The 111,757-nt window shown below is 44.0% G+C and overlaps 1 protein-coding gene across 8 annotated transcripts; it reads left to right on the top strand.

Moving 5' to 3' along the window:
* Window positions 1-233: 233 nt before the first annotated feature.
* Window positions 234-110,295, top strand: TMEM241 (transmembrane protein 241). 8 transcript variants are annotated; one of them, XR_009534539.1, is made up of 16 exons: window positions 234-360; window positions 3,211-3,257; window positions 9,807-9,884; window positions 23,996-24,077; window positions 37,254-37,331; window positions 44,143-44,168; window positions 47,680-47,731; window positions 49,939-49,987; window positions 51,134-51,179; window positions 52,523-52,558; window positions 55,803-55,837; window positions 62,972-63,041; window positions 66,795-66,888; window positions 96,824-96,888; window positions 107,195-107,593; window positions 108,460-110,295. XR_009534539.1 is itself a non-coding variant. In XM_060119197.1 (16 exons), exons 1-16 carry the CDS (start codon window positions 289-291, stop codon window positions 107,353-107,355), a joined length of 1,068 nt encoding a protein of 355 aa, XP_059975180.1. In that variant the 5' UTR covers window positions 234-288; the 3' UTR covers window positions 107,356-110,295. The 8 variants fall into 8 exon arrangements, 7 of the variants coding, with proteins under 7 accessions (XP_059975180.1, XP_059975175.1, XP_059975178.1 ...); XM_060119197.1 differs by adding an exon at window positions 97,082-97,158 and having other exon boundaries at window positions 107,195-110,295; XM_060119192.1 differs by having other exon boundaries at window positions 107,195-110,295.
* The last annotated feature ends 1,462 nt before the right edge of the window (window positions 110,296-111,757 follow it).

The raw sequence follows: 111,757 nt of genomic DNA, 5'->3' as shown, positions 1-111,757 counted from the left end.
CACTTCTACCATTTTCTACTTCTTTACAACGACTACTGTCCGCTCTTGCTCTACAAGCGGTCGCAGCCCTGGGGGACCTATTCCTCCCTCCGCTGTCCTGTGCAGCTGGGTGCCGCCCCGCCCACCGCGAGGCTACGAGGCCGGCGAAGGCGCGGCCTCTTTAAGAGGCAGGCACTGGGGGCGGTCCCTGCGCGGATTGGCTGAGCTCGCAGCTACGTGGCGGTGACCCGGCTCGCCCAGCGGCCGTGGGGCTCCTGCGGGTCCCCGGGAAGCGGCGCAAATTAACAGATGTGCATGAGGAGGTGCCTGGTCGGCCTCACGTTTTGTACCTGCTACCTGGCTTCTTACCTCACGAACAAGGTGAGGAGGGCGGGCGCGGGGTGCTGATGATTGCCCGTGGGGGATCTGAGCCCCTAAATCGTGTGTAGAACAAATGCTGCCTCCAGCTTTTTACCTGATTTGTTCCTGATGACGATGGAGAAGAAAACGACTCTGTGTACGATGCTCTTTTAGAAATAAGATTTGTTGGACGGTACTGTCCCCATTTCTCGTCCTGTAATGCATTCTTTACATCTCCTGGGAAACTGGATTTTTTGACTGGTGAATTCCCAGGAACTTAATTTTTGGATATGTGGACCACTTTTTAGGGAAAGAAAAAGCAATTGGCTCCTGTTCCCTCGAGGAGGAAGTGTAGGCGAAGAAATCATACACATCCTGCTTTCTCTTCTAAACATGCCCCTGCCCCAGTACCCCACAAGGTTCCAGAAACCTTTAAATAGAAGATATCAATCCATCTCCATCTCTGCCTCACACCACTGATTCTCTCAAACCTATTTTTTCTATGTCTCCATCCCAGGCACTTCCAGCATATTCAAGATTTTTTCATGGAATTATTTTAAAAAATAAGATGTAAACTTAATTTTGTTTAATGTCATAGAACCCTTTTGATGAAGAGGCAGAAAAGCAGTGGTACCATGTTTTTGTTTTGTTAGGAGGGAGAAGCTGGCCTTGGATTTGGTACCATGCAGGGAAATGTTGGATCCCTGTGGGCTAGGGTGGGGCATCACCCCCTGTCCTGGACTCCAGGGTGGACACCAAGCCAAAGTGGCAATAGGGAGCTCAGGACCACCTTCCCCCACTGTAAGGTCTTGACTGCTCTCTCCCCACTCCCTCTTGAAAATAAAACCCTCTTGCTGTCTGGAAAAGAACTATTAGCAAATAGCGATAAATGAGCATTTGTTATAGTCATGAACATTGTTGAGGATGATGTAGGTCATGGCCCACATGCTCAATCCTTTCTCTGTCTCAGTTTTACAAAGAAAATATCATGGAAAAGTGGAGGGGAACAAACTGAATTGTATGAGTAAATAGACGTCAGAGAAGAATGAAGGTCCATTTCTAGGAAACACAGACCAGAGCACAGGTAGTTAACCATAATTGTGGCATTTAGGAGCTCATACAAGGGGAATTACGTGTTGATTAATCCATGGGGGGAAAAATATAAATGTAAACTTGCCCAACACCAGTCTATTGTGCTTTTCAGAACATGTGAAGTATCAGTAGAACCCTTGCTTAAAGCCATTTAATGGTTTTTAGGCTTTTAAAAAATTCTTAAAGTGTTCAGTCATAGAAAAAAATAGAGAAAGATACCCAGAAGGATAAAATACAGTTCTCCCATTCATAATGTGCTGTAAGTTTGGTTAAAAGACATAATAGAAATACAAATTGACCTTAGCTGAGTTGGCTTTAAACAAATCCTTAAAAAACACACCTAAAAATGTAATATACCTAAGAAGAATTAGTTAGAAAAAAAAAATCCTAAGGGGCTTCCCTGGTGGTGCAGTGGTTGAGAGTCCGCCTGCCAATGCAGGCGACGCGGTTCCGGGAAGATCCCTCATGCCGCGGAGCTGCTGGGCCCGTGAGCCATGGCCGCTGCGTCTGCGCTTCCGGAGCCTGTGCTCCGCAACGGGAGAGGCCATAACAGTGAGAGGCCCGCGTACCACAAAAAAAAAAAAAAACCCAAAACCGTAACTTCCATTTGGGCTTCCCTGATGGCGCAGTGGTTGAGAGTCCGCCTGCCGATGAGGGGGACGCGGGTTCGTGCCCCGGTCCGGGAGGATCCCACATGCCGCGGAGCAGCTGGGCCCGTGAGCCATGGCCGCTGGGCCTGCGCGTCCGGAGCCTGTGCTCTGCAGCGGGAGAGGCCACAGCAGTGCGAGGCCCGCGTACGGCAAAAAAAAAAAAAAAAAAAAAAAAAAAAATCCTAAGAATGCAAAAACCAAACAAAACCCTAAAAATGGAAGGAAAACAAAGGAAAGAATGAACAGGATGCAGTTCTTACTTGAAGAGAAACACAGAAGGCGGTGGATTTTTAGGTAAACTGGGCAGTAGATAAATTGGATACCTCTGAGAAAACAGACAGTGTCCAGGGGTTTGTCCGGTTTTCTCTGGAGTTGCCGCAGTTATAACATGGCACTTCCGGGGTCTGGGACGATGCTGAGGGGTCAGATGTCCACAGTATCTGGCCCAGCTGCTGTGTGTTCCACTTTGTTGCATCCCCAACTGAGAGATGGTCAGGCTTCTGCTGACCCTGGGGAAAGCAAGTTCCCCCTCTCTCTCTTTTTTTTTTTTTAAATTTTATTGGAGTATAGTTAATTTACAATGTTGTGTTAGTTCAAGTGTACAGCAAAGTGACTCAGTTATACATATATTCATTCTTTTTCAGATTTTTTTCTTGTATAGGTTATCACAGAATATTGAGTAGAGTTCCCTGTGCTATACAGTAGGTCCTTGCTGGTTATCTATCTTATGTATAGTAGGGTATGTATGTTAATACCAAGCCCCTGATTTATCTCTCCCCCCAACATTCCCTTTTGGTAACCATAAGTTTGTTTTCGATATCTGTAAGTCTGTTTCTGTTTTGTAAGTAAGTTCATTTGTATCACTTAAAAAAAAAATTAGATTCCACATGTGAGTGAGTGCTATGATATTTGTCTTTCTCTCTCTGACTTACTTCACTTAGTCCCTCTCTTTAGTATGAATTGGAAGGTCATTTTTTTTCCCAGTGTGTGATTTTTGGGGGAGGAATAAAAAAAGCATTTTTGAAACTTGAGTATACTTATGTTTCTTTAGTAGGGATTTCTTTGATTATATGGTCTATCAATTCTCTATAATTTGAAAATGTCCATTAATTTGGTATTTGTTTTTCAGTATGTCCTGTCTGTCTTGAAATTTACCTACCCTACATTATTCCAAGGGTGAGTATCTTTTATGTACTTTATATACATTTGTAGGAAATGTCCAACCAGCATCATTAATGTTCTTCAAAATATATTTAATGACTGCATAGATTTTTTCATTAGATAGACATACTGTAATTTATTTAGTCATTCTATTAATGGCATTTGAATGGTGTCCCATTTTGGGGGTATAAACACAGCAATGTTCTCAGACATTTTTTGCATTCAAATCTGCCAAATTTCTAACTATTTCTTTGGAATAGATTCCTATATAAGAAATTTAGATTAAAGAACATGAACTTCTTTAGTAGTGCTTGAATATTAAAAAATTCTTTTCCAGAATCTTTTTACCAATTTACATTGTAACCCAGCCTGTGTATGAAAGTTTCTATGATATTGTACTCAAACCATGACTGTTACTTTTCCCCTCTCTCTGCTGATTTCATGAGCAAAAAATGGTATCATATTATTTTGTCTTATCATTTCTTAGATTATTCATGAAATTGGACAGTTTTCTTATGTTATCCACTTGTATCTCTTTTTTTAGTGTCTATTTGTGCCTTTTACCCTTTTATTTTATTTTTTCTTTTTTTAACCCTTTTATTTTTACTAGGGTTTTAGTATTTTTTTATTATTTAATGAATTCTTCATATTTAAAGGATGTCAACCACTTTTCTATCAAATTTATTGGAATTTCTTTTTTTTTCAATTTTTTCTTTGCCATTTCATTTTGTTTATAATTACCTTGATTATTTAGTTTTTTTAAGTGACATCATAGAGAATTCATCATTTGAACATACGAATGAAGTAGCAAGAGAAACACAGATGAATCCAGTGTGTGATCTTGTGACTGAGAGATGCTATTATTAGGAAGAAGATAGAAAATGATGTAGAGTCAGGTCAACAGTCTAGAGAAATGGTAGAGGCAGCATGGAGTGCTCTGGCGTTCACATTTCCCCTTCTCACCTCAAACCTCCACCCCCGCCCCCATCTTTTAAAAAAATATATTTTAGCTTTAAATTGATCGTTTCTTTTGTGATAGCTACCATTGCTTTTATGTTTATTCTTCTCTATCACAAGATCATATAGATATTCACCTATAAGTCATTAAAGCTTTTTTCAATTCTTAATTATGATCCATTTAGTTTAGTGTATGGTGCAATGTGAAGAAATCATTCCTCCCTTAATGGTATTTTATTTATACTAGCCCCATTTATTATATTTTATTGTATAATCCTTCCTTTTGCCTTTGGGTCATTAGTATCATATGTAAAGTCATTTTTCTAGGGTCTATTTTTGAGCACTTATTTGTCAGTTTTTATGGAAAGGGGCTAGTGGTAAATTGTTTTCATTATTATAGCATTTAAATATGTGGCAGAGCCCGCCATCCCTCTTCTCTTTTTCCTTTTTTTTTTTACGTATCACACAATTGCACACGGAAAAGCAGGGATAGAGATCTTAATATCAATCAAGGTTGAATTCAGGACAAAAACATTAAGCAAATGAAGAAAGCTGCGTTAACCATGCTAAAGCAATGCAGTTCAAAATGAAAAGGCACATTATAATGCCGGAGCATGCAGTTCAAAGTGAAAATAAAACAGTGATGAATATCTATCAACCAAACAACAGGGCATCGTCATTTGTCAAATAAAAACAGCAGGAATACCAGGGATAAATAGGAACATACTAGTGATAGGAGACAAATTTACTACTATTTTTCCATGACAGATCAATTGGACCAACAAAACACTAGAACATATATATTTATTTGATAAATAATACAATTAATAGATAAATATCAAACTCTGTATCTTGAAAATAGAGATTATGCTCCCCTTTCGAATGCCCATGGAATATTCACCATGAATAAAACATCAAATTTTTTTTTTTTTTTTTTTTGCGGTACGCGGGCCTCCCACTGTTGTGGCCTCTCCCGTTGTGGAGCACAGGCTCCGGACGCGCAGGCTCAGCGGCCATGGCTCACGGGCCTAGCCGCTCCGCGGCATGTGGGATCTTCCCGGACTGGGGCACGAACCCGTGTCCCCTGCATTGGCAGGCGGACTCTCAACCACTGCGCCACCAGGGAAGCCCCATCAATTATTTTTAAAAAATATAAAGCAGTTATACAATCCCAGTGCACTAAAACCAGATCTTTATATCAAAAACAAAAATCCCTACCTACAAAGGGCTCTTGAACATATAAAAGATATTCTTCATTCATAAGAAAATATAACTTTAAACTGTATTGAGTTATATTTTTACCAACAAGATTTGCAAAATAAAACTTCAAAATTTGATAATGTAGCATTGATGAGGATGTAGAAAGCAGGTGCTCTCATATATTGATCATGGGTGGCAAACTGGTACAATATCTATGATTGGCACTTTGGCAGAATATAGCAATAGTTTGAATCCTTCAATCCAGCAATTCCACTTCCAGAAATTTACCTGAGAGGTTTACTTGCATTTATGTAAATGAAATATGTACAAAGATATACATGTGAAACATTGCAGCTGTTTGTGACAGAGAGCATTTTTATTTTCTGAATTTTATTTTATTTATTTTTTATACAGCAGGTTCTTATTAGTTATCCATTTTATACATATCAGTGTATACATGTCAATCCCAATCTCCCAATTCATCCCCCCCTCCCCTGCCACTTTCCCCGCTTGGTGGCCACACGTTTGTTCTCTACATCTGTGTCTCTATTTCTGCCTTACAAACTGGTTCATCTGTACCATTTTTCTAGATTCCACATATATGCGTTAATATATGATATTTGTTTATCTCTTTCTGACTTACTTCACTCTGTATGACAGTCTCTAGGTCCATCCACGAGAGAGCATTTTTTTAATAATGACTTTTTTTTTCAATATTTATTTATTTGGCTGTGTCAGGTCTTAGTCGCGGGTCTTAGTTCCCCCTCAGCATGTGGGATCTTCGTTCCCCAACCAGGGATTGAGCCTTTGTCCCCTGCATTGGAAGGCGGATTCTTAACCACTGACTACCAGGGATGTCCCAGAGAGCATTTTTAAACAACCTAATTTTCATCTATACAGAACCAATTAAATAAATTATATTGTATTCCTAATGGAATACTATTCAAATGTTAAAAAATAAGGAAGCTCTTGTGTATTGACAAGGAAAGGTCTTCAAGATTCATTTAATGGAGAACAAAAGCAAGTCCATAACAGTATAGTACATTACCATCAAGTAGAAATGTGTGTATGTTTTCCTTATTTAAAAAAAGATGAAGACACTAGTAAGAGTGGTTACGTTAGGAATCCACTAAGGTGGTGGATAGGGAAGTGCAGATAGTGGACAGAGAAGGGGAGAAGACTTTTCACCACTTTTTTATGCTTTTGAATTTTTGTTCTTTATATTATCACCGATATGTTATTTCAGATGAACTTTAGAATTACTTCGTCGTTTCTCCATAATATTTCACAGCAAAACTTAAAAAAAATATATCATCCATGATCGTGTATATTTCAGTCAATAAAGCTGGGATATTGTTTCCTCATTTTATTTTCTTTTCATTTAATTTTATTTATTTATTATTTTTGGCTGCACTGGGTCTTCGTTGCTGCACGCGGGCTTTCTCTAGTTGCCGTGAGCGGGGGCTCCTCTTCATTGTGGTGTGCGGGCTTCTCATGGCAGTGACTTCTCTTGTTGCGGTGCTTGGGCTCTAGGCACGTGGGCTTCAGTAGTTGTGGTATGCGGGCTTCAGTAGTTGTGGCTTGCAGGCTCTAGAGCACAGGCTCAGTAGCTGTAGCACACGGGCTTAGTTGCTCCACGGCATGTGGGATCTTCCCGGACCAGGGCTCGAACCTGTGTCCCCTGCATTAGCAGGTGGATTCTTAACCACTGCGCCACCAGGGAAGTCCCTGTTTTCTCATTTTCTGATTCTGATTGTCCTTTCACTTCTCTCCGGGTAGAGGGACTTAAGGAAGTTAGTGGGAAAAGGTGATGTTTTCACCTCAATTGCCTTTTCCCCTTCTTCTCTGTAGATATCAGACTGAATGCACCTCCCCTGATAGAATGTAAGGTCTACAAATGCAAGAATTAAACAAAAAAAATCCATTTTGTCACTGGCGTATCCCTGATGCCTAGAAGCACGCCAGGTACACAGGAGGCACATAGTAGGACAGAATAACTCATTCTAAGAAAATTGATCACATGCATATGCCAGTCACTGTTTTAGACACTTGGACTACTTCAGTGAAGGAAAGAAAAATCCCTGCCCTCCTAGAGCCTGCTCATTTCTTCTTCAGTTTACCTGCGGTGAATGGTACCTTCTCTCCAGTCGCCCTACTCAGAAACCTGTGTTATTCTTGATTTCTTTGTCTCCTTCACCGCAACGTCTAATCAACAACTAGGACCTCTAAACATCTATAGAACCTGTCCACCTTCTTCATCACCTCTTCCTGGGCCACTGTCATCTCTCAAATCACCCTAACAACTCCTAACTTGCTTCCTGGCCCCTGGTCTTGCTTCTCTCAGCAAACATTCTCTCCCTTGTAAAGGGACAGAGATTTCCCCAAGGTAAATGTGGCAGTGTCGCCCCTGTGCTGCAGACCCTTCAGGGGGTCCCCAGTTTGAAGCCCCAGCTCGTTGACGATTGACATGGCCCTTCATGACCAGCCCCCGCCTTGAGTACTCACATGCTAAGGTCAGGCCAATTGAACCTCTCTAAGAAGCTTTGCTGGAGCCATTGTCTCTCTTACCTGTGGGCCCTGGTCCATTCTGGGCCTCCCGCTTTGAACAGGCTTCAGGCTTTTGCTTGAATTTACTTCCTCTAGGAAGAGTCACCCAACCCCCTAGACTGGATTAACTGCCTCTGCTAGGGTGTTTTGTGCTACTTGGTACTCTTCCCATTAGGACTGTATCACAGTTTATTGTAATTATTGGTTAATTAGCTTCCTTCCCTCGAGACCAGAGTTTCTCGGCCTCAGCACCATTGGTATTTTGCACTGGATAACTCTGTTGTGGAGGGCTGTCCAGCACGTTGTAAGGTGTGGGGCAGCGTCCTGGCTTCTATTCATCAGGTGCCAGTAGCAACCCTTCCCCCATCCCCCGTTGTGACAACCAAAAATGTCTCCAAATGTCCCCTGGAGGGGAAGATCCACATGATTGAGATCCACTGCTCTAGACCAAGCTGTTGGAGGACACCACACATATCTGTCCACTCCGCCTGGCGGTGTCATTGAAGTCTTCACAAGGGAGACGTAACACCTGGGTCTTACAGGATGAGCAGGCGTCCACCAACACGGAGGAGAAGGGAAGACGTTATGGGTCACGAGGGCCGCATGTGCAAACTCTAAAAAGTATGAAATGGCCTGGCACATTACCTAGGCTATGGCCTGTTCGGTGTGGCTGGAATGTGGCTGCCACTGGCAGATGGACAGGAGCTGACCCTGGAGAGGGGCAGCTGCAAGTTCTGGAAGGCTTCTATGTCACATGCAAGCGACTTTGTTCTGTAGACCAGGGGTTCTCCAGTGTCGTGTCCCAACACCCGGGTGTGCTGTAATAACCTCCGAGGTAGGTGTCTCAAGTCATAACTAAAAATAAGGTTTTGAAATTTATGAATGACTCACCAAAGATAGAGTAAAAGCAATTAGTGTGGAATAGGATACAGTTATGCCTGTAGTACTGGTCACTCATTTGGCATCTTGCTGTGCTTTCTGCAGTGGGAGAGGGAGGGGTGTTTATCTTGTCACCTGTGCTCCCCCTAAACTCTGCACGTGAGGAAATGTGTCTCACGTGAGCTTCATGACCCCAAGTGTGTTGCAGCAGAAAAGAGGCTGAGGGCTGCTGCCTACAGCACCAGGAAGAATCAGCCATTTTTAAAACAAGCGAGGGGCACAATTAGGTTTGCATTTTAGAACAAACCCTTTGGCTGCAGGATGGAGAATGGATGGTGCAGGGCAACCCTGGAGAGAGGGGGATCGGTTAGGGAACTGATGCTATGGTCCAGGTGTGGGATGATGAGAGTCTGAATTAAGCAGATGGGTGGAGGGGAAGGCTTCGGGTTTCAGAGAGGTTATGGGGATAAAGTCAATAGGATTTTGTAAGTTGTTGAGGGAGGTGACGACAGAGGAGGGCTGGGATGACATCTAGGTTTCTGGTTTGGCTGATTGGGGATAGTAGGAGAATGACCAGGATGGGGAGAGGGAAGTTCAAGGTAATGTTTTAGGCATGTTATCATTGGGAGCTTGTGGGGTATCAGGGTGGCCATATCCTGGTGAGAAGGGGGATATGGGAATCATTAGTGCAGAGGTCATAGAGAAGTGGTGGCTGTGGATGAGATTGTTCGGGAAAAGTCTAGAATAAGAAGAGGAGAACATCAGCGTCAGCACTGAATGGTACAGCTGGACTCAGGGAATAGTAGAGGTTGAGAAGGATGGGTCTGAGAATTGGGATGATAATTTGGAGAAAGTGGGAGAAAGGAGTTGTAAGAAGGATCACATGTGTATATTTGTGTCACTCGACAGATCTGCTGGGGGTGGATGGCATTTGAGACCATGGCACTCTGTTAACTTCACATTGGCCCTTATCCTTTTCAGGTGGCAGACATTAATTGGTGGACTTTTGCTTCATGTGTCATGGAAACTGGGCTGGGCGGAGATCAACAGCAGTTCAAGGTAGGACCACCTCTTCTGTGATTGATTCATGACTCATACCCAGCTTCCTTGTGTATTATTTAACTTCTTCTGGTGTTACATTGGGAAACACGGGTGTTTATTTGAGTTGTATGATCTCTTAATTCCCTTCTAATCTTGAGATTAAATGATTTTGTAATCAAATAGAGCTCAAGTAGTGTTTTCCTGGTTAATAATGCCACTCTTTTAATATTAAAATAAATTGAGATATACAATTTATAATACCATATTAATTTGGCTTTGTTTTAGATCATAGGACTACTCTGAATAAGTTATTAAATCAGCTTTAAATTTGGGGGGTAAATTTTTAATTTTGAAATTATTTCCTGCTTACAGAAAAGTTAGAAATAGTACAAAGAAGTCCCATATCCTTTACTCAGATTCCCCAATTATTATTTCACCTTGCTTCTCTTATCAGTTTCACTTGATATATACATACATATTTGTATATATGTAATTTTTTTCTGAATTATTTGAAGGTAAGTTGCAGATTTTTTTTTTTACTTCTGAATTGTTGAGCATGTATCTCCTAAGAGCAAGGATGTTCTCTTACAGGACTACAGTCGTTATCAAAGTGAGGAAGTTAACATTGATGCAATACTATTATCTCATGTATAGACCGATTCATATTTTGCCAGTTTTCTCAGTAATATTCTTTATAGCCCTCTCCACAAAAATTTGATCCAGGGTCCGATTCAAATCACACATTATTGTTATGATCCTATTAAGACCGCTTTTCAAATAGATTTAAAAGAAATGTCAAAGACAATGACATTTTTCAACCAAAATTGTAATCTGAATTGGCTGTTCAGTCCTGCCTCACCCAAATAAACCCTCAGATTCTTTGAGAACATCATGCCTTGCCTGAAATCATGCACAAAATGAAAAGAAAATGAAGTCAAGGTTTACGTGAATAAGGTAAACAACCCAACTGAATGATCAGGCCAAATCATTTGCCTCGTGGTCCAAGTTATCTGCCCACCTTCTCCATGAATTAGATTAACTGCTTCATTGCTAAGTCATCCCTTGGCTTGGCACTCTGGAGAAGCTTTGAGAATGAGTCCAGTATAAATATTAATAATTTTGGCTTCTTCTGAAAATATTTAACTGGAGAGCAAAACACTGGTATGAAGAAGTTTGACAAGGGAGAGGCCCTGGGAACTTAGGTGTGGATTAATTTCCCTGACCCTATTACATCACAGTCCATATTCTGAAAGACTATCACACACAAGATGCTTAACTAATCCAAAGCAGTAGTTCATTAAGTCATAATTTTACATTTCCATGGTAGAGCGTCCTCCACTTGATAAAACCCCAAAATATAAAATTTTGGGATTTTATATGTGATATTAAGCACAGGTCTTACTTTATACTCCATTGTTATGGTGGATAGTTCAAAGAGAATGGGTCTTCATTTAAACGAATAGGAGCCCTGAATTCACAAGGACTGTGATAGTTCTAAGATTTAGTTCTAAGATTTAGTTAAATGATGAAGCATTTTGGCTCCAAGTAGTTGAATGTATTCCTCCACAGAAGCAAGAGATTGGACTAGAGTCAGGGAATTGGCCGCCAGATTTTGCACTGGGGTCCACCGGTGCTGATCAACATAGATCTTCCTCTTTTACAGTGTTCCTGACTATGATTATCTTATAACTTCTGATGTGAATTATTTACTTGTTCATAATGGTCATTTAAACATTACCTTAGGGAATTCTCTGGTGGTCCAGTGGTTGGGACTCCGTGCTTTCCCTGCCCAGGGCCTGGGTTCGATCCCTAGTCGGGGAACTAGGATCCCACAGGCTGTGTGGTGTGGCCAAAAAAAAAAAAAATTAAAATTAAATAAACATTACCTTAGTCATATTTCCTTAAAAGCGATGCCATTGTTCATACTCAAACATTTTTTTGTATGTAAAATATACATAACATAAATTTTACCATTTTCAAACAATTTTTAAGTGTACAATTCAGTGGCATTAAGTACATTCACAATGTTATGCAACCATTACCACCATCCATTTCCAGACCTTTTCACCATTCTAAACAGAAACTCTGTACCCATTAAACAATAGCTCCCCCTTTTTCCTTCCACCCCCCTGCCCAGGCCCCTGGTAAAGCTCTGTTCTACATTGTCTCTATGAATTTACCTATTCTAGGTACCTCCTTTAAATGGAATCATACAGTATTTGTCCTTTTGTGACTGGCTTATTTCACTTGGCATAATGTCTGCAAGCTTCATCTGTGTTGAAGCATGTGTGAGGATTTCCTTCCCTTTTAAGGCTGCATAATATTCCATTGTGTGTATAGAGCACATTTTGTTTATATACTGCATTTTGTTTATCCATTCATCCATTGATGGAATTCTTCATATTTTTATTGCTTTTTTGGAGGGGGGTAGAGGGGATGACTAGTAGAACTGGGTGAAGTCAAAGATTCTCAAGATGCTTTTCCTGGAAGAAGTGGTCCTTGACAGAGAAGGATTCACTAGACACTGCTGTCCCTTTAACTTGCATGATGCTAGGTGCCACCCATCTCAGAAGAGCCATAATCGTATCCCTTTTTGGTCCCCTTGCTAAATCTCCCAGAGACTTTTTCACCTCTATCCCCTGGACTTCCTTAGGTGGTTTCACAGCCACGCACACATGATGTCAGCTCAGTTACGCTTCTCGTCAGAGATTCTAGTGTCTTAGTTTGTAGTGGGTCTTGTGGTTAATAACTGCTGTTACAGCTCAGGATTTCCAGTTACCATGGGCCCTGGGCAAAGGGGTGTTAGCAGGTAGCAAGCAGCAAGGACCCAGCTCCAGTGCTCCTTTGTGTGTGCCTGGGCTGGGTTTGTGTTTGCTGTGGCTGCTGTTTCCTACTGGGCTTGGTTTTCCAATGATGTCATTAGAGAACCAAAGCCCAGCTTTGCTGTGTGACTGTGTACTTGTGCAGAGATAACAGAGGTTGGGCTCTACTAAAAATGGAAACAACAGGTGGAAGACAGTTTGGAGTCCCTGATGGCATGATGGAATGTCATCATGGAGTTATAGTGATGGGGCTGGAGGGTGGGCCCCAAATTGGTCCTTAATAGCATATGCCATAGAGAGCTCATTTAGACTGTCCTTGTAGCCTGGAGCACAGCAGCAGAATCCCAGATTCCCTTGCAAACAAGTCGCAGACCCTGGCACCATGTTTCTTACATTGCAAAGAGGCCATACCTGCTGTGTTTGTCAGCCTCTGGCCACATCATGTATTGACTCCACCCAGTGATCTGATGGAATCATTCTTCTCCCAGGATGTTTGCCTGGCAGCCAGTTGTTATCACTGGGTGTTGGATGATGCCCTGGAAGCCTCTGTCTTGGGAAAGATAGCACTGGTTTTCAGTCACAAGCTTGTCATTATGTGGTGGCAACTGTTGTAGCCAAGACTTTGCAGAACATTGAAGTGATTTTTCTAGCAGATGTTGGAAGTCCTGTGCTGAAAGCTTTTTGTATTTCTAAAACATGATCCTAAACGAACACTGTGACCTGTTTCAGCTGACTGGAAGTCTGGTAGCACAGTGAGACTGTGTCACTCTGTTAGATTCTAGAACCATCGCTGAGGACCGACTCAGGCATGATTTCATTGGAGTCTTTAGATGCTATCTCCTGGCTCCTATATTACCAGGCTTCAGTTTAAATAAAAACATTTTGAAAGTAATCTTTAACCTACATGCCACTTTTTGTCCACTATGCATATGAGAGTAAAATTTTGATTCTCAAGATTTTCAAGTATGAGAAATTCTAAGTTAAAAAAACCTATGCCATAATACCTTTGTGACCAGAGATTTCTAATAGATAAAGAAGCCCTCACACCATAATTTTACATTAAGAGTCTTTGCTGGGGAAGCATAACGAATATCTTTGATAAAACCTCCAAATTAACTCAGCCTTCTCCCTAAAGAAATGAATAGTGAGACAATCAGGGTCGAGATTGTACTTCTTTTTAATTATTGATTATTTATTGTTTTTTAAGTGAGCTAGCCCACCTTTATGAAAGCTACTGGTGGTTGGAATTTCCCAAATCATGTTGTAATGTATTGATATTTCATTTTGAGTGACTCTTTTAGTTTTCTAAAAAGTCATCTCTGCTCATAGAGGAAAGTTAGCACTCAAATTCAAGTATTTTTGATATTCTTCGCAGTTGTTTTCTCTCCAGAGGAATGCTTTACATATATACATATGTTGAAATTACTTTTTGGGGATAATACAGTGAACTTTCAAAACTTCCTCAGGAAACATGCTTAGAGCCACCAAAAGGATAAAATATTGAATAAAAGCTGATTGGTGTTGGTGTGGTGATTGGGCTGGTACCTGGGGGGAGTCCAGGAGGCCAGCGATGGCAAAAGGACAGGAGTTTCTGGAGTATCAGCTTTATTGAAGTGTCACTCGCAAATAAAATTTTAAGATGTTTAAAGTGTACAATGTGGTGATTTACTGTATGTATACATTGTGAAAGATTCTCACCATCTAGTTAATGAACACATCCAGCACCTCACATATTTATCTTTTTTTTTTTTTTTTTTTTTTTTTTTTGCGGTACGCGGGCCTCTCACTGTTGTGGCCTCTCCCGTTGCGGAGCACAGGCTCCGGACGCGCAGGCTCAGCGGCCATGGCTCACGGGCCCAGCCGTTCCATGGCATGTGGGATCTTCCCGGACCGGGGCACGAACCTGTGTCCCCTGCATCGGCAGGCGGACTCTCAACCACTGCGCCACCAGGGAAGCTCTTTTTTGTTTTTTTTTTAGTGAGAACATTTAAGTTCTAGTCTCTTAGCAAATTTCAGTTATACAGTACAATGTGATCAATTGTAGTCAACATGTTATACATTCGATCCTCATAGGATACGTTATTCATCATTCATGAGTAATCAATATACATTATTCATCTTGCAGCCGAAAGTTTGTGCCCTTTTACCAAACTCTCCCTGTTCCCCTCACCTCCCAGTCCCTGACAACCAGTTTTCTACTCTCTGTTTCTATAAGTTTGACTTAAAAAAAAAAGATTCCATGTATAAGTGATGCCATGCAGTGTTTGTCTTTCTCGGGATGGGATATTTTGACCTTTGACACCTGCAGGTCATGCCCACGCCACTCAGTGCGTAGGAATCTGCTGAACTCATGATTTGTCATAGATACACCACGTGTGGAAGTCACTCTGAGTCCATATAACCCTTTCTGGCCTCTTAAGTCCATGGTGTGAAATGTAAACCTCCCTAGACTGAGATCAAAGGAGTTATGTCTTGCACATTAGCTTGGATTTGCAGTCCCTCGTGGACTGTGCATGGGCAAGGTGCTTGTACTGGGTCTTCTTTCTTTCTTAGATCTATTAGAGATGAGATATGTGCCTCTTCTATCCTGCCTCACTCATTATTCGGGGACCTGGGTCGCCTGTATTTCTTTTTGTTTCTTTTTTGGACCATATTTCTTAGTACTGACCTCTCTGTTCTGTGCCATGCCTGCCATCTGTCTCCCAAGGCTCACTTAACTGCACATCCAGCCTTGGTCCTCCCAGGGGAGGGGTGAGGCGCCCAAGGGTACCACCACTCGAAAGTTCCAGACGTTGGGACCCGAGCTGCCTTACTCTAAATCAGCGGTCAGCAAACAAGAGCCAGAAAGTAAATGTTGTAGGCTCTGTGGGCCATGCAGTCTCTGTCACAACTACTCAAATCTGCTGTTGTAGTGGGAAAGCAGCCGTGACAACGTAAACGGAGGGGTGTGGCTGTGTGCCAATAAAATGCTATTTTCCGCAACAGGCAGCAGGCGGGATCCGCGGGCCCTTGTTTGCTGCCTCCCGGCTCTAAGCTATCCTCTCTGAGAAAGGGTGTCATCACAGGGTTCTTGGGTCCAAGTAATATTAGGGCTGGACAGGGAGTGTGGCCCTCTGTGAGTCAGGGAGAGAGTAAGGAATGAAGGAGAAAGGTCTAAGAATAGGAGGAAACAGTGGGAAAAGGGAGTAAGACACTTTGAGGACCATATTCACCAGGAATGGACCAAAAAGGTGAAATTAGGTGTCTTCTATAAGTAGGAAGTTAATGTATGCAGAAGTCCTTTTGAATTGTAAAGCAAATACTGAATTTACAGTTATAAGGTGTGTTACTGTTTTAGGCAGTGCCAATCAATAATCAACACATCAACTCTGGTATCTTGGTCAGGTGTTATTTTCATGTTTGGAAACTGCTTTGAGGTCACTAGGTGTCAGTGTAATGCAGAGAATTTTTAAGAATTCAGCTCAAGGATCCCACCACGCTCCCATGAACAGATAAACGAAGTGTTTTCAGGGAGCAGATGTTCCCTCAATAATGCATGCTCTATTTGAAAAACAAATGATTTAATTTAATTAGCCTTCATCTCAATAGCAACAGTTTTATGATTCATGCCAACAGACTATTGTTAGCTTCTTGTAAAATGCTTTATTCATCAGGGTTCTTAGGGACAGTAGAGCGTGCAAAAGCAGAAAAGAAAAAGTACACGATGCAAACAAGATGCAGCATTTGTGCTTATAACTCACGTAGGAAAAATTGTGTATCACCACTATTTTCAAAGCAGACCCTGTAGCAAATAGTCCTTCAATAGAGTACACCCTGCAGTCTTTCCCCCAAGGAGTTCCTGTGAGATCCCTCCTACACACACACACACACACACACACACACACACACACACACACACACACACACACACACACACACACACACACACCTGGCTCAGCCCTCACACCATAGAGACTCAAGATTCTGTCAGGACCTCCTTAGGATTTAATCCCATCTTGCGTCAGCACAGAAGGCCCAGATGGTGCCACCTTGTGAATTAAAGGTGGAGAGGAGGTGCCTTAATAGATGTGCCTCGTTTGTTCCTAATGCGCAGGCTGTTGGGTGTCTCAGAATCATGCAGTGTTAGAGCTGCCAAAGAGCGTCTCAGCCAGCTCAGGCTGCTGTCACAAAAGACCACGGACTGGGTAGCTTAAACAGCAGACATTTATTTCTCACAGTTCTGGAGGCTGGGAAGTCCAAGATCAGGGTGCCAGTCTGGTTGGTTTCTGTTGAGGGTTTCTTGTGGGTTTACAGATGTCTGCTTTGTTCCTGCATCTTTACATGGTGGTAGTGTGTGTGTGGGGGAGAGAGAGAGAGAGAGAGATGGAGAGAGGAGGAATGCTCTCTTGTGTCTCTTCTTACAAGGGCACTAATCCCATCATGAGGGCTCCATCCTCATGACCTGATTACCTCCCAAGGGCCCCACCTCCAAATACTGTCATACTAGGGGTTAGGGTTTCAACATACGAATCTTGGGAGGACATAAACATGCAGATCATAGCAGAGAATGAGTCAGTATAACATCTCTGGAAGGCAATTTTGTAACCAGTTACAAACTTTTAACGTGTGTATCTTTGAACAGCAATTCCACTTCAGGAAATGTATTCTGAATATTGTGAAAACATCATAAATATGAACAGAGAATATATTCAAGGATAATCATTACTGTGTTAGAATAGTAAAAACCTAAGATAAGCTTAAATGTCCAGCAGTAGCCTGGTATTCAAGTATTAATAAATTGGGGATGACTTTTTTGACATGGAAAGATGTTAAGCAGGTTATAAAACAACCTGTGCAATTGGATCCCATTTTTGTTGAAATGTTCATATATGTGCATATGGATGCTGTTTAGAAGGAGATGTAACAAGGTATTAACAGTGGTTATCTTTGGGTAGTAGGATTGTGATTATAATGTTTTTCTTGATAATCTGTGTTTTCAAAATTTCCTAACATGGAAGGTACCACTTTTTAATAAGAAAAAGAGATAAATTATTATAGGAAACAAAATAACTGCCTCCATTTCAAGTTTCTAGGTTCACGTCTATTGAAGAAAAACATGTTTGTTTTTTAATGCAGTTGGTTTTTTGTTGTCACAGTTATAGGCTACAACATTATCGCTACAAATGTTTATTGAATTTGAAATCCTTAGGATTCTCACATTGGGGCCATTTCAAACAGGCAGATGGCAGGATATGGAACTTTTTGCTTGCATCCCTGCCTTTGACAACTGAGTAGCTGTAAGCGCCAGCAATTCTGTTCAGGGCAAAGTCTCTGAAGCACTTGAGAAAAGCAGAGGAAGAAATGTGAATTAGAGTCATGACTGCAGTTTCCTGTTGTATCTTGCTGCTTTGTACCAAACTTTGTACCAAACAAAAGAGAAGGGAAAACTTTTTAAGTTACAAAAATAATACATGGTGATTCATTCAGTAAGTATTTGAGTTCTACTATATATGCCAGGTATTGTGTTAGGTGTAAGGGGTGCATAATGAACGAAACAGACAAAAATCCTTGCCCTCATAGAGCTACATTCTAATTGATGCAGACAGACAAGAAACAACTAAAAATGAAAGTGGACGATGCAATAGGTGTAGAGAAAAATAGAGCTGGGTAAGTGGATAATGTGTATGTCTGTTTGCCTGAGTATGGGCCAGTGGATGGGGGGGGTTGTTATTTTATATAGGGTGGGTAAGAAGGACTCATGGATAAGATGACTTTTGAGCAGAGATTTGAATACGTGAAGGAGTGAACCATGCAGGTATCTGGAGGGGGAGGGCTCCAGGCTGAAGAATGTTTGATGATCAACAATGAGGTCAGAAGCAGTTTTATTCCACTTGTAAATGGAAACATCACTGTAGATATCTTTAAATACCTCAACAACAATAATAATAAATAATAAAGTGTAGTCAAGTAGTATATATGTAGCCTCCAGAAAGGTATCAGTTTATATCCCACAGCAGTATATGAAGGCATTAATTTTATGACCCCCTGTATAAGATACCATTTTTTAAAAATTGCTAGTTTCTTGGGCAAAACTTGGTATATCATTGTTTTATTTTAAAGTTCTTTTAGTATTAGGGCAGTTGAATAACTTTTCACATGTTTATTGGCCATTTGTGTTTCTTGTGTGTATGTGTATGTGTATGAGAGAGAGAGAGAGACACACAGGCACACATACACAGACAGACAGGAAAAGGAGAGAGAAAATTACCTATTTCTGTCCTTTGAATGTTTTTCTTTTTTCTTTTGGGGAGTTGGTTTTTTTCTTATTGATTTGTAAACACTCATTATACATCAAGGATATTAAACTCCAACCTGTTTTATATGTTACCAGTGTTTTTCCTGGTTTACTAATCATCTTTTCATTTTCTTTATGGTGTTTTGGCGATCTTATGGCCATCTTAGGTGGATCTGTCAGTCTTTCCTAGTGGCATCTGAACTTGGAGTTATGTGTGGAAAAGCCAGAAGGAGAACATTTATTGAGTGTTGTTGTTTTCAATGTGCCACGTACTACCCCAAGTGCTGCGTATTCATTCTTTTAGCTAATTGTCTCAATAGCCTTCTGAGCATTATTATCACCATTTTATAAATGTAAAACTGAGCTCTCACTGCAAACTAGCTTTAGAGTTGGGATATAAATCAACTAGCTTTAGAGTTGGATATAAATCTTCTAAATAGGAAGGTTTGCCTGACCACATTCTTTCTACTGCACAGAGCCTCCTGCTCTGTACTTGTGCATCCTTCCTACTCCCACCTCTAGATAACCTAGATGACCCCCAGATGATCCCAGCCCTAGATGCCCTGACCTAGAAGAAAGGGCACAGCCCAGGGACATGTGTGAGGTTTGTCCATCCCTCAGAGCTGTTGGTTAAAGTTTTCAGCTAACTGCTGGAACATTCCTTGGGAGTGAAGAGAGCTAATTATAATTTCCAAAGATTTGAGCAACCATGTGAATAAGATTATACTGTCCAGTGCCCAGAACCAGGTACAGTTTCCATCACTTATTGCTATATCTCCTGAGGAAAGAATCCTCAGTTTTAGCAGACGCAACTAGGATGTAAAAATTAGTTTCCTTTCTTTCTGAAGAAAGGATTTTAAAGAAATACTTCAAGAGATGGCAAAAACACAAAGAAGCACCGCCCTTGTAGCTGGTACTCACCTTGTTTCCACACTGCCTGGAAGAGTATGGAAAATTCAGTCATCATGAGTTTTATCTGCCCCAGTAGCTGTTGAAAGATCTGACCCCTCCATGTTGTAAGATCACACTTACAGTCGTGGAAACCCTGGAAGCCAGAGGTCCAAATTCTAATTCCTGTGTATATTTTTTCTGGTTGAAGTTCTTCCTTTTTTTTTTTTTTTTAACAACAAAAAGAAACTTATCCTTTATTGAGAGAAAAATTCTACTCTAGAAGTAAGATATAGAGGAAAATTTAGTCACATCTTGTGCTATGCTCTGTACTTACAGAGATGGAATTTTTTTTTTTTTTTTGGCTTAAAATAACACAGATTTGTTATCTTACAGTTCTGGAATTCAGAAGTCCAAAATGGTTTCACCGGGATAAAAAGTCTTTGGCTGTAAAGAATTTGTTACAATTAGGAAATTTTTCCCGCATTTTTTACGTTACAAAACTTCACAGTACATCTTAAGTTTTCAAAGGTCCCAATTCCTTTTCAGAAATTTTTCCCCAGAAAAAATTATATTTATACGTATCTTCTAATTTTGCCTAAACTTTCTTTTTGAAGTTATTTCTTTGTATTTTAGGGCGGAGGGGTTAAAATACAAGAGGTTCCCTAGCGCTGTTTTCTTTCCCTCACGTCCATGGCCATTCAGATACCCTGACATCGCCTGAAGTAGGTATGCGAGTTGGCAGGAGTTTTCTTTGTTTAGGAGTGGGTGGGGCACGCATGTCTGGGGCCTCACTGACCTTCCATTCTGAAGTGTCGGGGCTTGCCGCAGCTGGGCCAGCCTCTATTTCCCCCCTGCACATGCCTTCCTTCCTTCCTCATCATGCTCCCCACAGTACATGCTCTGGGCTTCCTTCTAGGGCACAGCAGGCCATGGGACTTGGCCCTTAATGTCTAATGGGAAAGCCTTTTCCTAGAAGAGTAGCAATTGGTCGGTATTAGCTTGGCCTTCTAGGATGGAGGCTGGCATTTCCATTCTTTGTTCACCTTTTGGTTGGAAGTACAGATGTCTGTGATGGCAGCAGGACTAGTAATAGCAGAATATTTCTCAGATAACTAGCTGCTTGAGCTGCTACCAGAGCAAAATCATGTTGTGTTTGCAACTTATTTATTTATATATCATTGTCTCACATTAGATTATTATGAGATCCTTGAGGGTAAAGTATGAGAGGTGGTTAAAAGCAAGGTTTTAAGTCAGACAGACCTGAATTCAAATTGTGGCTTTGCCATTACCAGCTTTTCTGACCATAGACAAATTACTTAAACTCTTTGTGCCTCGGTTTCTTCATCTGCACAGTGGGGGTAATAATAATAATAATAATGATACTTTCCTCGTGAGATTGTTGTGCAGATTTTATTTTATTATTATTTTTTATTTATCTATTTTTATTTTATTTTTTATTTTATTTTATTTATTTTTTTTTTTGCAGTATGCGGGCCTCTCACTGTTGTGGCCTCCCCCGTTGCGGAGCACAGGCTCCGGACGCGCAGGCTCCGGACGCGCAGGCTCAGCGGCCATGGCTCACGGGCCCAGCCGCTCCGCGGCATATGGGATCCTCCCAGACCGGGGCACGAACCCGCATCCCCTGCATCGGCAGGCGGACTCTCAACCACTTGCGCCACCAGGGAGGCCCTATTTATCTATTTTTAGATAAATATTTTTTGGCCACGCTGCACGGCTTGCAGGATCTCAGTTCCCCTACCAGAGATTGAACCCAGGCCACAGCAGTCAACGCCTGGAATCCTAACCACTAGGTAACCAGGGAACTCCCACAGATTTTAAAAAGATTACAGTGTAGAAAACATTTAGCACAGTGCCTGGTTTGTAGCAAGGGCTCAAAAAATGTCATTGGTGATGCTGCTTTTTTTTTTTTGTGGTTTGTTTTTTAAAGTAATTTATTTATTTTTGGCTGCATTGGGTCTTTGTTGCTGCGAGTGGGCTTTCTCTAGTTGCGGAGAGCGGGAGCTACTCTTCGTTGTGGGTGCGTGGACTTCTCGTTGTGGTGCGTGGGCTTCTCATTGTGGTGGCTTCTCTTGTTGTGGAGCACCGGCTCTAGGTGTGCGGGCTTCAGTAGTTGTGGCACGTGGGCTTCAGTAGTTGTGGCACGTGGGCTCTAGCGCGCAGGCTCAGTAGTTGTGGTGCACAGGTTTAGTTGCTCCGTGGCATGTGGGATCTTCCCAGACCAGGACTTGAACTGATGTCCCCTGCACTGGCAGGTGGATTCTTAACCACTGTGCAACCAGGGAAGTCCCTGATGCTGCTGTTAATATTAACTCTGGCGCTGTGAGCACCTTGCAAGTTGCTGTGAGTTTGGCTGAATGACTATATACAGGAAGTAGGGTTCGAAGGCCTTATCTGAGACTAGAAACATTTTCATGCCGTGTTCCCTGGGAAGTTGTACAAAAGCAGGTCTGATGATAGAGTGCCTGCCCATGTTAATAAAATTAACAAAGAACACTTCTTGAACAGTCTCCATCCCAGGAGAGCAGTTCATTGAGTTACTTGGGATTATTATGTCATATCCTGCTGGAATGTCTTCATTAATTTATATTTATTTTAGAATAACTCTGGGAACTTGAATTAGCGAACCGAATGCATTTGTAACTGATGGGGGAAGCAAGTTGCACCCTCAGTGATGTGTACTGTATGGAAAGACTGAGATTTTGCTTTTTTTTTTTTTTTTGCTTTTTAAAACTTTATTTCAACATAACTATACTTACAGAAATACACTCATATTGGTTATTAGAATGCAATTTAACTTATCCTACACAATTTGGACCAAAAAACTTGGTACATGGTTTGCTTTAAAAAAGGAAGAAAAAGCATTTGCAATCTGGCTTATTTTTCATCTTTAACAAATGTGTATAAAAGATCCACCATCAAATGCTGCTAAAGCAAACAGCATGAACCTTGAGAAATTAAACTTTGGTTTGTCTCTGAAAAATAACTGTACTGCACTGTAAAAGTTTATAAAATTGGTGCAACAAAACATTGTTGTAATGTTTCAATGCCAGTTCACAAAGTTCAATAACTAATGGATGTTGATGAGGGTGGGGAGAGCCTATGTGTACGTATGAAAGTATAAAAGCTATCCGATCTAGTTAATATTGCATGCAGATCACAAGTTTACTCAAACCAAGATTCAGATAATTTCTTAAATCTTAATTAACACTACTGGTCCAGTCCATCTGCTGTCAACAAGGAAACTGCACAGTAGCTATTTTTCTGATTTGTGCAAAGAAGAAAATGAAGTTTCTTCCCCCAGGTTTTCACTGTAGAACTGAAACTACAGGAAAGGTATTCTGAGGAGAGCAAGATTCTAAACTGTGTTGAAAAAGCAGTTCTTGGGACTGGCTGTCCAGTGGTTAGGGCTCCATGCTTTTACTGCCAGGGGCCCGAGTTTGGTCCCTGGTCAGGGAACTAAGATCCTGCAAGCCACGCAGTGTGGCCAAAAAAAAAGATAAAAAAAAGAAAAAGAAAAAGCAGTTCTTGGTGTGGCCACAAGGGAATCAAAGAAATGTGCCCTTGAGAAGTCTTCGGAGATTCCCTGAACTGGCATCCCAGGTAAACGGTTGAGGCTCAGCACGTGGCCACCCAGCTCAAGTTCAGGCACTCTTTTCAATTCCATCCTTTCACACTGTGGTTCCTTTTGTTGTGGTTCCCTGGAGCTGTTTGGTACCTTGCCTAGGTAAATAGCCTTTAAAATTTTTTAAAAATACTTTGGCATGTGTTCAAAGCCTCCGGCTACTTAAATTCCAAAGAATAACATTCACTGCTTCTTTAAAAAAAAATCAGATCTGTTCTTTCTCCCAATCTGCAGGAAACCTTTTCCATCTCCAGCCCGTCTGTGCCCGATTGTGGGATCAGTAACGCCGCATCGTTGGCTGAGTGATGGACTGTAGGCAGGATGGCTTGGTCAGCTTCTGTCCCTCTCAATGATACAGAGCAAATCATGCTTCACAAGTCACCTGGGGATGTTTAGACAACCATGAGTGCTGTATTTGGTGTATGGGAGCGTTGTACCTTCCAGCGAGGTCTTTTGGACATAAAGTGACAGAAATCTATGGCCTCTTTCCCTTTTACAGATCTGATGTTTTGACATGGCTTCCTGCTTCAGTGCTGTTTGTGGGTATCATCTATGCTGGTTCCAGAGCACTGTCCAGACTGGTAAGTGTTAGAGGTCCCTTTCCCTTCTTCCCCTTTGCCTTTAACTTGTTGCGCCTTGGATCAATAGGGGGCAAAGCAACAGCTTTAACGATGGTACAGCTAGATTGAAGAACAAGTCTTGGGGCTGAGGCCAACGTGGAGTGCTCCCACTCCCTGAATTGAAGATAACCAGATAACAGGGAAGGACTGACTTGTTTTACAAGATGGAGAGCTGCAGATGGAGATGCAGGAAGTAGTGATATTTGTGGAGTCTCTGCGTGGATACACCCCGTCCTTGGGAGCAGGGAGGGTGGGCTCAGTCTGCTCCTTGCTTCCGGGGACCGTGACCTTGCCCATCAATAACACGGCCTGGGTGGGCTGGGCTTAGTCGTGGGTTCGCATGCTTGGCACGGAATTGATGCCCAGTACACGGGGACACTAGTGAAACAAGTGTTCATTCTGTCCTCCCACCCAGACCCCAGGACTGAGCTCCTCAAAGGAGGGTACTGTGAGGAACAGATTTCTTCCAGCTATGTTATATATGATATGGAACTCCAAAAATTTAGTTATTTTGCCACCAGAGGAGAATCCATAAATATCAGCATTGACCAGAGTCTCAGAACGTGGCTTAAAAATCAGGAACTTTTTTTTCATATAGTTAAGGTTTTCTTTGTTTGTTTGTTTTTAATTGAGGTATAGTTGCTTTACAATGTTGTATTAGTTTCTGCTGTACAACGAAGTGAATCAGCTATATGTATACATATATCCCCTCCCTCTTAGACCTCCCTCCCACCCCACCCCCCCATCCCACCCACCTAGGTCACCACAGAGCACCAAGCTGAGCTCCCTGTGCTGTACAGCAGGTTCCCACTAGCTATCTGTTTTACACATGGTAGTGTTTATATGTCAATCCCAATCTCCCTATTCATCCCACTTCCCCCTCCCCCACCGAATCCACATGTCCATTCTCTACATCTGCATCTCTATTCCTGCCCTGCAGATAGGTTCATCTGTACCATTTTTCTAGATTCCACATATATGCGTTAATACACGATATTTGTTTTTCTCTTTCTGATTTACTTCACTCCATATGACAGACTCTAGGTCCAGCCATGTCTCTGCAAATGACCCAATTTCATTCCTTTCTATGGCTGCGTAATATTCCATTGTATATATGTACCACATCTTCTTTATCCATTCGTCTGTCAATGGAACTTTAGGTTGCTTCCATGTCCTGGCTATTGTAAATAGTGCTGCAATGAACATTGGGGTGCATGTATCTTTTTGAATTATGGTTTTCTCAGGGTATATGCCCAGTAGTGGGATTGCTGGGTCATATGGTAGTTCTATTTTTAGTTTTTTAAGGAACCTCCATTACTGTTCTCCATAGTGGTTGTATCAATTTACATTCCCACCAATAGTGCAAGAGGGTTCCCTTTTCTCCACACCCTCTCCAGCATTTATTGTTTGTAGATTTTTTGATGATGGCCATTCTGACTGGTATGAGGTGATACCTCATTGTAGTTTTGATTTGCATTTCTCTAACGATTAGTGATGTTGAGCATCTTTTCATGTGTTTGTTGGCCATCTGTATGTCTTTTTTGGAGAAACATCTATTTAGGTCTTCAGGAATGGTTTTATACTCTAATTGCTGTTTTTAATCTATCAGAAAATGATTGTATTCTAATGTTTGAAAAAATGCGAAATTTTCAAACAATTCAGTCTTTTAATGTAAAGTTTGTTGTTATGTTGGCCCCTTAGGCCTCAGATATGAAAACAGTAAAAACAAAATCTGCCTCTCTGGATAATAATAGTATTGTTAGGACAACTCCAAAGCTGCAAAATAGTGGCTGAGAATTAACTGCGATAATTTCTAAATTAAATCGATAATTTCTAAATTAAATCATCATTTTCCTTTCATGATTCATAAGCTTGAGTAGATGGGATGATGTGTGTGATGGGGGAGAAAATAGCCTGGGTGACCTAAGAAGTGAGACACAGAGCACGTTGGTGCTGAGCCCAGAACAGGGGGCCAGGCTGGCTCTCAGCTGCCGCTCTTGATGCTGTCAGGCTCCTCCAAGTCCGTGGCCTCTCTTTACGGCCTCTGGCCTGCAGGGGGAGCTTCCTCTTGTATAGCAGAGTATAGGATTTGACTGGAAAACAAAAAAAACAAAAAACAATCTATTGTTGTACAAAAGTTTTTGAAATTTTTTGTAGGCTCTGGATACTTATGGATGCCAGAGTTTTGAAGTTTGAATAACTAAGGTGTTGTGCTAATAATTTTTTGTTTGTATAGTGCTTTTTCATGTGTTCTCCGGAGTGATTTCCTTTGTATCTTTTCATGTGTCTCACAGTCACCTGATATGTGAGGCAGATGTTAATAACCTGGCAGAGGAAAACACTTAGGTGTGGGAAGTCCTGGTAACCTGTCTCTAGTTCCAGGTAATGGCAGCTCTTCTGACTTCCCACCTTTTGCCTTTTCAGATTTGTCTCTTTAGGATCAATGTATATGGATTTTAGAATGAGCCCAGGGTACAGTAGTCATGCATAAACTTGAGACTCTTGGTTTCAAGTGTTAGAAAGCTCACCAACTGGTCTAAGTAAAGGGAAATTTCCTGGTTCACATTAATGAAAAGTCATAGTGTAGGAACTGCTTCAGGCATGGCTTGACCCAGAGGTTCCAATGACCTACTCAGAATCCAGCTTCTGTCTCTCTTTCAGTTCTCCTCTCTGTCTTTGCTTCATTTCAGAGCCAGGCTCTAGCCTCATGGGTGTTGTTGACTTCAGGCTGACATCCTCACAATTTTAAGTCTAATGGAAAGACTGTCTTCCTTGTAGCTTCTGCATGAGTCTCACAATTCACCCTGATTGCATCAATCAGGACCACTGCCCATCCCAGGTCTAAAAGCTGGATGGATTTACATTGATTGACCAGTCCTGGATCATGACTTTTCTGAACCATTCACTGTGATTGGAGAGACTCAGGGCGTTTGGCCAGCCCTGGCCATACAGGATCCCCAGCTGGACCCACAGACTGAGAAAGGGTGAGGCAGATGCTTTATATTGGAGTGCTTTACCAAGGAAGGGATAAGGAGGCTAGGTGGCCAAAAACCCCTCAAAAGTCCATTGTAAATGTCAATCTAGTATGTCTCAGGCAGATGGAGATTTCTGTAACCTGGAACAATGCTTCTCAGAGTGTGGTCCACAGAAGGTGATAGCCTGTGAGCTCTTTGTTACCTGTCTGTAAGGAGATTGTGCCAGAATGAACATCACGCTTGGCACTAAACACGCTGATTAGTTTGAGCTGACTTTTTTTTTTCATAGCAGGACTTTTTGAGGAAGGAAGCAGCGCACTGACTTATATTCTGTGCGAGCTCCTTATCTTTTGGAGGGACCGCATTTGAGTGCCCCTGGCCTAGAGCACAGACTTCTCTCATAGGCAGAACGAAGCTGCTGCAATTCAAACTCTGAGCAAAGGGAAACAACCCCAAACCAAATATACCCGATTAGAGTGGGAGGAAGACAGAAAGGAGACACTTATTATTGTTTTTTTTAGTGAAATAACTCAACCCATCATCTGTTCTTTGTTTTCTGAGTTTTTTGTTTTTACATAGTTGCTTAAAAATTTACAGAGTGGATGAAACACGAGGCACTCATACAGCTTGTGTTAGATGGAAAACCCGTGTCGGTATGCTGGTGCCAGGCTGGCAGTTTCATGAATCCACGAGGACCTGGGGGAAACATGCTCAGTTAAAATCCGTGGGTGTGTTGTTATGCAAAACACTTAGGAAGTTGCTTTGCTCCATAAAGGCCTCCTTAATCTGACAAGAATTTGAAGCTATTCTTCTGATGTGCAACTCCTGAGAGCAAGCTGATTTAACTCTGCAAAGGCGAGGTGGGGACAGTTCTTTATTGATTTTTCTACCTGGAACTCACAACCGAATGATAGAATTAAGGGAAGGAGATTATTCTTGTGGCTCTCCATTCAGCAAATATTTATTGAGGAATCTACTTCTGGGGGCTTAATGAGGAATAAGACCTGCTTCCTGACCTTGAAGAACTTCCAGGGGAATCCGTGAGAGACACACAACTCACCATGGGAACAGGCATCGCGAATAGTCAGTGTTATATATGTGTGCCGGACACTTCCTCTTGTCAACCCTCATGACATATGAAGTTGGACTTCATTACTCCCATTTACAGTTGAGGAAACTGAGATGCAAATTATTTGGCCAAGGTCACCAACTAGTAAATGTTACAGCAGAGATGCAGACTCAAGCCTGTCCAACGATAGCGGTTCATCTGCAACGCTTACCCTCTTTCCTCCCTAAATCACAACAAGCAAAGGACACGAGCCCATCAGGATGGAGCTGGGAGGAGGGGAGAGGAGCCGTGTGGCTGTCCTCCCTTCTACAGGGGCTAATTTGGCTCTGCCTGGCCAGCTTTCCTGCCCTGAGTAAGGTCACAGTGATGAGGGCTGATGGCATGAATGTCAGCCTTTGGAGGGACAGGACAACTTGAACCAGTCGTTATTACTCTTATTATAATTTCCCTGCCGCAGCCCTTCTCAGCTGGACAGGATTGCCTCAAAGCCTGTGCTGGTGAGTGTTTAGAACAGACGTGCAGATTCTCACACTCGGGACCTTGCCAGGGAGAAGCCATCCCAGTGCTGGTGATCTGGTTGCTCAAACCATGCTCTTTTCTTGCTCAGGGTCAGCAGTTGGAAGACTCCACAAATCTAAATTGAGGCATCTCGACAGGACTGGCCTTGGTTACCTACCCAGCACTTTGATCTTGAGCCTTTCCTAACTGCTTGTCAGGGTTTCTGTCTTCACTCAACACAATGGAATAGAGATTGGCCGGGGGTGTCGGTGAGGAAACACACATGGATAATCCGACTCGCATGGAGTGAAATTACTCAGTTAAGCAAACTGGAGCCTGTGGGTTCCCTCCCACTTGGTTTGGCTCCAATATCATGTAAGGGATCTTGGATCCATAGGGGAAAGAACGTAAATGTTGATCTATCAATAGAATGGAGACCCTTCCCCTAAGGTTCCCTGTCACTGTGGTTAGAGGCAGTTCTCCTCTTTCACATGGTTTTCTCATCAGAGGTGATCAGAGTCCGACTGCAAGGATTACTTAAGATGTGGGCGCAGTGGCAAAATAATAACCCCGTCCTCTGCATTTTAGTTATGTTCCTGCCCCATCTAAAGATGTTTTCCATACCCCTTATAAAATGACTTATTAAAACTGTGCTCCAAGCGGAAAACTTCATGACACTGGACTTAGCAGTGATTTATTGGCTATAACAGCAAGACACATGCAACAAAAGAAAAAAATAGGCAAATTGGACTTCATCAAAATGAAAAACTTCGGTGTATCAGTGCACGCTGTGAACAGAGTAAAATGGCAATTCATAGAATGGGAGAAAATATTTGAAAATCATCTATCTGATAAGGGATTAATATCCAGAACATATAAAAAACTCCTAAAATTCAACAACAAAAACCAAACAACCTGATTGAAAAATGGGCAAAGGACTTGAATAGACTTTTCTCCAAAGAAGATATGCAAATGGCCACTGAGCCCATGATGAGGTACTCAACATCATTAAGCATTAGGGAAATACAAATCAAAATCATGAGATACCACTTCGTGCCCATTAGGATGACAGTTATCAAAAAAATAGAAAATAACAAGTGTTGGTGAGAGTGTGGAGAAGTTGGAACTCTTGTGCACTGCTTTTGGGAATGCAAAATGGTACAGCTGCAATGAAAAACAGTATGGTGATTCCTCAAAAAATTGAAAATAGAGTTACCATATGACCCAAGAAAAAAATTGAAAGCAGGGACTTGAGCAGATATTTTGTATACCTGTGTTCACAGCAGCATTATTCACAGTAGCCAAAAGTTGGAAACAATCCAAGTGTCTATTGACAGATGAATGGATAAACAAAATAGTATATCAGTACAATGGAATATTATTCAGACTTAAAAAGGAAGAAAATTCTGACGCGTGCTACAACATGGATGAACCTTGAAGACATTATGTTAAATGAAATAAGCCAGTCACAAAAGGTCAAGTCCTGTATGATTCTACTAATATGAGTTACTTAGAATAGTCAAATTTATAGAAACAGAGAGTATTGGTGCTTACCAGGAGCTGTGGGCTGGGGAGAATGGGGAATTATTGTTTAATGGGGACAGAATTTCAGATGAAAAGAGTTCTGTGAAAGGATGGTGGTGATGGTTGCACACCAATGTGAATGTACTTAATGCCACTGAACTATACACGTAAAAACGGTTAAAATGGTAAATTTTATATGTATATTTTACCACAATTAAAAAGATATGTTTATAACTCCCCTCCCCAGGCTACAACAGAGATTTTCTTGAGGATTATATGGGGGAGGGGGATATGTTCTCACTCGCCTCCCTCAGAGCCCTTTCTGGTGCTGTAGGAGGTGCATATTTAATTTAACTGAATTCATTCCTATGCACTCGTTTAAAAAAGGGTGAGAAAAATAGCAGTTCACTGAGAGCAGGCCAACCTGCCCTCTGTAGTAGCACGTGCATTTATGCCCCCAAGTGAGGTTCTTATTCCCATGCATCTTACAAGCTGGTATTCTAAGCTGCCTACTTTTCAAATAAAAAGGCCCCTAAACACAGGTCAGCTACTTTATGTGATGAGCAGATGAAGGAGGGAGGTGGTCTCCAAGCTGGTGCTGGAGATACTCTGGCAAAGAGGGAGTCTGGCCCTCTGCCCTCAAGGAGTTGGCCAGGGGGTTCCCTGGAGGTCCAGTGGTTAGGACTCTATGCTTTCATTGCCAAGGGCCCGGGTTTGATCCCTGGTCGGGGAACTAAGATCCCGAAAGCCGCTTGGTGAGACCAAAAAAAAAAAAAAAAAAAAAAAGGTGTTGGCCAGTTAACGACAGAATGATAAAATTAATGTAAATAAACACTCAAATTTATCTCATGCCGATCAATTTGTGAATACATTCATTTATATGTACACATAAGCATATTCAAACACCTCAACTGTCTTCCCAAAAGGATGTGTTGTGGCTTAAAAGAATAATGATGATGAAAATAAGATAAGCATTTCTTATGAATAGAATTTAAAAGAAATCTAGGTCAAGGGTAATTGAAGAAGAGCTAGATGAGACCACAGAGAGACTTAGCACATAGAAATTTATGCTGTAATATCTTATGAAATAAATACAGTTGGGCCTTGGATTCAGCTCTCAGCTTTCTGCAGCCGAATGAAGAAGTTACGAGACTCTCAGTGCTTGTAAGAGAAAAGCAGGTTGTTGCCGCAGACATGCTTCTTCCTTGCTGTCAGGTCCTGAGTCCTCATAAAGGGTAAACTGGGCTACTTAGGGTCTTCAATTGCGTCCTTATAACAAACACAATGGTAACCGGATTTCTGGGATTCTTAGTGCATTTTGGAGGCCTAATGACAGCGCAGTTCAGTGGGAGTGATTCTCTGCGGCTAAAATCTCTGCTCTCCAATTATCCGGCTCCCTTCCTGTAGGAACAGTTATGTCTGGCATGCGTGATTTTGATGAAAACTAGGCAGCCAACAGTTCAAAGTTACATTCTTTGGCAAGGGCCTGGCGAGCAATTGTATATCGCAGATTAAGGCCACGTCCACATATTTAAAAATCACCCAAACTGAAGGTAGGATTGATGTTTTTCTATAAAAACTTAGAAGTCGACCCAAGACTTGGCTAAGGGAGGCGCACGTCCACATATTTAAAAATCACCCAAACTGAAGGTAGGATTGATGTTTTTCTATAAAAACTTAGAAGTCGACCCAAGACTTGGCTAAGGGAGTCATCCCCACTCCTACAGCGTGACCCGAGGCCATGCCTGTGGGCAGGGCCAGGATTTTCCGTAGAAAACTGTTTTAAGTCAGTTCCAACACCTGAACAAATAACAATCAAGGCTTGAAAATTCCACTCTGGGAAGCATGGGAATAATGAAAAATCTTAAGTAATAACTACCAATTTCTCTTTACATCCAGAGAAAAATTTCCAATGGTACATGGATGCAATGTAAAATTATAAGTGAATGTTAAAATTTTAAGAATAAATTAGTTGCAAACTGTGCCCCTAAGTAATGAAATGAATTGAACTGTAGGGTAGTTGAATTCGGTCAATTACATTTTGTGTCAAAAGTGATAACTTGGGCTTCATGGTAGTTGATCTTGAGCCATTTTTCCTGATGAAAGATGGTGGGGACCTTTTGTTATTGAGGCCGTTCCCAGAGTCTTGATGTGAAAGAACAGACTTGTTTTTCTGTTCTCTATAGCAGCAAGCTAGTGTCTAGATCGTCTAAAAGTGGTTTCAAATTATTAAGAGGCAGGTTAAAAAGGAGAACCAAAATATATCCTTCCTTTTTTCTCATCCGTATAACGGGAATGTTAATAGTATCTCCCTCATAGATTTATTATGATGATTGAATATGTAAAAGCAATTAAAACAGTGTCTGGGGGCTTCCCTAGTGGCACAGTGGTTAAGGATCTGCCTGCCAGTGCAGGAGACATGGGTTTGAGCCCTGCTCTGGGAAGATCCCACATGCCGCGGAGCAACTAAGCCCGTGTGCCATAACTACTGAGCCTATGCTCTAGAGCCTGCGAGCCACAACTACTGAGCCCGTGCACTGCAACTACTGAAGCCCGTGCACCCTAGAGCCCATGCGCCACAACAAGAGAAGCCACCACAATAAGAAACCCGTGCACTGCAATGAAGAGTAGCCCCGGCTCCCCGCAACTAGAGAAAGCCCACGTGCAGCAACAAAGACCCAACACAGCCAAAAATAAATAAATAAATAAATAAATTTATTAAAAAAATAAAACGCACAGTGACAGCAGTAATATTAAAAAAAACAAAACAGAGTCTGGTACATAGTAAGTATTCAATATATATTAGCTATTATTATCATATCTCAGAACTTTTTTTGTTTGTTTTTTTGGCTGCACCATGTGGCTTGTGGGATCTTATTTCCCCAACCAGGGATCGAACCTGTGCCCCCTGCAGTGGAAGCGTGGAGTCTTAACCACTGGATTACCAGGGAATTCCTCATTTCTCAGAACTTCTGTCTGATTTCACAAAAATAAGTCCTGCTGAACCTCACTCCATAAAGATAAAAGGCAGGTTTTCTAAAATAATCAGTCACTGGAGTCTCTTGAACTAATAATGTAGTTCAGACTGGGGTTTCGTGCACAGAGGTAGAGGCCAAGGGAAAATCAGTAATCATAAATTGCAGACTGCCTTAATACTGTTTTTGATAGATCTCTATGGAGGCTGATAAAATCAGTCGTAGAATTACTGTTTCTAAAGCCCGTTAGCTCCTCAGTCGAAAAAATGGCTTGAGAAATTCAGATTAAAAAATTTTTAAGTGGAAATGGAAGATATCCCTTTAAAAAATGGCATAGAGTTTACTCCGAGGTCATCTGTTTTAGATCATACCAGTTATATTGCTGGAGGAAGCAGACTGGCAGGATTTGGAACACAATGGTATTAGACTTTGCACAGTTGTAGGTCCAGGAAGTTTACACTGTGGGCTTGCTGTAATTTGGCTCCTATAACATCGAGGCTGGGAGCGTGGGCATTGCCGTTACTGGGTTGGAGTCATGGAGTCATACCCAGAGCTAGTTGTGAGCTCACCAGCAAGCTGCCCCATCACTCTAAGCTTCAGTTTCCTTGTCTGTAAATCAGGGCAACAAGCATCTGTGGATACAGTTGTTGAGATATGGTTTAAATAAGAGAATGCAATTAAAATAATTAGCACTGTGCTGAACACATTGTTGGTATCTATTATTAGAGAACTTTAATATCGGTTCTGGGGACTTCCCTGGTGGTCCAGTGGTTAAGACTCCGCGCTCCCAATGCAGGGAACCTGGGTTCGATCCATGGTCGGGGAAATAGATCCTGCATGCGTGACTCAACTAAGAGTTCGCATGCCACAACTAAGGAACCCACATGCTGCAACTAAAGATCTTGTATGCTGCAACTAAGATCCGGTGCAGCCAAAAATAAATAATTAATAAATAAATAGTTTAAAAAAATTTTTTAATTAAAAAAATTAAAAGACAACTTTCTTTTAAAAAATTAAAAATAAAATAGAATAAAAAATAAAATCAGTTCTGTATGTGTAGATAGATCCTTTTCCAGAATCTGATCAGAATCTCCTAGGGAGATGGAGAAACCTGTCCACGGTTTATAAAATTGAGAAAATTAAACCTTCTTGAAGTCTAGAGTTAGGTTCTAGAGTCACCCTAAATCTCGTTTCCTTACTGATTTTATAGTCAAGGAGGCAAAAGCATTTTAAATCAGGGCTTAATTTTAAATAAATAAGATCCAGGTTGCCCTTTCATTTTCATGTCACGTACCACAGGATTAACCTCTCTAAGATTTTCTGTGCTACCTTCTTAGGCTCAGACCTAGAAGGCCAGGGCCCACATTTTCCATACATGATCCCAATGGATAAAGCCAATTAAAAAATCTCTTTAATAATCTTAAAATACATAAAGAATATTTGAAAATATAAAAGTTTAAGAGGGATAAAAAGAAGCACAAAAGATGAAAAACATAGAAAATAATTAAAATAAAGGCTGATTTTAAAAGGAAAAAAGTTTCAGCTGAACTTCTAAAGGAGTAGAGAACGTTAAAAAGGCAAGAAAAATGTAAGGTGAGAGCTCAGAATGAAATGAAACAGTGTGAGTTAGAACAAAATACTAAAATAGGGCAGAGCTATACAGTTATAAAAGCCTTAAAGACAAGGTAAAAATATATACTCCCAGGGACTTCCCTGGTGGCACAGTGGTTAAGAATCTGCCTGCCAGTGCAGGGGACACGGGTTCAAGCCCTGGTCCGGGAAGATCCCACATGCCGTGGAGCAACTAAGCCCGTGCGCCACAACTACTGAGCCTGCGCTCTAGAGCCCACATGCCACAACTACTGAGCCCACGTGCCACAACTACTGAAGCCCGCGTCTAGAGCCTGTGCTCCACAACAAGAGAAGCCACCACAATGAGAAGCCCGTGGACCGCAACGAAGAGTAGCCCCCGCTCGTCGCAACTAGAGAAAAGCCTGCATGCAGTAATAAAGACCCAACGCAGCCAAAAGATGAAGAATAAATCCATCTGGAAGTGGTTGGGCAGCAACATCTGCTTAAAGACCCACTTAAGAGTCCTCGAAGCTGGAAAAATTTCCCAGCTCAGGGTCCTCCATCGAGGCCACTGAGCGTGGGCTTGGTACCTCTTAATATTGACAGCCTTCATGCAGTGCTCCTGCATTATTTCCATCATTCCTCCCTATAGCTCCAGGTCGTAGATACTGTTATCCTCATACTACAGAGGAGCAAACTGTTTGGATACGTGCCCTGCTCCACTAGCAGATGGTGGAGCTGGAGCCTGAAGCCCAGCTGATGCCAAAACCCATGCATTATTCTTGATCTTTTTCTGCTTTCCAGGAGACATTATCATCAGCAGCAGCAACAAAGACAATAGCACAATCCCTTGCCCCTTAATCCCTCCCCTTTACCTTGTCAGGATTATCTATCAAATTAGGAAAGACTGCTGTTCTTAGCAAACAGCCCAGCGATAGTCAATGTGCAGTGGGTACTCTGTGTATCTTGATAACCCACTGGAATGTTACCTTTTTTTATATCTTCTCCCTCCCCCCCTTTCTGAGGGTACAAAGTTGATCCCAGTTATCCCATCATTTACTGCAGTTCAATCTCCTAAATATTTCCCTCATGTGGCCCCTTTTCTCCATCTTCGCTGCTACTACCAAGTTCAGGCCACCATCTTGTCATTCCTTGTATTAGTTTCCTGTAGCTGCTGTAACAAATTACCACCTACTGAGGTGGCTTCAAACAACAGAAATTTATTCTCTCCCAGTTCTGGAGGCCAGGGGTCTGAAGTGAGTGCCAAGGTGTGTCAGCAGAGCTGCGCTCCCTCCAGAGGCTATAGGGGAGAATCTGCTCCTTGCCTCTCTCTTCCAGCTTCTGGTGGCTGCTGACACTCCTTGGCTCGTGGCTGCATCATTCCAGTCTCTGCCTCTGGGGTCACATCGCCTCCTCCTCTGTGTGTGTCAGATATCTGCCTATCTCTTAGGAGGAGATCTGTGTTTGCATTTGGGACCCACCCAGATAATCCAGAGTAACCTCCCCACCTCCAGATTCTCACCTTAATCACATTTGCAAAGGCCCTTTTTTCACCCTATGAGGTGACGTTCATGGGTTCCAGGGACTAGGATGCAGCTCTAGTTTGGAGGGCCGTTTTTCCGTCTACCACACCACTGAACTTTCTCAGCCATCTCTGCCTCCTTTGCTCCACCCAGCAGTCCAAGGTCCCCTAAACATGCAGATCAAATCATGCACGGTGGGCTTTAAACTCTTCAGTGTCTCTTATGGGCCTTGGGATGGTCCTGATTCCCTGATAGGGCCCGTGATTACCTCTCCACCTTCCTCTCCCCCACTTTTCCCTTCCACACTATATTCCACCGCACTCAGGTCCCCCTGGTTCCCCGAGGAGGTGGGCTTCCTCACTCTTCTGCGCCCTTGTGTGTGCCTCCAGCCCACTCCCGCCTTGTCTCTTTTTGCTGGGCTCATTCTTTTTTTTTCTTTTTTCCCTTTGGCCGTGCCATGCGTCATGAAGGATCTCAGTTCCCCAACCAGATATCGAAGCCACGTCCCCTGCGTTGGGAGTGTGGAGTCTTAACCAGTGGACCACCAGGGAAGTCCCTGGGCTCATTCTAGTTCATCATTCTGTTCCCGTTTAGACTTTGCACTTCACTTCCTCCGAGAAGGCGTGCTCTGCCCACACTGGGTTGGTCATGCCTTTCTGTGCATTCGGTCAGAGCTCTTACCTCAGTAGGGACAGCCTCTCTAACATGTGTCCACCTGTTCACAGGATGTGTCCCCTGCACCTGGCATGGCACCTGCCACACAGTAGGTGCTTAATAAATGATGAGAATACCCGTAAGAGGGGAGCCTGTACATCCACCCTACTGAGCACAATGCTGCAAGCAAGAACACTGATCCACGCAGAAGAATTTTTGCTGGAGAGCAGTATCAACGTGAATGCCAAAAGTGCCCACAGATCTTTATTTTTAAGCATAAATCAAGAATTATGTAATTATGAGATCCAAGAAAATATTTTCATGCTTATTCCTTTGTTTTCTTTCAGGCCATTCCTGTGTTTCTGACTTTGCATAATGTAGCCGAAGTTATAATCTGTGGGCACCAGAAGTGTTTTCAGAAAGAGGTAAATGATTACGCAAAAGGCTAGTTTCACTTCCCTCGCTTGAAATTTCAAAGACGTGCTTTTTATGTATGGTCCATATTAGTGTCTGCCTTTTCCTGCCATCTGTTTCCAGTCAAGCCTGCCTGACGGTGGTCACTAATTTCAAGGATCACGGTTTTTTTTTTTTTTTTTTTTTTTTTGCTGTACGCGGGCCTCTCACTGCTGTGGCCTCTCCCGTTGCGGAGCACAGGCTCCGGACACACAGGCTCCGCGGCCATGGCTCGCGGGCCCAGCCGCTCCGCGGCATGTGGGATCTTCCGGGATCGGGGCACGAACCCGTGTCCCCTGCATCGGCAGGCGGACTCTCAACCACTGCGCCACCAGGGAAGCCCAGGATCACGGTTTTGACATCCCTTCAGTTCACCAAACATACGTGGGGATGCTTGTGGGTCTGAATGGACCTCAACCCCAGGCCAGCGCTGAGCCAGGGCCTGGGGGGCCAAGGTAGAGATGACTGTGGGCCTGGATGGTGGGGGGGGGCATTCCCCCCCTCCCCCCACCGCATCCCAGAACCATGAGGAAATATTTGGCGAGCTTCCCACAGGGTGATAGGAGCTTTAGCCCACCCTGGGGATATCCTCTTTTCCTCCCGACCCCGGCTCTGCCTTCCACCAGTTGGAACATGTTTCCTCACCTTCCGGGCCTCCATCCATGAAAAGGGGAGAGAAATGTCACCCACTCAAAGAGTCATTGGGAGGACACCATGCAGCACAGGTGCTAGTAGGTGTCCCCAACACTTTCCGGCACATAGTAGGTGTTTTGTACCTACTATGTAGTTTAGCTATGATTTTTTTTTATTATTTTTTTATTATTTTTATTTTTTTATTTATTTTATTTATTTTTTTAAATTTTTTGCTTTATAACAAATTTAATCAGTTATACATATACATATGTTCCCATATCCCCTCCCTTTTGCGTCTCCCTCCCACCCTCCCTATCCCACCCTTCCAGGCGGTCACAAAGCACCAAGCTGATCTCCCTGTGCTATGCGGCTGCTTCCCACTAGCTATCTACCTTATGTTTGGTAGTGTATATATGTCCATGCCGCTCTTTCACTTTGTCACAATTTTAGCTATGATTTTTAATGTTATTGGTGGTTTTAGTTTGGTACCTCTTTTGAGAGTTCCTTTTTTCTAACATCTGCCTGTTTCAAATGACTTCACATCAAAATTTTGGAACTTTTAAGCTCGAGAGAGGCTAGTGGGCCATGCAGGCAGCAGCACACTTCTTACGGGTGTGCCAGGGACAGAGAGACACCTTTCCTGTGGCCAAGGCCACTCCACACACCACCACTCCCGAGGGACCTTTCTGACACACGGATCTGATCATGTCCCCCTACATACAGCCCTTCAGGACCACCCAGAAGCTACCTGGAGGCCTGCAAAGCCCTTCACCACTTGGGCCCATCCACCTCTCTGGCTTCAGAAATTCCAGCCACAACCAAACGTCTCACTTTCCCTAGACCATGTCGTAGTGTTTCTCTCCTCTGATCTGTCAGCAAACCTCTTCGTGCACCCCTGTCCCATTCACTCTGTGAATATTTCTACGTCCTGTGTGCATGGCCACCCTGCCAGGCCCGGGTCTACAGTCGTAAGCAAGAGGCATGATTGCTGCTCTTACAGAGCATCAGCCCAGAAGGGGAGACAGACATTAAACTAAGAATTAGACCCACCTGCTCGATTGTGTGGCCAGAGCAGGCCACTCTGGGGAAGTGACATTAAACCCAGACAAAGGATGAACAGGAGTTAGACATGGTGGGGAGGGGAGGGCTCCCTGGAAGAGGAAGCAGCAGAGGCAAAGGACCAGACAGAGGAAGGGACTTGGTGGAAGTCATTCTGGGCTGTGTGGCTGGAGCTTGATGAGAAAGAGAGGGGGCGCTTAGGACGAGGCTGGAGACGGGCCTTTGGGGCTGAGCTAGGAATTTGGGATTTATGCTGAGTGCACTGGGAGGAACCGGTTGGGTTATAAGGCCCACAGACACTGTGCAGCTTCACAGTGTTAAAAGCTCCCCCATTTTCTGCGGAGGAGAACGGATTACAGGAGGCGAGGGAAGCCTGTAGTGACTCCAGCAAGGCTCCATACTTTAGGCTAATCTGCCTGCCGTGGGAACCTTCCCTGACACCTCAGGCAACTTGGGCACCTTCAGCTGACATTTTACTTATCACACCAGCTTGCAATTTCCATATTTCATCAATTCTAACATGTGCTTCTTTTTCTCACATCTAACATTTTCACTATCAGGACTTCCCTGGCGGTCCAGTGGTTAAGTGCTTCCACTGCAGGGGGCACAGGTTCGATCCCTGGTCAGGGAACTAAGATCCCACATGCTGCATGGTGTGGTCAAAAAAATAAATAAATAAAAATAAAATAATTCTTCAAAAAATAAAAAATAAGTTTTCACTATCTAAAATCAGGGCGCTTTTATAGTCAATGGTATGTCCTGGTCTAATGTTTGTTGTTGTTGTTTTTTTTTCTTAGTAGTATAAAAAATACTAATTTTACAATCAGTGGCATCTTAAATTCAGTGAAATACAGTATGATTTTCCCTGTATCTCTGCCTGCTTCCAGCCCTCTCATTGCAGTGACCCTGTGGTTGGGTGTTTTTTGGAGCCCCAGGTCTCAGCCCAAGGACTGGAGCTGAGCTGAAATATTCACTAACTGGTCACTTAGGTTCCATGAGCTGCTCAGCTTCTGGGAGACTAGTCAGACCCTGACTCAATTCCACTCAAATTCCAAAGAAGACTTCTTATTCACAAAATGGATACCTTTTGTGTGAATTAAAAATGAAGATTTACCTGGTCTAGGGATGAGATCCAGCCATCTTCATGGGATACTGCTTTCTTTTTTGGGGGGGCCACACCACTTGGCATGTGGGTTCTTAATTCCCTGACCAGGGATAGAACCTGCACCCCCTGCATTGGAAGCACGCTGTCTTAACCACTGGACCTCCAGGGAAGTCCCTCAGTGGGGTATTGCTTCTTGATGGACAAGTCAGATCAGGTAGGTGAAGGTGAGGGTGGGACATGGGGCTGGAGGGTCCTCAGTGTATTTCCACCAAGCAGAGCCCAAGGGCCAGACTCCCAGGCCAAGAGGACCTTTCCTCGGAAGCCATTGGGTGAATACCAAAATATTGTGAATCTTCAACTCCATTTCATTACTGACACAAAACAACATCATTTCTTGTCAGGGCAAATTAGGAAACAATTGAGTGGGTTACATATCTATTTAGTTATTTTTTTAAAAAAAAACCTTTCTTTCCTTTACTACTATCATAAGATGTAATAAGTCGTAGAAAATGCAGAGGAAAAAAATGTCAGAAATCAACTGTGATCTTACTTCCTAGAGGAAACGACTTCATTCTTTCAGTTCAAACGTATGTAGAATATTTACAGAAATGATAAAATACGTCCTATTTTTCCATTGATCGATTTGTCGGAATCCCTAAATGCCTCATTTCTCTCCACATGGAATGCAGTGTGTTGGCCAGTCCCTGTTTGTAGACTTGTAGGTGGTTTCTAGTAGTTTGGTGTTAAAATCTGCTCTGTGATGAAGATGACCGTGATATGTTCTTCATATGATTTACATTCCTGATCATTGAGCCTGGAGCCATGACCAAGCGACCGGCTGTCATGAGGAACATGGTTGGACGCCACCTCTCAGACTTGACCTGTGACCCCGGACGTGGGCTCTTTGGTCCGTTATGTGTCAGGTTTCCCTAGAATGGCCCTGGGAGAGTAGAGCTGGCCTCCTCATGACCTCGCTCCCAGATGATGAGAATAAGCTCTATCTGGGCTGTGGTTCATTGTCACCATCCATAATTAGTTCTTTGTGTATGTGCACACACACGCACACAGTTTGACCCTAAACGTGTGGCTTGTGGAATTACTCTCACTAACTTGCAGATATATTTGTCACGGTTTAACCTTAGAATACTGCTATTCATTCATTGGTTCACTCAACATTTATGAAGTATATGCTACATGTCAAACATCTTGCAAGCTCTACAGCTACAGATGTGGAGAGACACATTTATCACCCTCACAGAACTCAGGCTGAATGGGGAGCTGACATGTAAACAGGTGCTGGGATGCCCATAGAATGTCCTATGGGCTGGAACAGGCGTGTGGGTGCACTGGGGGGCGACCGCTGGTAAGTCTGCTTGCAAGGGCCAGATTTGAACCCAGTCACACAAATGGGTAGGAATTTTCTGGACACTCCAGGCAGAGAGGAAGCAGCCAATGAAGGCCAGTGGCCTGAAAGGGCCAGTGGGTATCACTGCAGGACTGGCTGTGACAGAATAGAGTCCAAAAGGGTCAGGCTCTGGAGCTCGATCGCCTGGGCGCACACCCTGTGATCCCGAGCAACTTACCCGATTTCTCTGTGCCTCAGCATCCTCATCTGTAGCACGTAACCCAGGACTGTACATTAACCTGTAGTGACACGAGTCAATATGTGTTGAGCACCTAGGACAGCACCAGCGGTCCTCAGAGCGCGTTAGCTTACCCAGAGCGGTGTCCGCTACTTACTGCGACTTTGGCAAGGTGACTCTTGAAGAGTTATAGGGACCCACGCAGAGCTGAGATGTCGTTCGGACTTATCACTGGGTGATTTGGGGACCGAGGGCCTTGTGGAGGGGAATCCCGGACACAGACTCCTCAGTTGCTCTCGGAGCCTTGGGGGCTGGAGCTCCGTAATGAATTTCTTGCTGGTTTTCACTCTCCATGTCTCAGGTTCTGGGCTCCTGTAGTCAGAGGAGGTCAAAATAAAAAGGACTCTCTCCTCTGTGGGATGGGCAGACTCCTTCGGGCACTAAGGTTCATTTGCTGCCCTGTAACGGAAGCCCCCGAGCACCTGCTGGTGAACATGTCACTCATGGAAGAGTTGAGCATCCTTTTTGTTCCCATCCTCTCCACTCCTTCTCCTCCTCCAGACTCTGGAGATGTCAGCTTTATTTAGCTCAGAATCTTTTAGTGACACGTTTTCCCATGTTGGGGGCAATTATCCAGGTGGGAGCCAGGTCACCTCTGCGTGTGTCATCCTTTCTGTATTGAGGGATAAGTGTCCCCACTGGGGGGCAGTGGAGTCAAGGTTGGCTTTGCCTTTGGTCTCTGCTGAGGCCGGTTCCACAAAGATGAGAGATAACGTATAAGAGATAGCAGAGGATCTAAAGATGGGAGCCACTGCTTTGTACACACACATCATGTGTTTATTAAAACAATGCAATGTGGATTATTTAGTCACACATGAAAGCTTAAGATAGCCTTCATAGCAAACCACATGTTTCTCTTGCCAGTGCTTTACTTTTTAAAAAAAATTGAGATATAATTGACAGATAAAATTATATTTGTTTCAGGTGTTCAATATAATGATTCAATGTATATATTTCGAAACAATCACCACAATAAGTCTAGTTAACATCCATCACCACGCATTTGTTTTTCTTGTGATGAGAAGTTTTAAGCTCTACTCTCTTAGCAACTTCCAAATATATTCAATACAATATGCTGTTGTTAACTATAGTCACCGCATTGTATGTTACGTCCCCAGGTTTTGCTTATTTTATAATAACTGAACTTCTGTACCTTTTGAGTGCTTCTTTTTTTTTTTTTTTTTTTTTTTTTTTTTTTTTGCGGTACACTGGCCCCTCACTGCCATGGCCCCTCCCGTTGCGGAGCACAGGCTCCGGACTGAGTGCTTCATTTTTTTTTTTTTTTTTTTTTTCTTTTTGCGGTACGCGGGCCTCTCACTGTTGTGGCCTCCCCCGTTGCGGAGCACAGGCTCCGGACGCGCAGGCTCAGCGGCCATGGCTCACGGGCCCAGCCGCTCCGCGGCATATGGGATCCTCCCAGACCGGGGCACGAACCCGTATCCCCTGCATCGGCAGGCGGACTCCCAACCACTTGCGCCACCAGGGAGGCCCCTGAGTGCTTCATTTTTAAACAATATGTTCATAGTTCACATTTTATCTGAACTGGAGTAAAAGAAAATTGCAGTTTGTCCTCAACTAGCAAAATAATCCTTCTGAAATGTCCGGAATTAATCTATTATCTTGCCTGACCATTTCCCCTGTCAAATATGAAAAAAATCTATGCTTCCTCCTGCTAGAGCTTTCTTCCCAAGTGCCAAGGACTAATTCCCTTAAACTGACCCATAAAAAGGAGGTAACAAAGGTAGAGTATGCATTAGAATTTCTTCATTTCAGGGAGCTCTAAACGGCAACTTTAGATTTCCCCAATCTGCCCTTTTTTCCTTCTCTCTAGGGATGGAGTCAAATGTCCCTTCTCCTTTTTTCTGTTTCCTAATTTACACATCATACCAGAGAATTTATAGCACTGCTCAGGGTCAGAGCTGGATTAATGAAAGGAAAATTTAAAGAGACAGACCGGAAGAGAAGTTGAACAAGAGCTTAATTTCTTTTCCTACACAGGGTACATTGATTTCTCTCTCCTTTTCACGGTGTGTAAGATATTCGAAGGCTTGGGCGTGGCGTCATTTTGCTTTTTTGTGGGTAAACATAGTTCTACTGGTGAGAGTGGTAAAACTACTCATCCAGAGTGCTTTGCCGAAGTGACTCAACTCTGGACCTCTGAGTCATCATCCTTCATTTGGTCCAAGCAGAAAAAGCCTCAATAAATACTGAAGTGCAGCAAGTTGTTAAGCCCCCAATAAACTTATTCATAATTTATGTGCCTCTTGATCTAAATATTTACTTTTAAGGGGAACAAAAAAGAGTTTTTAAAGACTAATTGTATGTCTCTTTATTTTCATACAGAAAACATCTCCTGCAAAGATCTGTAGGTAAGTTTAAAAAAAACAACAGCTTCACAAACATCTAAAATAGAAGATTTAATCTGATGTTAACTTTCATGAGAAACCGTCTGTTGACAGTTCATACTTGAGAGTTGACAGAGGAATTTATTACAGACACTCACATATCCCTATTTTGTGTCTTATTCTCAAATTTGCTCTTTTTTTTCTGAAATATTTTATCCCTAAGGGGAAAACAACTCATGCTAGATTTCAGCCATTGATGCCCAGAATTTCACTAAGAGTTGTGCAATACGGATGAAGAATGAAAATGGAAAAATGGAAATGACTTAAAGTTTTAAAAATAATGTTTGAACCTCATTGGGTTTTTAAGAATTCCCATGGTGGAAAAGTACTGGCCTGCGAATCCACGGATCTGAGTCGTGGTCTTGGGCCACACAGCACCATGACTGTGGGCAGGTTTCATATCTCTCTGTGCCTCAGTTTTCCCAGCTGAAACATGAACTGGGCTGGACCCTCTGGAAGGTCCCTGTGTTCCTGTTGTGCTAATTCTGACCTGGATGCCTTGTCCTTTGGTGGCTTCCTGCTTCCTCGGCAGTAGCTGCGAAGCTCGGTCCTGAAGATAGAAAACCAGCAGAATGTTTTGATACGTGGATTTAGGACTTTTTGTTTCATATATTTCTGGGCTTTCATCCAATCTCCTTTTTTTGCCTTTATTACAGGCTGCTACTTGAAGAAAAAAAAAATCCCACTGTCAGGACGCATCCTCTTGTTTAAAAGATTAGCAGGTGTTAAAGAGAGGCATTAAAACCCATTTATGGGGCTTCCCTGGTGGCGCAGTGGTTGAGAGTCCACCTGCCGATGCAGGGGACACGGGTTCGTGCCCTGGTCCGGGAAGATCCTACATGCCGCGGAGCGGCTGGGCCCCTGAGCCATGGCCGCTGGGCCTGCGCGTCCGGAGCCTGTGCCCCACAATGGGAGAGGCCACAAAAGTGAGAGGCCCGCGTACCACAACCCCCCCCCCAAAAAAAAACCCCATTTATGCCTGATGTAATCAGGTGTTGCTCAAGGCCAAGTTTGGTGGGAAACCATGGGCTGCCTCACACTTGGCACTTCTCCCCTCAGCCCTGAGGGCTTGTCTGCTTGAGGGGATCTAAGCTCATTGCCTGTGGATGGGGAAGCATCCCGCATCCTCTAAAGCCTCTGTCCACTGCAGGCAGACACCAAAGCCATGAGGGTTCTCCTCTCCCCCAGCCTACAACCTTCCTATTCCTGTACAGTCCCAGAAACCCTCCTGGACAACCTCCCTCCTCTCACCCGACCCTGACCTCCAAATCCCTCAGCAGTCGGGTGCCAGGGAATTGTCTCAAGGCTGTTTGAGTGTGTGCCTTTAAAGTTGGCGAGGCTATAGGAGTGGGTGGACTGGAGTGGTTAGAACCTGTCCCATGTTGTCCTGCCCTTCCTGAGGCCCTTAGGCCCCAGCTCTGAGGATTCCTCTGTACCCATCCTCCTGCCTCAGGCCCAGCAGCCATGCTAGTCTTTTAAGGGTTACACACTATGTGTGATGACAACAGTGAGGACTGTGGGGGGGGGGGGTGGGCGTTGTGGACAGAATTGATTAGCATCACTATTGCCAGCCTACTTAGGTTATGAGTATCAGGTGGTTGTGTATTACATATATATATGTAAGTAATACAGAATTTGATACATATATAGAACATATACTGGTGTGAGATGTCATATGATAAAGTCCCCTAACAGTGAAAATGCTGTATTCACTGCCCCCGTTTATGTCTTTGATCCTTTGCTGTTTGCCGCGTAATGCAATGGTCAGAAGGGACCCAACCCTGAATATGTTGTTGCATCATAAAATGGAAAGAGGGGGAAAGAGCATGTGGTCCTTTGGGTTTGTGTTTTCTGGTGCCTTTCTTTAGGAGGAGAGAATGACTGGCAAAAGCCATAGGCCAAGATATTTTGGTATATGAAGCCCATATACCATCTAAAAACCATTGATTTCTAAGCCAAAAAGTACCTCCAAATCGACTTTCTAATGAATGAGAAAATATGAAAATATCGTGATTGGCAATGTTACTTTTTTGTGCAAGAATTATTTAAAAAACCTTTTATTATGGAAATTTCTAAATAGATATGAAAGTAGACAGAACAGTATAATGAAGCTCTATAGACTCATCCCCCAGATTCAATAGTTTTCAACTTAAGCCTCTACCCAAAGCCTCATTTCAGCAAATCCCAGGCATTGTAGCATTTCAGCCATAAATATTTTGGTATGTATAAGAGATTTTTTTCTAATGAAACTTTTTTTTGTTTGTTTTATTTTATTATTATTTTTTTTGGCCATGCTTCAGGGCTTGCAGGATCTTCGTTCCCCAACCAGGGACTGAACCCCTGCCCTTGGCAGTGGAAGCGCCGAGTCCTAACTACTGGACCGCCAGGGAATTCCCTTATTTGGGAAAAAGTTTAAACCGATAGAAAAGCTGCAAGAATATTACAATGAACTCCCATATACCTTTTATCTAGATTCACCCACTGATAACGTTTTAGTATTTGCTTTCTTTCTCTCTCCATATATACATATGTACATATATATCACATAAAATATGTAAGAATATATACATAATTATTCTTACTCTTATTTTTTTCTGAACCATTTGAGAATAAGTTGCAGGGGTTATGACTCTACCCCTAAATACTGCAAAGTGTATCTCCTAAAAATACGAAGCTCTTGTATAACCACAGTGCAATGATTAAGTTTAGAAAATTAACATCGGATACAATACTGTTATGTAATATTGAGTTGATGTTCAAATTTGGCCAATTATCCCGATATTGTCTTTTATAGTAATCTCTTCCCCCAAAGATGTCATGTCTCTTTCATATCCTTGAATCTGGAACAGTTTCTCGACATTTTATTGCCTTCCATTGCCTTCATAGTTTGAATAGTGTAAGCCCATTGTTTTGTGGACTATCCCTGAATTTGGGTTTGTCTCAGTGTTTCCTTGTGATTCAGTCCAGGTTATGCATATTTGGCAGGAATACCACCTGAGTGACGTTGTGCCCTTCTCCGTACATCATATCAGGAGGCACATGATGCAGCTCCATCCCACTATTGGAGATGTTAAGTTTGATCATTTGGATAAGGCGATAAGTTTGTAATGTGCTTTCCGTGGTGTTTTCTTATTGGTAAGCGGAATAACTGTAGTCTGCTTGCCCAATTTTCCACTAGTGTATTTTTGGGGGTCGGTAGTTTAAAGAAACCTCCTTTTATATATACTGTTTTTCTCGAGTGAGCCAGCTGTGGTTTTGCACATGTCCTGCAAATGCCTGTCTCTGGGAAGATGGCTCGCCGAGCCCCAGAGACACGGGTAGTGAGTTTCTCAGAGGATGAACGGGGGAATTGGATGTGGTCTCGCGAGATCTTTGCCTCATCCGAGCTCTAGTCCGTGTATTTCAATCTCCACACTCTCCGCGACTCACCCCTGATGTTGACGAGTGAAGCTGCGTGTTTACCTCCTCTCCACAGTGCCCTCTTCCTCCTGGCTGCCGCAGGGTGCCTGCCCTTCAACGACTCCCAGGTGAGTTCAGGCAGACTCACTTTGCCTTCCAGGTATCTCTGAAGCCTGCGTGGATGAGCAGAATTTCCGAATCTTTCCTTTGAGAAGCAGGATAACCCTGGCCTATACAAAGGCATGTAAAAGCAAACTTTCGGGGCCCTAGGGCACTTTTTGGCCAGGCCAACACCTCTCCTCAGGTCTCTGCCTCCTCCCAAGGCTGCAGCAGGGGAGCCCGCAGACCTCGGGCCTCTGGGTGCCGCGATGGGGGCGGTCCACCCTCTGTACGTGCTGGGAGGACCTGCACATCCAAATGACTCCAGCCCCACACACTGAGGCGAAGTTGATTTTCTTTTCCCCTCATCCCAAGGGCCTCATCTGCACAGTGATTTTCACTTTGTCAGACTGCGTTTTTCTTTATTAGGCACTGAGAACCCACCCCCGCCTCCAGGAGTCATCTCCTTTCGGGCTCTTTTTTTTCTTTCTTTTCTTCCCCAGCATTTATTCAGTTCCCATCAAGTGTCAGGCACCGAGCCAGGCTCTGGGGGCACAAGGAGGAATTGCCATCATCCAGGCAGAAGTGGGAGTCTAGTCAGAGCAAAGGGGAGGGGGCAGACGATGAACAGATCATTATAACACAGGGAGGCCAGGGCTCTGTCCGGGGAGGTGTGGGATCCTTCGAGGCTCAGAGCAGGAGTAGGGAGCAATTATAGGGAGCTTGCTGTGTGCCAGGCTCTGTGCCAATGCTTTAGTGCCTTATTTTATTTAATCTCACAGCAATTCCACAAGGGTAGCAGCTATTATTATCTCCATTTCATAGCTGAAGAATAGCGAGGCCCGAAAGGTCACCAGCTAACAAATAAGTGGGGATTTTAGAATTTAACCCAGCTCTTTCTTTTTTCTTTCTTTCTTTCTTTCTTTTTTTTTTTTCGGTATGCGGGCCTCTCACTGTTGCGGCCTCTCCTGTTGCGGAGCACAGGCTCCGGACGCGCAGGCTCAGCGGCCATGGCTCATGGGCCCAGCTGCTCCGCGGCATGTGGGATCCTCCTGGACCGGGGCACGAACCCGTGTCCCCTGCATCGGCAGGCGGACTCTCAACCACTGCGCCACCAGGGAAGCCCCTCTTTTTTTTTTTTTTTAAGTCACTGATCCTTTATTTTGTTCCAGTTAACATATCAAGTATTAGTAACATGAAAGCTATCATATATTGAACACTTGTGTGCCAGGCACTGTGCTAAGATCTTTGTATACTCTGTTTCGTTTAATTCTCACAACAAACCTTGAATAGTTAGGATTCCTATTTTACAGAAAAAGAAACAGACTTAGATTAAAATAATTTTTTCAGCTGCTTGGTATAGTCAGTGTATAGATGGTGGCACAACCAGTCTTCAAACCTAGACTTGTCTGCCTCCAAAAGACATGTTTTTAATTACCATGCTAGTTTATAGCAGATGGGCAATAGTCTTTTGGATGTGGGGAAGGGAAGGGGGCAAGAGAATTAACCCGGATCTTTCTGATGCTGGAACCAGGCTCTGCTTACTGTACCTAAATCTTGAAGGGTGAGGAGGAGCAACCCAGGAGAAGAAGGCAGGTACGGACAGAGCCCTAGAGGTGTCCTAAGTGGCCTGTGATTAAAGTTTATTGATCACCTACTATGTGTGCGTCCCTGGGCAAATTCCTGCCGTCTTGGAATTAATCATCTAGTGCGGGGTGGAGACAGAGACAGGTCACAAGTAAAACAGAGTGTGTCAGGTGAGATAAACGGAAAAAGGAAGGGAAGAAGAGGCGGGAGTGCCCCTCAGCTGAGTTGGCCAGGGACGTGCAAGTTCTCTTTGTCTGGAGGGGGATGGGCAGTGGATGGGACTGGTTGGGTTGATAGGAGCTTGTCATAGGGATTCTTGGGTGTCCTGAGTTTGGATTTCATCCTGAAGTCACTGGGGCATGGCTGGATGATTTTAAACAATAGGCGGCACCATCAGGTCTACTTTTTAGAGATGCAGTGCTGGGGAGTGGAGGGGATGGGGAAAGAGATGCTAGAGGCAGGGAGCCCTGTTAGGAAATGTTGTAGGCAACTGGGTGAGAAATAAGGAGGGGCTGGCCCAAGGCCCTAGAGTCCTGTCTGGCACCATGCCTGGCACTGTGCGTTGACATTTAGTGTTTCTGATCATCATGCTGGATCCTGTTTGTCTGTACTTACAGCCATTTTTTTTTTTTTAAATCTTGTGTTACAGTTCGATCCAGATGGTTATTTCTGGGCTGTAATTCACTTATTCTGCGTAGGTAAGGGTTTTAAAATAAATTTATTTATTTATTTATTCATTTTGGGCTGTGTTGGGTCTTTGTTGCTGTGTGGGCTTTCCTCTAGTTCCAGCGAGTGGGGGCTACTCTTCGTGCGGTGCGTGGGCTTCTCACTGCGGTGGCTTCTCTTATTGCGGAGCATGGGCTCTAGGTGCACGGGCTTCAGTAGTTGTGGCTCGCGGGCTCTAGAGCGCAGGCTCAGTAGTTGTGGCACACGGGCTTAGTTGCTCCGCAACATGTGGGATCATCCCGGACCAGGGCTTGAACCCGTGTCCCCTGCATCGACAGGTGGATTCTCAACCACTGTGCCACCAGGGAAACCCTGTCGGTAAGTTTTTACAGAAGTCTTACTGAAACAATTGAGACTTACTATTCCTTATCATGTATCCACTTTTTAGTGATCCTGGACAATAGGAAGATGAAATCCAAGGTGTCAAGGTTAAAATTAAATGGGCATTTTTCTGGTTTGATTTTTCTGTTTTGGAGTTTTCCTGAAATGTTTGCAGTTTCCGTAGAGTCTCGCCTTTCTCATGACAAACATTAATTAACTCGCCAGGGCCCAGGCTTTGCTTGCTCAAATCCACTTGTGCAGTGCTGGTTGGTCTTCTCTAAAAATGGTGAGAAGAGATCCAGATCCAGAGGTTTGTGTCAAAAACACTCTCTTTCAGCAGTATACCCAAAAAAAAAAAAAAAAAAAAAAAAAAATTAACTGGGTGAAATAAAAGGACCATCTACTTTATTTCAAACCAGTGTTTCCTATCTGTAGTCTTAGGGGGAAAAACAGTGCCCTGACTTTGTGACACATGGGTCAGAAGTCCAGCGGTGTTTCTCATGTGCACCATCAAAGGCAATCCAGGCTTAACAATCCTGTTAATTGTGTCCTTTTGGGGACCACGAGCCTTTCCAGCCCAGCACTCTCTCTATGAACTGCATCATCTGGGGGATTATCGATCGAATGTGCATCCTTGAAATTCTCCAAAGTGCTCTTGGTCGCCCCCTATTGGCTGAAGGTGACCCTTGCAGGGAGGAGGGACCCTTCTCCCTGCGGGTTTCATGCTTCCCATGAAGCACCAGCCGCCCCCTCCACAGAATGCCTCGTGCCAGTGACTTGTGTTGCTTCCTTTCCAGGGGCTTATAAGATACTACAGAAATCCCAGAAACCCAACGCGTTAAGGTAAACTTTTAAAGTTTGGTGAGTCGTCCTTTGGTTAAAGGAAAGGGGTGAGACCCACGGGGTCGTGAGCTTCTTCCATCAGCCAGAGACTCCATGAGTCCAGGATGGTGGGAGGGCAGCAGACCGGGCCCATCAGTACCTGAACCATTGCCAGCGATGTGCAAAGAGCCTGGAAGTCTCTCTCCTCTTCCTTCAGGGCGGCCCTTTAGATGACATTTTGACAAAAATGGCGTGACCAGCTGCCTTGGGCCCCAGTTCACTTCCTCCGGCTCAGAGGCACAAGTCTTTTTTCTTGTTTCTCCAACCCCTTCCTAACTTTAGACCCAGAAGCCTCCCCCGTCACCAGCTCTGTTCTGGGATAAAATGAGGCCTTTGTTGAGGGCAGTCAGTGGAACAGAGTTGCTGAATGTAAATGAAAAAGATGAGAATTCAGGCCTTGGTTGGGCTGGAGCCGCCAGGTCAGAGCCCTCCACTGGCCAGCTGGCCCCTGGGTTTCGGGGCCATCTGAGGCCCACAAAGAAAGGTCTGAAGGGACTGACTCCTGGGAGAAGGTTATACATGCTGAGGGTATGTGATGGGTCCCTAGAGCACCATTTTTTCTTTGAATAAAGTGTTTTTTCAGCAAGAAGCCAGTAGAGTTGTTAGATAAAATACAGGATACCCAGGTAAATTTGAATTTCAGAGAAGCAGCGAATAATTTTTTTAGTTTAAGTATATTTCATGCAATATTTGGATATCATACTTATACTAAAACATTATTCTTTTTTTTTTTTTTTTTTTGCGGTATGCGGGCCTCTCGCTGTTGTGGCCTCTCCCATTGTGGAGCACAGGCTCCGGACGTGCAGGCTCAGCGGCCATGGCTCACGGGCCCAGCCGCTCCGCGGCATATGGGATCCTCCCAGACCGGGGCACGAACCCGTATCCCCTGCATCGGCAGGCGGACTCTCAACCACTGCGCCACCAGGGAGGCCCTAAAACATTATTCTTTATGTGAATTTCAGATTTATTTGGGTGTCCTGTATTTTTATTTGTCAAGTATGGTAGCCCTAGAAGCCAGTCCAGTGACCTGAGAGAGCTGACACTCCTTTTAAAATGGCAAATGTACACATAATCGGCCACAAGTGAAAATGCATGTGATAGTACTAAATTGGAAATGTTTTAAAAAATGAGCCAGGAAATGGTTTTGAATATAAAGTACTTTTCTTAGCGTTTATTAATGATTTATAAATGTAGGAACTTGTACATAGATCTAATTTATTAATGGAAGAAAATGACTATTTTGTGTATGTTAAACACTTATATTATTTCACCTTTTATGGTTTTTTTTTTTTCTCATTTCTTAGTGACATTGACCAGCAGTACTTAAACTATCTATTCAGGTAAAATATAATTTAAATTTTCAAAGAATAACTCATATTCTTCTAGAGCTAATGGATTTTTATTTTCCAATAATGTATATATTTTCTATTAATTCATTTTTTAATTGGAGTATAGTTTATTTACGACGTTGTGTTAGTTTCTGCTGTACAGCAAAGTGAGTCAGTTATATCCAGTAATATTTTGATAAGGGAGATCTGAGCCAGTGTGCCTGCCTGCCAGGAAGGCAAGCTAAATAACTGGTGAGATGATCAGAATTCCGGAGACTAAATAGTAGTCCTGCTGTTAGGCCAGGCAAGAAGGGCTTCCATCCAGCCCCGCACTTCAGAGAGCCATGCCTCTCCCCAAGGCATTTGGAGTCTGTACGGCTAAGAGCCCACACCCTTCCTTCTAGACTGGGCCTTGGAATTTCCTACACAAGTGGATTCCAAGGCCTCCCTGGGTCTGTCTTCTTAACTCATTCCGAGACCCAATGGATGTCCAAAGAAAGGCTGTTAGTATGAGGGATGTACATGGAGGGTGGGCTTGCAGACTGAGGTGTCCACACACACATGTTTGAGGTCCTCGGGTGCAGGATGGAGCCTGGTGTCGGGAGAGAAGAGGGTGCACTGGGAGCCGGGAGCCAGAGGCAGGATGTCCCCACACTAACACCTTCTGACAAGAAGCTCCAAGGACTCCAAGAATTCTAAATTTTAGTCTGGACTTTCAGGTTGCTTTGAAGGTGTATTTGTTAAGGTAGGATGAAGTTTGAGGCTTGATTTATAATCTGTAAGTGTAGTATATGGATTTCCATTTCTACCGTTGCCCCAAGCCGAGTAAAGAATAGGAGTTGGCTGCTAAATAGAATAGCTGGGGAGTTTTCTTGCATTCTGAGAGTCCCACATGGTGCACTGAGGGACCTAATTGAGAAAGTGAGGTTTTGCTCTCTAGAACTCAAGTTTGCCTAATGCAACAACATTCAGTCCAGAGGACCAAGGTTGGAGAGGTGCCTCTCAGCCTTTGGCCACATGGATTTCTGCAGGAAGTTAGCTTAAAACGTTCAAGAGCTGTGTTCTCTACCTACAGGTAAAGTTCCTAAATATCTTAGTATTTATGAAAATGCCTTTTTGAAGACAGGATTCAACCCAAACATAGCTGGGGCCTCTTTTGTACTCAGTGGAACAGTCATTAGTTCCACTCTGGTCAGACCCACCAGCTGCCTTTTCAAGAGATGTTTCTGAAAATGCAGAAGACTCTTGGTGTTTGAAATGTTTCCATGACATCGGACTACTTTAGACAGTTCTTTTTCCCCACAGAGCTTATAGCCAAGGCGAGCAGCAGAGGGTTTTGGGGGTGGAAAAAAACAGCCACTGTGACCCCCAGCTAGTTCTCCTGCCCTCCCCCCTCCCCACCCTCCCCCGTGTGAGGGTTTCACTACCTGGGAGCCAGGTGCTCAAGGCTTCCTGCCTCAGCCCACTGCACACCCCGCCAAAGCCACGCTGCTGTTTCCACGTCTTCTTTCAGTACAAGTGATGAAGATGAGCCAGGGCTGAGATTCGATTTCCCACAGGCCCTGGGTATCAGCCTCCAGACATCTGCATTCACTCAGCTCTGTAGGGCAGCTGTGCCTGTAGGTGCCAGCCCAGAGCTCTGCCTGCTGGTTTGATCTCTCTCTGCTGGTTTGAAAACATAGGGAGGACCTGCTATGTATCTGGCCCTGCTAAATATGTGAGCTCCAAAGATGAATAAAATATGGGATTAGGATTAGGAGGGTGTAACTCTATATTTACAAAATTCAGACATGGACTAGAGAGCCAACTCTTTTATTTAATTATCTCTTATTTTTAACTCCCTAGTGTTTTCTTTTAGAGTCACCCTTTGGGATGATTCCAATGATGGCATTTGGGATACCATGTCAGGCCCTGGGAGATGTTTTGGGATGGAAAGGGGCCCCTCACATCCTGCCGTAGGAGCAATAACTTCGGCTGCTGAAGTTGAAGCTGAAAGGGGATCTAGCGAGATAGAATAATGGAGAATGTACAGGGTATGTGTTTTCCGGAGAAAGAAGAGACAGCAAGCAGACGCCCATGAGAAGGACAGGAAATCTCCAGTCTTGTCTGTAGTGTGTGTATTGTTTTACAGCTAGCTGCCTGTAAACCCTTGTCTCACAAACCTACAACTTCCGAATGACCAGAATGTGACTATTCTTATGGCCGTTGTCACAACCCTCCTCTCCTCCTGCCTCTTTCTGTGATGCTGCTCCTCTGAAAACCATCAGAAAAACAGAAATGATGCTGGGAGATAACCCAAGAGCAGGGCAGGGCTGAGGAGCTAACATTGGTTTCCCTGGCTATCATGTCACCAACTGGAGATTTGTGGCAGTGGTTCCTGATCCTGGTACTTTATAGCTTCCGGGAGCCATAACAAATAAAAACAATGGATGCCCGGACCATACCCTTAGAGATTCTAGCCAGGATGTTACACTATTTGAATGTGTATCCAGGGTTAAGAACCAGAGCAGGCCATCCAGCGCTTTAAGAAAACTTTCCTTCTTATATTTGAATTAGAAGTTTCATTCCTAACCTCCAACTAAATCAGCTGCCTGCGTGGCATGAGTTTTGATGGAAGAGGGTATGGAACGTGGGCTTAGGACCGCACAAAGGCACTTGTAGACAGGCGCCAGGAGATGGGACAGGCTTCCAGAGTTGAAGATGGGAGAGAGTCAAGCACAGGTATGGCCTGCATCATCCCATACAGCATCAACTGCAAATTGGTCCAGGTAGTTTTCAGACACAGGGTGGATGGCATGGGTCATTTTGTGGGCTAGCTTCCTGGAAATTTGCCTATTCTTCTGTGTAGTTAATTTTGTGATTTAGCTCACCCAAATAGATTTAGCTCACATTCAACAGCTAACATTTAGGCTGCAGCCTATTTGTAATTTAGACTCTGCTTTGTTTAGCTGACAAATACTCTCTGTAGATTAGGTGAATATGATAATCATTAGTGGCAGGGCTGACCCTCCAAGAGGGGCACGGACCCTCAGAGTCCATCACAGGGGAAATCCAGCCCTCTTGCCAAAACCTGAGGCATTTCAGGAGATTCTCACTCTCTCCCTGACAAGTTGGATTTAGGCAGAAGGAGACCATTCAGTGCAGATAGTTTGCTTTCAGGCAAATCTCACTATTTCCAAGTAGAATGGGTGAAAATGGATGTTGTATTCTCAGTGCTGGGGAAGCTTCTTTCACGAGTCTGCTGTTTCTTTTTCAGTGTGGTGCTCCTGGCATTTGCATCTCACCCCACAGGTAAACATCATTTTGTTTGTTTGTTTGTGTATCTTACATTGCCCATTCGACCCAGTGCTCTGACTCTGGTTATATCTCTCTTTTTTTTTTAAAGTATTTATTTATTTATTTTTGACTGTGTTGGGTCTTCGTTTCTGTGTGAGGGCTTTCTCTAGTTGCAGCGAGCCGGGGCCACTCTTCATCGTGGTGCGCGGGCCTCTCACTATTGCGGCCTCCCTTGTTGCGGAGCACAGGCTCCAGATGCACAGGCTCAGTAATTGTGGCTCACGGGCCTAGCCGCTCTGCGGCATGTGGGATCTTCCCAGACCAGGGCTCGAACCCATGTCCCCTGCGTTGGCAGGCAGATTCTCAACCACTGCACCACCAGGGAAGCCCCTGGTTATATCTCTGGGGGAAATTTTGTAAGAGAATGTAGCTGCCTTCCAGGGTGTCAAATTTAAGGGTGAGGAATGGCCCACATACTTGAAACTGTTATTGGTATCCCGTTATGGATTTATTGCCCATGAATTTAACCTTTTTCCATCTTTTATTGTGGATGTTTTCATCTGGTGCAATCTCAGGTGTACAGGCAGGTTTATTATCTGCCAAATAAACTAGTGCTTGCTTTGTCCTTTTCTAAAATTCTCCCTTCAAGCATCCAGAATTGCTCTTCAATCCTAGGGCTAAAGATTTGGTGGAGAAGTTCAAATGGCGCCTCTTTCTCAGTGACAGCCTTTTATACATTTTTATCATATATTGTTATCCAGTTTTCATAATTCCAGATTAAAGCAGTCATTTTAAAACTTACCTTCACCCATATATACACTGATATGTATAAAATAGATAATAGATAATAAGAACCTGCTGTGTAAAAAATAAATAAATCGAATTAAATTTTAAAAAAACCAGAAAACTTACCTTTACCCCGTTGCTGCCTCTTTTACCCTAGAGTTGTTTTCCAAATTCAGGAATTTTCCATAATACTCTATTTCATTGTGTTTTTTTACTTTGAAAGGTTTTGAAGTTGATGCAAAGATAAAGCAAAAATACCTGTGTGCAGCATGGCTGGAAATACACATTTGATTGGTCACACTCCTTAAACTAATGTTTATTGACCTCTGCCATGCATGAGGCATTACCCAAGCCCTCAGGGTCTCAGTCTCTTATCCGGAAATTAAGAAAGGTGGACTGGATTATTTCTGAAGCCCCTTCTAGCTCCCTACTGTGCCCCGAACAGCAACCCCTTTCTGTGTGTGTTTTTAGCTGCTTCAGACTGTTTGAACTGATATCCTCAGGGACCTGCTGATGGTGACTCGGGTCATGTTTCTAGGTTGGACAGGACATATCCGAACCACTGTCTCATGAGCATAATTTGAATTACGTTTTCTCCATGAGTGCTTCTACACTTGCCCATACTGAAGCACATCCACTGTTTTCTGCCCACTCCCATAGCCTGAAAACCTATCCTTTGTAAAATTACAAGTCATATGAAACCCTCCTGTTGACCCTAAACATTTACCTGTACCACTGAGTGTCCGCCTCCAAATCCTGCCTCTCAGCATTCCTTCGCGCAGCCAGAGGGTTGCCACCCAACAGATATTTCAGAACCTACTAAGTGTCTTCTGCCTTTCAAATAGGTTTTTAATCAAAGACCTTTGGAGAGGGCTTCCCTGGTGGCGCAGTGGTTGAGAGTCCGCCTGCCGATGCAGGGGACACGGGTTCGTGCCCCGGTCCGGGAAGATCCCACGTGCCACGGAGAGGCTGGGCCTGTGAGCCATGGCCGCTGAGCCTGCGCGTCCGGAGCCTGTGCTCCGCAGCAGGAGAGGCCACAGCAGTGAGAGGCCCATGTAAAAAAAAAAAAAAAGACCTTTGGAGAGTTATGCTTGCTGGTTCTTCTTGGTTTACATGTTCATTTTCTCCCTGAGTGATTTCTAGTGGATTTGGGTGAATGATATTCACTTAAAGAAGTCACTGTGCCTTTCACTAAGAGGTTATGCTAGTTCATTTGTTACACTCACGCTTATCAGAGCTGGAAGGAACCTTAGTGATTATCCAAGGTGCCACCACATTTTACAAATGAGGAAATTGAAACCCAGAGGAGTTAAGTGATGTGGCCAAGATGAGGAGGTAAGTAGCAGAGGGAGACTGGAGTTTAGCTGAAGCTTCCCTGCGAGGGGATGCCCCACAGCCGTAGGGGTCAGGAGTCCTGTGGGCCTCAGTAGCCATCGTAGCAGGGCTCAGGCAAAGGCCCCAGGGAAGGTAGGTGTGAGGCTACCTACGAACTGGCGGCAGCCTTCCAGAACATCCCAGGGAAACACTGTGGAGCCACACCTACTTTTACGTGAATTAAGTAACAAATACAATTGTGGTCTTTATAAACAGTGCAGTTGTTTATACTGAAGTTGTGTAATGCACAACCTTGTGCAGCTCTAAGCAGTGGCCCACTGTTTCAAAAAGCACACAGGTTTGCTCGAGTAGCTAATTAAGGCAGATGGATATGAAGGTAAGAATTTGGTGTGGGAGATTATGGAAGCTGAGAATCTAGAAGACCCCCTGGGGATCAGTTTTTCCCAGCTTTATAAAGCCAGGTCAGTTGCCCTAAACCCTTTTTTTTTTTTTTTTTTTTTTTTTGGTGGTACACGGGCCTCTCACTGTTGTGGCCTCTCCCATTGCAGAGCACAGGCTCCGGATGCGCAGGCTCAGCGGCCATGTCTCTCGGGCCCAGCCGCTCCGCAGCATGTGGGATCTTCCCGAACCAGGGCACGGACCCGCGTCCCCTGCATCGGCAGGCGGACTCTCAACCACTGCGCCACCAGGGAAGCCCTGCCCTAAACTCTTTGATGGGTCCTGGTGATGTCTTCTCATAGGAGCATAGGTTGATTACAAAATTTAAGCAAATAAAACAGCTGAGGAAAATCTCTTTCCTCTGGAAGTATTCAATGACTGCTCTGATTGGGAAGCTTCAATTCCTGCCAATTTGTTAGCTTTCTCATTGGACCCGTGGGTGGTCCAGCCCATTTTTAAGATAGAACAGCACTTCGTTATTTCCCACTTGCTTATTATAATTTCCATCTGGAATGTCCACTTCAAGGCCTGGATGTGGGTCAGGGAGAGCAGCTTCCTGATTTGTCCCACATCTGCACCAATTAAGACACAGTAAGAGTCAGGACCCATGGGTGCAGCCTTATTTATTTATTTATTTTTAAAGGCTCTGTTAATTTCACATGTTTTAAAACAGGGCTTTATTCTTTTTGGTTTCTTCTTACCTCTTCTTTTTTTACTTGTATCTTCATTATTTAGTAGCACTTTCAAAACATTTTAAAATTGAGATATGATTTACACGTAGGAAATGCACATATCTTAAATGTGCAGCTTGATCAATTTTGACAAATGTATATGCCCATGTAACTCACACCTCTATCAAGATATAGAAAACTTCTGTCACTCCAGAAAGTCTCCTCACGTCCCTTCTTAGTCACTCCCTCTCACCGACCACCAGAAGCCCCTATTGATCTGATTTCTGTTACCATACATAAGTTCTGTCTATTCTAGAGCCTCATATAAATGGAAACACACAGGAAGTATTCTTTTGTGTCTAGCTCTTTCATTCAGCATAGCATTTAGAGATTCATCCAGGTTGTTGGGTGTCTCACTAGTCTATTCTCTTTTATTGCTGACTAGTGTGCCAGTATATGAACCTTTTGTTTATCCATTCACCTGCTCACCTGGGATGTTTCCAGTTTGGGGCTGTTATGAATAAAGCTGCCACCAAGATTCTCATACAGTGCTTTTGGTGGACTTATGTTTTAATGTCTCTTGGATAAATATCTAGGAGTAGAATTTCTGAGTCTTACAGTAGATATATGTTTAACTTTTAAAGAAAGTGCCAGTTTTGTAAAGCATTTGTACCATTTTACCCTCCCACCCAACAATGCGTTAGAGTTCTGGTTTCTCCATGTCTTCACCAACATTTGGTGTTGTCTGTCTTACGTTAGCTATTCTACTAGGTGGGTGATGGTCTCTCGGTAGCGCTTTTGACTGAGCAGCCCTTCTCACTCACTCCCGAGTGACTAGAAAGATAGGCTTTCTTGCAGTGCGGATGGTGTGGCTTTGGGTCACCACCTTTGGGGTGCATTGGGATGTAGTGGTAGGTAGGGACCAGGTAGATAGTTCTCCATGTCCTAGGTGCAGACCCTGACACTTTTCCTATTTCAGGCACTGGGTTTGCTTCTTGATGGGTGGGACCTAGTTCTCCTTCTAATCTTTCAGAGTCACAGTTCATGCAGAAGCTCCAAGAATCTTAGAAACTTGCACCCCCAGGACTGCTTTAAGTAATAGTAGAGAAAACAAATTCTTCCTCTGTTTGAAAGTCTGCATTTCATCTTTGTATGGGGTCCCTCTGCTGTGGCATTTTCAAGAGAGAACATTTCAAGGAACCAGAAGGGCAGGAAGACTTTCGGGAATCTGACCAGAGATGACCTTGTTATGTGGTGTGTCTACTGCTCGTATTGAGATAAAGCAAGCAGTACTAACTACATCCTGGAACTGACCTTCCACTTTTCCATTGACTCTGAGGACTAAAATGTGGTGAGAGGAAATTTTCTTGATGTTCAAGTATCCATTGTTCTTGATGTGGTAAAATTGTGCCACACTTTGCACCATGGCGATTTCATGCTCCATTATCTTCAGAGAGATGGGACTCCCTCCCTCACTCAGAGAGTCAGCAGAATTTTAACTGTGGAGCACAGGGATGAAGGCTTAACTCAGACTTCTGTGCATAAGCTGCATGTTGATGCCACAAAGCCTGTTTACAGAGCTTGAACCACTTACTTTGTGCTTAAAGTGTGCATTCTGCACTAGGTGGTGCAGAAGTGTTGTCTTTTGAGCATCTTTACACAGTTTTTAGTTCCTGGGTCTAGTTCTCATGTGGTTGGGGCCAGCTAGCCACATACTGCAACATTTTCGGGGCTATTTTTGTAGCACAGTCATTAACCTTTGCTGTTTAGAGGTTGGTGTGCACCCTCTCTGTTGAAGTAAAAGATGAGGCCGGCTGAAGGCATCAGGGGGGAAGCACCAGGGGCCAATTTGAGATTGAGGACCAGCAGAGCCAAGTGGAAAGTGTTTGGAACATTCTCTCCAGGGAAAGCAAGAGGGGTTGAAGTCTTCCAGACACTATTGGCTCAAGAGTGCTTGTTATTTGTCAGAGATGGTCCTAACACAGTGGATACAAGTGCTGAGTATAATAGAATCCTTGCTCGCAAGGACTTGATGGCTCTAGAAGGAGAGACAGTCATGCAGTTAACTACGTGAGAAATGTGTGGAGGTTTTAGAAATGACTCAAAGAGAAGAGCGAGCTGTTCTCTCTCTTGCTCTCAATAATTTACAGGATGAATTTTTAGGATTTGAGTGAGGATTATTATGCAGCTGGTCCATTCCCTAGGATGGTGATTTTTTCCTTTATCTTCCTTCCTCCCAGTCTACCTCCGCCCACTCCACTGCCCTTCAGACCCCTCCATAGCCTGGGCCGCACCGGGAGTCCAGGTCCCCTCCCCTGAATCCTGAGGTCCTGCGTTTAATTTATTCTTCTCTGCTCAGTCCTCCTGATCACACTGACTGCGCTGCAGTTTCTCTCACGCTGAGAGGGCGGTTGGGAAAAAGCCAAGAACCAAGAGCTGCCAAAGAGACGGAGCAAATCCTCCACGAACACGCCTTCACCCACCTTACAGGGGGCTGGGGACGCCTGCTAGGATCCGGGCGCTCAGGGTTTCCTCGGCTGCCACTTGTGGGAAAAGGGGCTACAGAAGCAGTGGAGCTCCTCATGCACTGGATGTCTGGGCCTGATGTCAGTTACAAAGTCCCTCCACCAGTATAGGTCCCTAGGAAATGACAGGGGTGTCCAGTGGAGCCGTAGCAGAAAGAGAACAAAAACTCTTAGTCTTTTGTTGGGCTGCACGAAAACCAGATCCTAGGGGACCTCTCCTTTTAGTTAAATACACATACATAGGTACAAACCAAATCAAACAAAATAACAATAGTTATGGTAGAAAAAAGCAACCGTCCAGAGAAGTGGAATTCAGACCTTTCCTTCCCAGTCGATGGTTGAATCATTTGAGATCATTTAGGTACAAGGAAGTGTAGCGATGCGTTGTGTCTTTTGTTCTGAAACTCTTGATTGGTAAGTGTAGTGATGAAGGATGTTCCACTGCCCCTAACGTGCTGTGAGTACTCAGGAAAATCAACCTTTCTTGCTCCAGTCCATCCAGAACTGAGAGACAGACCGAGGCCCAGGGGTCTGGAAGGTCTGGCGCCTCCAGAATCTCAGAAATTCCAGATTTGGAAGGATTAGGCTATCTGCTGTGGAAATGCTTAATTCCTTTTCTCTGGACATTTTTGGAAGGCTTTCTGCTTTTTTAATCTCCTGACTTCTTGTTTGTGACCAAGTTCAAATTCCAGAGAGGGAAGCGGCCAATATGTGTGATTATTTCCTCTTGCACCAAGTGGAACTAAAAGAATGAACTTACTTCACTAGAAATAAATGTACCCTTTGGACCTTAAACTAAAATGAGTATGCATGGGCGGTTGGCCCCTCCTCTGTTTGTGCGGTAATTAAACACAAAGATGAGAGAAGATGTCAGAGGCATGCGTTCACGATCCTTTTTTAGATATAAGGCAGACAAGAATAGAAGAATCTTTAAAAAAAGATTCTTTTTGTCCTACGCTCTGGGCCGGGGATGGCTGCCTGGTGAAGAGGAAAGATCTTAGGACTTGAAGTCACTGGGGTCCACTTTCTGGCTCAACAGTTAGAGTGCTGTGCAAACGTAAACAAATCACTTCTCTGAGCTGCAGTTAAAATGGGGATAACAAAGCTTCACAGAGTTGTTACAAGGATTGAAAGAGATGATGTTCGGGAAGCTTTTCACACGGGGCCCTGCACAGGGCAGGCTTTCACTAAATGGGTGTTATTATCATCGTACTATTATTATAATAAGACAATGCCAATGACACAGAAACCCTCGAATGCTGGAGTGAATTCACTGCTGGCCAGCTCAACACTCAGAGGGCTGATGTAATTAAGATCCTTGCCTTGTGTTTCCGGGCAGCCGGGGGCAGGGGGCTTTCAGGCTGTGTGTGTCTCACCCTTGCTGTTTCCCTCAGGTGATCTCCTCAGCGTCCTGGACTTTCCGTTCCTGTATTTCTACAGATTCCACGGCAGCTGCTGTGCCAGGTAATCTTAACTCGGAAAACCCCTTGCACTGTGGATTTGTATGTTTCTGTACTACTAGCCGTGTCTTCGTGAAGCCCAGGGTCACTGTCTGTTATCTGAATGAGCGTCAGAAGAAAGTGGTGTCTGGTGCAGGTGAGGAAGTTGACCCGTCGGCCATCAGAGGGTTGTTACGAACATGCTCAGGGCTGGCCTGGGACCTGCGAGGACCCCTGTCCTGAAGAATTTTCTCGGCCAGGGCAGTGGTTTTCAGACTTGCAGAAAAGAGAGAATTCTCCCACTTTTTTTTTTTTGCCCCACAAGCAATTCTTAAACAGAACTTCGGTATATAAAAATGATGACGCTGACTCAGTTCAAGGGAAGATTTGGGTACCGAATCACACCCTCTCAGAATCTACCTTGATTTCTCTCTTGTTTCTAAGGGGCAGCCTCCAAAAATTTTTGACTGAACCCTAAGACTCTGAGAGACAGATTTTGAAACCAATGACTAGGAATTGTCTAGACCACAAGGTGATGGTTAATATTTGGCCTTGGGAAGTGTCAGAGATGTGGACCAATTAGATGGATACATTTAGATACAAAGAGGTTCATCCCCATCCTACCCCACCCCCTTTCCTGCCATGACCCCCACCTCGCTTGACTGTATTGTGCCGAGGAATGGAAAGGCTTCTGTGGACAGTCTCAAAGCATGGATTCTGATATGGTCGAAAGACCACACTTGGGTTGAATTTCAGCCTCGCTGTTTGCTAATTTGTGTCTTTGGGCAAGTTATCCTAGTTCTCCCAAACCTTAGTTTAGTTTTCTCATCTGTAAAATGGAAAGATAATACTAATACAGGGTGATTGTGTGTATTAAATAAGGTACACAAAGCTCGAAGCATTTTGCCTGGCTCAGCGAATGATGGGCATTATTATTATCTGTAGATAAAATGTCAACAGACCAGAAGCAATTGCTACATAAAAGCCAGACCACCTATTTCCACCCAAAAGAGAGTGTATCTTGTGAAGCAGTGATTCTTCACAGAGAGTTAAAGAGCTGATATGCAGCTAGGTGCTGTTTCTGATGGGGGTGTGTTAGGACAGAAAAAATCAGTATTATAGAGTCTGCATCTGCATTTGAGCCTCAGAATGATTTCTTTTTTCTCATCATTCTCAGAAAAGTTGCAGGAAAACACTGACAGAATTTGTCTTCTCAGTTCCTATCCATTGGTCAGGCCTTGTCACTTGCCCACGAGCTAGGATTGTGTGGCAGGACTGTCCGTGCCACTCTGGTGCCTGTGGACTTGCTTCCCTTTGGGCCTGCTTCTTTGGCTGCATGGGTGGCCAGGGTGCCAAGGGGGCCACCAGGTTTGGTTATTTGGAACAGAGCATCACAGTTCATAGCCTGTTGGTGATGGCTTTGTGGGATGACCTTTTTTTTTTTTTTTTTTTTTTTTTTTTTTTTGGCCACGCTGTGCGGCACGCAGGATCTTAGATCCCTGACCAGGGATCGAACTCGTGCCTCCAGCAGTGGAAGTGCAGAGTCTTAACCACTGGACCGGCAGGGAAGTCCCTGTAGGATGACCTTCTGCCTCCATTTCTGCCCCCTTTGAATCTGCAAGTTTTTCTAATCCAACATGAAAACTCAGGTGGTGTTTTTTTTTTAATTTGAAAGATTTGGAAATCTTTATCTGAATTGGTTTAACTCTCTATTCCATTCTACCTCTGGCTTACCCTCTTTTAAGAATGTGGCGCTTTTCCCCACATCATCTCATGACTCCCCCATAGCCGTATCTCAGACTAAGAGCTGTCACCTTCAGAGGTCCTGGGGGAGCTCAGGAGGGGTCATGGAGGCCTCAGGGGTCAGTGGTAGCCGTGGCCTGGAGACCCCGTGAATAGGGAGCCCCAGGCTCCTTCACTCCTGGGATCTGTCCAGTGCTCTTAAGACCTGCCTCCACAGCAAGGGGTAGACAAGCTGGAAGTGGAAGACACAGATGAGGGAGATGAGGGAGGGATCCATGAGTCATTTAGAAATGATTCACCGACATGCAAGTCAGGTGATGGGAAAGAGTCATGGACGCTTTCAGGAGCGTGTGGGTCACAAGCCAGCGGTCACTCAGTCCTAGTAGCAGAGTCTGTGCTGAGGGCAAGGGTCAACGTGGAACTATGCCCTCCTCTGGCCAGGTATGGAGAGGACAGGAGAAGCCCAAAGGGGACCGAGGTATGGGGGATGGGACAGGCACCTGTTGGGGATGCAGGGGGTGGACACCATCAAGAGGAGCCTTGGAGGGCTGGCTGCCTCACTGTCCTCTACCAGCCTCGCGACCTTGGGCACCCGCAGCATCTCACTCCATCTCTTTGGCTGAGAGCACATTTCCACGTTGAGGTCTGCAGGGCCGGGGAGAGCTTCGGAAGAGCCAGGAAACCTGGACTCTCATTACGCCTGTGACCCAGTTTGCTTGTTAATAAAGTGAGACTTGGGGCTGGGGAACCTTTCTGTTCTGAAAATCTCTGATTTCCATAAAATAGAATGAAGAGCACTATGCTTATTCCTGCTTTAAGGCCACAGAACCGAACCTGGGGCAAGAAAAAAAGGGGAAAAAAATGGGGATTTGGTCAAGGTTATGAGGGTCGGTGAGCACAGCCAGGAATAGAATCCTGGATCACTTGATTTCCAGCTTCCTGTTTCCCCACAGGGGCTCCTTGTGAGAGTGACTCAACGCCTTAATCAGCGCGGCCCAGGCTCCCATGACTGCAAGTGCAGACCTGTGCAAACTTTGTGGGTCGTTAGGCCAAACAGGCTGAAATATATAGAGAGGAAACCTAATCCCTGTCCCTGGTCCTGCCCCAAGAATATGGCTGTGACCTAATCGAATCTAATGAAATGAAGGCGCACATTTCTGTGAAATTTGGCCTTAGGTGCGTTTAGTCAATTCAACCTGCTTCCAAGTACACCTGCCAAACATTTACATAATACCTGCTATGATCAGGGCACCTTATTTGGCTCTGTTGGGGAAATATGGAGAAGCCCAAGATGGGGCCCTTCCCTCTCAGGGCTCATGATCTGGGTGGGAGCCATACCCCAGCACCTATAATAGAGGTCAGATGGCAGTGTGGCACCCGACACCCTGGAGCTACAAAGGAGGAGGTATGTAGAGCTCCAAACCTCTGGATAGCCCCCGAGATGCTGTCCAGCCTCAGGCTCCCTTGGGAGGTGAGGGCTTTTTCAGACATCATTCCCAAAGTATAGCGTCTGTGTAGGCCACCCTGCTTTAGGGGACTTCTGTTATGCAACCCTCCCCTTTAGGTTCTTACCTTGAACCAAGGGGCCAGTCCAGACCCTCTGACTTCATATGGTGAGTGTTTCTTTGGAAGTCTTTTCCTAACAGTTTGTTGTGCTTGAAAAAAAAGTTGAAGCTCTACCTTGGCAAGCACCAAGCTCCAGAAGTAATACAGGAGGAAGCAGGAGATACTGTCCTCCAGATTTTTTTTTTCTTTCATGATTTAGCCAGAGATCTCCCAAATTTCTATACCCACTCCCCGCCTCCAGGGAAATGATCTCTTCATAGCTCCTTAGCATAGTAGAGCTTAATGGGTTTTTAAATTTTGGGTGTTTTTATCCAGAGATCACCAGAAAACAGAGATGAGATAGGGGTGGTGTAATAACTAAATATCGACTAATTTTTGTAAAGGTAAACACAAAATGTAACAGGAAATGTTTAGCTACTGGCTATAGGAAGGCAAGTCTCACTAACAAACGTATATTTTCTCCTTCCAGTGGATTTTTAGGATTCTTTCTCATGGTCAACACAGTGAAGCTAAAAAGCCTTATGACCCCAGGGCAGTGTGCAGCCTGGATTTTCTTTGCTAAGGTAAGAGAGAGGGGAGGGGTGGGAAGAATCCATCTCAGGAGCCCTTGTGTCCGGTGTTCTCAGAGTCAGGTTGGTCTTCATGGAGTCATCTCTAGTCCCTGGCCCTGAGCCTGATCCTTCACTTGTTCAGGTAACAATTTCTGAGGGTTTCTGCCTATTTTATCAGCATGACATACTGATCTCTCACATTCCTGGAAGGTGACCTGAGTATGCCCCTTAATTTCCCAGAGCCTTAATTTTCCCATCTGAAAAAGAGAGGTTTTGCCAAAACAAAACAAAACACCTCTAAGCCTTCTCTTGCTTGAAGAGACTGGACCCCCAGATGCATGGGGCAGTTCTTATCTTCCTTCCTGGGAGCTGCGAGGGTGTCCAGAGCTCCAGTGACTTGCCCAGGTCTCAGCCTGTCAGAGGCAATTGAAAAAGGAAAACAGACAGGTGGCCTGATTGGGGGACTCTGATGGACCATTCAAAAAAGGGGCTAATAAAAATGCCCAGTGTGTATTGATCATGGTTGAAGTATAAGATAGAGAGGTGGGAAAATAAGAAGGAGCAGAAAAATCAGCTCTGGGATGCAGGATGTTAATGCTTTGGGGCTAGCTCTTTCTAGTGGAGCATTTCATTTCCCTAAAATCTGTAAAGGAGTCAAGTTACAGTGCCCTAGGTGCTGCTTCCACTGAGTGAGATTTCTTAATTAATTTAATCTAATACAGTAATCATTTAAACTTGTACCTTTAGCCATCTTTATGTTTGTTGGCTGATTTTTCCCCCAGAAAGCAAAAACAAACGCTTTTATTTGAAAGTAAGATTTCACAGCGATGTTTCCACCTGCATTGTCTACTTTCTAATAGCATTAATAATTCACATTCCAGAAGAATGTAAAGGTTGGCTGTGATACTGACTTAGAGCATGACAGAATGACGAGGTTGATAAATCCTCTCCCCCAGAAGCAACTAGAAAGCTGGAAAAAGACTGTCAAAGATATCCATTTCAGCTCTCTAAAAATTGACCAAAAGCACACAACAAACTGAGAGGCATTTGTTCATGAAAACTCCTAAACTTCGGGTAGGAACAGCATGAGTTAGTGGTGTTCTTGCTTTAGGTTGCTCTCATTCCCTTCTCCCCATCTCTATAAGTATTCTATTTCAACCGGAGCAGGGCAGGCTGTGAAAACCAACAGGCTTGCTTCTGCTTCCAGAAGGGGCTCACTCTCTTTGGAGTATTGTCAGGTAAAGGGGCCGTCTAGGTGGTAAATGAACAGGAAGCTCCACTAGCTTGAGTTTACCTCTTTGGGGCAAGCAATGGACCAGTGGTCTAGCTGGGGACTTACCAGGTAGTTCTGGGAGGTGAGACAGCCAGTGGGCTTGCTAGCTCTCCATAAATGCCAGATCTACCTTAGTCTGTGTGCATGAGCAGCAGAGATGGAGCATGCCCAAGACACATACACGTCCCTGGTCAACAGAGCCTGTGTGCACACACAGAGGACACGTGAGAGACCAGCAGAAAGAAAAGCCGGGGCAGACATGAAAACAGCCTAAAGTTTGAATGTGCTCCCCAGCCCACATACAGAGTCAGAAGCAGAGAGAAAGCTTTCTGGCTTAAGGTGTTTGAGCAAAACCTCTTGACTAGTCTTTGCCAGAACACTAAGCTATGCAGACTGGGGATGATCCCTAGGAAGGCCGGCTTAAAAATAAAAGCAAGAAAAAAACATTGAGTGAAGACCGCAGCAATGGTACCTTATATGGGAGACAGGTTTCACAGACTTAGTCCAGGCAAATTACTAAACAAGCAAAACAACAATGCCAACGAAAATGCTCTGGGAAAAAGTCAGAATCCAGAGTTGCTATACTATCTAAAATGTCCAGTACTCAGTGAAAATTAGGGCATTCAGAGAAACAAGAAAGCATAATCCATGCACAGGAAAAAAGCAGTCAATAGGAATTGTGCCTGAATGTCTATCCTCAGAGGTAGAATTTAGCAGAAAAAGACTGCAAAGCAGCTATTTAAATATGTTCAGACAGCTAAAGGAAACCATGTTTAAAGAATTAAAGGAAAGACTCAATGAATACAGAGTCTCAAAGAGGTAGAAATGATTTTTAAAAAAAGAACCAAATGGAAATTCTGGAGTTGAAAAGTAACTGAAATAAAATGAAAAATTCTCTAGAGGTACCCAGCAACATATTTGAGCAGGCAGAAGAAAGAATAAGTGAACTGGAAGGTGGAACAAAAGAAATTATTCAATCTAAAGAACAAAGACTTTTTAAAAATTGAAGAAATATGAACAGAGGCTCAGAGACCTGTGGGACGACATCAAGAATATCAACAAATGTATAAGAATTCCAGAAGAAGAAAGGTTAGAAGAAAAAGCAAAATGACAATCAGCAGATGACTTCTCATCAAATACAACAGAGGCCAGAAGGCAGTAGAAAAGAAAAAAGGTCTCAAATCAATAACCTAAGCTTGCACCTTAAGAAACAAGAAAAATAGGAACAAAATAAACCCAAAATGATCAGCAGGAAGGATATGATAAAGTTCAAGGTGGAAAGTAATGAAATAGAAAACAGAAAGGCAATAGAGAAAATCAATGTTTGTTCTTTGAAAAATCAACAAAATTGGCAAACCTCTAGCTAGACTGGTGAAGAAAATAAGAAGATACAAATAATCAAAATTAGAAATGAAAGAAGGGACATCACCACTTATCCTATAGAAACTAAAAGTATTGTATAGTTTTATGCCAGCAAATAGATGATTTAGATGAAATGGACAAATTCCCCAAAGGCACAAAATAGGAAACTTGACTCAAGAATAAATGGAAAATCTGAATATGCTCATAACAAGTAAATAAATGTAAGTAGTAATTTTAAAATCTTTCTACAAAGAAAAGCCCAGGCCCAGTTGGCATTACTGATGAGTTCTATCATATATTTAGAGAAGAAATATATTTTCTTTACAAATTATTGTAGAAAATAGAGGAAGAGGGAATAACTCCCAATTTATTCTGTAAGGTGAGTTACCCTGATACTAAAGCCAGACAAAAAATTGTAAGAAAACTACAGACCAATATCCCTCATGAACATAGATCTTTTTTTTTTTTTTTTTTTTTTTTTTTGCGGTACGCGGGCCTCTCACTGTCGCGGCCTCTCCCGTTGCGGAGCACAGGCTCCGGACGCGCAGGCCCAGCGGCCATGGCTCACGGGCCCAGCCGCTCCGCGGCATATGGGACCCTCCCAGACCGGGGCACGAACCCATATCCCCTGCATCGGCAGGCGGACTCCCAACCACTGCGCCACCAGGGAGGCCCGAACATAGATCTTTAACAAAACATTAACAAACCAAATTTGGCAACCTACAGGAAGGATTATACACAATGATCAAATGAGATTTATCACAGGAATGCAAAGTTGGTTTAACATGTGAAAATTAATGTTATATTAATAAAATAAAGGACAGAAATACATGATCATGTCAATAGGTGCAGAAAAATCATTTGACAAAATCCAACATCCATCCATGATAAAAACTTTCAACAAACTAGTAACAGAAGAGAACCTCCTCAGTTTAATAAAAGGCATCTATGAAAAACCTATAGCTAACATTATACTTAATGGTGAAACTGAATACTTTCCCCCTAATATTGGGAGCAACACAACAATTTCACTCTCACCACTTCGATTCAACGTTATCCTGGAGGTTTCGGGCAGTGAAATAAAGAAAAAAAAATGTCTATACTCACAAATGACATTATCCTATACATAGAAAATCCTAAGGAATCTATAAAAACCCTAATTGAACCAATAAGTGATTTCTCAGGGTCTCAGGGTGCAAGATCAATTGTAGTTTTATGTATTAATAATGAACAGTCATGTTCAAAAAAAAATGTGAAATTAAGGAAACAATTCCATTCACAATAGCATCAAAAAGAAAAAAATACTTAGGAACTTAACAAAGGTGTAAGATTTATACACTGAAATCTATGAAACCTTTCTGAGAGAAATTAAAGAAGATCTCAATAAATGGAGAGACTCAATATTGTTAAGATGGAAATTCTTCCTAAGTTGTACAAATTCACAAACTGATCCTAAAATTTACTTGGAAATGCAATAGCCAAAACAAAAGAAAAACAAAAACAAAGTTGGAGGACTTGAGCTACATAATTTGGAACTCACTATAAAGCTAGAATAATCAAGACATTTTGGTATTGGCATAAGGGTAGACATTAAGGTCTATTGATCTTCTTTTCTTTTTTTTCTTTTTAAAGGGTGTCAATGTATTTTTTTAAAGATTTTATTTTATTTTATTTTATTTATTTATTTGGTTGCACAGGGTCTTAGTTGCGGCTCACCAGCTCCTTAGTTGTGGCATGCAAACTCTTAGTTGCGGCATGCATGTGGGATCTACTTCCCTGACCAGCGACCAAACCCGGGCCCCTGCATTGGGAGCATGGAGTCTTAACCACTGTGCCACCAAGGAAGTCCCAAGGTCTATTGATTTTTGATAAAGGTGCCTAGGCAGTTCAATGGAGAAGGGGTTTTCTCTTCAGCAAATTAGGCTGTAACAGTCCGTATGCTGGGAAAAAAAAGTACTTAGACCCTTGCCTTGCATTGTTAATTCAAGATGGATCATAGACCTAAATGTTAGAGCTAAAACTGGAATACTCTTAGAAGAAAACACAGGAAAAAATCTTAATGACCTTGGTTTAAGCAAAGAGTTCTTAGATATGATACCAAAAGCATGAGCCATAAAATAATTGATAAATTAGACTGCATTTAAGTTAAAATATTTTGTAATTCAAAAGACACCATTAAGAAAATGAAAAGATAAGCCACAGTCTAGGAGAAAATATTTGCAAATCATAATGGACCACTTATACATCAAAATGTGCTGACATTTGGGGCTTCCCTGGTGGCGCAGTGGTTGAGAGTCTGCCTGCCGATGCAGGGGACGCGGGTTCGTGCCCCAGCCTGGGAGGATCTCACATGTTGCGGAGCGGCTGGGCCCGTGAGCCATGGCCGCTGAGCCTGCGCGTCCGGAGCCTGTGCTCCGCAACGGGAGAGGCCACAACAGTGAGAGGCCCGCGTACCGCAAAAAAAAAAAAAAAAAAAATGTGCTGACATTTGGAATACAACATAATTGTACTTAGCCATACAGCCTTTCCCCCACGTCATTGCGACTCTGCTGGGTGCCAGTATATTCAGAAAGTGACTCAAAAAGATGTTCCGTTGGCCCAGAGGAGAATTTGGATTCTGTGAAAAACTCACAGGCAGAGAGGTTAAGCAGAAGGATGTGCAGGTGGGGAACCAGGAGGAAATAAATTTAGCTAGAGGAGGAGGAGAATGTAGAGGGGAAGGGAAAAACTGGGCATAGAAGAGTGATTATAGGTATCCCTAAAAGCCATGCCACAGAGACCACTGTGAACCTCAGAATGAGACTGACCAAGGGTAATGTTTTAAGCAGGTTAATATAGCGGCAGTGCTTAAGACAGATTGGAAATGACTTCCAACCATTCAGAAGGGAGGTGAATCAAGGTAGTGATGGCAAGAAGAAAGGTGAAAGGTCAAACCTGACTTACAATTAGAAGGAAAATACATTTTAAGTACACAACTTACCATATAATTGTTCTGTGATGTGATAAAAGAATTAGATAACAAAGACAAATCATTTTAGAACAGGTGGGGGGATAGTTTGGACATAGGAATGATGGGTATGGAAGGTCACACATGGCTCCAAGGTTTGTAGCTAGAGACGTGGGAAATCCATGGCATTACAGACAGAAATGGGGGTGATTGTGAAAGGACATCTTTGGGGAGGAAAGCTGGTGATATACATTTTAGACAAATGTGTATGGTGATAAAACATCTACATGGAGCTCTTTTTTGTTGGAAACATGGGGTCAAAGGTAGGCAAGGGCTCGGAGCTCTGCATGTCCATTTGGGCTTCGCCTGTAGAAAGATGGAGCTGAAATCAAGAAAATGTATAAATTGATGAGTTCACTGAGAGAGTGAAAGAATTTGGGGAGAACAGAGAAGAGGCTTACAACTTAGCTTGGGCGATACTTAGATGCCAGGGACCAATAATGAGCAGGAGAGAGAAGTAATAGCCGGAAGGTAGAAGGGGGATCAGGAGAGTTCAGAGCAGGGAAGTCTAAGGGAGAATTTTAAGGAGTTTTTTTTAAAGCAAAATGCCACCAAGAGGTCAAAGAGATCCGACTGAGAAAAGACTAGAGCAAGGACTTTGCTGACCTTTGAGGAAACAGTTTTAGGCAAAGGGCAGGGGTCGGAGTGGGGCAAAAGCCGGCTCATAAATACTCAAGAATACATAAAAAGTGGATAGAAGATTGCGATTGGCGGTGGGTAGATCTAACGAAGACAACTTCTGTTCTAGGAAAAGAAGGACTTGGGCGTGCTTGAGACTGGAAGACACCTGTGTACAGAGACTTCACGATGCCAGAGAGTGAGGGGAAACTGGGAGAATGAGTTTCAAAGGGAAATGGAAAGAGTGGGGGCGGTTAACTTTAGAGAAAATGAAAAGCCTTTATCCTGAGCCTTGGCAGAAGGGCGAAGATCGGAGGGAGGCTGTTCCTTGAGTCACGTGGCAGGGAACTCGGATTTCAGGGGTTTCAGGGAAGGAAGGACTCTTCGGCTTTGATCACTCCGTTCCGAACCCCTCTAGTCCTCAGCTTTTTCATCCATAAAGCAAGGGGTCTGGACTAGATGATCTAAAGATAGTTCAAAAATGTGATTCAGGGCCTCCCTGGTGGCGCAGTGGTTGAGAGTCCACCTGCCGATGCAGGGGATACGGGTTCGTGCCCCGGTCTGGGAGGATCCCATATGCCGCGGAGCGGCTGGGCCCGTGAGCCATGGCCGCTGAGCCTGCGCGTCCGGAGCCTGTGCGTCCGGAGCCTGTGCTCCGCAACGGGGGAGGCCACAACAGTGAGAGGCCCGCGTACCGCAAAAAAAAAAAAAAAAAAATGTGATTCAATTGAGCTCTGACAGTGCTGACTGTATCCGATACTTGGGGCTGAATGCTGACGGCATTTACATTCAGTTGTAGGGTTATATATAATGACGATCTGCTGGGAACCATATCATTAGCTGTCAGTGCCTACTTAATGAAACATGTGCCAGATTTAAAAAGTCTTTAATAGAACCGATCAGAGTAAAGTAGGAAACCGCTCAGCGATACGACCTTCTTCCATCTCTATTACCAAATTCCTTCTCTCAGGGAAGATTATGTATAAACGCCATATGTGGTTAATTGGAATGTTTGTCCCTGTTCTTATTTAGAGTTTGGACCGTCACAATTCATGCTTAGGGAATGGGGTTTCCCTTCCCATTGCTGCTTAGGCTAGAGTGCTGCTCATGCAGTCCAGGTGGAAGATGGGGCAGCCTTCTTTTTCGGGGTTGTATTTGAGAAATCTTTGCCAAATCTAAGGTCAGTAAGATTTTCCTTTATGATTTATTCTATATGTTTTATAGGTTTAGCTCTTTTTAAAATTAATTAATTTCTTTATTTTTGGCTGCGTGGGGTCTTCGTTGCTGTGTGCGGGCTTTTCTCTAGTTGTGGCCAGCGGGGGCTACTCTTCATTGCCGTGTGTGGGCTTCTCATTGCAGTGCACTCTCTTGCTGCAGAGCACAGGCTCTAGGTGCGTGGGCTTCAGTAGTTGTGGCGTGTGGGCTTCAATAGTTGTGGCTCATGGGCTCTAGAGCATGGGCTCAGTAGTTGCGGTGCACTGGCTTAGTTGCTCTGCGGCATGTGGAATCTTCCTGGACCAGGGCTTGAACCTGTGTCCCCTGCACTGGCAGGCGGGTTCTTAACCACTGTGCCACCAGGGAAGCCTGGTGCAGCCTCCTGACATGGGGTCCCACGTGAGTCTTTGAACTTGGAGCGTGTGGTGGGTGCAGAAGTGGTGCAGGGAGGCAAGGAACAAGGGGTGAAATATTGCAAACTGAGAAAATTCTAGAACCTGACTCCTCAACGTTTCAAGAAAAAGGCAGAATGTATAAGAAGATAGACCACAAAGTGCTATGCAAACACAGAGCATTATGTAAAGTTACTTAAATCCTGACCAAGACTTAATTTTGACCTAGCTCTGAGTCCCAGCTCGGCCACACTTTCTAGGTGTGTGCTTTATTTTCTCATCTGTAAACAAGTATAATAATAATGTCTACCTTGCTAGAGGGTTCAATAATATTTAGACAGCCCTGGAATAGTGAGTGCCGGCAGCTGGCAGGCCCTCCTTGGCTCTGTCGACCACTAGTTTAATTCTTCCTCCAGATTAACCAGTGATTCCTGAGTCTGGATTTTCCATTTGTATTCACTAGTTCTAGGTTATGAATTGAGTTGGGAACTGCCTATCTAGGCACTGCTCAGAATTTAGGGTGCAAGAGAACCAGCTCTCTCACCGTGTTTTTAATCAGGCATTGCCTAACAAAGGAAGCAATTGATGTACCATTCACAATGTTTTTAAACCTATATAAAGAGTCATTGATTCAGAACAGTTGCTGTGCCTGTGGAAATGTGTGTTTGTTGGTCTCCATGGAGACCACCTCTGGCTGTTCTGTGATCACTGGCCTTAATTATACACCAGGGTTGCCAGGGAGCCTGCAAAGCTGTCCCCATAACAACACATCCTTGTGTAGTAAAAGGACCGAAGTCCTGAACTGTGTTTCCCACTTAGGAGTTTCTCTTAAAAGAGTTGAGAAGACTATACTGGTAAGTTTTAGCCTCCGTTTGATTCATCCTTATGAAGAACTCTTAAGTGGGTAGGAATTTCTCTTGAGTTTCGACCGCCTCTCTCTCAGGCTGTTTGGCCAGGTCTTGGGAGCATGGCCTGACATCTTTCTTTTTCCAGTGACATGCTGATATTTCTCTTGACCTATTGCCAAGATATTGAATTAAGAAGGAGGCTTGGCTATGTGAGTTTTACTAGGTAAAATTCAACCTGTTTTAAATATAGGATGAACTTGTAAAAGTGTCCTCAACAGATGCTCTCAGGGTTTGATGTTCAGAATTTTCAAATGTCTCCCAAGACCATGGGTGAAATGCTTGCTGTTTCTGGTGGAATTTAAAAAAAAGAAAGAAAAGAAGCTTAGTGTCTTTTATATTGGAATCACACAGATTTTATGACTTCTAAATAACATAATTTTTTTCTCCACTGAATTTTTTTTAGATATATTTGTAGGGAAGTTCCAGAGCTTAACGTGAAATCACACCTTGAATTTCTGAGGAGGTGACAAGTAAACAAATCTTCCAGGTTCTGGAATCTGACTTAGATTCAATTTCTGGTGCATGCAAACACGCGTGCGTGTGTGTACACACACACACACACACACACACAAACAAACACACATACACACTCAAGGACAGACTACAGACAAGTCCTGGAAGTATAGTTAATGATCCCCATCATGTTTCGTTTTCACTGGGTCTAGTCTATGCTAAACAGTGTTAGTTCTCCTCTGCCTTCTACTTGCTGCTCCGTTACTACTCTTCTCCGTTTTTTAAAAAAAACAGTTTTATAGAAATTTAATTGCCGTATAACATTGTGTTAGTTTAAGGTACACAACATAATGATTTGTTATTTGTATATATTACAAAATGATTACCACAATATATTTAGTTAACATCTCTCAGCTCCCATAGTTACAAAAAAATATGGAATGCTTCATGAATTTGCATGTCATCCTTCTCTGTATCATTCTGGTTTTAGTATGTGTGCTGCTGAAACAAGCACAGTTACTTCTTTTTCTTTATCATCATCATCTTCATCATCTTCATCACCATCTGTTGGGTGTGCAGAGCCTGTTGCTGTCTTTCCTCCCTTCCTGGATGGTAAAAGGCAATCACAAAAGAGAAGCCCACTCCTCTCAGTTCGCTATTTGCATTTCTTCCCATTTTCTCAGCTTCTTAAGACTCCACACTCCTTTCTGGGGAGCAGCTTTCCTTTCTGGGGAGCAGCTTCATATTTTTAAAATTTACTTCCTCGAGCTGTTATTCAGCACCTTGATGTGTTCTAGAATGGTCCGATGAAAATAAATGATCAAACCCAATGAAGCTGTGCTGTCATGTAATTTTTATGTTGAAAGAATGCGCTTACAAAATTGAGTTATGACTGTTTTCCTAATTAAATCATTTTTCTTTTTCACAGTCTAAGCGGCTAGGGCAATGAAAATAATTTTCATTGGAAAATGAAAACCTAGAGGCCGCAGCATAACTTTCCTTTACGGTCTCTAGCTGGGCAATAATAACATGTCTATGTCTTTCCATGACATCACCACTGAAGCAACAGGAACGTGAAATAGCAAGTTCAGGAGCTTCTCTGTGTTTGTTGAGCTGTATGGAAACAGTCAGCAAGAAGCTGGTTATCTGGGAATGATTCGTTTATAAGCAAGGTTTTCCCAGAGGACACATGGGAGGGGAAATACAGTTTTGGATTAAAGGGGAAAAAAATTAAATTCCATTTCCTATTGTCAAAATAATTCCTAAGGAAGTGAGTGATGTTAATGGACATTTTGCTATTTTGGAGAAGGTTGTTGTTTTTCTTGTTTCCGATTATGAACTCCTATTTTTTTCTGGGCTATTTTTAGCACCATTGATCATCCCAATGTTCTGTACTACAGAAATATGATAACGATTCTGGATTTCTCAACTTTTGACCTGAATGAATTCGCTTTAAAGGAAATGCCCGGAATTTCTGTAAATATTCTGACTGCAAGGTTTATAAGAGTGCTGTCAGTATCCAAGACAATTTATAACACCTAAATTAAAGTGATTTTTTGCAACACAAAGGCCAGTTCATAGCCTCTGTTGGGGGGATGAATCAATGTGTCCTTGGTTCACTGTAGGATAGCATCGAATAAATGAGTGCCAAGTGAATGCTAAAACACACTGATCTTATTTTACACATCTTGGCAGGTTTGTGCACTAATGTCAGAAACAGAGGTGCAATCCCACATGTATCTATGGAAGTACCTTCCACTGCCCCCAGTGATGCTCTTGCAATGTACATATTCCTTCCCTTAATTGTGCCATTAATCCAGTTTGAGTTCACCTTTCGTTATGAAGATCTTCTATCTCAATCACTAGAACTAAGTCCCCCAAGGTATGGCCGGACATGGGGTAATTAGCAAGGAGCATTTCATGGCCTGTATGTGCCCAAACCAGAGGGCAAGCTTCAGGCAGCACCAACTGCCCGTGTCCTTAGAGAATGAGCAGGCGTAATCAGAGCTAATAAAATGAAGCAGTTTTTGGGAAATCTGAAGAAACATAGTTTCATTATGGGACAGCTAAGTTTTGACACATAATAGAAAGGAATGACATGTGGATGTGAAAGACTTAGTAGATATTTACTTGGTGCCATTTTGTGAAAATAGCTCTTCTCTCCCGCTGTGCCTTAGAGACATCTTGGTGGCCTGGCCCCCCGGGGCCCCCAAGTACCCCATCGGATCCCGCCCCACACTTGTTCTCCTGTTTTATCCCCCAGAGTGGAATTTGCTTATGATAATCATTTGCTCATTTTTTTTCCTGTTTAAAATGTCCTCCCTTACAAAAAGTAGTCCAAACTTGCTTTTCCCCTCCTGACTCTTCGTCACTTTGAACTGACCCAGTGGTTCTTTAGGTTAAGATTTCTGATGTTTTTGTTTTTCTATAAGTAGACTGCATCTAACTGTAAGGCCAGGCAGTTAAGTACAAGCAGGTGTGCTTGTTTATGTGACTCCAAAATAGCCAGTCTGTTAGTCAAATATGTGGCAGGAAAGGTTTTTTTCAGTCAATACTGAATTGCCTGATACCATGTAAACTAGTGTTAGATTGTGTTTGTAATTTTATTTGATTGTTTCTGTGCATATCTGGGTGGTTTTGGGGGGTAGATTATGAGGAGGACAGGCTCTCTCTGTCTACATTTCCACATCTGTCTTCTTGTCATGTGACTTCTGGGGGTGCCCTGGGGGATACAAAGAGACACCTCTCCTTCAGTTATTTGGAGTGAACTCCTTTTCTAATTTCTCGAATGTTCTAGCTATCTGTGAAGGACGAAACATATAAAGTGTACTCCAGCAAAAGGGGAAATCGAGTAATTGCCAAAACGCTCTCTCCCAAAGTGTTGAGCTCCCAAATCCTAACTTTTAAAATTAATTAATTAATTAAAATTTTGGGCTGCGTTGGATCTTCGTTGCTGCGTGCGGGCTTTCTCTAGCTGCGGCGAGCGGGGACTACTCTTTGTTGCGGGGTGCGGGCTTCTCATTGCGGTGGCTTCTCTTGCTGCGGAGCACGGGCTCTAGGCACGTGGGCTGCAGTAGTTGTGGCTCGTGGGCTCTAGAGCACAGGCTTCGTAGTTGTGGCGCACAGGCTTAGTTGCTCCGCGGAATGTGGGATCTTCCCGGACCAGACATCGAACCCGTGCCCCCTGCATTGGCAGGCGGATTCCTAACCACTGAGCCACCAGGGAAGTCCCCCAAATCCTAACGTTTTAAGGGTGCATGGAGAGAAGTAAAAAGCTCTGAATGGTGTGGCCAAATGGCAGCAAACACTTGGCAATTTGGAATAGCAATGCTGACACTGCTTACGGTAGGATTTCTAAGGTGGGAATGCAAGGCCTGAGGTTGTGAGGACATCTCTTACTCTCACTTGAAGGGAAAAACCAGCCCAGGTCTGAGCCCAGTGAACTGGTGCTTTTTCCACTGAAATACCCCTGCTCTGACATCTAGGTTGAGCTACGCTGTGTGAACCACTTGGATCCAATCAAGTCCTGCCGTTATCTTTTGTGAAGCCAGTCAGAGTTACTCTTATTTTCATGTTATCCTTGGGTGGTTGACTGTTCACTCTAAGAATTACACAATGCATGACTCCGTTTCAGTACTCATGCTTCTTTTTTTTTTTTTTGCGGTACGCAGGCCTCTCACTGTTGTGGCCTCTCCCGTTGCGGAGCACAGGCTCCAGACGTGCAGGCTCAGCGGCCATGGCTCACGGGCCCAGCCGCTCCGTGGCATGTGGAATCTTCCTGGACTGGGGCACAAACCCGCGTCCCTTGCATCGGCAGGCAGACTCTCAACCACTGTGCCACCAGGGAAGCCCCTCATGCTTCTTATGAGGGTTTTCTTTTCCCTGAAAAATTTTTTTTCAAGTTACTTTATGAGAAAATGTATATTCAGCAAGTTTATTCAGCAGAGATTTATAGAGTGACCTGTCATATTCCAGGCTAAGAAGCTGAGACTGCAGAGAGTAGTGACGAATAGCCCCGCATTTTGGAGACAGAGAGAGCTGGATAAGAATCCCACTCTCCAGCAGTGTAACTTTAAAAAGATTCCTTCGCCTCTGTATGTATCCGTTTTATCATGTGTAAAATGGGAGTAACTGTATAACTTTACAGAAATATTGCAGGGATTCTATGAAATAATGTATGTTGAGCAGTTAATGTTTGTTCATGTTAATTGAAAGGAATGAGCTTTTCCCTTGCAGATGGAGAAACGTTTGAAGCGCTTTCTGTATTTGGGATTTGGCTACAATTTGAGAACTGCTGACCTGTAGTTAGAGAACCTTTGCTTCTGCTTTGCTCCATTTTGTCATTCTAGTGTCAAGAGGAATTTAAAATTACTGGATTCAAGTGGCACCGTGGGTTTTAAAGTTCTTTTTTCAATTTTTCAAGTAACTCAGGGAACCTAATTTATCATTTGATGGAATATTTTGGAAGTCACAGGTGTTTATTTAAAAAAAGAAAGAAAAAGGAAAAGAAGAAGCATCAATCCTAAAGATTGTTGGATGAGTCTTCAGTAGGGGAATGCAGCTCACAGTCTGTGCCAGGTTGGTTGTAAGAGAATGGAGATTTGAGACAGAAGTGGTTTTAAATCTGATGTGGAACCACACATACACCACCCGCCCCAACCCAGGCCAGCTAAAATTAAAGAGACTGACAATACCAAGTGTGGGTGAGGATGTGGCATAACATTTCTGGTTTAGAAAACACTAAAGCTAAATAAGGTTTGTTATGACTGAGCAACCCCACTCCTGGTGTACACTCAATTGAAAAATGAAGACGTATGCCCACAAGACATGTTCAGTGGTATGGAATTAGAGGTGATGGTTGCATGACTGTGAATATACTAAAAAAGCTATTGAATTGTACACTTTAACAGGGTGAATTTTATAGTATGTGCACTCTATTTCAGTAAGACTGTTATTTTTTTTTAATCCATAATAGGAATATCCACAGTAGTTTTACTCATGACAGCCCCAAACTGAGGAAATAGACCATACATCAATCAAGGAGAAATAAAGTTTGATCTCTCCATACAATAGAATAGTAGACTGCAGTAAAAAAGAGCCTACAGCCACATAGGTGATTCAGATTTATTGATTGGGAAGGAACCTAGGTTCCTTCTCTGTCTGGTGGTGGTTACATGGGTGTTTAAAGGTGTAAACATTCAGGCTTCCCTGGTGGCGCAGTGGTTGAGGGTCTGCCTGCTAGTGCGGGGGACACGGGTTCGAGCCCTGGTCTGGGAGGATCCCACATGCCGCGGACCGGCTGGGCCTGTGGGCCACCACTACTGAGCCTGTGCGTCTGGAGCTTGTGCTCCGCAACAAGAGAGGCCCGCGCACCGCGATGAGGAGTGGCCCCTGCTTGCCGCAACTGGGGAGGGCCCTCGCACAGAAACAGAGACCCAACACAGCAAAAATAAATACATAAATTAATAAACTCCTACCCCCAACATCTTCTTTAAAAAAAAAAAAAAGGTGTAAACATTCAACAAGCCCTACACTTAAAATTCAAGCTCGTCGTGCATTTTACTTTATTTATGTTATGATTCCGTTTTTAAAAATCTGATGTGGGTGCTGCAGTGGTGCCATCCTCAGAAAGCACAGCTGAGCCTCCTCTCCTGCTGGTCCCTGGGAAGCCCAGGTGTTGGGTCCAGCAGACCCTCCCACCTCTGGCTTTGACCCTGTCTTTGCACTGCAGATGGTCTGCGGTTTCACTTACTGGGGAAAGAGAAGAACCCACAGAGTGGTGCCTCACTCTTCTGGGCACCGGCCACCAGTTCTCTTAAATGTCATGGTTGGAGAGGGTTTCTAATCAATATTCAGCTCAGTGCCAATGTAAAGAAAGTGCGCTCAGGCTTCCCGGTAGCATTGCAGAAGTATTTATTGGTCTGCTTCTGCTCCACAGGCTTTACCGTTTCTTCAGAGAAAAGCAGCCTCTGCTGAGCTGTCTCCTTGATGGAGGCGGGCGGGGCTCCTGGCCGCACCGCCAGCTCCCTGTACGCAGACTTTCTGCTTTCTGTAATGGAACCCAGGCGAGGACCGTGGTGCAGATTTCTCTATTCCCAGCTTCCTAAATTGTACACGGGGTGTACCTTGTAAATGGCATGGGGACAAGACAAGACATTTTCTTCCCTCTGGGTCACTACACTGAGCCTCACTGTGGCATTTGACAGGTTTCCTAAATTAACTGCTCTGTGCTTTTTTGAAACATATATTTGAATGTCTGTAACTATGTTTTCAGTTTAAACTTCGGAGACAGACTGACATTAAATGGCTTCTCCCAAGCAGTCCGTTTGCCTGCATCTTAGGGACACCCCTTGTGTGGCTGACCATGGATCTTCACAGCTGTGGCTACAGCCAAACTCCTGAGCTGCTTCCTCCCCTGCTACGTGTAGTCCCCTCCCCACTGCATCAGTAGACATCTCTGGCGTGGACTTGGGGTCATAGCCTCATCTCTGCCTCCCTGTCTTTGTTTTCCCCCTATCTTCATCTCTCTTATCTACTTCCTACAGATGTTGTAAGTCTGTAAAGACTGTCTTTTTAAGCTTCTTGAAAATTCTCACTGGAACAGGTCAAGGAATGAATAAAATTCCCCCATCCCTTTCAAAAGAAAGTTGTAAGCGAGAGAATCAAATTTCAGTCCCTGAGAAATAACTTTATAGATGATTCCTTTGTCTTAGGGAGGGAGAAACTGAAATCTAGAGAGGGGAACGGCCAGCCTGAGATTAGTCAGTGAGTTTGTGACACAGCAAGGGGACACTGGGGACTTCTCAGAGTGCTAGCCCGCTGCTCTCCCACGGACACGGCACAAGAACAGATTGGGATGAGCTCTTTTGAAGTCCAAGTCCAGACATGCTACACACCCAGTTGTCCTGGACCCAGCTGCTCACGGTCTTTAAGGGAATAGGATTCCCATGGGATTTTTTTCAATACCTTGCTAGGAAAAAGCAGTTTCCAGCTACTGGTTTTTTCTTTCTCTTCAGGTTTCCTTCAGCTTTAATGGTGGCCTCCACCCAACTCACACTTTGCATTTTCCGTTAATACCCAGTGGCTTAGCGTCTGTGAGTTTGTTCCTGCTGTTCCTTCCACGTAGAAAGCCCTTTTCACCCTTCCTCACCTGGTAATTCTTATCTGTCCTTCAAGATGAGCTCAGGCATCATCTCGATGTGGGCTTGTTCCTGCAACACTGAGTATACCCATGTCTTAGCACTTATCATATGGTATTGACATTATTTGCTTAGTAACCTCTGGAAGTAGCTAACCTAGAATGGGGTGCTGGGGGCAGGTTCTTGCCTTTCATTTTTGCCTCTCTAGTTCCTAGCCAGGGGCTCAGTGAAGGGAATTTGGCCTTAGTGTCCTTCCAGCAATAACTCAAAGCCCTTTTCCTTTTTCACTTCTAATTCAGTGAAAGCTTCTTCCTAAACAGTTTGTTGTTTTTTTAGCTTTCCTTTTGTAAACTCTCCAAAAGAGCAAGGAATTTTGTCTTAGCTCGGGCTGCCATAACAAAATGTCATAGACTGGGTGGCTTAAACAACAGACGTTTATTTCTCACAGTTCTGGAGGCTGGGAAGTCCAAGATCAAGGTGCCAGCAGGGTTGGTGTCTGGAGGAAGCTCTCTTCTTGGGTAGCAGGTGGTTGTCTTCAGCTGTGTCTTTGCATGGCAGAGAGAGGGCACAAGCTCTCTGACCTCTTCTTGTAAGAGGTCACTAATCCCATCATGAGGACCCGACCCTTATGACCTCATCTAACCCTAATTACCTTCCAAAGGCCCCATCTCCAAATACCATAATATTGGAGGTTAGGGCTTCAGTATATGGATTTAGGGTGGAGGAGGGGCATACAATTCAGTCCATAGCAAAAGAGTGCACAGGTGACCCACTGATGTTTTGCAGTGAGTGCCAAGAGTTGTGTAACAAGAGCTAGAAAGTCTTCATGGTTTGTGTAAATCCCTCAAGTGGAACTGAGCTGGTAGATTGAGTCTTGTGCAAGCTTTGTACATTTCTAAGGAGTTCTCACTCTCTGATCATGTAAAACTGGGTGTGACTAGACCTGGAGCTGGGGTATAGCCCTCGACATCATAGGCTCACTTCTCCCAACTGATATTTCATCAGGAATTGTTGGGATTAAGGAAGAAGGCAGGTTAGAAGTAGCAAAAAGGTTTTTACCAAATGAGCACCACATTTCCTATCTTTAAGCAGGTCTTGTTGTATATCTTTTGGCAAATCTATTCCTTCACCTCCATTATTACTAAGTATAACAATAACGTGAATTGAAGTTGTTGTTAAATGGAGATTAAAAAATCCTCATGACCTTGGAGTAAGTATAATTATGGTGCTTTTATTTAAAGCACCTTTGAGCTTAAATTCATTTCATTTCTAAAAATAGACTACAGAGATTAGATCTATTCTTTGAGAGGATCAAAATAACGTAGAATATAAAAACACCTTAGCTGCATGCTCCTCCTTTCCAGAAGCACAGAGTACTGCTTAGCTGGGAGACTGATAGAACTTTTTAATCAACAAGGCAAAGTTTGAAAAATAACTTTGGCAGAAATCCATCATTCTAAAAGTAAGTCTGTCAATAAGTGAGTACATTTACTGAATAAAATGAGATTGAAAAAGTTGAGAAAAAATACTAGAATGAAGAATCTATTAATACTATACCAGGCTGAATTGAATTTGAAGGAAAATTAGAGTAGTCTCAAATTCTCCATTTGTCTTTGACGATTGGATGTTCTGAGTATGTCTACATTATTTTGCTCTTTATACTTCTTGGCAAAGGAGCAATACTTGGCAAATTATAGCCCCTTTATTCAAAGAAATTGTAGTATATTATAGAAAATAAAACAAACAAGAACAAAACAAAACAAAAAACCCAACCAAATCAGGTATTTTAGGATGAGCTGAAGTGGAATGCCCAGAGAGATAGGTGAAAGGAAGAAGCCCCCCCAAAGGTACCAGGGAGCACTGCTTCAGCAGACGTGATTTAATATGGCCTCTTGAGAAACGTGAGTACTGAAGAGAAAAGTCTGACACCCAACCCTTTCTGAGGGAGAGCCAACACTTTCTGCACTGCTGATCCAGGAAGATTGCAAGTCCAAGATAAAAGGCCCAAAGGTCACAGATTTCTGAAGCTGGAACCAAGGGATCAGTGTCAGATGGCATAAAAGACACACGGGTCTTTTCAGCATACAGCATGTGTTAAAGAGTTCAGAGTTCTGGTACTTGAACTCTTCTACCCACTTCTCCCTTCTTGATATATGGACTAAGAGAACATATGGACAAAGAATAGTAGGCAAGTGGGAAACAAAGTTGAGTTGGAAAACTCAACCTTGGTTTAGAGACTTAAGGCTTTCTGCTCCCTATAGGAGGCATGGCTTCCTCTCCATCCTCCACTCCCACCCCCCAACAGGTGAAGACAGGGTAAAGAAAATTTTATTGCATGGATTCAAGAGAAGAAACAGATCATGTGGAGTCTGGATTCTTGCCTTTAAAACACTGGAATCCCACTAACTAGTGTAATGAGCCTCATTAAGTGTACAATCAGATGAATAATTCTTCCCATTAGAGTGAACTTAGAAGAGATTGAAAGGATGGAAAGCAGAAGAGTTTCCTCCCCCCAGGCAGAGAGAATCATGAGGAAAGGAAACTGTATGTTCCTCTCACCTCCAGTCTGCCTTATTAATCATCACCAGTTGCATCATATCTGAATCTCTGTGTCCAAAGAGAAAGAGACTGTGCCCTTAAGAAAGTCCTGTTGCCCTCGGCTGATATATACAAGATCCTAGGCTATGATGAAAATACAAAGCTAATTTAAATTGTAATGATGAGTTAATAAGATTGTCACTGATCAGGAAGATGTTCAGAACAAATCAAATAAAGCCTCCCCACCTTGCCTCACCATGATGACATCCAAGGTGGCTCTAGGGAAATAGTGGTCAGCCAAACCTGGTTTGAAAACCAGTGTCTTACCATCTCTCTATGTCTTAGTTTTCTCATCTGTATAGTAAACGGAAATCCTCTACTGCAGAGTAGACTGTTGTACATTGTGACAGGCCAACATTCAGCTGAAACAACCAGGGGAAAAACAAGTAAATTGCAAAAATCATATTTTTAAAGAAATCAGAGATCTGTGAAAGCAATGAGAATTAAATTAAAAACATTTCCCAAGAAGGAAGAACCTTCCTAGGTATACTGAGTGACACAGGCTATTTTCTTCATGGGGTTGGAGGAGGTGAAGGATATTTGCTGATTCTGGGTGTGGCCTAAGGATCTGACTTTGTCCAAGAAAAGGAAATATTCTGTGGGAAAGAGAAACTAGCAGAGCGTTTGGCAGTCATGTGGAACTGGCTTGATGGATTGGAAACTAGAGGAGCCCCAAAGGCAAGTCCAGTATTCCCAGGAGATGCTTGCTGAACCCTGGAGCAGTTCTGGAGGTTTCTGGTTGGCCCAGAAAGGCAAAGCAAAAGCTCATAATCTTGGGGGTACTTAGGAGACAAAATCTTGCTAAAAAGAGGAGCCTGAAGCAAATATACAATGACTCTTCCCCTAAAGACTGTTGCCAGATTTTGAATCTACATGGGATGGGAAGCTAAAAAGCTAAGGTCAAAATTTCTGAAAGGGGCTACCCTGGTGGCACAGTGGTTGAGAGTCCGCCTGCCGATGCAGGGGACACGGGTTTGTGTCCCGGTCCGGGAAGATCCCACATGCCGCAGAGTGGCTAGGCCCGTGAGCCATGGCCGCTGAGCCTGTGCGTCCGGAGCCTGTGCTCTGCAATGGGAGAGGCCACAACAGTGAGAGGCCTGCGTAATGCAAAAGAAAAAAAAAATTTCTGAAAGGCAGAAGTTACAGGAATGAGAAGTCAGAGATCTACCTGGCTCTTACACACAAGTCTGGAAGAGCAATACCTGAAGAACTAGATAAAGTAGAGGTGGACTAAGCCTTACTAGAGCTATAGCCCATCTCTGATTTACTCAATCCCTGATTGTAGTTCTTTTACATGCAGTGTTCAACGTACGAAGTTGTAGACATGTTAAGAGGCAGGAAAACATGACTGATAATTAAGTGGAAAAAATAATGAGAGCATAACCACAAATGATCTGGGTGTTGGAGCTAGTGATAACTTAAAAGTGACTATGAATAATATGTTAAAGAAAATAGTGGAAAACATGAATTAAATTATGGGAGAAATTCAATGCAAAATTGGAATCTGTAAAAAAAATCAAAGAGTTATTATTGAATGGAAAAAATATGTGTGAAATTAATAACTTAGTGGATGGGTCTAAGAGCAGACTGGACACAGTGTTACAGGATTAGTGAAGCATAGAGAGGAAAAAAGAATGGAAAGAATAGAACAAAGTATAAGAGACATGGGGGAGATTGTCAAAATGTCTAATATATATGTACTTGGAATTCTGGAAGGTAAGGAGAGAAGCAATATATGAAGGAATAATGGCTGAGAATTTTCTAACACTGCTGAAAGACATCAACCCACAGCTTCAAGAATCTCACCAAACCCCAAACTAAAAATACAAAGAAAAATCAGTATGCTTAGGCATATCCTAGTTAAAATGTTAAAAACCAAAGATAGAGAAAATCTTAAAAGTCAACCAGAGGAAAAAGACATTACCTTAAATTTTAAAAGTAACTGACTTTCAACTGAAACTATGAATACCAACAGACAATGGAATGACATCTTTAAAGTGCTGAAATTTAGGGGATAGATTAGATAATCTCAACACTCCATTCCTCTATTCCTACCTTAAAGAACTAGTCACCAGCCTCTTCAAAATTACTATGAATATGTTTGGAGAATTACTACTTGAGGTTTTCTAGACTTTTTCATTAAATATACATGCTTATTTCATCTCCTAATTCTCAGATTTCTGTTGTCTTGGATTCACATCACATAGCATGATATTGGCTTCTAAAATTCACATTGGAAACTCATTATAAATCAAGTAAAGTAGTACTTAATTTGGATAGATCATGTTCTAAAGTAGAATATAAACGTTTGAAGGTAGAATGAATGAATGGCTTTATAAAAAGGAAACTGTGATATAATGGTATGATTCATGTATAGTGAATCATTAGTTAAGGTGTTGGATGGAATAGTGATTTAGAATTCCTTGCTACTCAAAATGTGGCTTTGACACCAAAAGCACAAGCAACAAAAGAAAAAAATAGATAAATTGGACTTCATCAAAATTGTAAACTTTTGAGCTGCAAAGGACACCATCAAGAAAATGAAAAGACAACTCACAGACAAATCATATATCTGATAAGGGAGTTGTATCTAGAACATATAAAGAACTCTTAAAGCTCAATAGTAAAAAGATAACACAGTTTAAAAATGGGCAAAGAATCTGAAGAGACAATACTACAAAGTAGATAAATAAATGGCCAATAGGCCCATGAAAAGATGTTTAGCATCACTTGCCATTAGGGACATGCAAATCAAAACTACAGTGAGATACCACCTCATTCCCACGAGGATGGCTATAGTAAAAAAGACAAATAAGAACAAGGATGTGAAGACATTGAAACCCTCATACACTGTGGTGGTAATGTAAAATGGTGTAATAAATTATTCCTGTGGTGAAGATGGGATGATGATGGTAATGATGATGTCTTATTTACCAGGTTCTGGCTTATTCATCAATGTTATAAAGTGGTTCTGTGAATTTTGGCAGTTTTGCAGATACTTTTACTGAAATTAAGAACACATCACTAGGGACTTCCCTGGTGGTGCAGTGGTTAAGAATCCGCCTGCCAATGCAGGGGACACGGGTTCGAGCCCTGGTCCGGGAAGATCCCACATGCCACAGAGCAACTAAGCCCGTGCGCCACTACTGAGCCTGCTCTCTAGAGCCCACGAGCCACAACTACTGAAGCCCGCACACCTAGAGCCTGTGCTCCGCAACGAGAGAAGCCACTGCAATGAGAAGCCCGCACACCATCACGAAGAGTAGCCCCTGCTTGCAGCAACTGGAGAAAGCCCGCATGCAGCAATGAAAACCCAACACAGCCAAAAATAAATAAACTAATTAATTAAAAAAAAGAATACGTCACTAATGAGGGATTCAACCCTACCTTCATATGAGAATTCCTAGGGAATTTTTTTTTTAATGCTGATACCTGGACCTTATTATAAGATATTCCAATTTCATTGATATGGGACAGGACTTTAGTTGTTTTTGTTTTTGTTTTTGTTTTCTAACTTCTCAGGAGATTCTGTTGTGCAGCCAGGGTTGAGAGCTACTGAGTCAAGTTGACATCTCCAGGGTTAAGTAGAGCTACCACTGATGGTTAACTTGGAAGTGGAAAAGGAGGATTGGCACAGGAACCAGGAGACCTGGGTTTGAGTCTGCACGCTTCCCTTTTTGTGACTGTGTGCTTTGAGCAAGATATTTGACCTCAAGGAGCTTCAGTTTCTTCGTCTGTAAAATGGGACAAAGCACCCTCCCCTCCTGTGGAGGGTTGTTGCGAGGGGCAGATGAATTCATACATGTGACACTGCTGAGCCTGACACCCGGGACATTTTTTGCCCTCTTTATTTAAAAAAAAATTTTTTGGCTCTGCCGTGAGGCATGCAGGATCTTAGTTTCCCGGTCAGGGATTGAACCCTTGCCCCCTGCTTTGGGAGCATGGAGTCTTAACCACTGGACTGCCAGGGAAGTCCCTGCCCTCTTTAAATTTTGGTTACTTTCTTCTCTTACCTTCCATGAACTAGATATTTATGTTACTTTTTTTTTCTAATTTTGTTCTATTATTGCTTTTTCCGTAAAATGTAGGAGTTTGTTAAAAGTCATCCGAGGTTTCTCTAGGTTTAGAATTTATCCTTTCTTCACATGACCTTGATCTCTTTACGTTCCTCAGCTATATTCTCAGTCCCACTGTGCTTATGGTAAATGTCATTTTTTGATACCTGAAAAAGTAATGGCTCATTGTATATCTTAATGAGGTGATACCAAATGCTGTTAATATCTGTGCCTGGAGTTTAGCATGATTTGTCTGTCATTAACTGATCCTGGAATAAATCATAGGATTGATATTGAATAAATTAATTCAATATTTTAAAAACACCTAACAGGGGCTTCCCTGGTGGTGGTGCAGTGGTTAAGAATCTGCCTGCCAATGCAGGGTACGCAGGTTCGAGCCCTGGTCCGGGAAGATCCCACATCCCGTGGAGCAACTAAGCCCGTGTACCACAACTACTGAGCTTGCGTTCTAGAGCTCGTGAGCCACAACTACTGAGCCTGCATGCCACAACTACTGAAGCCCACGTGCCTAGAGCCCGTGCTCCGCAACAAGACAAGCCACCACAATGAGAAGCCTGCGCACCGCAATGAAGAGTAGCCCCCGCTTGCTGCAACTAGAGAAAGCCTGTGCACGGCAACGAAGATCCAATGCAGCCCCCCAAAATAAATAAAACACCAAACAGAGTTCTCAGCCTTAGATGTGGTTTCTGTCTAGTGGATTTGGCATAGTTTCTTTGGTCCTAGGCGAGAAAGACAGCCTGTTCTGAGATTATACATTTTTTTTTTTTTTTTTTTGGCCATACGCGGGCCTCTCACTGTTGTGGCCTCTCCCGTCGCGGAGCACAGGCTCGGACGCGCAGGCTCAGTGGCCATGGCTCACAGGCCCAGCCGCTCTGCGGCATGTGGGATCTTCCCGGACCGGGGCACGAACCCGTGTCCCCTGCATCGGCAGGCGGACTCTCAACCACCGCGCCACCAGGGAAGCCCGAGATTATACATTTTTATTAGATTTACTCTTTAACCTAAAAGAAAGGCTGGGTTGGTTACATTCATATGTGAATCTGAAACACAGATGGACTCCAGGACAGTCTGACATGTGCCTCTACAGCCTGTGAGAAAGCTAGAGTCCACCCTTCCCTGGAGGTGTGGCAGTACCATCTGGACAGTGCTGGAGTTGGATGGTGTGCAGCAGAACACCTCACGTTTTAATGTGCATGCATATCACCAGGGGTCTGTTCCACTGTAGATATTACTCAGTCGGTCTGGGGTAGGGCCTGAGATCCTGCATTTCCTGCAAGCTCCCAGATGGTTTTGATGGCAAGGGTATAGAAAAAGCTGTTCTTCTGTCTGCCCAACACTTTCCCTACCTTCCTCCAGGGAAACCTTCCTTCCTCCATTCCAACCATGGAGTTCAAGGGTGAGCTTCCATGTTCTTACATTACTCTGTTTCCCAGGCCACAGTCAGTTGGTTCAGGGACCAATCAGAACCTTCCCTGGCATTTTTGGACTTGGAACCAGAGAGCCAGTCTCAGATCTTCTCTGTGGAGCCCCATGGAGGTAATTGGTCCAAGAGGCACAGATGAGGGACAGAGAGATTGTCCCCAGGGTTCTCAGGTCTGGGTTCCAATGTCCCTAATATATGAAAAGTGATTTAAAAGTAAACAACACTTTGGGGTTATGTTACCAGCTCTGACGATCAAGTGCATTTGTGTAAACTATTTCAGGCACTTACTGTATGCAAGTCTCTGTTGCTGGGCCCCGAACATACAAAGATGAATAGCTCACCTCCTGTGTGGGGAGACCACCATTTCAGTAGAATTTGACATGTGAAATGGTAAGGGGTTACGGAAGCCCCTAGAAGAAGCTTCTGATCCACTCAGGAAAAGTTTTAGAAATGGATTTTCAAAAGGTGAATAGGGATTGTTTGAGGAGGCCTGTGAAATTATTCCAGGTAGAGAAAACTTGCTGAGCAAAGGCAAGATGATGGGATGAAACAGGGTTTGAAAACCTATAACCAGTTTACGTGGGAGGTGCATGGCTGGAACCGGGGCAGTTACGGTGAAGGGCCTTGTATACACGCTGCCATCGGCCACTTTTTCCTTATGTCCTATGTATTTCAACAACAACCACAGCAACATCAAAACAATAACAAACAGCAAAACTAAATCTCTGATTCTCTTCCAAATACAGGGTTCTCTGGCGGGTTCCCATCAACAACTGTTCCTCTGTATTTTCCCTTAAACAAACAGGAAATTTGTCTCAGGATCGAAATGAATGTTTAAAAAACAAACCTGATCTGCTTTAAATACTAAAATCTGTTTAAATAACACGGAGGTTGTGACATCCATTGACAAATCCAGGAAGTTCAAAGCCCCGCCGTTGACACAATGTATTGAGTTCTGCTGTTGTTGGCAGCCCGAACTGTGGCAGGTCCTGGTGTTTGTCATTCAGGTCCTCATGTGCGCAAGGCAGACATTCCTCAGACCACAGGGCTCTTTCTTCTTTGGGGAAACATTTGTATTTTTTTTTTTTTTAGATTTGTATTTTTTTAAATGCTTTTTGAAAGCAAGAACAGCGATTGACAGTATGGCTGCTACTTCCATCTCCTGAATGGCAAGCCCCAAGAGTAACTTGGAGTCTTTCTCATGGGCAGATTTTAGCCGTTTTAAAGGTTAAAAAAAAAAGTTTATCCTTTTACTGACATTCATCAACCTAAATTGAAAGTCTGTACCCATTAAACACTAACTTCCCACTCCTCATCCCTCCCGGGCCCTGGTAACACCCATTCTACCTTCTATCTCTATGAGTTTGGCTGTTCTAAGTGCTTCATATAAGTGGAATCCTACAGTATTTGTCCATCTGCGTCTGGCTTATTTCACTGAGCATAATGTCAGGCTTCACCCGTGTTGTAGCATACATCAGAATTTCTTTCCTCTTTAAGGTTGAATAATATTCCATTGTGTGTGTATGTGTGTGTGTGTGTGTGTGTGTGTGTGTGTGTGTGTGTATATATATATATATATATATATATATCTCACGTTTTGCTTACCCGTTCATCCATTGATGGGCACTTGAGTTGCTTCCAAGTTTTAGCTATTGTGAATAATGCTGCTGTGAACATGGGCTTGCAGATATCTGAGTCCCTGCTTTTAGTGGACTCTTATTTTCAAACAGGCTGCATGGAGCTCATGTGGGGCCTTTCTGGCTGTGAGAGAAGGCTGACCTGGGAGTCAGGGCCTTGACTCCACTGCTCCCTGCCATGAAGTCGCCAGGGCCTGGAGCAAGTCACACACCATCTCTGGGTCACAGTTTCCCCACCTCTGAGCTTAGGGAGTCGGTTGCACCTCCCAAATTCTGCCCCCAGGTGCCCTTGCTTGGGACATTCTGTACCCAGACTTGCACAGTCAGTGGTGAAGGTGAAAGGTCTGTTCACCTGGCTTCTGTTTGTTCCTCGGTGGAGTTAGAAGTGGAGTGGACTCTTAGCACAAGTAGATTTGTCATTCACACACTTCCCAGTGTTTTTGAGCAGCCCTGACGGCCCATGGCATATGGAAATCTGTTGCTTTGCTGGGGCAGGAACTTGAAGCTCATACAGGCTGAGATAGATGTGTGGGTTCAAGTCACTTAATGGGTGAGTCGGGCTGGACACCTGCCTAGGGTCCACCCCTCAGTGGGGTGTTGTCGGCTGCTACTCATCCCTTCTTACACTGTGACTTTTGTGAAGTGGTAGAACTTTGGTGACTCTGTGTGTGTGTGTGTGTGTGTGTGAGAGAGAGAGAGAGAGACACACACACACACACAGGGGGCGGGGGGGGAAGAGGGTGATGGGAAATGCTTCTAAAAAGAGAGCTGACTGCTGGGGCTGGTGATGGAGGTAAAAGAAAGCAGAGAAGCCTAAGGAACTGAGGGTCCTTCTGGAAATAGATTAAAAAGTGGCCCATCTGCCTCCCCAGTAGCTCTACAGAATAAACAAGTTCACTATAAATTCCCTACAGAAAGAAGACAAACCTCCTTGTGAAATTTCACTGAGTGTCTCAGCCAGCAGATTTGCTCATTGAGAGAGAAAAATTTAGAGAAGTTTGAAAGAGGGGCCCAGGAGAAAGCCAGGAGACCATGCAAATGTTTCCAGGAAGCAGCAGATGGAAAGGCACCAGTCTGGCTATAAACCAACCTTATTTTCAAGTAAGGGCTGGTTTGAAAATTCTCAGAGGTGTTTTTCTTGGCAAAAGGTGCAGTTAATAGGAACAAGCAGGCCAGCTGTCTATCTCATGGAAGACGAGATTCCTCCTAAGCTGAAGAAACCCATAGAGGAACAGAGCCACAAGCCCTCAGCTGTGACTGTTGCAGGGCATGTGGGAGGTGATGGTTCCACAAAGGAGACTGTAAGTCATACGAAAAAAGCCATCAGAGAAGACAATTAGAGGAGGCCATGTATGTATATGTATATCAAATCATCATGTTGTGCAATTTAGATATATACAATTACATTTGTCAACTATTCCTCAGTAAAGTTGGAAAAAAAGAAAAAAGCTGGTAAAAAGGGCAAAGGAGATGAAGACAATGGTGAAGAGTTAAGAAAGTCTTCAGAAACGTTATGAGTTGTTCTGTTAACACCGAGCTGCCATCACTAACCTCCGTCAGCAGAATAGAGGCCTTTTCAGCACTTCCAAGAAATAAATCTCTGTTGGCACCGTCCCAGGAAATGTCCAAGAGGTTGCAAAAGTAAAGAGGGATTAACGAGATTAACTTTGGTTAAGACTAAGGAAGGAAAGGAAAAAAAAAAGTAAGAGAAAATGACTAAGAACAAAAGGGAAGGTGTTAAGGACTTCCCTGGTGGCGCAGTGGTTAAGAATCCGCCTGCCAATATGGGGGACATGGGTTCGAGCCCTGGTCCGGGAAGATCCCACATGCCACAGAGCAACTAAGCCCGTGTGCCACAACTACTGAGCCTGCGAGCCACAACTACTGAGCTTGCGCACCACAATTACTGAAACCCGCGCGCCTAGAGCCCGTGCTGCGCAACAAGAGAAGCCACCACAATGAGAAGCCTGCTCACTGCAATGAAGAGTGGCCCCCGCTCACCACAACTAGAGAAAGCCCACGTGCAGCAATGAAGACCCAATGCGGCCAAAAGTAAATAACTAAATTTATTTTAAATAAAGGGAAGGTGATAAAAATGGGCACAAATGAGATAAAATAATATTTCTCCAAACTGCTAAATGTTAATGAGTGGAAAACATAGATGAAAAACATTTTTGGAAAAAATGAAAATGAGAAACTTGAATCCAGGAGAAAGAGAAGACTTGATTAGGATTAAAGGCCACCCCAACTAGAAGCTCCAGGTCCAGAGGCAGTCAGGTCAGAGTAGAGACCACAGTAAAGACCATCTGTATCCTTTATAGGAAAAGAAGCAGGGAAGCTGATGAATTAATTCATGTGGTTTGTATAACCTTGTTTCCAAAACCAGACAATTGCATTGCAAGATAATAAAATTTTAGGCCCACTTCATTTATGACCATAGATACAAAAGTCCTAAATAAAATGCCAAATGAGAAGAGGGCAGGATGGGGGAAGAAGAACTGCTCTTTGAGATAAAAGCTCTTTGAGATAAAAGCTCTTTAAGATAACAGCCACCGCTCCGTTTTCACTTTGAGAAATCTGTTTCCTCTTGTCCTTTGCTTTCTACTTTGCAACTGTCTCTGTGACCTTGTTGCTACTTCTTTTTTGTTCCTGAAGACACCACAGGTCTTTTTCGTTAGCAAGGTTTTTGCTGCAAATTAAGCAAGGAAAGCAAACAGAAAGTGACCTTAAATGAATAAACTACTACAAAGGTTCTAAGAGTTCACAGAGTTTCTGTACTGAACGTTCCTGGTTTATATTTCCAGACTTCTTTTTGAGATGGTAACTGAATGAAGATGAGACCCATTAAACACACTCCCTCCTTCTGACCATCTGCTTGTTGCCTTGTTCCCTGCTTGGGACCTGAAGAGGCCTCCAAGACCGGACATGACGTCCCCTTGAGTGAGATGGCAGTTGACATCTCCGAGGGCATCCAGCCTGCGTGACCCATCCCGATACGGCTTGCTTCTTACTTCTTCTCATTGCAAGGAAGCAAGTCCTTAGGGTGACCTTCCTCATGGAAGCCATTTTGTATTCCAGAATGCAGAATTCTGGGAATTCTGCTCATCTTTCCTGAGCAGACATTCCAAAGTTGGGTCTTTGGTTCTCAAAACTATTTTGTGCTGATGTTTAGAGGCACCGCTGGAGGCTGAGTCCTGTTACTGCCATACCTAAGAGACTTTTATGTAATTTCTGGCTCTGAGAGATGTGGACTAACCTCTTCCCTCTCCTGTGGCTTCTAGATGTTTGCAAGTAATTAATTAATTTCATTGCTCCCTCCCTTAGGAAGTACCTGGTTTCTTAGAATGTGTGTCACGGGCCAGAAAGACAGGGGCATTAGGGCAGGGCGAGAGACGGTGCTGTTAGCAAAGGCAGGTTGACAGCTGGGTTTTTAGCTGGAGGATCTGGGAACAGGTGAATGAGTACTTCTGACCTTGAGGATTCTTTTTGCACAGCTGAGACAAGATGGAAACAGGGATTCTTGCTATGCCCCTGCCCAGGGGAGAGATGAGTTTGGATGTTGGCTTCCAAACTCCTCCTTTGAAGAGTTTGGAAGTTAAATGTTTCTTTGAAGATTCTCACCTCAATATAGACTAGAACTTAGCATTTTCCGCTAAATACAGGGGTATTTGGGAAAGCTATTTAGGGGGACTAGGAAGTGTTTGGGGGAAAAAGTCATGAAGTGGGAAGGCATGGCTGATGTCTGGGATCTGAACGAGCACAAACTAAGCTTGTGAAGAATGGCTTTGGAGAAGGTTGTCGAGGTCCTGCTGCTCTGATGACCTTTTGTTGAAATGATTTCTGCAGGTGATCACGGCTGGTTTATCGATATTGCTGTTTGATATGATCCTGACCAGGGCCACCGTGGGATGGTAAGTCTTTTGCATAGAGAGAGGAGAAGAAAATTAGTTGTTTGTGTTTCCTTGGGATACTAATATTTGCTCTCAAATGTTGAAGAAAGGGTGTGTGTTTGGGTATGTATTTTATTGACATATAAATATACATTCAGAAGAGTGCAACTATCATGAATATTTTCACAAACTGAATATACCACACCTGCTACAGCCAGCATCCAGAGCAGGAACCAGAGCCTCAACGGTATACCTTTCAGCCACTCATCCACACAAGAGTAACCACTATAGGTGAACCACTAATTATGTGTGCATATAACTATAACTATGTTTGTGTTTTTGCCTTTGACCCTTCAATTCATTTTCTCCTAGTCAAGTTCCAGATCATCCTTGTTTAGAACGCACCCATACATTTGCTTAAAGACAGCACTGCCTCTCCCTCCCGTATTTGAGCAGAGACCTGAAGGAAGTGGGGGAACGAACCCTGGGGACCCTGGGGGGAAACAGCAAGTGCAAAGGCCCTGAGTGTGCTTGGTCTGCTCAAGGAGCAGTGTGGCCGGAACAGGTTGATGGGGGAGAGTAGTAGGAGATGAGACTGGTTGGTGGCTGACCACGTGGGGTCTTAAAGGCCATTGTAAGAGTGAGGGGGGAAGCGATCAGAGGATTCTGAGCAGAGGAGCCACTCGCTCCCAGGTTAAAACACATTCCTCAGTCTGCTGTGTGGAAGGTGGGCTGTAGGGTGCTACCTCTGAACTCTCTACACAGACTGCCGATCGGACAGCTGACGGAGTTAAGACTCTGATCCACTCCAGCTTGCTAGTATTCAAACCAGCTGATGTGATCATTACCAAGGGTTGTGGTTGTCAGCTTCAGGGAAGATGAGGTGAGGTGGGGAGTGATGGTGAGTTTAAACTGTTAAGACTGCTGATGCTCCTCTCATTAGTGGGCGTGCTTTATTTTGGGGGTATATACTTATGTATTGTAAATCTACATAGTAACGGGTGCTATTTGTGAGACGTTTAAGACAATGCAGAAATGCATCGAGTAAAAAGTAAAGGCCTGGGCTTCCCTGGTGGCGCAGTGGTTGAGAGTCCGCCTGCCGATGCAGGGGACACGGGTTCGTGCCCCGGTCCGGGAAGATCCCACATGCTGCGGAGCGGCTGGGCCCGTGAGCCATGGCCGCTGAGCCTGCGCGTCCGGAGCCTGTGCTCCGCAACGGGAGAGGCCACAACAGTGAGAGGGCTGCGTACCGCAAAAAAAAAAAAAAAAAAAAAAAAAAAGTAAAGTCCTGTCATCCTCTGCTTCCACTGTCTCCACTTGCCAGAAGTCACACCAGTTTGATTCAACAGTGAGAACAATGCACCGTTTGGTCAGGATGTCCACGCTGAGGGAGGTGGGCTCTATCATCTGCCAAGTGAAACCACACCGACGGGTGCCTGTCAAGCAAGACGAGCCTCTCAGTCACCCGGGAATGGGTCAGTCCTTGCCAAGTCTTCGCCCAGCCTGCCGGCTGCTGTCCGGATGACCCACAGCTTTCCTCCCCTATGACCACGGCTGCCTGCTGTCTGGCCTGAATCACTAATGCAGCACATTATGGAGAATAAGTCATATTTGTTGTTGCTACTTACTGGTCTCTTAACCTCTGTTTTAAAAAGGAAAACAAGCCTAGGGCCACTTGAAGATAATGCTTATTTCCATTCCAGTTTGGATGCATGGTTTGGCAATCCCCCCTCACCCCCGCCCCAAGAATGGCACTCCAAAACTGAATTGCAGACAAGTCTTGGAATAGGTTTTTCCATTTCTTTACCAGCATGATGGAAGGAAAAAGCATATTGTTGCTTAGCTTTGCTCAAATAAGCCGTAGTTCTAGAAAATCCATATTTTTTCTCATTCTGGGGCTGAGAGTAATCCTAAGGGTTGGTTCCTCCCACCCCCTCCCTCCACTTTTTTGCATTCATGTGCACATTGGACCTGCAGAATTGTCACCTGTTTGCTCAAAAGCCACAGTGCTGGTTGGTGGGGCCGGTACTCGTGCTCGGTGTGTCTAGGGCAGCCTCCCCTCTCCCAGGACGTCTTGCAAATAATCCCCTGTCTTGTGCCGTCATAGCCACACACACAAAAATGGTGTCATTTTTAAACATCAATATGAGGTTCCTGCAAGATAAATGTGAGGGTCAGGACCAGGCTTTGGGAATACCATGATGAGGAAGTCCAAGAGGTGACTTTGCATCTCATGTGGCTTTGGGCTGGAAGGGGTTGGTTCAATAAACAGATATTTCCTGGGGGTGCCAGGAACAGCTCTCGGATAAAAGTGTAAAGTCACGGCCCCTGGGATGTCTGTTATTGCTCATCTCCCTGCCTGAGGGCAGGTCTGTACCTAAACCATCCAGACTGACAGAAATGAATCTTTTTGCTCATGGCATTCGGTGAAAGTGAAAGTGATTTTCAACTCCTCTCAGGAGCCCCTAATGGGGCATTTCCTGCCCCAAGAAGAAAAACGGAAGGAAAAGAAAAATTAGGAAATACTCCCACACCCTCCTCTTCTTCCTCCTCCTCCTAGTCTCACCTCTTCCTTTGAATAATAATAACCATTTATTGAGCAACTACTATATTTCAGACATTTTTATATTAATATTATCTCATTAACTTTCACAACAACCCTCCAAGTTAGCCCCGTTTTAAAGATGAAGGAGCTGAGGTTCAGAGACATTTAACTGATTGTCCCAAGATTTTAGAGCTACTAAGTGATTGGACCAGGATTCAAACCCAGGTCTGTGTGTGTCCAACATCCCATAAACTCCACATACCTCCCTAGAAATGACGTGGGAAACGCCAAGGACTTAGCAGTAGCGTAGATAGTGTCTAGGCAGAAGCAGGTCATGGGGAGGTGGAAGAGACATTGGCCTAAATGTTTCTCTTCCCACCAGTCTGATCATTTATAAAGAATATCTAGATGATATGGCAGGAGTACAGAAGGAGCGTTACCCAGGACAAAACGGCTCTATTTCTTGTTCAGGGGCTGACACGGTGAACTAAGAATGTCCAGTGGAACATTTTTAGGAAAAGGATTTCATTGCCTTAGATTTCTTTTTAAAATTTATTTATTTTATTTTTATTTTTTATTTTTTGGCTGCGTTGGGTCTTCGTTGCTGCGCGGGCTTTCTCTAGTTGCGGCGAGCGGGGGCTACTCTGTTGCGGTGCACGGGCTTCTCACTGTGGTGGCTTCTCTTGTTGTGGAGCATGGGCTCCAGGCTCATTGGCTCTAGAGAGCAGGCTCAGTAGCTGTGGTGCACGGGCTTAGTTGCTCTGCAGCTTGTGGGATCTTCCCGGACCAGGGCTCGAACCCGTGCCCCTGCATTGGCAGGCGGACTCTTAACCACCGCGCCACCAGGGGAGTCCTGCCTTAGATTTTTAATACTAGAGACCATAATTCTATTAATCAACTAACAATATTTATTGAGTGACTGCTGTATGCAAAGCATGTGGAACATAAGACATCATCCAGCCCTCAAAGAGTTTTCGGGAGAAGAAGTCGTAAAGATAATTTCTGCAGTAAGATAGTAACTGTTTGAATGCACAATGAATGTGAAGACTGGAGGAGAGATAGAGGGTGGGGTCAGCAGGAGGGCCTTGGAACTGGCTTGAAACTGGACCTGATGCAGAAGGGAGAGGCTTAGTCAGACTGGGGGTGGAAGAGTATTTGGTCCCTACGGCCCTGGGAGGACAGGGAAGGATGGAGGGGAAGAGGTGCCAACGGTGAGACTTCGCGATTTGGAACCAGAGCTGGTGCTGGGGGGCAGGGAGCTGATCCTACACTCCCTCCTCCTTACTCTGCACCTGTCCTTCTGGGAAGGCAGGACACAAACGGGCAGGTTGACGTCCAAAAACCTAACTGCCAAGATATCCTGGTGCATCCTCGCGACTCTTCCCCCAGTTTCTGTATCTTACCCTTCATAGTGATCGTCTCAACTCTTGACAGTAATTTTCCTTCTTACAAATAAGCCTCATTGATTGTATGTTGTATACAATTTCAGAATGAATTAAAAAACAGCAGAAAAACAAAAAACACCCAGGTGTTGAACTGAGCGTGAGAAATAAGCCTGAGATACTCTCCAGTGGGGAGGCCGCGCTTAGTCTGAAGGTTCCAGCAGCCGTCTGTGCGAGGCCATATCTCCAGGCTGTTCCACATCCTGTGGACTTCGTGGTATGCCCTGAACAAGACGGAAAGAAGGGCTGTGTGTACCCAAATCAAGGAAACAGCACGTGTGATTATTGCAAAAGGAACCTTGACTTTGGAATTTCCTGATTTTTGAGAACTCTCGAATTTAAGGATCGTGTGTTTTCAGCCTCAAAGAATTTTCCAACCACAAAGTGAACCACCAGAAGAGGAATGTCAGACTGTGTTTCAGATTTCCTGTCTTTTGCACAGAGCTGATCTGCATTGTCCATAGACTGGGTGTGTTCAAGCTGTGACTGGGTGACCAGCTCGCGGATCCTGGGCAGGGATCCGAGGCCAGTCTCTGTCCTGTGGGAGCTTAGACTGATCGGAAGTCAGAAGGCAGGGCTGCAGGCCTGTTTTGTTTGGACCTACTGTGTTTGCCTGTATAGTCATTGTTTCTTCTTTTTTGATTTTCAAGTTTCAAATTACTCAGCATTTAGAAATCAGGTGATTTCCCTGTAAAAGTCCAGATCTCCAGATTCTTTTGAAAATACGGAACAGCTGTTAAGTTGGGCCTGCACGTCCACACAGCAGCAGTCGCTGGAGTGGGTCGAGGCTGCCCGCTCAGTGGACACGGGCTCCGTGAGTGAGCGTAGCTGCCACCGCTGCAGTCTGGCTGAGGGCGGGGACCCTGGATCAGCCGATATCCTCGCCTGCATTTGCTTGTATGTTCACTCATTCTGTAAGAAGTGCTTGCTGGGCTCTGACACAGTCCAAGACCCCAGAGAGGTCACCCTCTAGGAGACGAGGGCCCAGGTAATTAACTGTCCACCTTCGTGAGTGGGCAACAGCTTAGAGGCACAAAATAGCTCATTGTCTAAAGTAGGGTTTTTCACCCGCAGCACTGTTGACGTTTCGGGCCAGATAATTCTTTGTTGTGAGGGGCTGTCCTGCGTCCTGTAGGATTTTTAGCAGCAAACCTGAGCCTCACCTCACTAGATGCCAGTAGCACCCCCTCAACTGTAACAATGCAAAACGTCTCAGGACATTGCTAAAGGTCCCCTTAGGGGCAGAATCGCCCCGGTTGGGAATCACGGATCTGAAGTTGTGAGGTGGTTAGTGGAGACATGCCATTTGAAATTTCAGCAAGATCTTAAGGAACTTGCTTATCTCCTAATTAGAGATTTGGATCAGCTCCAGGGTCAGGTCCTGGGCAGCGCTTCCTGCCTGCTCTGTGTTCCACGATCAGCATGTACCACAAGGCATGACACGTGTGCACTCCTTGCCCACCTGCTGGCTGAAGCTCCTCCAGGAAAGGAGCCACGTTTCGCTCACCTTTGCATCTCTCCTTCCGGCACCGTTTGCTGAATCAACAGGCACTAGGCTTCTCAATCCTGTACCCAAGACAAATGATAAGCCTAAGCCCCCAACATTGGTCAACTTTTAAAGCCTTGAATTAGAAGCAGCTGCTCTTGGGGACTTCCCTGGTGGTGCAGTGGTTAAGAAGCCACCTGTCAATGCAGGGGACACGGGTTTGAGCCCTGGTCCAGGAGGATCCCCCATGCCGTGGAGCAGCTAAGCCCCTGCACCACAACTACTGAGCCTACGTGCCACAACTACCGAAGCCCACGTGCCTAGAGCCCGTGCTCTGCAACAAGAGAGGCCACCGCAATGAGAAGCCCACGCACTGCAACGAAGAGCAGCTCCCGCTTGCCGCGAGTAAAGAAAGCCCGTGTGCAGCAACGAAGACCCAACATAGCCAAAAATAAATAAATGAATAGGGCTTCCCTGGTGGCGCAGTGGTTGAGAGTCTGCCTGCCGATGCAGGGGACACGGGTTCGTGCCCCAGTCCGGGCAGATCCCATATGACGCGGAGCAGCTGGGCCCGTGAGCCATGGCCACTGAGCTTGTGCGTCCAGAGCCTGTGCTCCGCAACGGGAGAGGCCACAACAGTGAGAGGCCCGTGTACTACAAGAAAAAAAAAAAAAAAAAAAAAAAAAAAAAAAGAATAAATAAATAAATATATATATAAAAAAAGCAACTGCTCTTATCCAGCTAATTACCTTGTTTTTAACTATAAAAGCCCAGTATTTTAATATCTATTGCAAGCCCATTAACTTAAATTTCCAGATTAATATGTATTCATTTTTTAATGAACAACATTTTACGGTGCAGATCGATAATGAATTCCCTCTATTCCAAAATTTCGGCGAAGGGGATTCAACACGTACAAAAGAAAAAAATTCTGAACTGTGAGTGCTGTTCCTGTCGAGTAGAATTAGTTGTGTGTGCCTCCTCTTTGCATCCTCTTTAGACAAAGAGAGTCACTCTTCTCTGTGGAATAGTTTAGGTACCAGGAGAGAAAGGAATAACCAAAACACAGCCTGTTTGTTTGTAGGATTTCGTGATCAGCTCCTCCCCTTTGCCCATCATTCACGGGGCCTGCCATTGATCCTGGGCTACAAACATGAGGATCGCTTCTACTCGATCCCAGTCCCAACCTCATTAACACCAAGAGTCTTTAGAAAATGGTCTTATATCCTCTCTGAGTAGAGATGTCTGTGCCTTTCATTTTAGGGAATGCTTGGAGACTGCCCAAGTCTCTTTGTAGGAAGAGTGAATTTGGGGGTGAAGAAAGAACTTTCACACACCCCAAAGTGCATCTAGGATCACAGTGTCTGAGGTTTTTCAGTTTTTCATCTGAATTAAAAATTTGAAACCTCTTCTTTAAAATTCTGAGAAAGGCCTTCATAACTATGCTCATTACTTTTCGACACAGTGTAGTTTATCAGACTGTGAACTGTCACTCAGCAAGTCCCCAAGGGAGTGGTGAGTTAGTTTGGGTGAGGAAAAGAGAAAAAAACAAAAATAGTTTGGAATCCAGATGGGAAAAGGGGGAGCAGTTATAAGAATTCCATCACTCACTGAGTAAATATTTATTGGGTGTTGTGTTAAGTGCTAGGCCTACAGCTGGGGAAAGGATACAGTCTCTGTCCTCTGTCTGGAGGGTTCCATAGGAATTCATTGAATCACCACAGTAATTAATGTATAATTGAGATGGGACCTTTGGCGCCCGATGGGAGAAAAGAGAAGGAGTAGAGAGACGCTGAAAATAACCCCCTGGAAGAGAAGCGAGTGATGACTATTTCTGGCTGCCTCTGCTCTGCAATCTGATGTTTATGCCTTGTTACATGAAGTTTGTTCATTTCAGGAATGATGGGGATTATAAGATTTGCAAACAGTCCAGTAAAGCTCTGACTTAACCAGCTGTAATGCGATTAAGATTCCTGCCCCCCTCCTTGTGTCAGCATCTCCCGCTGTTTAGAAGACAGCATCAAAGCTCACCTCCCTGGGTCTCTTAACAGTAAACGGAACCAGGTTTGTTTTCATGTCAGCGTTCCCTAAGCTGCTAGGTGTTTCATTAACTCGCTAAGCCAAGGGGATGAAATGCAAGTTTATTATGCTGCAGCATTGTTCTAAGGCTGCAGGTGTGAGGGTGGCAAAGAGCCCATCGATACCCTGTTCTCCCTGGTGATTAAGGAAGATTAGTGGAAATGACTGTGACCCGCCCCCCATTACATTTGCAGAAATAAAACTCTTCCAAAGCCAAAGTTCTGTACAGATCTTGCATCAGGTCACGGTGACTCTGCGCTTTCCCAGGGGTTTAAGAAGCTGGTCTGTGCGTTCTTTAAGGGATGTTGAAGGAAACAGCAGATTGGCTAAGAAGGAAAAGCCAGATCTTTAGAGGTGAGCCTGTGTACAAAACGAACGGCTTCCCCTTCCCAGGCCCCTCTTCATCCAAAGTGAAGAGGCAATAGAACCCACCAGCATCTGGGTCTGTCCCTGAACTAGACCAGGGACAAGCACAAATGGGTCATGTTTCACAATACGGTCTTTTGGAACTTGGACCCTAGTTTCTCCCAGGAACAATCCTATAAATGATGAATATAGATATAGGAAAGTCCTCAGAAATTTATTCGGTTCGTAATATAGACACAAACTTCAGCTACGTTATTATGAGCTTAGTATGCATTAAAGAGAATTCATCAACTTATTGTCACTATTATAATACTTCTGTAGGAAAGAGGAAAGTACATTCCAACTTGGAGCTTAAGCTGTCAGGCAGACATCTCCCTCGGGCCCCTCTCCTCGCTTTCCCCCTTGTTAGCGGGCTCGGGGGTCATCCTCCCAGCCCACTCCCCAGTGACTGGCTACTTGACTAGCGCCTCTCTGCCCTCACCCAGAGAGAGAGGCCTGACATCACCAGGGAGCGGACATGGCGGGGGTTTAGGGGATTTTCCCACTCTGTAGGGTTGGCAGATGGGTGATGGGGGCGTAGATTTGTTCTCTGTTGCTCTAGAAAGCAGAACTTAGACTCACAGTTGAGGTTGTAAGAAGCAGCTGTCAGGTCAGTATGAGACAGGACTTCCTCCAGGAGGGAAGAACCTGTGCCCAGGACCTGCCACAAGATGCCCGTAGATGCCCATAGATGGTTGCCTGAATCCCATGGCTAGAGCTGGCTTTGCAGAGCAAGATGCATCCTTCACAAGGAGTTTTCTAGCAGAGTTGGGGAAGCCAGACAGTGGTGAGGGCTGCTGAGAAAGGGATCCGTACTCTGGGAGAGCAGTCCAGAAAAGAATAATTTCATTGCTTGCCCATTGTCGGCCACACATGGGGGTCAGCTGCTTCAAGTACATCCTTCTAAGCCTCACAGAGATGATTAGATGTGATTGTCTCCTGTGGTGCAGCTGAGGAAACAGCCGAATAACACTTGCAGGATTACGAATAACACTTGCAGGATTACGTAGCTAAAAACACCTGAGCACAGTTTGAACTCAGCTTATTGTTTTTCTATTCTCACACTTATTCAGTTCACTGCTATACTGGAAATGGTCCATGGTACAAGTTACCTTTATGTCAAAGTCACCCACGTAGGTGACATTTTTCACTGGAAACAGGATATGCACAGCCTAAGTGTGTTTCATACATTTGGTGCCGTAGGTATATGTTACGAATATGGAGATGCAATAGCCCAAATGTGAGAGTGTGGTGTGTGGGTGTATAGGAGGAGTGGGTGTATAGGAGGAGTGGGATACTGGGCGGGTAAATGGGAGAAAAAAGGAAGAAGAAGGTGGGATTGTGGGGTTGTTGGCACCTCTGGACAAGAGCATTTCATCCTCAGGGACCCCCATCAAAATCCTTTACTCATGGCCCAGCCCAGGCCTTAGAAGTGCTTTTGGGGAAGAATGACAGGGGATTCAGACAGACACCAGGTTGTCTGCTGAGAAGTTTAAAATAGGAAATGTGCAGACCTTTCATTGTATTACATTTTAGGCATGTTGAAATATCCAGCTCTTCTCTTTCTCACACTCTTCCATTCTCCTGCTATTTTTTCATTTTCAAATCACTGACCATATATATCTTTCTGCTCTGGTGGGAAATTCATGATTCCCCATTTGTATTTTCTTCATTATTCTTTTTTTTAAAATATTTATTTATTTATTTAGGTTGCGCTGGGTCTTCGTTGCCACAGTTGGGCTCCTTAGTTGTGGCATGTGAACTCTTAGTTGCGGCATGCGTGTGGGATCTAGTTCCCCGATCAGGGATTGAACACAGGCCCCTGCATTGGGAGCACGGAGTCTTAACCACTGCGCCACTAGGGAGGTCCCCTCCCCGTTTGTATTTTGTTTTTAAGTGTTCTGTTAGTCTAAATGAAATAAAAGGATTCAGAGATTGTCAGCTTAATAATGATAAGATTATGGATATCTGCATGATTTTATATTCATCAACCCTCTATGGCAAAAAGTACCAGGTGGCTCTGTGGGAAGCCCTCCTCCAACATTTCTGCCAGAGAGTATTAACGAAGGGCAGTCACTGTCACCTGGTCAGGATGGTTGGGACACATCACCTTCTTACCTAAGGGGAGGTATCACAGCCCACCTTGCAGCCCACTCCCCTCCCCCCGCACAGCTGAGGCTTACCCTGGACGACTGGGCAGTCCCTGGGCCTGACCTCAAAGCGGGGCAGTGCGGGCAGGGGACAAGATGCTCAGCTGCGGGATGAGGGGGCATCCCTTGCCCTGTGGTATGTGGGCACCAGGCAACTCCGTGCGTCCACAGCCCCCAGGCTCCGGGGAGGGGAAAGATGACCTCTTGCTGTTTCTTGCAGCCTCCTGCTCAGCGGCCTTGGAGAGGCCTTGCTGGTTTTCTCAGAGCGGAAGGGCTCCTAAACACAGGGAAAGTGGACTCCCAGGCTGCAGGTGGAGAACACCGCCCTGGGCTTTGGAGCTCCCTGTCCCGGCGATAGAAAGAAGAAAGCAAGAACGATGAGACGCTGCTGCTCGCCGTGTCGAGAACTTTTTCTGGGGTTTCTGGGCCGCTGCAGAGAGTGGACTGTGTCGAGAGGCTCCCCCAAGTCCTGCTGACTGTGCTGTGAGCCCAGCTGTGCAGAAACAGATGCAGGATTTCACCGGCATGGGGATGGCTCCGCCCACCTTGATTGCCACGCAAGCCTCCTTACTAAACACCCTTCCCAGATAAGCGTTCACTGCCTGCTAGTGGGCCCAAGGTATTGCGTTGCCTTTTTGGTTTTGTTTCGTGATTTTACATCCTTGGAGACTCCGACACCCTTTCCTTGCTGTCAGGCTGGCTTGCCTAGAACTCATACTCCCCCACCTAGGGGCGCAGAGAGAATTCCTCGAGCGGGGCTAACACTCGGGGCGGGGGTGGAGGAGGTAAATGGGGGTTCTGGGCCAAGTAAGACACCAGCAAGGACACTACTTCTCCAGAGTGCGTGCTGAAGCCTTTTTATGGTTGTGTGTTGTGTTGAATTCCATACACCCTTTTTTGCCTACCATTAGGTTAACTTGGTACTAATGATTACCAGAGGGAATAGGATTAATAAGCACTGGTGGAGGAAACACCAAACAAACATAGTTATGTAGGGGCTTCCCAGGTGGGGCAGTGGTTGAGAGTCCGCCTGCCGATGCAGGGGACACGGGTTCGTGCCCCGGTCTGTGAAGATCCCACGTGTTGCGGAGAGGCTGGGCCCATGAGCCATGGCCGCTGAGCCTGCGCGTCCGGAGCCTGTGCTCCGCAACGGGAGAGGCCACAACAGTGCAGAGGCCCACGTACCGCAAAAACAAACAACAAAAACATAGATGTGTAAACGCACACACAGTTATATTCATAATCCATTTAATTCCCTGATATCTCAGAGGAGGTTTCAGATCATTGAACACTGAAATATATTTTTCAGGCCAGATTAAAAATAGGATGAAAACTCTAAACCTTGCCTTTATGGGAGTCAAAAGAAATGAATTTGCATGAAATGGTCATTTGATTCTGAACCCCAATGAAGGTTTAAGAAAATAATGTCTAGCTCCAAATATTCCTGCTCATAATAGGTTTTCTGAATGCATTATACTCTGCCAGGTGTCAGTTTTCGTCATTTTGAGACAGAAGGTAATGAAGTCCAGGGAGTCCTGTCCAGGAAGGATCCAGGCCCTGCAGGGTTGGACACCCTGTTAGTGATGAAGGACCACCTCCAGCATCTGGGAAACAAGCCTTGTCCATTCTTGGCCTTGTGAAGACTAAGGTCAGCTCAGTCAGGCCATTCTTCCTGCAGTTTTTTCTCCAAGTTGTTGAAAAAAGAAACAGAAGATGAAACAAATAGGAATGGATTAGTATATTTGGACCTTGAGTACCTTAAATTCATTTCCTTGTCTTTTCTTGGTCTCTGCTTGTCATTTAAGGTAAACATGTTCAGTGACCTTTATACATATATAGTTTCACTTTGCTTTTTGTTCCTAACCTGAAATGTCAAACCTTCTACCAAGGATCAAATAGAAAATCTGGGTTTACAATTTTCTTTGTTCTTTTGCTCCCACAAAACCGTGTCCGTACACTTGAGGCCAGTTCTCTCTTTGCAGAAAGTGGTATCTGTCCAAATGTCATCTTATGTCTGTCTTTCCAAGTCTCATTTGAGCAAATGGAGATTCCTAAGGCTAGAAAGAGCCATGTACAGTTAACAAACCCTGTCCCCTGTTCCAGCAGGACTGACCTCAAAAACTTCTGCAGCAGATCGAGAAAGACAAATACCGTACGACATCACTTATATGTGGAATCTAAAAAATAATACAAATGAATGTATTTGCAAAACAGAAACAGATATAGAAAACAAACTAGTGGTTACCAAAAAGGAGAGGGAAGGGAAGAGGCAAATTAGGGGTATGGGATTAAGAGATACAAACTACTGGGCTTCCCTGGTGGCGCAGTGGTTGAGAGTCCACCTGCTGATGCAGGGGACACGGGTTCGTGCCCCAGTCCGGGAGGATCCCACATGCCGCGGAGCGGCTGGGCCTGTGAGCCATGGCCGCTGAGCCTGTGCGTCCGGAGCCTGTGCTCCGCAACGGGAGAGGCCACAACAGTGAGAGGCCCACGTACCGCAAAAAAGAGATACAAACTACTATATATAGAAAAGATGAGCAACAAGGATATACTGTACAGCACAGGGAATTACAGCCGTTATCTTGTAGTAACTTTTAATGGAGTATAGTCTATAAAAATATTGAATCACTATGTTGTACACCTGAAAGTTAATACAATATTGTAAATCAACTATACTTCAATAAAAGAAATAAATGCACCTCAAAAAACCAAAAAACAAAATTTCTGCTGCAGAGTTTTAGACCTTTTTTTTTTCTTTTTAAAGAATCTCTAACAAGGATTTTTTTTGGTTTTTGTTTGTGTGATTTTTTTAACTTCATTCCAGAGTCCCATTGTTTTTAAAATCTCAGGTCTTTTCTTACTTTGACGCTAGCAAGGGGCAAAGGATAAGATGTTTCTTCAATATACCATCCTGTTTCCTTCAGCTTGCATTTCTTCTTGGGATTTTTTCTTCAAGCTTTTACCACCATCTTTTATGCCCAAGTTCACGTGCTCAGCTCTGAACTCAGGGTGAGCCTAGAGGGCTGTAAATCAAGGGACTGGCCTAGATTACTGCTCTCATTCTCTGTGGCTCTCTGGGCCCCTGGCCCCCCTGGTGGGGAATCCTCAGGTTACCCCAGCACTCCCTTTTACCCGAAATGATCCATTTGGTGATGTCCTATCTGGGTCATGCCCTTGCTGGCCCCATGTCAAAGCCAGGGTGTTTTGTCTTTTTATTTGTCCAAATAACGAATACGCTTTCTGTCAGGAGAAGCAAAGTTCTGTGTGATTGTGTATTATTACTAATCTGCTATGGATATAAGGAAAAATAAACCATATATTTTCTCGGTAATTGGCCTTTCTCTCCTCTTCAGCCTTGACAGGAGAGTATTGCAGAAAAGGTTGTTATCCTTGGGGAGTGAGTTCTTGCATCTTAAACACAGGCCCAGACTTCTCCCAGCATCCAGGCCACTTAGCTCTGCAGAGGGAGGTCCACCCAACTCCTCCCTCTAGCCCTGCCCTGTCCCGTAGGGTAACCACCAGCCATGTGTGGCCGTTGAGTACTGAGAGGGTGCCCCACCCCTACTTACCTCAATGGTATATACACCCCTTGCAGTTCCGGTCTCTTTCTCTTGAATCCGGTCTGGCTCTGCCTTGCTTGCTACCAGTAGGAGGTGATAGAAGCAATGATCCCAGACTTCCAAGGCCAGGTTGAAAGCCTTGCAGCGCCTGCCTTGATCTTCTGGAACAGCCTTTGGGAGTCCCGAGCTGCCTTGTAGAAGTCTGACTCCCCTGAGGCTGCTGTGCTGGAGAGACCAGGTACAGGAGCCCTGTAGACAGTTGCTGCTGCACCCAGCCTTCTCGCCACCCCACCAGGCCACCAGACATGTGAGGGGAGCTACCCTGGACCTTCTAGGACCAGCCCATCTGCCAGCTGAGTGCCATCAAGTGATCTCAGTCAATGCCACGTGGTGCAGAAGCATCAGAGCCTGCATGAGTGCCTGACCACAAAATCATGAGATACGGCAAAATTGTTTGAAGCCACTAAGTTTTGGGAAAACTTGTTATACGATAGAGAGCCTCGAATTCCCTTCGTCTCAGGTGGATCCAATCTGAGCACTCTGAGACCCTCCCCTGAATAGACTTGTTCCAGGAGAACCAGTCTGCTCCAGCTGCCTTCCACCCTGGAGCTGCCTGGAGAAGGGGACCCCGCTGAGTGTCCAGGGCTTTCCCAGAACCCCGTTACAGGGCAGGATCTGTGCCTTTGGGTCAAAGAACCTCATTCACTCATTCATTCATTCAGAAAATACCGAGAACCCACTGTGTGCCAGGCTCTGTTTTGGGCTTGTGGATATATCCATGAATAAGATGAGTCCCCCTGAAGCTTACTTTCTAGGGGAGGAGACAGACAATAAACAAGTAAATAATGGAATTTCAGAGAGAGTTTAGTGCTTTTAATAAAATAAAGCCCAGATGGAGACACAGACTCTTCTGAAAATCTGATGAAAAGTAAGGAATTTCTCTTGTGAAATGTGCAGTCACACACACACACACACAATTAAGCATGTAGTTGGGGGATTTATTCTCCCTGAAGTCCATCTATTGGGCCTCTGTTGGATTCCAGGTTAAGAACAACTGAGTGAGAACCTCTTTGGGGGACATGGGGTGAAGTCAAGGGGTGCCCACAGTGGAATGTGCTGCCGCCCCCCACTGGTCTGAGTGGAGGCCAGGTCACTGGGTCTTGTGCAGACAATGGCGGCCACAGAAGGCTCAGCCCTGTCTCGGGGGCACTCTCAGGCTGGTG

The sequence above is a fragment of the Mesoplodon densirostris genome, chromosome 15 (assembly GCF_025265405.1).
Source record: "Mesoplodon densirostris isolate mMesDen1 chromosome 15, mMesDen1 primary haplotype, whole genome shotgun sequence".
Lineage (NCBI taxonomy): Eukaryota > Metazoa > Chordata > Mammalia > Artiodactyla > Ziphiidae > Mesoplodon > Mesoplodon densirostris.
This window is presented reverse-complemented; position numbering and strand designations above follow the sequence as displayed.

Excerpts from the sequence above, each read along its gene's own strand:
- TMEM241 (XM_060119197.1), top strand. The coding sequence starts at position 289 with ATGTGCATGAGGAGGTGCCTGGTCGGCCTCACGTTTTGTACCTGCTAC. Across the intron at positions 361-3,210 it reads CTTCTTACCTCACGAACAAG|TATGTCCTGTCTGTCTTGAA; the intron begins GTGAGGAGGGCG and ends TTTGTTTTTCAG. Across the intron at positions 63,042-66,794 it reads CACGGCAGCTGCTGTGCCAG|TGGATTTTTAGGATTCTTTC; the intron begins GTAATCTTAACT and ends TTCTCCTTCCAG.